This window comes from Rhipicephalus sanguineus, chromosome 4, assembly GCF_013339695.2.
Source record: "Rhipicephalus sanguineus isolate Rsan-2018 chromosome 4, BIME_Rsan_1.4, whole genome shotgun sequence".
NCBI lineage: Eukaryota > Metazoa > Arthropoda > Arachnida > Ixodida > Ixodidae > Rhipicephalus > Rhipicephalus sanguineus.
The window spans coordinates 13,091,157-13,212,924 of NC_051179.1; the positions used below are offsets into that span (position 1 = coordinate 13,091,157).

At 43.9% G+C, this 121,768-nt stretch overlaps 5 protein-coding genes across 7 annotated transcripts in view; 4 read left to right on the forward strand and 1 right to left on the reverse strand.

Moving 5' to 3' along the window:
- Positions 1-2,164, forward strand: part of LOC119389419 (scoloptoxin SSD14) — an 84,845-nt gene extending 82,681 nt beyond the window's left edge. For both annotated transcript variants that reach the window (XM_037656660.2, XM_037656659.2), the window contains 2 exons: positions 1,032-1,145; positions 1,744-2,164. In XM_037656660.2, coding sequence (XP_037512588.1) covers positions 1,032-1,145; positions 1,744-1,890 — 261 coding nt within the window. In that variant the 3' untranslated portion in view covers positions 1,891-2,164. The remainder of the gene's footprint in view (positions 1-1,031; positions 1,146-1,743) is intronic.
- A 14,790-nt stretch (positions 2,165-16,954) lies between these two features.
- Positions 16,955-46,452, forward strand: LOC119389424 (scoloptoxin SSD14). 2 transcript variants are annotated; one of them, XM_049414424.1, is made up of 11 exons: positions 16,955-17,317; positions 22,704-22,925; positions 25,383-25,505; positions 31,743-31,840; positions 33,047-33,260; positions 33,519-33,664; positions 34,772-35,043; positions 37,691-37,845; positions 40,420-40,648; positions 41,130-41,243; positions 41,986-46,452. In XM_049414424.1, exons 1-11 carry the CDS (start codon positions 17,145-17,147, stop codon positions 42,112-42,114), a joined length of 1,875 nt encoding a protein of 624 aa, XP_049270381.1. In that variant the 5' UTR covers positions 16,955-17,144; the 3' UTR covers positions 42,115-46,452. The 2 variants fall into 2 exon arrangements, with proteins under 2 accessions (XP_049270381.1, XP_037512590.1); XM_037656662.2 differs by having other exon boundaries at positions 16,956-17,317; positions 33,047-33,239; positions 33,495-33,664.
- Positions 46,453-53,082: 6,630 nt separating this feature from the next.
- Positions 53,083-59,699, forward strand: LOC119389427 (45 kDa calcium-binding protein). Its single transcript, XM_037656666.2, has 6 exons — positions 53,083-53,593; positions 54,039-54,175; positions 54,507-54,614; positions 55,002-55,157; positions 57,322-57,485; positions 59,520-59,699. The coding sequence occupies exons 1-6, from the start codon at positions 53,253-53,255 to the stop codon at positions 59,694-59,696; spliced, it is 1,083 nt and encodes a 360-aa protein (XP_037512594.1). The 5' UTR covers positions 53,083-53,252; the 3' UTR covers positions 59,697-59,699.
- Positions 59,700-66,767: 7,068 nt separating this feature from the next.
- On the reverse strand, positions 66,768-94,605 carry LOC119389426 (dnaJ homolog subfamily C member 16). The gene is made up of 13 exons (XM_037656664.2): positions 94,373-94,605; positions 93,848-93,914; positions 92,589-92,797; positions 91,294-91,427; positions 86,695-86,923; positions 83,614-83,889; positions 82,744-82,929; positions 80,703-80,871; positions 79,178-79,437; positions 77,260-77,334; positions 76,263-76,424; positions 71,623-71,827; positions 66,768-69,575 (listed from the first exon to the last, which is right to left on the reverse strand). Exons 1-13 carry the CDS (start codon positions 94,516-94,518, stop codon positions 69,339-69,341), a joined length of 2,355 nt encoding a protein of 784 aa, XP_037512592.1. The 5' UTR covers positions 94,519-94,605; the 3' UTR covers positions 66,768-69,338.
- Positions 94,606-94,703: 98 nt separating this feature from the next.
- LOC119389425 (TELO2-interacting protein 1 homolog) lies at positions 94,704-117,340 on the forward strand. The gene is made up of 23 exons (XM_037656663.2): positions 94,704-95,004; positions 95,548-95,687; positions 95,773-95,848; positions 95,921-96,072; positions 97,414-97,529; positions 97,595-97,700; positions 100,630-100,795; positions 101,606-101,814; positions 102,884-102,940; positions 103,063-103,188; positions 104,139-104,255; positions 104,703-104,865; positions 106,373-106,556; positions 108,072-108,205; positions 108,886-109,051; positions 112,020-112,130; positions 112,705-112,920; positions 113,522-113,627; positions 114,324-114,406; positions 114,481-114,596; positions 114,813-114,900; positions 115,767-115,853; positions 117,035-117,340. The coding sequence occupies exons 1-23, from the start codon at positions 94,805-94,807 to the stop codon at positions 117,242-117,244; spliced, it is 3,129 nt and encodes a 1,042-aa protein (XP_037512591.1). The 5' UTR covers positions 94,704-94,804; the 3' UTR covers positions 117,245-117,340.
- Positions 117,341-121,768: the final 4,428 nt, after the last annotated feature.

Sequence of the window (121,768 nt, forward strand, 5' to 3'; positions counted from 1 at the left end):
ATAATGATGAATGCACATTGTGTCACTTCTTGTTTATGCTTGGAAATGGAGCATTGGTAGAAATAGTGTTTCATTTCCTCTTGTTAAATTGAGGCATAATCTCAAAATCAAATACTGTGTACTTTGTCACAAAAATGTAAATGCTACATCAGCTATGGATAAAGCAAGCTTATTTCTAGGCAGCAGTGTTGTGCTCACTGGTACTGAGCTGGCAGCACTGCTTTGAAGAGCAAGGAGGCATGTTGCCCTCAAATTGGACTATAATTAATAGCAGAGACGTTATGCACTGCTTGGACAGCATTTTTGTATATATCATGGTTAAGCAGTCTGTCGGTGTTTGCATTGCAACCAATAAGCAAGTGGTGTGCAGTGCTAGCATATAGCATTGCATATGCTACAATTTGCACACTCCTACTGTTTATCTTTGAGTGGATAGGTCATTTCATGGATCTTTACTGGCTTGAAGACCAGTGTTGTGAATCACCTGTTATCCAGCTTTCTTGAGAAGCCTAAAAAAATTCCTGCATTTGAACACAAATGTTCCTCTCTGATAGATTGACTGAATTAACTTTAGCAGGGGCATAACAATGCTTTGGTATCGTAGTATTCACGTGCACTTATAACATCTTATTATTGCTTTCATGCAGCCCATACTCTTGGTGAGCTGGTATGCATCTCACATTTATTTCACTTGATAAGCATTAATTTTATACTATGGATCCATAATTCCTATAATGCTGCAGATTTTTTTACAGATATTTGTTCAAGTGTTGTTTGTCATTATGGATGTGCATTTTTCCCGCTCAAGTTAATACCTTTCTTCAGGGGGGAAGTGTTGATCTAAGAAAAATTTTTCTGTATTCGTCATTTTATAATGTTTCTATATTGTTTCTATAACCTTTCTGTGTTCATGTTCTCAGTGTGTAGCCATTAGCATCCATTACATACATACTGACAAATTGAAAGCATAGCCTTGTTGCTTGTTGCGTGCGTCTCTTGGTTACTGTAAAATGCTTGATTTTATTCTACAGGTTTTGTTCAGGACACTCTACCTGGATGAAACAATCAAGCAGGCCATTGATGACCTTCGTATTCACCACCAGCTTTATCCAAACCACATTTTCTACGAGAAGTCTTTCCCACCAGTATGTATATGTGCTCTTCATACTCCGAGAGTTTCTTGGTACCCAGTTCATTATTGACAGCTACTGCAGCAGCATACACTATTACATACCAGTGTGGCACTTTTGTTTGAGCAATTCTAGCAATGACTGAATGCCAATACTGCCGTTAACCATTAAGTACAAGTATGATTAAGGAACACTTACTTCTAATGCGTAGGCAATTTCGATTTAATGAAGGTCTGTCATTTCTGCTCCATCATAAAAACAACACAAGAAACAGACACAGGAAGGTCGAGATACAGGAAGCAGGTACACAGGTAGGTAAGGACAACAGCAAATGCTGTTCTTGTCCTTGCCTGCCTGTTTGTCTGCGTCTCGATTCTTTTGGCTGTGTTTACGGTGAATTCGTATCGACTCGCCCGGGCTGCTACACTCCTGCTCACTGACTAGACAATGGCCATTGTTCTAGAATGTTTGATCAGCTGAATAAAAACGACAATATTTGACTGGGACATAGAAAGTATGTGTCCTAAACACACGTCAATTTACCATAAACAGCTTCACACATTCTTCATGGTTTCGCGCTATATTAGCCTAATCATTTGTTATTATTTTGCAGATTATCCTGGACAAACTGCAAGAGTTTGGTCACAAGGTCAGGCCAGAAGTGGAGGAGTCAGCATTCCAGGGCATCAAACGATCAGAAGATGGTGGTCTCCTTGCCAATGTGGACTTTAGGAAAGGCGGCAGTATAGCTGGTTATTGATCAAGTTTGCGTGAAGCCCACCATCTGGCCTGTGGCACTATAGGGAGATCAAAGAGTCCGTCCTGCTCCTACACATCTATAGGTTGTACTGTTGTCTTCAACGAACCATTCCTGAATTTCATATTCAGTGCTGCACTCACTACCATCTTTTTTTAAACACCGTTTGAAGGCGCGTGGCAGCTGAGCCTCATGGTTTTTATGTGTATTTAAGATTCTTTTGCCTTTTGAATGTATACTATGAAAGAGGAAAGTAAATTATTTTTTCAGCCACTGATTCATTAGCTTCGTTTGTTGAAGTGTTTTGAAACTGGCTCCCCAGCAAAGTGTTGTTGATGATTATAAGCAGGCACAATACTAACTGATGATTAAGTGAAATCTCGCGCCTGACTAGAATGCTCCCTTTTCCAAGTTTATTTAACAATATTTTGCATTAAGAAAGCATGAATCGGCACAGGTGTTACCTGAAAGTTTGTTACGCAGATCAGCAGGTAAGTTTTTGGTGAAGTGGCCTTTTACAACTAATACATTACTGGTGTTTTCTATGCATGGGCGTAGCCTTTTTTTTTGGGGGGGGGGGGGGGGTTGTTGACCATTCTTTACGTTCGTGTGCTCATTTGCATATATGCAGATATGCAAAATTGAAAAATTTAAGGGGTTTTTGAGCCCCTATCCCCACCCCCCCCTCCCAGGCTACGCTAGTTATTCTATGCTTACTTTTTAAAGATTTGATTAATACCGCTGCGTGCAGTGTAATTGCATACGAAAACAAGGCTCTTTTAGCACTTCCTGTTGGTGCAACATATTGTTATAATATTGTATTGCCGTCCCACAGCTGCATGATCAAACAAATCCCCATGTATGGTGCTAATATGAAAATATATATGCAGCGAGTAATTTTCCAGAATGTTGATTGCTTTGTACTCCTTTATTGCACAGATACTTTTTTTCAGGGCCTAGTTATTTAAAAAGACGGGGGTGGAAGTTGAGTGCTAATAAAATTCACTTTTGCCCCAAAGGCTATAGCAACTTATGGTACCACATTGTACAGCTATACAAAGTGAGGTTGGTAAGCTTATCGGCTCCCCAATTTCATGAACATTCGCGTATACTTAATGGGCGTGGTGGAAAGGTGCTAGAGGTCGCCTTCTCGAGGCATGAGTACCGGCGGCGCTTAATTGAAATGCAAGCGGACTTTCAAGCCGGCTGACTAGGGCAGTAGACAACTTACGTGGAAATCCACGCGTGTGTGCCGACGTATCGGAAAAGCACTGGAACGCAGTAAAAGCCATCGGTGGACGCGCCTTTTCCCGAAGCGCGTGCCGTATTAAGGGCGAGACAGACGGTACGATTTTTCATGCTATTCGACGTCCGACACGACGGAGGGGAAACCGGAATGGTGACCTTTCGTAGCATCGTACAGCCACCATTCCCTCTCTCCCACCGCCGCGTCGGCCGTCGGATCGCATGGAAAATCGGACCGTCTGTCCCCCGCTTTTAGTCTCTCATCGGGGAAAAAGCTGCATATAATGACTGCATACCCGCACCCCCGCTGACTAACCACTTTTTTTTTTTTGTGCGGGTTATACGCGAGAAGATGCGGTATCTGCCGTGAAGCACACGAATTTCGATACCTTGTTTTTCACAGAATACGAGCCTAGCAACGGAATACGAGCCCGAAATTCTGATGGAGGGTGGTTTTTTACCAAAAATAATGAAAATGGGTGTTTTTCTAAATGGCCTGGTACGGCGTTGCCATTTAGAAGTGCACAGCCAGTGCTGGCTGCTTGGCTGGCCCGCGTACTTTGCGCGTTGCCCACAGCAGCGCGTCCCGTAAAACATGTTTAACTTCCTTTGTGTAACACCTGCCTGTTCAAACCGCTCGCAAAGCGACGCGTGCCCACAGCAGCGCGTCCCGTATAAACATGTTTAACTTCCTTTGTGTAACACCTGCCTGTTCAAACCGCTCGCAAAGCGACGACCTCATTCTCCACAGTGCACATTCGTCGCACATCGTTGCAGGCTGTGAAGGCCGTGTCCGCCATGTCGTTTAATAACACCGAGTAGAGTTGCGCGAACTCGGCCGAGGAGCCACAGTAAATAACTTGGGGGGCCGCTTAAGCTTCACCGTTAAGAGTTGAACTGCGATAGGAATATCCTGCCCCTAGTGCGCACTTCGAACACTACGAGTGTTAACAGAATGCCGCGCAATACGGTGTGTTGCCTTATGTAATGGGTAGCATGCTTTAACCCAGGGCAATGTATGCGCGAGCAAAACTTTTCGACTTTGCGATTGCCCCCCACTACGTGCTCTAAAGGAATCGCGCAGTTAATGTGCCTTCTGTAATGGGGTGGGCTGTCTTTAAACCACAAAGGCGTGTATCGATGACATGGTTGTGGACGCCCGATGGCAATGTACGCTTGTACCACGCAATCTTACTGCGATATTGCATCTCGTACTGTTACAACCTGTATACAGGACGCGTATTTTTGGGTAAGTCCTGAAAGTTACTTTCAATGCTGCTCCAAGCAGAGGCTTGGCTTGTGTGGTAGAACACCTGCTTGCCACGCAGACGGCCTGGGTTCGATTCTCACTCGGACCCCATATTTTTATTATTAATTTATTTGCAGCTTTTTCGATTTTTTCGGTCACGGACAAGATGATGCTTTTTCGCTCACAACCAACGGTGCCGACGCCGACAGCGGAATTTCTGGCGATACGAGGCTCTTTAACGCTATCGCGTTAATACTAGAGTAGCGCGGACGCCGTAGACAGAAAAACGTAATTTAAGAACAACAGAGAGAGAGAGTGGTTCGTGAAAGAAATGGAAAGGGGCGTGTTTAAATGCGATGATTGCAATAAGTATTTGGCTCATCACACTTTCCGAACTTAAATTGAGAAGTGCACGTAAGATTTCTCTCTCCACACAATTACGTCGAAGGTGTCATAAAAAGCAGATATCTCTGATATACGTCTTGCTGCAGGGCGATCGTATCAGATGATACGCGATGTTCGGAGCATAGGCGTGCGCAGGGTTCTCCATTAGGGGGAAAGGGGGACAAAGACTCACCGCAATCCCCCCTCCGTTGGTCGAGTCCGAAAGAAAACAAAAATGAAAATGAAGCTTCTAGTTCTCGCAAAGGCCTGCCGTTGGTCCCCGGCTTTCTGGTGGTAAAGGTGGCAATCCGCCTTTTTTCACGACGCCCCTGCGCATGCGCTCTCCCCTAGCGGAAAAGTCGCGAAACGTCTTTCATCTCGGAGGCTTTGCTTCTGGCAATACCGGTTGTCCCGGCCCCTACCAAACCCCTACCAAAACGCCAGAGGGCAGCACAGGAAAATGAAAGAGGCGGATTGAGTAAACAGATCCTTGAATACAACATCAGGGATCCTTGGTCGCCATTATTGTAAAAAAAGATGGCTGATCCCCATATATATATATATATATATATATATATATATATATATCTGGGGTTTAACGTCCCAAAACCACGATATAAGTATGAGAGACGCCGTAGGGCTCCGGAAATTTCGACCACCTGGGGTTCTTTAACGCGCACCTAAATCTAAGTACACGGGCCTCAAACATTCTCGCCGCCATCGAAAATGCGGCCTGGCTGATCTCTCCGTCATAGGAATCGGCCGTATAACACGAAAGTGAAACGTGTCGTCACAGAAGTAGTTCATTGTTCATAGTGCATTGGTATATGAGAGCTTTTACAATTTCTACTGTGTTTGGCAGATATAGCACCGCTTGTTGTGGACGCACGTTGACTCCTATAGTGGCACATCTCCGCACCGACGACTAACGTCCATGATCATGATTTAACATATACGTGGACACCGCGTATGTGAATCTCGCGCAAATATGGCAACAAGCACGTAATAAACACTGATACTCGATATGAACTCCTTCAAAACGTCGTGAAACGCGAAGAGAAACGCTGCGCGCGTCGTGCCTTCCCTCTTGCCTGGCCGTTAATTCTCAAAGGGCGAGCGGCCCGGGAACGCGGTGCGACAGCCAGCCAGGCGAGAGTCGGAGAGCTATTTTAGATGCGAAGTATCTTAAGGCGGAGCTCAATCCGGTGGTGTGCGGCGTGACCGCCCTTACTGCGCATACCCTCTCCACACACATTCTCTCCACTCCCCCTCTCCTCTCCCCCTTTCCACTCTTCCTCTGAAACGCGGGCTAGACATGCCGAAATTCTCTCCTGTGCAACGCCGCGATGAGCTCGAGCGCATGCGCGTCCCCTCCCCTTCTCTCTCCTCTCCTACGCTGCCCCCCTCTCGCCCGCCTGTCGACCGCGTTCCCCGCTCTCGCCCGCCTGTCGACCGCGTTCCCCGCTCGCCCTGTGAGAATTAACGGCCAGGCTAGATGGAAGATACGACGCGCGTAGCGTCCCTCTTCGCGTTCCACGACGCGAGGTCGGTAGCATGCCCAATGAACGCCAACGGAACGCTATCGTGCAAGTGCTCCGGCTTCGCATCGCCTCATGGTCCCCTTTAGTGGAAGATGGTGTAATTTTTTCGATATGGATGGATGCTGTGAGCGAGGCTTGGGCCAAAGCCACCACCTCGCGGTGTGTTAGAGAGACGAGAGAACAAAACCTTAGTCGGCCAGGAGCTCCTGCTCCTTGGCAGCTGCCTCTGCCCGCCCCGTGATCCAGACCTGCACGGCAGGGTCGGAGCTGAGCAGTGTGGCCTCCCACTGCTGCGTAGTGGTAATTTGCAAGCCCTGTGGGTCACAATGCACAGGTTTACTGGGACAGCCCCAAAGCATGTGAAAAATGTTAGCCCGGGGGGCCCGGCACAGCTTGTACTCAGGTGTAAATATAGTAGGAGAAATATATGAGTAGAGAATTGGCGTCGGAAACGAGCCCGTGTGGAGTTGCCTCCATAGAAGCTACTGTCGTTTGGTTAGTGATTCGTTCCCTAGGGGATACTGAAGTCTGGCCAATCGATAAGACTGCGTAATTTTCGTGATACGTCACCATACGGTCGCGTGTCGACCACCAAATTTCCTCTATCTCAGAGCGTTGACGGAATTACCCTTTTATTGCAAACGTGCCGAATGGGACGGTCGTAGCAACGGCGCGTTTTTAACGCGATAGCGTTAAAGAGCTCGTATCGCAGAAATTCCGCCGTCGGCGTCGGGGCCGTTGGTTGTGAGCGAAAAATCATCATCTTGTCCGTGAGCGAAAAATCGAAAACGCTGCAAATAAAATAAATAATAAAATGCTGGGTCCGAGTGAGAATCGAACCCAGGCCGTCCGCGTGGCAAGCAGGTGTTCTACCACACAGCCACGCCTCTGCTTGGAGCTGCACTGAAAGTAACTTTCATGCTTCCCAAAAATGCGCGTTCTGTATACAGGTGTCACAGTACGAGATGTAATATCGCAGTAATATTGCGTGGTACAAGCGTACATTGCCATCGGGCGTCACACCATGTCAATATCATAACGACTTGGTGGTTTAAAGACAGCCACCCATTACAAAAGGCACACACATTACCGCGCGTATTCCCTTAAGACCACGTAGTGGGTGCATCGCAACTTCGAAAAAATTTCTCGCGCATAATTGCTCCTGGTTTAAAGCATGCTACCCATTACATAAGGCACACACTTTAGTGCGCGCATTCTGTTAAACACTCGTAGTGTTTGAACTGCGCACATATGAACAGAATATCGCTATCGCGTTCAACTCTTAAAGGCGAAGCTTAAGCGTCCCCCAATTTTTTTTGTTGTTTCTTTTTTAGAGCATGGTGGCACACATGTCACCGCCCCGTTATAAAGGGTACGCTCATAGCATCCATCCATCCATCCATCCATCCATCCATCCATCCATCCATCCATCCATCCATCCATCCATCCATCCATCCATCCATCCATCCATCCAAGAGCACTGTGAGAAGAAAGTGTGAAAGATAAAAGGCGCGTTCATGTAGCCTCCGTTATGTGTTTGGCGGTAGCTCAGTGGGCTAAACGCCCGCCAGCTATCGTCGCGGGCCGAGAGGTGATTGTAGGTTCGACTCCCGTCAACGGAACTTTTTCTTGCAGTCATTTTTTTTCTTTGCCCATTTGATGGCGTTCATTTCGCTGATGTATTTCCGTGACGGAAATACGTCATGAAAGTCTTGGTGGACCCCGGCATAAAACACTTTCGTGTAAAAAAAAAAACATGCGTAGCCATAGGCGTATCTACCGGAGGTGCAAGGTGGGCGCTAGCCCCCCCACTGAGAAAAGGAAGAGTGTCTTAGCACCCCCTTCCCTCTTTCGATAAGAGTCATTGTCGGCTACACGCTGGGAAATCAACAACTGAAGCCATGTTTTCCTTCAACAGAGCAATCACGTAATTATATAATGAAATTTTATAGCGTATTTGTTGCGCTTCTGCTGTGAAATAAACTGTCGTTGGGATAGTTGCTAGTTCATTTTCGCATAAAATTAGTCGACGTGTTTTGGTTGTGTAAATGTGTGGGTGTGTGCGTGTGTGAACGTATCATTATTGCGCTCGCTTAATATTATACGAAAATTCCGCGGTGACGATTGTTTTCCGTGGCTCACGCACTGTAGTCTCTGTGGTGTGGGCCGCCTGTGCGATGCTTTTTCACCCTACTCTCCAGCATTGCAGAGGAGAATATATATATATATATATATTGAAGGGACGCACGACAGGTCCGGGTATTTTCTATATTGAATGAATTTGCAGATAGCACATTTTGAACAGGAAAAATGCCTTTACTAACGTTTCGGCCGTGGCACGGCCTTCGTCAGAGTAAGTAGGTCTGTTACAGTGCAGCCGCTTTTATGGGCTCACGTGTTTAACTATCGGTACAGCAGCTAGAACAATTCTGAAAAAAATATATATTTTAAAAAATCGGTAATCTGTCAAAAAAACACGTGGAACACAGTGTGGGCGGCAGGACATGTAAAAAGAGCTCTGAAGTAAAGAAACCATGAATGACTAATGTACATTAAAACATTTTACTAATCTAAGAAGTCGTGTTGTTTTAGTGCGAGACAGGTGAGCTTTCCTATGTTTGCATTGATAACTGAACGAATGGCGTTAAATTTGTGGATCAAGAATTATTCCCTCACTTCCCTATCGTGATTTGTCTTAAAACCGGACTGAATAATGGTGGCCCTAATTTTGTCGAAACCGTGGCCAGGCGTACTGACGTGCTTCGACAGTGGTAGATTGGGGAGGCTTACGGCGTGTGCGCGATGATTATTAAAACTAATTCTGAAACTTGTCTCTCTTTGACCTATGTATTGAACCACGATGAGGAAAGCCTTCACCGGTTTATATGGGATTTCAACGAGCTCCACCCATCGATTAAGTTCACGCATAGCATTTCCAAAACTAGCATTGACTTCTTGGACGTCACTGTTTCGGTCAAAAATGAACGCCTTTCAACAAACCTTTACAGAAAGCCTACAGACCGGCAAATGTACCTACATTTCAACAGTGGCCATCCAAGACATTGCAAGACGGGTATTCCATATTGTCAGGCCTACCGGTATCGAAGAATATGCACCGATATACAGGAATTTGACAAACACGCAGAACGCCTAAAGAATTCCCTATCATAACAAAATTATCCCGAAGACATTATTGACGATGCCATACTACGTGCTCGCCACGTGAACCGGAATGACATAATTAAGGAGCCAAAAACAACATCCAAAACAACTTCCCAAACAAACCTTGTACTAACTTACTCCTCATCAGTGCCACGTGTTAACAACATACTTTCCCGCCATTTCAACATAATCAGGCAAAGCAAACGACTGACTTCCATCTTCGCGGAGCCACCTAGCGTGGTGTACCGCAGGCATAAAAAACATGAAGGACATTTCTTGTCAGAGCAAAAACAGACCCCGCCAAAATTGAACCAGGGTGCCGCCCTTGCGGGAAAGCTCGTTGCAAGGTATGCCCACGTGTACATGGTCACAACGCGTGAATCAACGGCAAGCTCCTCAGATTTCAAATTCAGCATCACCCAAAACCTAAATTGTGACTCCAGCAATGTGATATACATGTTACACTGCAACGTCTGCGGGCAATAATACATCGGCCGCACGGACACGCCATTTCGGCTGCGGTTCAATAATCACCGGTACCACGCCACTTCACTGCCGAAGCTACCCTTATCCAGACATCTACGCTTGCCAAATCACAGCTTTGAAAATATCAGCGTAACTCTTTTACAGCCCGGTTTCCAAAACACGCGCGCGCGCGAACAACGTGAGGCATATTTTATTTTAGGGGCGAAGCTCCTGAAGCCGTGGGTCTGTCCTTCCTCTGTGACCGGTTTGTAACCAGTCGTCAATGTCATCTTTTTCTATTGCATACCAGAACGCGCGCTTCTCATGAGCTAGTATGCAGTTCTGGTATGCAGTAGCAGAAGAAGACGACGTTGACGAGTGACTCTCGTGCGTGTTCGCCTGTGTGGCATTCTTTCTTCTTTACTGCGCGCGTTCTGGTATGCAGTAGAAGAAGAAGACGACGTTGACGAGTGACACTCGCGTTCGCAGCGAGTCACCGGATGGAGCAGGTGGCTGTAGACAGTAGACGAACAAAATAAAAGAACAAAATAAAAGTTGATTTGTATATACGCACACAGTCTCACGTCTTTCTGTGTAATGGGCGAACTTTCACGGGAGGGTTACGGTTTCACCGATGATCTCCCCCTCTCGAGCTTCGCCCACTTATCATCATTCATTCCGTGGATATGGCGTGATTTTTTTTTTAATTTAGAACATTAACAGCCGGCATCAATGAGGACCCTGGAAGACTCTCCTGCCTCCGAGAGATAAGCCAAAATGAATTTGGCAACACGGAATCATAATTGGGACCGTGCCTGTTTCTTGATTGGCTCGTACGTGTGCAGTGTCGTTTACTTTCTTTCTTTTCTTATCTTCTTTTTTTGTTGACTATCTTCTTTTCACTACTTGTACAATGTAAAGTGCTTACGCTCCCCTACCACTTTGAGGTTATTCACAGGGAGCGGGCGGAGATGAAAGGTGGAAAGCCGACCCATTAAGGGGACGCTCTTCCCTCACGTGCCTCATCCTGCCCTCCGCGACGACAATTTTGGGTGGCCCGGCGCACGACGCGAACCGGTAAACACTCTAGGCCATACACAGTTTTAGGGGCGAAGCTCCTTATGGTCTAGGGCAATCCCTCGTCCCTCCGGCGTACCCAGTGGCGTCTCCCTCATCATGCAATAGATGGCGCTGTCCCATAGAGATGCGTGCAAACTGCAGTTGGGTGACGATATACTAGATGGCGCTGTACGCATTCTGTGTCATCGCCATTTCTCGTCTAGTTTCCTAGATGGCGCTGTCCCATAGAGATGTGTGCAGTATGGCGATTGGGTGATTGGACACTAGATGGCGTTGGAGGTGCCGCTGCTCTCCGACTGGCTGCTGCGCGGGGCTGCGCCGGCGCGCCCGTTATCTCTCATTCTCCTGGATCGTCGCCGTACGTGTCGGATCGCGCTTGGTGGATCATGGACGATGAGGAGCGCCGGGTGCAGAAGGCCGCTGCGGCTCGTGCTCGTCGGCAGGATCCCGCGGTGCGAGGTCGAGGGGCTGCCGCCAAGCGAACGCGGCGCCGAGCGGATCCCGAGACGGTGCGCGCCAAGGACGCCGCTGCGAAGCGTGCGCAACGAGAAGCGGATCCCGATACGTTGCGCGCCAAGGAAGCCGCTGCGAAACGGGCTTAACGAGAAGCGGACCCCGGAACGCGAGAGCGGGAAGCGGCGGCGTCCCTCCGGCAACGTTCCCCTGAGCTTAACGTCATATATGAGTGGGTAAAATTTACGAGGATTGACGGTTTACCAGATTACCTCCGGAGCTTCGCCCACTCATCACCATTCATTTCGTGGATATGGCGTGATTTTTTTTTCCCTCGCCTCGTGGTTTCTGACTTCGTCGATGTTCTTCTCTCTTTTCTTTTTTTTTCTAATCAATCTCCCCCACTCTCTGAAATGTCCTTGAAAGCGAGAGGGACGCAGCAAGAACCAAGTTCGAACTTCGACGTCAGTTTTAACTCATCCCCTCAGGAAGGGAGGTTCCCTCCTGAAACTGTTGGGAAATAAATATTTATATCACTGTTGACTACGCCTTCGTTGTGCTGTACCGATATATATATATATATTAGGGGTGTGCGAATATCAAATTTTTCGAATACGAATCGAATACGAATATCCACCTTCGAATATCGAATCGAATATCGAATATCCAAGGAAAAATGCCTCCACAGTAACGATATTTTATTTAACATGTAGCTATTTGAGGAGGAGGAATAAACTTTATTATGAACCAGCAATTTAGGTTCGTTGGCCTAGGCCTCCCACGTGGGGACGTCGAGGTCTTGCCTCTTCGCCGCCTCGCGGGCTTGCTGGATGGCCCATAGCTGTAGCTATTTGAAAAAAAAAAAACATTAACAGCCTGACTGGCAACACAACATACACTGCTATCTCCAGAACACAATGTCCAGGCTAGCACAATGCACATCACAACACGAGCAAATATCACGGCACAATGAAAGTAATGACTACATGTTATCATGAAGAAATATGAGTTGCTCCACATGATCCGGCAGCAGGCGCTCCCTTCTAATAGAGACGCCCCCCCCCCCTGCCACTGAAAAGGCACGCTCGCTTGGAACAGAAGTGGCTGGTATAGGGAGTTACATGGGGCAAAGGTTTGCCAGACTGGGGTACCTGAAGGTGCCTACAGTCCGCCACCAGTCACGTGGGTCACTGTCTTTCTTCAGAAGTGGTCCCGCATAGTGAACGAGTGGTAGTGCGGCACGTTACGGCCGCATAATATTGAAAATGTACGGTTACATGATCGCCAACAGCGCTGCACGTCGGAGATGCACCAGCAATAAATCATACGTATTGGGGCGCTCGTCGCAGGCAGATATCGTGCCTCCGTCTACTTACGATGTTTATCGCTCCTCTCGGCAACGTTTTTAGCGATACGAACGCAGCAGAAATGTGGAAGACGAGTTATTTTATGCATGATAATCGAATCGCATATTCGAATTTTTCGAATATTCGAAGTTATCAAATATTCGAAACTTCTCGAATACACGATTTTCGAATCGAATACGAATATTTCGAATGTAATAATCGACGAATATTCGAAACTTTCGAATATTAGCACACCTCTTATATTTGCTAGGTATTTGCTCATAAGCCCTGACGAAGACCGGTCCTCCGGTCGAAACCGTTGGCAAATAAAATTAAGACAACCGCTTAGTTGTGTCTCTTCTCTTCCCATATATATATATATATATATATATATATATATATATATATATATATATATATATATATATATATATATATATATATATATATATATATATATATATATATATATATATATATATATATATAACCTTGCGCATTCAAAAAGAATGACGTGATAGCTCCGACTGAGTAGAGGTGGATGGCATAATTGGCGCTTTACATGATAGCGGAGGGCGGTCGCCTCCCCTGCTCATCCCCGTGCACTGAACTATTGTTCGGCGTTACACAGAGTGGTTACATATGATCTTGCGACGTGATAAACCTTTTGGCAAGTCTCGTTTGTGCCTCGCACAGTTTTCTGGAGAGCTGAAAACTTAAGGTGTATAGTTCATCACGGTCACCTAATTTTGGCCATTAAAGAATTTATTGTCGCAGCTGTCGCAGTTTTTGATCCAAGCTTCACGCCGCTCATATACCCATAGGCGTGCGCAGGGTTCCCCTTCGGGGGGGCGAAGGTTCGTCGCAGCGCCCCCCCCCCCCCAATTATGTCAACGTATGGCGCTGACATTGCGCCGCCCCCCGAGTCGCAGCGCCCCCCCCCCTTCCCTGTTATGTCAGTGTGGGGCTGACTTTGCCCCCCCCCTCTTAGGTGAATAGGGGGGGGGGGGCCGCCCCCCCCCCCTGCGCACACGCCTATGCCCACACCAACATGTAGTACGCTGCGCGCTGTCTATAGTCAAGGGCAACTTTAGACGGCAGCGGCAGTTCCATCTCAACGGCGAATGCTCACAAGCCTGTACCAATGAGCGCGCGCTCTAGACTGGCGTCACAACCGCATAGTTTGTGACCCTGCCATCGGACATCATCAAGCACATGAGCAGGACTATTTCTTTAGTCGCGGAGGCGATCGGCTGCCGCACTACGGCCATCTGGGCGGGGCCTGATTAAGTTTATGAATAATCCCTACATGGCTTTAAAAGCACCGTTCGGCCAGCACTCCAGGCCACCCATTATTTCCCGCATATGAACACTGATAGAAAACGTGTCTCGTTACTTGGACAGTTTAATCAAATTTATTCTAGCCGCATACGCTTCCTTTGTTAATTGTCTTAACGGCACAGCACACCTGACAGTTCCTGAAGGCTCGCTTCTGGTGCCGATGGATGTCACTATAGCATCTATAATAACATCCTTGACGAAGATTGCATTGAGACTTTTCTGGATTCTTATGAACAGTTCCAAGCTGACAAGCTGATTAACAGCTCAACCCTCGAAGCCCTGCTGAAATTAATGCTTGATTTCAACAACTTCGAATTTAACAGTTCTCATTACGTCATTACGTACAAATCAGCGGAACGTCGTTGGGAATGAAAATAGGCCCTACTTACGCCAACGTGTTTATCGGAGTGCTGGAAGGCGCATTTCTCAAGAGTGCGTCACTGAAACCTGTGTATTTCAAACGCTATGGCGACGATATTATTCATTTGGACACACAGCAAAACAAAACCCTTAAACTTCATCGCGGAATTCAACCAACCCCACGCCGGGCCCGCTATTAAATTCTCGCACCGTTACTCACCTTTGTCTATAGACTTCCTCGACGTCATGATTACCATTTCCCATGGACGCCTGGTCTCTTTCAAAGGCCAACTGATAATCATCAATTTTTTTGAAAGCAGCCACGTGCGTCATTACAAGACTGGGATCACATATAGCCAGGCACAGAGGCGCATATGTTCCGTAGAAGACGAGTTCAGTTCTTGTTAGGAAGCGGAATTTAGCGCAAAGGAACACGAGAAGCGAGAACACAACATGTGCGCTCCCTTCTGGTCCTCGTGTTACTTTGCGCTAAATATCGCTTCATGTCTTGCCGACAAGGCCGAATTTCGCCCATTGTGCTTGTTAGGAACTCACATTAAACAAAGATACACAGAAAAAAATGGTCAGCGACGCGATACACCGAGCTGCAGGACACGACCGGATGAAGTTTAAACAGCAGCAAGAAGTTCTGCTTGTCCCAATCTGCTACTTTGATGTAAACACATTCCACTTTCATCTCCAGAGTTGGAGGCATACTTGGTAAACATAACATTGTCACCCAAAGCGACAGTCTAAACGCCGTGAGATGTTGATCTAGTGATACCGCGAGGACTCGGTCAAAGTTTTATGTTTGTCGAGGAAGAAATGAGGCAGTGTAAGTGTCTGTGGATAAACGTATACATAGGACGCGAGGCATAGTGTTACTGAGGGTTAGCATTATTCTTCCGTTTCATTCCTGCGTCTTTATTATTATTATTATTATTATTATTATTATTATTATTATTATTATTATTATTATTATTATTATTATTATTATTATTATTATTATTATTATTATTATTATTTGATTTGGATACACAGAAAACACGAAGACACAAAGGAAATAGGGAGGGAACAGGCTGGCAACTGCTACCTAAAGGGGCACAACGCCTGTCTGCTCCTTCGGGGAAACAGAGGAAGTGAGGATAGGGGGAAAGAAAGAGGAAAGAAAAGAGGGGAAAAACAACACAGACGTAAGAACAAATAAATAGTCACATGGAAAAATGTCTATAAACGCGAGACCAAATCGGTATTGTTTAAGAAAGTTATAGGGCTCGATCACGTCGAGTAGCACATCCTCCCGGGAACAGGCAATCATCAAGGTTCATGATGGTGAAGCGCTAAAAGAAACGGAGACTTACGAAGAACACAGGACGTAGCGCTGCGTCCTGTGTTCTTCGTAAGTCTTCCTTTCTTTTAGCGCTTCACCATCATGAATGTATACCAACACGCCCAACTAGCCGTTATTCAAAACATCAAAATTCGTACACTTAAGTTCAGTAAGTCCATATTACTTGATGAGCAGTGCTCGCTGCATAACGAATACGGGACACTCTAAAATTATGTATTCTAGTAGTGTCTCACGGGAGCCACACGACGTACATAACGGACAGTCCACACGTCTTGATGGTATAGTCGCTCCTGCACTAATACAGAGCCAACTCTTAGCTTATATAAGAGGGCTCTGTCACGACGAGGCAATCCACGATCACGAATACGGGGAGGGAACAATCCGCTTGCTGTGTAGTGGAAACAGACACACGCGCACGTGCTTTTGCGCGCAGGTGCTTTCGTGTGCACGTGTTCTGTTGGGCGAGAGAGCAGCAACAGCCACCGATGTCAAAGTCTGGAACGGTTTGCATAGAAAGCTTAACTTCCAAGAGGTTCTGAGTGCTTGCTCCCCTTTCAAGCGGCATGGCGTGTACCCTCTGTGCGCGAGAATTTCCTGAGCATTCCTGCCCAGTCATCTTCCCCACTCATTTCACATACCTTGCCGTAGCACTATTTTGCAGATATCACCATTTCAGTTAGAACGTTGTCGGATATAGTTTTGATATTCAACCCTTAGCGTTCTGTCTGTTTTGCTTTCGGCCCTGCACGGACCTCTGCTTGTGTATTTCGTGGTACATTCGCTGTACTCGCTCAGACACTGCAGCGGAGGTCGTATGCGCGCCATGATCGGCTCAGCAGTGTGATGTCCCCAGTCGGCGCGTGATATGGACGAGCAGCGCGTGTACACGGTCCGGGCCAAGAACAGCTGGCAGGATGTGACGTCCAACGTCACAGACAGGCGTCATCCGCTGCGCTCTTTGGGTCTAGCGCACAGCTGCGTCGCCGCCTCCGCCGCTTGGCTTTTGACGTGCTCTCACAGCGCCCTTTTAAAACGAGAAAGGAAATAAATCTCTTTCCACTTTTTCATTGCATAAAAAAAACAGAAAAAACGCGAGCCATTTCGCTGGGGCCGCAGTCGCCGTCGTTGTCTTTGTGCAGCTTCCTTGCCCATCTGAGTGTCGATTCCTCTGTCCATCGGGGTTCGTGTAAACCTCCACTTCTGAGCTACGGCACAGTTCTTGTGTCTTCTGCTCACGCTGGTGTGTGTCAGTGGATCGACAGAGGCTCCGAACACGTATCATGACGGACAACATGGAGCTCAAGGACGCGGCCACTACGGGCGTATCGTACGGCACGGTCGAGTCGACACTTGTGAATCGGCGCAAGGGAGCCTTCAAAAGCGTCTGGGACGATGACAGCGACTCGGACTCTGGGGACGAGGACAACGACAAGGATAAGAAGCCACGCATACGGTCAGCTCTGTCGTTTTAATGCTTCTTTGTTCTGCTCTTCCGGTGTCTGAACCGCAAGAGACAACATTCCACGCGTTCTGACGTATCTCATAAGCGTAGTCATGCACACAGGGGGGCGGCCATTCCCCTTAATAATTGTATGAGGGCCGGGGCCGCCAAGTCTGCCCCATACCATTACTCAGTCGGTCCCGTCATTGTTTAAAGTGCAGCCTTATGGCCGTGTTTTTGCCGATAATGGCGGCCCAAGAGCCCTGTTGTTGTATTCCAAGAAGAACTGTTTACTTTCCGCCCTTATAACCCCGGAAAGTCGAGGACCAAGGACAGGCCGTTGCGAGAAGCACGTCGTCACCCCATTTCCATTTTTGCATTCATTGCGAATTTATTCACGTGACGGTTTCGGCTAGTTGGTACTCCACTGCACGAGACATTAACTAACGCGAAAAAAATATGCGAATGACTAAGCGAGGGGACACAGACAAGCACTAACTTCTAACTAAAATTTATTTCTGAAAAAGAAGTAAAGAAAAAGCACTTGTAAGTAAAGGCACACAGGCAGATCTGCGCAGCTTCATATTTCTTTCGGAGTCGACCAAGGGGTGGGGGCGCTGCGGTCAAACTTGCCCCCCCCCCCCCCCCAACTTTAATGGAGTACCCTGCGCACGCCTATGCTCGTAAGGACATATTTTTGTTGTGGAAACGACTAGGCATGACAGCCTGCTCCACCATTTCAGTTTTCTCGTAAGAGAAGGGCCTCCATGAAATGTACACGTTTAGTGTAATTATTGTCATATTTCAGCACGCCTTGGTCAAGGGCGTTTACAGGATTTTTCCGGGGTTGGGGGGGGGGGGGTCTCCGCTTATAAGATGACCTGATAGGTTCTCTTCTTGGGGACAGAAGAGTTCAAAAATGAAGGGAGGGGGGAGACTGTTACGACGTCCGGACCCCGTTCCCTCTGGATCCGCCGGTGGCCACGGCTCTCTTCCATGCTTCGACTAAAATGTCTGCACGGCAGTTTGCAAAGTAGCGATGGCACATGATGTGCCTTCATAACTGCATAGTCGCAATGTTCAACAGAGAGGTGTGCAGAGCTCTCCATTGAACAAGCGCACTATTTCTAGGGGTATAGGTCGCGAGAAATTTTCATCGTCGCGACCGATATATTTAAGATGTTCATTAGAAGCTCTGTATTGTGTGAACACATTAATTAGCCTCATTTTATTGCAGCAAATGACGATGTTTACCACGTATGTTTTGTGATTGGTGTCGCTTACGTAAAATGTTCGCTTACATTTCTGTTCGAGAAAATGGATTCTAGCTTTCCCTCGAGAAAAAAGGCTACCGCTGCTAGGTTTGGTGTCACACTTTGTTGCGAGGAGCTGTGTGCCCAACTTGGTGAAAATGTGAACAGCGTCCTGAGGTTCGGTCGGCACTTTGTGGCAACGATCGCTTTTTTTTCCCTTATTACATCTGCTCTTCTGCGTGCTCTCTCCCCTTCAGAAACATGCATTGGCGTGCGTGGCGAGGCGGGGGGGGGGGGGGGGTGTCTCCAGTCGCCTATGAGGGGGGCGCAAAGTCTGCCCCGAACTTTTACTCAATCGGACCTGTCCTGTCATTGTTTAAAGAGAAAGGTTATGGCCACGCTGGTTTTTGACAATAATGGCAGCCGAAGGCCCCTGATGTTGCATTCCAACTGTTTACTTCCCATCTGTACCTCCGGAATGTCAGGTACCAAAGTCAGCTAGGTAATCGTGAGAAGCATGTCATCGCTTAATTTTCATTTTTTTTTTCATCCATTGTGAAGCATGTCTTTCGGACACGACTAATGGGGGGAAAGGGTGCAATGAACCTCCGAACCCCCCCTTCACCCCCTCACCTAATGCGGAACCCTGCACACGCCTATGTAAACAGGCACAGTGCCCGGGTGGATTGGAACCTTTCTACCACCAAGAATAGCAACAGCGTCAGCATTCTCGTCTTCTGGTCCTTCTTCCAGCAGTTACAGCTAACAATTTTTTAGAGGCGCAGTAGATCTGGTTTCAGCCGTATACAACTTAAAAAGAAATCAACTCAGACCCGCTCAGATAATTTAAGCGCGACAATCGATCGCTTCCGCAACTAAAGAAAAAGTCCCACTCATGCACTCGACAATGCTCTCCGAAGGCGGGGCCGTCCGGCTCATGACGTCAGTCTGGAGTGCGCGCCCATTGTTGCAGATGCATCCGGCTTTGAGGAAGATTTGAGGAGGAAGTGCCGCGGACTTCTAAAGTTGCACTCGTTTATAGTCGGTCTTTTGCGTGCGGCGAAGCTCTTTCATTTCCGGGAGGAGTGGAGGCGGTAGAATGGATGTTTTTCTGTGTGGAAAGCAAGCGGGTATGTATAATTTGGGAAGGGGAAACTGGTCCCGCTGCCCAAGCGTAGGCGAAAATTATGGTTCCTGCCTTTATCTCCCTTTGTCCGCTCTTTCCGGTGGCATTCTTAGAGCTACACTATAATGTCAAGCATCGGCCTGGACAAAGTCTCATGAGAATACAGAAATCACGGCAAATCAACAAACACTACATCGCAGCCGAAATTGCACAAACCAGAGCTACCTTTTCGTGAAGGGCAGCGCGCCTGCCACCTGACTGCGATCGGACTATCAAGCGATCAGCAAAGCTGATCGCCTGATACGAATACAAAACCACACACGCACGCACGCACGCACGCACGCACGCACGCACACACACACACACACACACACACACACACACACACACACACACACACACACACACACACACACACACACACACACACACACACACACACACACACACACACACACACACACACACACACACACACACACACACACACACACACACACACACACACACACAGCGCTCTTATGTGTCTTGTCTCAGTCGCGCTGCATTAAATCGAAATGCCCCGCTTTAAATCCTGCGATGCTAAGAGGTGCAGCTTAAGTGCGTTATCTGCGCATTTGAGCCGTCGCCGTGAGATTCCGTATAAGGCAATAACATCGCCCAACGCGTCATATATTCCATGTCGCGGCGTTAGTCAGTGTGCAGTAGTCTCACAAACAATGATGAGCCTCACGAAGCACACTCAAGCGAGGAGTGAAAAAACATAAACGGATCGATGTGGAATTTCGGGGCCCCAGGAGGTGGCCCTCTTGTCATGACGTAAGCACCAGCGCCTGTTGCGCCGCGATATCGCCAGAACGAGAGGCCGCAGCAGCGTGCAAGAGATCTCCTTGTGATAATGAAAAATGCGGCACTTTGATATCTATCTCATCGTCGAGATAACTGAAGAACTAGCCCACACTGACGTGTTCTCGTGGTCTACGTATGCAAATTTAAGACTGATAAACATTATATAAGGAAAGTTTGCGCGTGTAGGCACGTATACGACGTGAAAAATGCACTTTTTCATTTGTTGCTCGCCAACACCAGCTTACTCGGTGACACTGAAACTCAGTTGACGGTGCAGCTTATGTTGGCAGGTGTCTTTCGCAGATGTTCAAGAAACGGTTTCTTCCATGCAAGAGGCTCATAAGCGACCGGATGCGTTTGACGCTTTCGTGTCTTAGGAGTCAAGCTTGGGGCAAGTAACCAAATTACGGCTAAAGAAATGTTGCAATATTCTAATGGAATTCCGCTGCTCGTATGGAAAACAGACAATGTCTTGCAGGAAGAGACGCATTATTTATTAGTGATTTGGCGTGCAAATATTTAAAAAAAAACTTAAATAAAGTTTTTATGTTTGGAAGGGAAGCGATGTCGAGAATTAATTTCCTCATAGCGTATTATCTACGAGCGTCACCTTAGTCGTCGTCCTTCTCACTCATCGACTAAAACGGGCTTAGCTCTTGAGATGGCTAACCCGTATAGATTAGGATAATGGTAAGAGAAAACAACAGGGCATATATCTTTGTTAAAAAGCATGGAAGTATATCTGTTGCTCTCATACCATAAGTAAACAATGTACAGTCTATTGGATAGTAAGGAAAACGACATTAATTAAAAGCAGCCTTGTTGTATCGACACCACAGATATCTGTCAGTTCATTTTATGTGCGGTCATCGAATCAGAAATCTTGTACGGCACGATACTCGCATATCTGACTACAGAGTCTTGATTTTTTTATGTAAAGTAGTCTAGCAATTTTAGAGTGTTGCTCATTCGGACCGCACTGGGAGAAATGAGAACAGACTTTGTGCGTTTTTGAGATGAACCCAAGTCATTTCCGGCGTAGACAATGTCTACAGTGGATTTAATGCCAATCTCCTTTCGAGGCTTGTTTGCCCAAGCACGCTTCTTGAACGAGGCGAAAAGAGCACTGTCCTCGCTCTGACGTATTCGGCTGGCTTCGCACTAAACAAACGATTTCTGTGTTGTTGTTTTTTTTTCCTAGTCTGGCCAGCCTCTGTCCTGCGTGTTATTAACATTATCATATTTGGAAGCAAAGGCTGTCTCTAATAAAGAAGAACAGAGCGATCCGTCACGCGCCATTATAGTAAAAACACAACATGAGCGTTCTTCTAAGAAGCAGAGACTTGGGGAATGGAGATGGGAGAAAAGTGTAAAGCGACGAAGTAAGAAAAATAATACATCGAAGTGACACATAGTCACACAGCTTTCAGCAAACAATGCGCTTACATACACTATAACAATTAACCAGCATACAATAGTTCTTAGAGTAAGGTAGGAGGTCGTGTTATAGTGGTAATAGATGCATACCTGAAAGCAATGTAGAACTGTGTCGTTGTTTTCAACGCTGATGTCGGGAGTTCAAGTATGCTACGAGAATCCTACGTGCTTACGTGAGCGTGTGTGGCGGGCTTCGAGGTATTCGTTTTAGATTGTGCGAAATGTTTTAGCCTGTAGGTACAGATTTCCTTTGGAAACAGCCTGTAACAGATCTCTCCCGTATTTTCAATATAATTCCTGGAAAAGACGCAATTACATGCATGAAAGAATCTAATGTCTTGGCATCCAAGCCAAGATATTCTTTAACTGACCTTTTAACTATTCCTTTTAGCGCACGCGTTGCAATTTGCGAACTGAAGCCGAGTATTAATGAATTCATATTGGTTTAATATAAATCCTGAATCTATAGCACCGCTTTCGACTCATCGATCTGCAAGATAGGTTAATATTTCACTGGCGTTACTCTTAAAACATATTTTTTTTTCTAATCCAGTGGCTAGTGCAGCGTCATTTTTTTTTATTTGTTGCGCAGGTAAGTAGTCAACTTTTCACTATTTTTCAATGAAGTGAGAACATGTGGAAATAAAAAGCGCTATTCACTCCTACTCATCCTCGTTTGATTTTACGCTAGCTGAACCGAGCACCAGTGTTTAGGAAAGTCTGTGCGATGCAGGTTCGTGTTCCGTTGGAGCGACCTCATCATCATCCTGGTGTACCTGGCGGTGTCGGCGATCGGGCTGTACTTCGCCCTGAGCCGCATGCTGCCGCAGGCGGAGAAGCTGCGGCTCGCCTTCTACAACACCAGCATCCCAGAGGGACCCACGCCTCTGGTGCGCGTCACAGCGCCGCCCATGCTGCTCGCTTGGGACGACCCACCCTGCAGGCAGCTCGCCCGGTGCGTCAGCATCCTTCGCAGCCTCCCCGAGTAGTTTATGCAGTGCGGATGAGCCACAAGAGCCGTCTGACGCGTGCACAGCGTCCACGAGTACCACGCCGGCGTAGACTCGGAGCCGAGCTCCTCCTTGTCGCGGTTGTTCCCCACGGTACTCGGGCCACGTTATCACGAGGATCGGCCGGCCGTGATCTGTGGGCGACATGAACGTATACACTCCACGTCGTTTGGGCATTAGCGGTTACGCTGACGTGGTCACCAATTATATGCACTGCAAAGGCACAGTATTAACTGAAGGACTCTGGTATTAATTCGGCGGACGCAATAGTGACCGAAACACGTAGTCGACTCAACTTCTTTAGTAAGCAATATATAGTCCATTTCTACAGAAAGCAGAACGTTCCCTTGCAAGACAGCTGCATAAAGCAGCTGGTGGCGTTAATAGACTTACTTTAATGCGTAAGCATTCCTAGGTTACAATGCATAGGTATGCAATGTTAATAAGTATTTAGTAAGTACAGATACAAATGTCATTTAACTAGTCATTATAGTAGAGATTGATGCGACTGCTAATAATGTTTACTCACTATCTTACAATTGCACAGCACCGAACATGAGCCAATTTTACAGCGAGAGCTGTTATGAGATCACAACAGCCGATATTGGTGGCGCCGCCACCGGTGTCCGTAACCGCTATCGCGCGAAATGCGGAAAAACTAAGTGAGAAGAAAATATCCGGGATCGGATTTAAACCCGGGCCATCTGCGTGGCAGTCGAGTATTCTACCACAAAGCCCCGCCACGGTGGTCTAGTGGTTATGGCGCTCGACTGCTGACCCGAAGGTCGCGGGATCGAATACCGGCCGCGGCGGCTGCATTTTCTATGGAGGCGAAAATGTTTGAGGCCCGTGTACTTAGATTTAGGTGCACGTTAAAAAACTCCAAGTGGTCGAAATTCCGGAGCCCTCCACTACGGCGTCTCTCATAATCATGTCGTGGTTTTGGGACGTTAAACTCCAGATATCATCATCATCATCAGTATTCTACCACAAAGCCACGCCGCTGCTTGAAACATCTTTGCAAAAAGGTCATGTCGGGCAAGTAATCGCGTTAACATAGGTAATATAGCATGGTACAAGAGTAAAATAACAGCCAAGGCGTCACACAGTGTAAATCACGTAACGAGTGGGTTGTTTAATGCTTACAACCCATTACAAGGGGCTCAGCCATTATTCTTCATCGTCATAAGCCACATCACATGTCTTACAGATGTGTAGCGGCGGGTACCTCGCTTCTCCGCAGAATGACGAATAATGGCGTAGTGGGTGCTTCCCTACGTCACAAAAAATGATGATGATTTATGGCGTAGTGGGTACCTTGCAAGTGTACTTGCACGTATTAGTTGCCCCAAGAGAGTTTACAACGAGCTCTAGAAAGGCCGCTCTTCCAGTTTTCGCTTTGATTGTGCTGCGTGTTCCGAGCAGGCGTGGCGTTTTTGTAGCGTTAGCTACACTTGCATAGCCGGAGCTGATTTCGCGTGGATCCTCATGAGTATTGCTGCGCATGCGCGAGGATCAGTGATGTCACACAGCTGGCTCACCGGAGCCGGCATCTCACGCGCTCTCCGCCACCGCCGCGCGCGGCTCGCCGCTGCTGGTCTGCGCGTTCGGGAGGAGTGGCGTCGTAGCCGCGGCAGACACACTGGCGCCGGCGCGCGCGCAGACTCCGCCACCGCCGCTGCTGGTCTGCGCTATCGAGAGGAGTGACGTCGTAGCCATGGCAGACACACTGGCTCCGGCGCGCGCGCAGCTATTCGCCTTCGCTGTGCAGTCGCCGTCTGACACTGCGCTGGAGCCGCTTGATAGCGCCGTTGACTGGCGTTTGCAGATGGGTAACGCCATGGAGAAGGAGAGCGCAAATGCTGCTCAACGGCGCAGAAGAGCCGAGAAGCTTATCTCATCGGAGTAGTTGCCTGGCAATTAGCGGTTCAGCGTACGAAGAATGAACAGAAGAAGGCTAATAATCCTAGACAATTCTAAGAATAATCAGCTGAACCTTTGCTAACGCTACGTATATCCTGGCATAGCCGAGCTAAGCCACTGCAAGTTTTTAACATGTTTATTAGAGTAGAACTGAAAATTGGTGACTATTCATACTGACGTCGCAGAAAGGACAAAGAACACAGTGAAGTGGCCAGTTAGCACTGGCGCAGCCAGACAATTTTTCCAGGGGGGGGGGGGGAGGTGGTTCGTTTAGCCTACCGTACTTTATGTATGTTCGTGCGTGCGTTTGTATGTGTGCGTGTATGAATACACATGCAAAAGTGAAAAATCCCCCCCCCCCCCCAAACTACGATAATGCACACACAAGCTGGGTGACACGCCTTGTATGTAGTTTCGGCGTCCACGCATTTCCCTGCATTCTGGAGAGCACTTGGCATCGATGCTTTTGTCGTTCACAGGGACCTGTTGGACACCGGGGGCAACGCCGTGGATGCCGCCATTGCTCTGACTGTGTGTAACGTGGCGTTGAGGCCGCAGGCGTGGAGCTTGGGCGGTGGACTCGTCGTGCTCGTCTACAACAGGTAATAACACTTTTATCACAACCCAACCAGTGCATTCAGTCCTGCTATGCGCTCACTGATTCTGCAGAAGGCGTCATTGTTGGTAATGTACGTGTTCTATACAATGCGACTAAATCTGGAAACAATGGAAACCCTTAACAGCGCGATAAGTGGTCGTGATTCAATTACCATCCTATCCACGAATATCTTCACTGCTACATACTGTGGCTGATCCAGTTTTGGAAAGAAAAATTAAATGTTGGCACCGCCGGTAATTCCCGTTGTGGCGCTGGCAGGCAGTGCGTCAGGGCTTAAGTTCGGTTTGGAAATTTTATTTCATTTCATTTATTTGGGCATCTCACAAAATGCCCACGAAGGGGGCAGAAGGTGAGTTTCTGTCTCTTGACTTGGCCCACTCTTCGGGAGGCAGGTACAGCAAGACAAAACAGATATATATGCAACAAATATATACAAACAAACAAACAATGAACACTACAACAATATGATCATATAAACAAAGGCGCAAGCAAACGTTTCGTCGTCAAAAAAAGTACAATGTGATCACCACAGCTGAATACGTATTCAAATACATACAAAAGGAAATGTAATATGGAAAAGAACTTAGTACACTGAACACATACGACACGACACAGAGTTTCGTTTAATTTATTATTTAATTTATTACGTTCGCAATTCTTTTCCTAAGTTTTCTAATGTGTGTAGTCTTCCTAGCGCATTTACTATTTCAGGGATCTTGTTGCACAATGAAACGATTTGATTATCAATTAACTGAGTTATCATTCAGTTAACAATCATATCAATTAACTGGTTATCAGTTAAAATGAGTTTATTTATCTACCTATTTATTTGATTACCGAAACCAAAACAGGTGTTACAGTGGGGAAGGTATACGAAATAAGACAAGACGATACAGTGTGAGCCACACAACTAATTAATCACAGTCACTAATTAATAAATCACTTTCAGTCACACGAGTACACATATCACAGGAAAAACTTAACCGTGGTCGTTCAAACCCAGAAAAGATCATTAGACATAATAGAGGCAGTGTTAGAAGGGAATTGGTTCCATTCGCGGATTGTTGTAGGAAAAATAGACAGTCGGTGTACACCAGTCTTGCATGTGATCTCCCGTACCTTGAAGGTCAGAAATATAGTTAAAACTGGAAGTAAAACCAAAGAACAGCTAGTCGATCATCATTAAACAATCATGGACAAGGTACGACCACTGGTCATTTTCTGCGCCTCCCTCAGTTCGGCTGCCAGCTCAATCCTTCCTTCCGCGGCAAGACAGGTCGGAACACTTTTTAGAGAACAAGATTTTGATTACAGACGATGAGCAACAACGTCAGCACGTATCAAAGACCAACTGCAACAAAATTTTAGGCGACATAAAAAGTCTTGTTTCAGATAGTATAAATAAAGAGGAGCCTTCTCGCGAAATTTTACGCTTGAAATACGAGTGTAAGCGTATCAAGAAAGCTCGGGAAAACAGCAATGCTTGATATCGAAACTAAAAAGAAAGAAAGAAAGAAAGAAAGAAGGAAAGAAAGAAAGAAAGAAAGAAAGAAAGAAAGAAAGAAAGAAAGAAAGAAAGAAAGAAAGAAAGAAAGAAAGAAAGAAAGAAAGAAAGAAAGAAAGAAAGAAAGAAAGAAAGAAAGAAAGAAAGAAAGAAAGAAAGAAACGCGTCCATTACCGCTGGCCGGAAGTGACGCATAGCAAGGGCATTAGCTAAAACGCGCGGCTTCTCGGCATGACCTCAGAGATGAGTGCCGTGCCTGGACCTACGTCATAGCGACAGCCACTACGGCCACGTGTCGTCTGCTCAGGCGTTGATTGAAGAAAACCGCTAACAAGAAGACTGTGCCATTAGTATCCCTGTGGCCTTGTTAAGACTGATTCGACTGCATATACCGCTGACGCTTAATGAATTTAGTAACGGGGAAATATCGTTGCAGTTGACCTTTAATGCGTGCTCGTTGAAAAAAAACCGGTACTACAATTAACGACGTGTGACTCACTACGCGCACAGTCATCGCTGTTCCAGTACGGCATGAGAACAGCATTGAGCGCTCCGATTATGTCTTACTCTCTACCGATCGGCGTGCGTTTGGTCACGCTTGTTGAAAAAAAAAAAGAATGAATCATGCAAGCTCAATGCGTGAAGAACAGCAATAAGCCCTAAACTTTCTACGAGATCAACTGCAACGGCCGAAGCCGCGGCCATAGCTTTGGCCATAAGCGCAGCGGAGGCCAGGGGCGAATCGGCATTTATTCTGACGAACTCACTTGCAGAACGGCTGCCGTCTTTTCCTTGGCGGGGTCTTACCGGACTGCGTATTACGCATACTGAGGACGGCTCTCGCTTCTGTTGAACAACCGTTCCCTGAATTGGTCGTGGGAGGCGCGGCTCGCGGAACTGGAAATGGGAAGCCAACTGGCGACCCTTGACCAGGTCCGGCGAGCCGCTGTAGCCAGTGGGGCCCTGGAAGAGGGGCGCCTCCCACCCGAACCATTCCAAGCCCTGATAGGAAGAAATTTTCTTCTTCTTCTTCTTCTTCTTCTTCTTCTTCTTCTTCTTCTTCTTCTTCTTCTTCTTCTTCTTCTTCTTCTTCTTCTTCTTCGTCTTCCTCTTCTTCGTCTTCTTCCTCTTCTTCTTCTTCTTTCTCTTCTTCTTCCTCTTCTTCTTCCTCTTCTCCTTCTTCTTCTTCTTCTTCTTCGTCTTCCTCTTCTTCTTCTTTCTCTTCTTCTTTCTCTTCTTCTTCTTTCTCTTCTTCTTTCTCTTCTTCTTCCTCTTCTTCTTCCTCTTCTCCTTCTTCTTCTTCTTCTTCTTCGTCTTCCTCTTCTTCTTCTTTCTCTTCTTCTTTCTCTTCTTCTTCTTCTTCTTCTTCTTTCTCTTCTTCTTCCTCTTCTTCTTCCTCTTCTCCTTCTTCTTCTTCTTCTTCTTCGTCTTCCTCTTCTTCTTCTTTCTCTTCTTCTTTCTCTTCTTCTTCTTTCTCTTCTTCTTTCTCTTCTTCTTCCTCTTCTTCTTCCTCTTCTCCTTCTTCTTCTTCTTCTTCTTCGTCTTCCTCTTCTTCTTCTTTCTCTTCTTCTTTCTCTTCTTCTTCTTTCTCTTCTTCTTCGTCTTCCTCTTCTTCGTCTTCTTTCTCTTCTTCCTCTTCTTTGTCTTCTTCTTCTTTCTCCTCTTCTTCTTCTTCCTTTTCTTCTACTTCTTCTTCTTCGTCCTCTTCTTTTTCTTCTTCGTCTTCTTCCTCTTCTTCTGCCTCTTCTTCTTCTTCCTCTTTTTCTTCTTCGTCTTCTTCCTCCTCTTCTTCTTTTTCGCTGTAAACTTGTCAAATATTCTTTTTCCCCAAAGTCTGCCGATATGCGCGTTGGCGGTATTTTATTTATTCAACCACCGATCACCCTTCGGTCGAGTTATTAACTACGCAGCATTGTTCTGTCGAGCGTGCACTATACACTCTTTATACTGCACAGCCTAGTGTTTCACTAAGTTACGTTGGGCTAATTTACTCACCTGAAAAGTAAAATAAAAAAAATGGCTTTCCTAACTGAAAATTTGAATTAATTACGATAGCGAGCTAATTTTTGTGACGAACTTAACATTCCTAAAAGAAAGAGAGAAATCAAAGCGACTACAACTTGCAGCAGGTGGTATAGCCTGCCGAGTGCACCGGCCAATAGGTAGGAATATGATTTGGCGTATACTGGAAATTCGAAACTTCCGGGTTAGGTCTAAATTATGGCGAAAAAAATTTAAATTTTCAAGTAAATGCAACTCTTTATAAAGTGTCAATAAATGTTAGTTTTGATACATCTTCGAAAATATTTAAAACATAAACAAAACAATATGTAATTGATTATGACTCTTGTGCTTTGCATAACACCATTTATACTTGCTATCGTCTTTGCGACACCTACAAGTGCACCTGATATTGTACATGTATTGTTATGTTTTCCGTTATGCTTTTTGATGTCAGGCTGTGAGCCGAGGCCTTCGTCAGGCATTTCAGCCTTTGCCCCCGGCTTTCTCCTGTGTAGAAAAAGAAATGAAAGAAAACCTTCACTTCGTTCAAGTGATCGTAAATTCAAATAAACAAGATATTTCCCCTTCGCTTTTCATGGCAGTCACTGCCTGTTGACTTCATAATTTTTAATAATGCGGACAATGAGAGCGCTTAATTTAAGCACAATAGGGTTTACCGAATCTTAATTGTTAACCCTTTCAGCCCTGAATTTTTTATTTTGGTCGGGGACTTTTTTTGTGATAGTTTTCCGAATAGTTATGACCTCAGAAGACCACAAACGAAAAATTGAGCCTGTGGTGCAAGTATTAATGGATTTACAGACATGACATCAAAGTAGGTCATCAGAGCTCAGCGGTTGTGAAATGAGAAATATGGCATCTTTTTCCCTGCTATTCACTAGAGTACACAAAAATGTGAGCCACGTCTCATTTTTCAGTGAGATACTCATTGAAACAGCTTCGGTACCTCAACCCGAAAATTGCGCTTAGCCGCCTCAGCTCACCCGCCTCGGCGTCACCCATGACTTCGGTCAAGCGTATTCTTCATTGCGGCTCCCAGCTCCGCAAGCATGTCACCAATTTGGTGCCAATCGCAGTGGGGATCATTGAAGAAGTATTCCGCCAAGAATGGGCAGTTTTGGTTTCATTTCCGAGGTGCTAGGGGCAATGTTGTGTGATGGTGTCAAATGACACCGCCAGGGCCGAAAGGGTTAACCTCCACGCTATTTACAAGATAGGGAAAAAAAATGTAAGGCAGCATCGCACTAGTGGTGCCGAGTCTGAAGGGTTTGCGGAGCTGGGCGGCCTTTCTTGCTTCTTTCTATTTTTCTCTTTCTTTCTTGTTCTGTCCTTTCTCTGTTTTTATATGTCTTTTTTGTGTCTGTTTATCTCTTTCTCGATCTTTCTATTTTTATTTCTCTTTCTTGCCTTTCTTTCTCTCTCTCTCTCTCTCTATTTCTCGCTTCCTCTTTCTCTCTCTCTCTCTCTTTATTTCTTTCTCTCTCTCTTTCTATTCGTGTCTTTCCTTCCCTTTATTTCTCTCTTTCTCTTTCTATGCTATGCTTGACTCTCTCCCCTCCTCCTCACTTTCACTTCCCTTTCCCACCCCCATGCTATACTACACTATACAAGGCTATGCTCTGCTTGCGTGCCTGGATAGCCGAGTGGTTACAAGGCTCCGGGTACGCGGGTTCTAATCCCGCCTCGCCAAGAATTTCTCTCTCTCTCTCTTTCTCTCTATTTGTACTCGTTCTCTCGCCCGTTAGAGTTATTGCACCCCACGCCGGACAAATCGGCGCACGTGTTCTGGAAGCTAAGCAGAAGATGAAGAAGAGAAGGAAGAGAGCGCGTGCCGGTTCATGATGATGATAGTTTTCTGTTCGTTCTGCACGGCTTAAATAGCTCCACTGTTAAAAAAGGCGATGGAGGGCCCGAAATATGAAAGGCGGAGACAAGATCATACATAAATAACATAAAAATTAAAATTAAAGCTTTATATTTCAGGGGTTTCGGGCACCAAAAACACGACCTGTTTATGACGTAAGCCATACTGGCATTTCGGCTTAGTTTTTATCACCTCAAGTAGTTTAGCGTGCACTTAAATTTAGCTGTAGTACTAATTGTATTGAGTCAATGTGATTGGCCCTTGCAGTTGCTGCTGCAGCTGTGATTGGTGATTTTGGGTCGCTGGGTTCGGTTGCCCTCACGAATTTGTGCTGCGCTCAGCAATGAATTAACTCCAGAAATCAATCAAACAATCGATTATTAAGGTAAAAGCCTTAATGGTGAAAGCAATGATGATGAAAGTCACGGTGACGTCATCACATGACATCGTCGTTTGGTCAAAGGTTGGTCGATCTCGGGGGCAATGCAAAACGAGACGAGGTTCGGAAGGCTTGCAATACCTCCGATCCTTGAGGCAATGCAAAACCATGTTAGGCGCAGAAAGCTTTCGAAAGGGGCGCCGGGTAGGTTGAGTATATCGACTGAGAAGAAGATAGATTTCGCCTCTGAGTCGTTTTAGGCGCATGCATAAGGGACCCTGAGAGCTTTTTTTTTTTTAATTTGGTGTTTAGTTTAGTTTATCCATCCAGTGATTTCTGTTGCATGCATATAAACATGCCTTAGACGTCACTATTATATTTCTTTGTTTATGGGAAGGCCTGCAGCCACATGCCTATAAGAGGTATGCGAACTTTTCTCACCCCGTAGGACGACCAGGCAGGCTCACGTGATCGACGCTCTGCCGTCCGCTCCCAAAAACCTGTCCGTGGAAGAGTTCCACAAGAAGCAGGGCAGCGTCTGGAAAGGTGGTGGCTTTCTCTACTTTTTTTTTCGCATCAACTGCTGCTATCGCATGTGGAGTGCGACGAAAATATTCTATATACAAAAGGCGCAGCTGCCGTGCGCTGAGCTCGCCACTATGCTCTGCCTTGACGCACGCAATTAACATGGCCTGGAGCCAACAATCAACACTCGAAGTGAATAAGATTAGCGTGCGGGACACGAAATATGAAGACGTTGCTGTGACAAAGTACGGAGTAAACATTAATTAATGTGTGAAGAAACATAAGCAACGCAGGAAGGAACTTGATATTTTTATGTGTGCACTCACTAAACATATATCTTGCTTAAATTGAAAAGAAAACGAAGCAAAAAAGAAATCGCCCGTTTATCCGAAGTCAGAACACTCATTTAATAACATCTCGTGAAAGGCACATTTTAGATTAAACCCGATCTAAGCATAGCGATACGCGCAAGAACTTGAAAGAAACTTGGAACGCTCAGCGTGCTTGGAGCCTTGCCAACAATGGCGTAGCCAGGGCAGGGACGTGGTTCGATGTGTTCAACGCCCCCCCTCCTCCCCTAAAGAAAAAAAAAGGAATAGTAATGTAGCGCTCACAATGCTCCTTTCCCCTCCTTTTTTTTTCGTTGTTTTGCGCCAAGTGACCATGGTTTTATGGTCAGTACACAGTATGAACCGACCGGCCCAACAGCTTCTAAGTGTTTCCATATAGTGCAATGTGCAAAAGTGCTAGGTTAACGTAACCCCATGGAGCCCCTCTTCGCAACACTGCTTTCACTCAAGAGTGGCATGTAGTAGATTAAGGGGGTAACAGCGCGAACACACACCCACAAGAGAGACGACACGGACACAAAAGCGCTTTTGTGTCCGTGTCGTCTCTCTTGTGGGTGTGTCTTCGCGCTGTTACCCCCTTAATCTACAATATGAACCAACTCGCCCAAGAAGAAGTATTAAGGAAGTGGCATGTAAAGTCACGGTTAGATTGACATCCCCAGCTGATCACTCAAAACAATTGAAATTATGATATGGGATGGCTGTACTACATTTCGCAATATCAGGAGAGGATAGGGGACCCATATGTGTATGCACTATCGATCGTGATTTTTATTTTCGTAAATTTTGTTGTGCATTTTGTCTACGGAAATATCCAATCTAACTTGTGAAGCAGAGGTGAAAGAGAAATGACCGGAACCGTCTTTGTCGCGAACAGAGGCAGAGACGCTGGGCGTGCCCGGAGTACTGGCAGGCCTGGAGCTGGCCAACAAGCGGTTCGGCCGGCTTGCATGGCACTACAAGCTGGACCCTGTGGCTGACCTCTGCGAGCGCGGCTTCAACGTGACCGAGTCCCTGGGACGCGTCCTGTCTGGAAAGAGCGGGGACCTCTGGAACCACCCAGACCTCAGGTGGACGCTTGACCACAGAACGTGGGCTATACTCTCGACCGACGTAACTAGAGAGGCTGAGCTCTTATATAATGCGTGAAAGATTTCCGTTCATTCAGCGATTAGTATTGCCCGTTGTGTATATACAATGCACCTTTATCTATGGTCCTGCAACCTCTCATTGTTTCTGGCTTTAGTTAATCCCCATTGATTTCGACGTATTTACTGAGAAACCACGAAGCTGCAATGTCACCTATGCAATTTGTGGGCGCCCAGGGTGGAGTTTGTGCGCGAAGGAAGCAGCGGCGACGAGCTGCTACGAGCGGGTGAGACCCTGAGGCGGCCGTCGCTGTCGGAGACGCTGCGCCGCGTGGCCAAACTGGGAGCCAAGGAGTTCTACACTGGCGTCATCGCCAAGCTTTTGCTGCGGGACATCGCGGCTGCAGGTATACGCCTCCTTTCCATCTGAATCACGCTCACGAACGCACACTTAAAAGAGATCTGTCGGCTGTGTCTACCTAACATTACCAGATATATGTCTATCTGCAGTCAGCTAAAGCAAAGTACGGGCTACTTTATGTCATTGCAAGTCTATTAAACTGCTGCCAGCCTAGCCCACAGGCCACAGCACCTAAGATTGTATGAGCCTGAACAAAAGTCAAGAGCCAAGAAGTTGAACTAGTTCATTCAATGTGATTATTTAGAATTTGGAGCGAACGAACAGGGCCGCAGTATTCTGCAATGCTATGCCTAGAGAGCACAAGTATACTGCACTGTGCGCCATATTGCTGTTGCGTGACGCCACTGCTTGAGAACTGTCAGTACGCGACCATCCCTAAGATCAAGATAGCGTTCCTATAAATACCGTATAAAAGAGATCTGTCGGCTGTGTCTACCTAACATTACCAGATATATGTCTATCTGCAGTCAGCTAAAGCAAAGTACGGGCTACTTTATGTCATTGCAAGTTTATTAAACTGCTGCCAGCCTAGCCCACAGGCCACAGCACCTAAGATTGTATGAGCTTGAACAAAAATCAAGAGCCAAGAAGTTGAACTAGTTCATTCAATGTGGTTATTTAGAGTTTGGAGCGAACGAACAGGGCCGCAGTATTCTGCAATGCTATGCCTAGAGAGCACAAGTATACTGCACTGTGCGCCATATTGCTGTTGCGTGACGCCACTGCTTGAGAACTGTCAGTACGCGACCATCCCTAAGATCAAGATAGCGTTCCTACGACTTCAAACATAGTAATTATAGGTTTTCCTGCATTTGGGCTATTTCGTCGAAGAAAAGTCATAGTAATTTCATATCTCGAGTCTTTGTTCATCTAGAATTCAGTCTAAAAGCGCTTTTATCTGTAAACGATTAAATGCACATGAATTGACCAGGTCACTGGGAGTTGGTGCAATAAGCTTATGGCGTTGTTGCTATAGTAACGTTCGGCGACCGTATTACACTTGCAGAGGAGGCCCCATTCATTCGTACGTGAATGCTCGATACTCTTCTAAAATCGCTGTGCAGCACCGTGTAATAATAGTTGTGCGTTGCAGGTGGCTTGCTGACGGCTGACGATTTGGCGTCGTACGAGGCGCACGAGTACAGTGCCGCGAATGTGTCGTGCGGCGCCAGCTCGTGGCTGCTCACATCGGCTGCGCCCAGTGGAGGGCCCGCCTTGGCGATGGCCGGCTCCCTGCTGCGCACCCTTGGTCCTCTGATGCGCACCCAAGACCTTCCCGCACAGTTCCGCGCGATCGTCGAGGTGTTCAAGCAAAGCCTGGGCCGCCGGCTGCACGCCACGGTATCCTACTACGACGACACCCAGGTATAACCACCATTTACATCCGAGTTGGCTCACTCGCTATATATATATATATATATATATATATATATATATATATATATATATATATATATATATATATATATATATATATATATATATATATATATATATATATATATATATATATATATATATATATATATAGAGAGAGAGAGAGAGAGAGAGAGAGAGAGAGAGAGAGTTACATTTGCTCTCAATTTGACGAGGTCTTTTATATACAGAGAGATAGTTTTTCAAAACTGTTGTCTGAAATCACGGAAGGAGCTGCACAAACAGATTGTGCAGGCTTGGCCGCCCTGTGCCGCGACAACACAGCAGTGTTTAATAAAATTATGGAAATATTACCGTCATTTTTAGAAAGTACAGCCACATTTAACCTATTCTTCATCTGACCATTCCATCTGCAAACTTCACAGCCTCAGTTTCTCGTTGTAAATACGATGAATATGAAGAACCTGCTTTGACTGTAGTACCTTAAGTTCTCACTTATTAATTAAACAAAACGTGTGGCTCACAAAGCAAGGTGCTTCGCACAAGTCTTAAGAATAACCCGAGTGCCAATTTTTTTTTTTACTGTCTGTAAGAGCCCTTCAATTTAACATCTTTCTGAAGAAGAAGACCGAGTTTAGTCGATTAATTTTTCTGGAAGCCACATTGAGCTGGTTGTGTACACTGTAAGATTATAAATGACTACGAATTTATATACTAGGTGTCGTTCGTTGCCCTCCTACTTTTCCCAGCTTGGTCTGGGTGCGGAGGGAAAAGCGGTGAATGTGGCCCTTTACTCCTCCCCTCCGGCTCCCTCAAGTAAATACGCCTGCGTAAACTGTGTAAGCTCAAATGTTCTTCGAAAAAAATGTGGGCGATTATAACGTTAAACTACCCCGCATTGTTTCCTTCCGTACAGGTCGTTAGCTCTTAATCATTGGTCAAAATTTTCTGGGTCATGCTCACAGCACATGCTCGCAACACGACGCAACAAATGACGCGTAAGTGATGACCACTTACGCACGACTACGTGAAAAAGCAAAAAAGAAAAGCAGAATAAACTATTTGTAATACGGCATATTGTTGGTCATTGGTTTTTCTCTATGCGTCAAAATTTTCGGTGTGCCATAAAATTGCCTCCTTGATACGCGACATCCCAAGTCGGTGAAAACTCGCGGCGCTAAAATGAAGTGTGCACAATAAACAGCGTATTACTATGCAGAACAATAACAAAACTTTTTTTTGGAATAGCCAGACAGTGTCTCACTCTGAACGCTATTAAAGAAGGCTGCCCGCCTATCACATTGGCAGCGGCTACTTATAGGAGCTGGCGAGATGGATTCATATGCGTATAATGGATACTTTCAGTTGTAGTATAACGATTTTGAGCTGTTTTTGCGCGTATACAGCTCTCTGTAAACTCCCTGTTGAGAGAGAGGTAGGGAGAGAAATAAACGTTATTAGGAACAGACACAATCGTTTGCAGGTTGGCAGTCTACTTAGTCCGGAAAACTGTGGACCCTGACAATCTCCCTGGTCAGGTATATCAAGTTAAGAGGCAAACTTGAAAGCTGGGCTTCTCAACGTGCTCGAGTCCACTGCCTTATTTATCAGCCGCTGCGATCACTGCAGACTACCGTATCATAAGCAAGGTGAAGTAGGTCAATCCGAGACTAAGTCAGGAACCTTTTTTTAGCAGTCCTGGCTCGGCACAACTAAAATACTCGACACTTCTGCGCACTCATCAACTCACAGCAGCTTGAATATGGAGCAGCGGCGATACTATTCGTTTTCAAAGAAAGAGACTAAATTTTCTGTAAGAGAAAGAGCGTTAGATTGGGCTATAAAACGTTTACTTGTTCCCACCCGTATTTGCGTCACCGATTAAGCAAATTTCAGGCCAGGCAGAACAAAATAAAATCATGACAGATTGCTCTAATGTTACGAAGCCCCTGCTGAGCGTTGGCCTTCTCTGCAATGCTCGAGAACAAGGCGCGAAAGCATCGCATAGGCAGCCCGCTCCGCAGAGAGCCTACAGTGCGTGGTCGTGAGACACGGAGGACAGTCGTCACAGCAGAATCGCAGGGCATATTTTATTGCATAGTTACGTGATTGCTGCGTTCAATTAAAACTTTGCCTCACTTGTTAGTTTCCCAGTCTGCAGCCGACAATGACCGCTGTCATTGGGGGGGGGGGGGGGGGGGGCGCTGGCTCCTCCCTTGACCCCTCCCCCCCTGCAGATACGTCTATGCTTGGGTCCGTGTTTCTTCGCCTTACCTTGCTTTGTGTTAAGCAGATCTCAATGGCGTTCATGTTAAATTAAATTGAGTTTATTTACAACAACATGCGCAATTTGCAGGATACAACAAATAAAAACTGATTAAACAGCTTGGGAGTGACCTAGCCACGCTATAATGATTCGTGGTAAGGTTACTTGCGCTCCTCTTTAAGAACGTGGGCCAGGGGTAAAACAGACACCGTACCACGAATTCCTACCAACCATAGCCCAGACCAGTACCCTTCTAAGCTATAATGATTGTTTCATCAAGAGCCGCCATCGACTCTACAGGGCACGTAACAGCAACGACGTAGTTGCATGAAATGCATTCACATTTCATCCTGGTGGGAATCTCTGCAGGCTGGAATGGCGAGCAGGATAATGGACGGCGAACTGCTACAGCCGCTGCCCGTTGACGTCAATCATGCGCTCAGCGACCCTGGTGTGCCAGAGGCGGTGGCTGTGGTCGACAGCGCGGGTGACGTCGCCATCGTCTACAGTGAACTTCACGGGGTGTAAGTGCCGGAATTGCTGCTTACACCAAATCTTTCGCTTGTACATCACTTGTGTGCAACTGCTATCACTATAGGCGTGCGCACGAGGCCGCCCCCCTTGATCACCAAGGAGGGGGCGCAAAGTCTGCCCAATACGCTTACTCAGTTATGGCCACGCAAGTTTTGAACTATAATGGCGGCCGAAGGCCCCTAATGTAGCATTCCACGAACTGTTTACTTCTCGTCTTTACTGCCGGTTAACTAGGGACCAAAGGCGGGCCATTTTGAGAAGCACGTCTCCGCTCCATGCTTATTTTTTTTTTCATCCGCTGTGAAGCATGTTGTCCTTGGGGCTCGTCCAACCCGAGGGAGGGCGGGGGGATATTACTATGAAACTTTGCACCCCCTAATGGGGAACCCTGCGCACACCTACGGTAGTCGTTTCAGTACGTCATCACTGTCACGGTACACATTGTGGGTATTGGGCTAGCTGCATCCCGTCCGTAGTTAAACCAAGGAAGACGTAGGCTTCAGAGAACAACGGACAGCAATTTACTTGACGCTCACACGTCAGCACGACGACCGAAGATGCGCAAGGCAGGGCAGGCAGGAAGCGAGAAGCAAGCGAGCAACAAATCCAGGCAGCGTGTGGTTTCGTTGGAAGCCAGACGATGATCCTCTCCCTGGGCTGCGCGAAGGCGGCCGCATTTCAAGGGCACAGGATGGGACACGCGCATCACTAATGCGCACAATGCGGTGCTATCAAGCCAGCCAGTGAGGGCGTGGCTCCTGCAACAAGTATATCGCGCATTTTGTGATGAAATGTTCAACAGAAAGAGAGCGCTCGTCCTGTGTTCATGTGTCCCATCTAGTCATTTGCTCGCGCTGCAGAATTTCTTTGTTAAGACCCGACTAGACAACTCCAAGATTCTTCTACCTTCAAATTGATGTCTTCAAAATCCGACGAAACTTTCAAAAAACCAAAAACTCAAGACTACCAAAGACATTTCACTTACGCCTTCGGTCAAAAATTCACACAAAATCTATTCCTCCAGAATCCGACGCAACTTTCAAAAATGCAGAAATTCAAGATTTCCAGAGGCTATAGCCTTACCTTGCTGGTCACAAATGACACCAGATTTTGTTTGTGAAGCTGTGAATTTACGTAGAAATTAACACACAAGCACGACGTTTAATTTTCACGTATGCGCTACAATAATGTGCAGAGCAAGTTATAAACACTATTTCCTGTGCCGCGGTTGTAGCCGAGGTGGTAAAGCGTTCGGCTCACAACCCCAAAGGGTGCTGGTTCGAATCCTGCTGGCGGCCTCGCTGAGAAAAACGAAAACCATACACATGGTGTTAAAAAAAGTCACGCAAGAGGCGTTAAGGGCAATCTTTGCAACAGCGCGAGAAACTTCGTCATCTTGCACGAAATGACCGCTAGAGTCAACAATTTATGCTTGAATCTCAGCCATTCTGATATCGAAAGGTTCATAAATTACGTTTTTGCCAAAAGTATTCTGCGTTTATTCATTTGAATGAAAACACCGCCTTCTGATCACCAAGGAGGTGGCGCAGTCTGCCCGATACGTTTACTCAGTTATGGCCACGCAGGTTTTTAACGATAATGGCCGCCGAAGGCCCCTATTATTTCATTCCAAGAACTGTTTACTTCGTGTTATTTTTTAAAATTTATATATGAAAAAAAAAGGAAGGCAGGCTACGTTAGAGCCGACTATCCCATCATCATGATAGTAGTATTGAAGAAATACACAAACACAAGAAAATTAGCAAGAATAAAAGAATAAAAGGATAACAATAATGAGAAGCACTATGTACATATACAATATGTGGCGTATAAAACATTAGCAGACTCTAAGGGTCCTGTACATATAGCGTATAGAGCCCGTGCATATATTTTTTTTTGTGCACTAACATGTATCGTGACAATGAGATATGTTCATTAATAATTCAACACTATTAAAGGCAGCAATAATGACGATTATGAACAGTTCATTAAACTTGCGTCCATTAAACAATCACGAAGAGCGCTCAGTGCGCGTCTTTGATTATCAGGATGTGGCCGCGGTCCAAGCACTTTGCTGATTGTAAGCGGTCGTCTGTCGAGGCTGTTCAGTCGTTCAGTTAGTTGAGCGTGTTGTTCGTCGTATTTCGGGCATTCTACGATGATATGCTCCACTGATGCTTCATCTTTACTGCCGGTTAACGGGACCAAAGGCGGGCCATTGTGAGAAGCACGTACTTCACCGCTCCATGTTTTTTTTTTTTTTTTCATCCGCTGTGAAGCATGTTGTCACTTGGGTTCGTCCAACGCGGGGGCGGCTAATATGAAACTTTGCCCCCCCCCCCCCTGCGCACGCCTATGGCTATCACACATAGCTAGATGACGCTAGCCTATGTACACTATAATGTCGCTCGTTATCGAGACAGATTTGTTTGTTTGTTATGACAAAAGCGACGCGAATGGCACCTGATAATATCTGGTCTTATATAACGGTAACAGCTAATTTCGCAGAGTACCGAGGATCCCTTGGCGCATGAGTTCCCCTTGATGTATCGTCGTCGCAACAGGTTCGGCTCGCACTTCCTGTCCAACTCGACGGGTGTGATATTCAACGGCGCCCTGAGGGAGTTTCCCGCGGCCAGTGGTGGCGAGGAGGAGGGTGCCTCGCTGTTCCGGCCAGGGGTGAGAGTGCCCAGCCCGGCGGCGCCCGCACTGGTTGTCGACGACACCGGTGACGTACAGCTGCTCTTCACCGCAGACGGGCCAGGCAACCAGACTCTCACGGCGGCCATACAGGTCGGTGAAATATTATTATTATTATTATTATTATTATTATTATTATTATTATTATTATTATTATTATTATTATTATTATTATTATTATTATTATTATTATTATTATTGACGTTTCGCGCGAAACTGTAACTCTATTGTTATGGTTATTTTCCATGTAAACTGCGCCTTGATTTTTGAGCACCTGCAGCCTTGCGCCTGCGCGGTTTACTTGGATTGTATTATTAAATACTTCGCACTATATCGCTTTTCTGAATGCGTGTTACGTTGTCAGTGTTATTTATTACGCATTGTAGAAAAACACCAACATAGTGCGCCAAAACATAGGCCCAGCAGGTTCTTTTGGACGATTGATTGATTGATTGATTGATTGATTGATTGATTGATTGATTGATTGATTGATTGATTGATTGATTGATTGATTGATTGATTGATTGATTGATTGATTGATTGATTGATTGATTGATATATTATCTGCGCGCAGTTCCTGTGGCGGGCGCTGCACACCAACGTGACCCTGAAGCAGGCAATCGATGCCCCAAGGCTGCACCATCCCCTCGTGCCGGACGTGCTGTACGCCGAGTACAAGTTCCCAGGGGTCAGTGTCAGCCTCACACTATAGAAACCTGTACACGCGCGCGACTATGCTACTCAGAAACGGCAATTTCTGATAAAGAGGCCAGCCGTGTCTTGAATGCAGCTCAGGCGTATTCTGTGCGGACAGCCAGGAGTGTTCAGTAAATTCTATTCAGGTCATCGAACTGAAGCTGCAGCGTAAGTGGAGAAAGAATTGCTTCATTTCCTAGGGAATCCAGCGGAACTTCACATTTTCCTCGGGCTCTTGCAGAAGATAAAACCAGGCGCTTTTTTTTTTTTTCAATTGCGGTCATTTTATGCGAATAAACGTGAATCGTTTCAGCGCGGTTTCAAACCGATACTTATTTTAAATATATCAGCCTATTATCGCCGAGCTGGAAAAAAGGAAAGAAAAAACGGAATGCAAAAAGTTTTAGTCCGACGCTCTGGACCTATGCTTCTGCAAACCGTGAAATTAATCGCGTCTAGCCAAAGTTTAATACGCAGAAACGAAACACGGTTGACCGAAGGCGGAAATTGTCGCACAAGCTCACAGTGCCGCCACGGATTTAGACATAGTGTGCACAGGTCTGGCTATCATATATGAGTAAAAAAAAAAAAAGAAACAATCAACGCTCTTTCTTTAACTGACACCTGCTTCTGATACTCTTTCTGTAACTGACGCCTATGCGCTAGCAAGTGTTTCGGTTTCCTCTGGCGTCCGAGACCTTCGTTTTGTGACATGTGCGTGTAATCGATTCCAGGTGATCCTTCAGAAGCTTCACACTATGGGCTACCAGCTGGAGACGCTGCGCACCAACTCATCGCTCAGGGGCGTGCAGCGAGACAATGGCACCTATCTGCTCAATCAGGACTACAGGATAGTCTTCTGAATGCGTGGTTTCACAAGGGCTAGCTAGAGAGAGGCCTAGCACTGCAGTTGGCAACGATGCGAAGTGCACATTTACGGGCTTAATGATGGGCCCTCACTGATTTGCGCAATGTGCGGGGATCCTACGCCCAGTGCGTTGAGCATGCTTTCAGTCCTAGTTGTCTCGCAGCTGCTTTCTTGGTATTGCACTGCGGTTGCGCACACGTGTCATGACTGCAGCTACCCTTTCGTACCAGGCTGCGCTGCTATTACTACAAAACGAAAAGAAAGAAAAAGTGTGTTTATTAAGTGCTGATTAACTTCCGTAAAAGCCGGAGCTGCGCAACGAAAGAGATGAGAAGATAAACGCTGAACTACAGCAACCTTTCGGACTTAACGCACACTGAATGCACCGTTGATAGTTTATCCCGCTGTTTTTCCTTCCATTTATTGTTCATTGTGTGATATATCTGTAGTCACCACTATTGGGTATTGAAATCAATTAGCTAATAGGCAATTTTTTCTGACTTAATTCTCGAGTAAACAAAAAGTTGTATGAGCCAAGAAGAAACGGTCTGGATACTGGGTGTCGTTTTGGAGGTCAATTTTGGTGATCTGCACGTAAGGCCAAAAAAAAAAAAAAAGAAAAGAAAAGATGATAGAGAAAACGTATCACCAAAGGCAAACCTTCTTTTTTTTTTTTTCGCAGAAGAAAGGTGAAGCGGGGTAATTGAAGGGGGTGGCAGGGGGAGGGGCTAGTCAAAAATGAACATTCGCACATTCAAAGTAAAATATATATCATTATAGTATATGTGTTGGGCAGACTTGTAAGGCAAGTTAAATGTAACATTTCTTTCCGCAGTCCCCACGCAAATTTACTGTCTGCCCTGAAGAACACTGGCAACTTCAATTTAATATTGTTCCCTATACCGCTAAACTTTTATAAACACGAGGTTTCCGACAGAACTGTGCACGGAGCGTTTGCTATATATACTCTTCGTGTACTCGTGCTTGAACTGTGGCAGATAAGTCTTAAGCACAAAACGTCCGCTTTAACCCATCGCTAAGAACAAGCCTCTCGCTGAGAGGTTCGTTATCTTCATATATGCGCAAACTTCACGACGTGAGAGGCGGATGGCAGCGCGTGTGGCGCTGCTGTTCATAGACAGGCCGATGGTACCAGACAGCTCACGGAGTAGCTCTTGCGTCGTTGGCTTGGGATTGTGTTCATCGCTAATGGTGCAATTATATTTATCTTTAGGGGACTCCTCTATCCATGGATGAACAGCCAGGTTTAAAGACAGCTCGTGTTCGCTTTTTTTAGAGCGGTAAATGTAATTGTCGATCGAGCTTTGCCAAGGAGGGGCACTAACACGCACTCTCATTAATATGGGGCGGGGCGCCTCGCGCTGCGATTCGAACCTCGAGAAATCCTTATGGTCATAGTCGAATTGACCATCTGTTTCTCCCGGATTGGTTCATCCGATGGTTACGCCCCTTTTTCTGTGCTGAACAAGACAGAAGTTGGCCCATCGTCCGGAATAACCTTAGCTGATAGTATATGCGAATTGAGCCGCTCCTCAATACTATCCTTCTCTCTTTTCTTTTTCTTATTGGATGGTGAGAGGAAGAGAGACGAGTCTAAATTTGTAAATGGTAAAAACAGCTCAAAAGGAGACGGTCAGCGCTCGTCCTGTCTGTGCTTCAACTCATTTTGCGCTGTTCTTCCCGTTTACAAGTCTGTGACCCAACTAACCACACTTCTACGAGCCTAAAGCGAGGACCGTTTATGACATGCTGCACAGATGCGTGTGGTATGCTATAGGGCCATCGATGCAGTGATGGAAAGTTTATCTATCTATCTCTATTGCCACGCTTTAGTGTATGACGCAAATCGCAGCTGACGTCGCCAGAATTAGGAATGTTTATGGGTTGAACTTAGACTCATCTTTGTCGCATAAATAGCAATTGCTATGAAATACTGTCCCTCCTAGGATGTCACATATCCGTATGAATTCAACATGTAATAAAGCGAAGGAAAGCATAGAGGAAATTATTTGTCGTTTTAATTGAAGTGCAGAAAAGATAAGACTAAAGGACATAAGAGGCTGGCCGAAGAAAGAAAGTTTACCGCCTGTGACCATATCATCCCTATCCCCTGCATTACTACGGCATTTTTTTTTTTTTCGCAGAGCGCATTGCAACTATGTACTTACGAGTTGACATATATGCTTATATCGTATACAGGGTGCCCCAGCTATCTTTAGCCAGAGTTTTAAAATATGCCGGCACACTCAATAACGACGCCACCAAATGCATGTTGCTGTGCCTGGAGTACGTCAGACTACTTTTTGTGTGTGTTCTGATTAACTGCTTAACTAGGCCACCTTAATTAACTTTTGAAGTAAGGAAGCTGTGCAAAAAATTCGAATGAGAAAGTTGTACATCGGTTTGCAAAACGTCCGATTTGACAGTTTCTAGCTTTCTATCCATTAAGTATTAGTGTTTTTCTGCTTACTACAGATGCTCGTGAAATACAAAAAATACCACGTGACCCACTTGCGCGTCTATGCGCGCCGTGATTCTACAAACGATATGCTTCCCTCGCGCCGGTTCATGCTAGCGATAAGCAGACGCAGCGGTTATCGCTTGTGTTGCCGCTATCAAAACGTGTTCGTCGCACAGCCACCACCATCGTCGCTGCCCTGTCGTGGCAGCACACCCGGACAAATGCTGTGGCCGTTTGCATGCGGAACGTTAGCGAGCACTAGAATCATCGCGCGCACTGGCGCGCTAGCGGGAATGTCACATGCTTTTTCTTTTTTCGCGGGCATCTGTAGTAAGCAGAAAAGCACTAATACTTAACAGATGGAAAGTTAGAAACTTTCTAATCAGACGTTTTGCAAACCGATCGACAACTTTCTCGCTGGAATTTCTCGCCCAGCTTCGTTGCTTCAGAAGTTAGTTAATTAAAGTTCTAGTTAAGCAATTAATCAGAACAGAAAAAATAGTCTGACTTAGCGACATGCATTTGGTCGCGTCGTGCTGGCATATTTTTGAACTCTGTCTGAATATACCTTGTTTAATCATCCCTTGTTGTCCAGCATATGCTACAGCCGTGTTGTAGGCATAAAGTGGTTAGGCTTATACAATTCATTTTGTTCATATCGTGCAGTTTTCTTATTTTGCCTCTCAGTGAAGGAAAACAGCTCAAGAAGGCTGCGGTTGGCTGGGTGCTCGCGTTGTCTTGTTGTAAGAGTATACATACGGTATCTCGGCTACTCTATCTCCTACTGGACTTCGTGCGGCTAGCTGACGTTCCATGGCCTGGCGCACAACATTGGGTTCGGTTAAGCGCCAATATTTTGGTTTCTCGGAAACCTGTTACGAATGTCACCAGCTAATCAGCGAGTGAAAGTTCATAGTAATCGTAAAATGTGCTCGCAAATAATTCTTGTTTAATGGATGGTTCGTTAGGGGGACATTTACGTTATATTTGCAAAACTCGGGAACTATGGCAACTGATTTGCAGCACTGCTGTATTCCACAATGGGCGAAGCACTCTGTCAATTTCATCCCCGACGTCGCTGATTGTTTGCCTCTTCTTCCGATACGAAATTGCTGCCACAAAAACGAAGTCTGCAAGCGCACTTACCTGCACGTGTCGACGCCAGCTCTGAACTCGTATCTGGTTCAGTATTACTACCTGGTAGAACGGCCGATTGCCGCAATGTACGAAAAGTTGCAGCGATGCGCGTTGCTCGGATATTCCAGGAACCGCAACGTCGCATGCGCATATGACCCCTGGAGTCGGCGCGTCAATATGTCCAAGTCGCGCACTGCACGCGCAAGATAAACCGGGTTAGTGCCATTAAGCGCACTAAGCGACATTTCGGAGAAAGTACGCCTGGGAGCAGTAATGATATTCTACTTAAGCAAAACACGGGGACGTTGCCGGAGCATATCGCGGCATATCGGGGACGTGCCCGCTAGAGCATGTCGCGAACTTTGTCGACTGACCAATTCGCGCAAGCCAACGAACAAAACAAAAGCATATAAAAAAGGAAGTGAAATGATGGCGCCACGTTTATGCAAGCGTGTAGGTAATGCATGATAACATTTGTACTTAAAGCGCACTTAATACTTTTAGATCTGGTATAATGAGCTATCTTGATGAAAGTAAAATAGCAAAATATGTCTAATATGTACTGCGAGTATTGGTTTGTAACATTTGTTCATTATTGTTACCTATTTAGCATTTGAGAACACATATGTAACCAGACTTCCGATTTATTGTGTAAGTATTGTACGTTATTGTGTATATCGCGCGAAATTATTAATAAATGATTGTGTGACAATTGTTGCTTTTCTGTTTGGTTAATCCACTGAAGTGAAGAGACGTTAATTAGGCTCCAGCTGCGCTATTGCGAAAGGAGGAACACGTACCATCAAATCACGGTACATCGACACCACCATTTTTTTATTTTTACTTTATGATATAGACAAAATTATTCTTCTGTCTTTAAGAAAAAAAAAAAACATACTGACGCTTTAGCGAGAGAAGAGTAACGGTTTCCTAACCGTAGGGTACGAAGAAAATGCTAGTCGTTCTAAGTGAAGTCGGTCGCACACCGGCGGCCGATGGTGTTTTTATTTATTTTTTTTATTATTACTATATGGTTTTTCGGAGTTGTTGGCGCATTTGTATAGCGCCGGCTACTCCTTTTCACAGATGATAGAATACGTTAAAATCACAGCAATGAAAAAAAAAATACATAAAAGAGCAGCTAGGTAGACAGATCTTTCGGAAGCCACGGGAGTGGCTATTTCGCGCAAAGAAAACACAAGGGGAGGGTTAAGGGCATGTGTTTTCTTTAAGGGGATGTGGTTAAGGGGTTGTGTTTTCTTTGCGCGAAATAGCCACTTCCGTGGCTTCCGAAAGAACATGAACCGACTAGCCCAACAACATGTGCTTCTAGGTAGGCAGAGTTCATATAAGTCCATTCACATAACAACACAAAAAAACAAACCCAAAATACACTACCATTACATAACACTATCGTTCACATAAAATGCAGCTGCACGAACACAGTATATGCTGTAAATAACACTACACGACGTCCAGCACTGAAATTTGGAAAGTCCAGTCGTAGGGACGCAGAATGAGTTCGCACATGAAGCGACGGAAAGCGCTACACGGTCAGGTCATATGATTTGCATAAAATCAGTCTAAAAAGGTTTTCTCAATAAACTCATTTAAGATTGAGATGGCCGACAACGCCGAGTGCAACGACTGTGCCGTCGATGAAACTATTGAGCACCTTTTGTGTTGCTGCCCGACATACGCAAGCGAGAGACTTCACGTCCGCACTGCTCTAAATCAACTGGACGGAAGCGCTTTCATCGTCTAGAAGACATTGGGACCATGGGGCTGCCCATCACAGTTGCGAAAGGCAACGAAAGCGCTGTTGCGTTTTATCAAGGATACCAGACTAATTCGTAGTTTGTGATGTCAAGCGCGGAACTGTTACGTCGGCTGAAAGAGCGACTTTTCTCTCCTCCTGTGTAACTCTCCTTCCCCCTCCCCTCTTCCCCAGTGCAGGGTAGCCTACCGCGCTCAGCCCTGGTTAACTCTTGGAAACATTACAAGTTAACCTCCGTGAAGTACTTATACTAAACATATCTGTACAAACAATTAGAATAGAATTTGACGATATGTTTTCGGAGAGTTGCAACATTTGTCTAACAGATACTCGAACGGTATTTTGGAAAATTATTAAAGTTAGAAACAAACATCGTGATAGCGATTGATGTTTAAGTTTCTGAAGAAAAGGCAGGAGTGGGAATTGCATCGTTATCAGTGCATTGGTCTTTTTCATAGGTGTGCGCAGGGGGGCGGGGGGCGCCCCCCCCCCCTCTGGTCACCTAAGAGGGGGGGGGGGGGTGCGCAAAGTCTGCCCCATACATTGACTTAATAGGGAGGGGGGCGCTGCGATCAACTCTCCCCCCCCCCCCCCTCAAGGGGAACCCTGCGCACGCCTATGGTCTTTTTCAGTTCGTTTGCCTGACTTTACGCCGATTTTTCACGCGGAATTACTTGCAATTGCCCTACCTTTACGCAGAGTACCTCTATCTACGTCAGCAGCAGTCATTCTGACAGACGATCTGTCTGTTCTTCATTAACTGCACATAATTAGTCAAATACCTTAGAAGTATTTTATTCTCTTATCCCACGACATTTACATCTTATTCGCTTGGTGTGGGCACCAGGTCGCAATGGTTTAACCCTCAATGAATATATGCGGATGCACTCGCAGTAGCACCACACGATGGTCCCATAAATTACAGTGAAATCTCGGTGATACGAATCTCACGGGACCACAAGAATATTCGTATCATCTGAAATTCGTATCACCAGAAAGCATGAAAAATTAGCACGCGACAAAAGAAATTTGCTGGCGTACATTTTCATTTATTGTTTTTCAGGGTCGCAGCAACGTCAGGAAAAACCCTGAATGATTGTCAGTAAAGTTTTTAGATGTCAGCGATCATACCAGCACTCGTAAATAAACGGCCCGTACGCGCGTATTTAATTAATGAACCAGGTGCGTTGTGATCTGCGACAGCAGTAGCCCCTTCCAAATTTTAGTATGCTTTCTTGCATAACACCGGAGTACTGCAGCGAAAGTAACAAAAGAAGCGCTCTGACGCGATGGATCAAGGTCACAAAATCAGAGAACCACGGTCCTGTGTTATGATTTTGTTATCGCGGAGATGTTGGGGATGTTTTTTGGGAGATTTACGGCCGTGGCCGCACAAGTGCGACTTCAACGGTCGCGCATGTTGACGTTGTGAGGCCTGACTCCCTCTGCCAAGACCGTCCTCGCTTTCTTTCGGTCCTCGTCCACCTTTCATATGATGTCTGATGCACGAGGCAGGCACGTGTAAACGTAGTACAGCGACAGCAGCCCGCGTCGACGCGTTAGAAAAAAACAACACGGCTGATCCCTCCGTCATAGGAATCGGTAAAACACGAAAGTGAAACGTGTCTACACAGAAGTAGTGCTTATTCTGTAGTGTTATATCAGAGCTTGTACAATGTCTATCAGAGCTTGTACAAGGCCACACCGGGTCCGTGCCCCCCCCCCCCCCGATATTTTTTTTCTGCCATGGTATACAGAGCACACTCGACCACACTTACCTGCCCGGACCCCTCGTCGGATCAAGGCCGTGCATCCCCCCCCCCCCCCCAATAGAAATTTCTGCCTACGCCACTGCACACGGACACAAGATAGAAGTCAAGGCCCACTACAAACGCCGACTAACAAGTGACAAAGGCGCACAGCGGCGGAAAAGAAGATAGACACAAAAACTTATTTGGCATGCCCATCCAGAGGCGATACCACAGAACACATATGCAACCATCATCTCTCTGCTATTCCAAGTTCAGTCTTGCGTTTTCCACAAGACTAAACTGTTTTTTTTTTTTTACGTGAAAAACTATGATGGCGAGGCAAGTAGTACTGGAGGGCTCCAGACTAATTCTGACCTCTGCGGTTTTACGTACGTAGCAAAACCATGTGTTAGAAACGCTGTATGGTGGGGTACATCCGGGCTGATTTTGACCACCTGGGGTTCTTAAATGCTCGCTCTTGAATGATAGCACGCGGGTGTCTTTGCATTTCGCCTCGATCGAAATGCAGCAGCCGTGACCGAGAGTCAAATCCGAGTCCTTGAGCTTGGCAGGGCAACCTATAGTATTAGAGAGTTTTAGTGGTTTTAGTGCCGGGCCCCCAAGCGGCTTGCGTGCCCCTTGCGTTCTCCCCTTGTGAGAGGCTGGCGAACAGAATAAAGCGGGGACAGCCCAAAAGAATGCAAGAAAGTGCGTACCAACAGCTAGCTACTACGGGGTCTTTAAAATATACTAATTGCATTATCCCGCCGTACGCACTTTTATTTCTATCCTTCACCATAAGCGCGAGCGTGGTAGCTAGCTGTTTCATATCCTGTCGGACCAATGTGTATAGACACTCTATTTATATAGCGCTGACTGGGACCACCTCCTCAGCACCGCGTTGCCATCCAAGCACATTACTCATTTCAAGACCGCTGCAGTCAGCTTAGCCAGAATTTTTTTTCGGCGGGGGGTGTTCAACCTTACTTTACGTATGTGTGCGCGTATATATACACACGCAAAACTGAAAAATTTCGGGGAGGGTGGGGGACTCAAACCCCCCTGGCTACGCCAGTGTCTGTAGTGTGCACTTTCTTTAGTTTTAATGCGTAATTTGGCGAGTGCCCCGGCAAAAATCGGAGCAAAATCGTGTCCGCAACGTAAAGCTTAATTGTAATTGGAAAAATAACTTGTTCAAAACGGTAATACTTGTGACATTGGAACGTTAGAATAACATAGTAAATGTCGATCAGTGCGAAATTTTTACTTTATGTATGTGTGTATATATACGCGCACGCATACGATTCAACCCCCCTCCTTCCCAACCCAGCGGAAGATTCCAAAGGAAAACGAACAATGGATGCATAAATTAAAATGAAGCATGCAATGACGTGCCGCTCACCAGCGCCGCCATTGGTCCCCGGCTTTCCGTCATGGGGGTGGGGTTAAATGTGGGAAGTACCGTTGGTACCGTTGGTGTGCAAGATCATGCAGAGGCCATCTGCCATTATAGCGCATATATGTATATATATGTATATAGGTATATATGTATATATGTATATATACCGGGTGTCCCAGCTAACTTGTGCCAAGGGTTAAAAAATGCAATATTAGAGGCAGGCGAGTGAAATCAGTTGCATATTGCTGACAGCCACCATGCGCACTACAGACAGTTTTTTTGTCTCCTAATTAAATAATTTGTTAATTAGGATTATTTAACTAAATTGCTAAATATTGACTTAGGCAAGAAATGCGATTTGCAAAGCTCGAGAGCGTCTTCAGAAACCCCCATTGCATTACCTGCGATAATAAAGTAAGTCTCACGTGTCATTTTTTCCAAGCTGCAAAGAGAGCCCGCGAAATACAAAATACAACACGTGACTAGCGCATTCGCGCGTCGTGATCGTGCTGCTCTCAACCGTAGTTTGAGCGAACGAAATCAGCTGCGGCTGCGACTCGCCGGTACCGTTGCAGCGGTAGGCCAAGTTGGCGGTGGTTTCTTGGTCCGCGCGCGCTACAGCTTGCACTGTCACGCGCGTCAACTGGTTGACGCGGGCTGACGCTCTCGAACTTTGCAAATCCCATTTATTGCCTAAAGTCAATAGTTAGCAATTTAGTTAAATAATCCTAAATAACAAATTAATTACAAAACCAAAATTGTCTGTAGTGTGCAAGGTGGCTGTATATATATATATATATATATATATATATATATATATATATATTATATATATATATGTACAAGGGCGTAGCCAGAATTTTTTTTCGGGGGGGGGGGGGGTTCAACCATACTTTATGTATGTTCGTGCGTGCGTTTGTATGTGCGCGTGTATATATACGCAAGCAAAACTGAAAAATTTCGGGAGGGTTTGAACCCCCCAACCCCCCCCCTGGCTACGTCCCTGTATATATATATATATATATATATATGTATACATATATATATATATATATATATATATATATATATATATATATATATTATATATATATATATATATATATATATATATAGTGAAAAACTTCGTATTTATTATTTTATCCTAACAGTTTCGGCTGGCGGTTGGCGGTCCATCCTTCTTCGGAGGATGTAATTGAAATTACATCCTCCGAAGAAGGCTGGACCACCAGCCGAAACTGTTGGGATAAAATAAATATTTGATGTGTGTCCTATATTGTAGTACGAAGTTTTTCACAATTTTTATTACGGTAGCCTGGAGAAGTTCTATATATATATATATATATATATATATATATATAATATAATATATAATATATATAGATATATATATATATATATATATATATATATATATATATATATCTATATTAGAGGTGTGCGAATATTCGGCAACTTCGAATATGCGATTCGATTATCATGCATAAAATAACTCGTCTTCCACATTTCTGCTGCGTGTATCGCTAAAAACGTTTGTCGAGAGGATCGATAAACATCGTAAGTACACTGAGGGCACGATATCTGCCTGCGACGAGCGCCCCGTATGATTTATTGCTGGTGCATCTCCGACGTGCAGCGCTGTTGGCGATCATGTAACCGTACATTTTCAATATTATGTGGCCGTAACGTGCCGCACTACCACTCGTTCACTATGCGGGACCACTTCTGAAGAAAGACAGTGACCCACGTGACTGGCGGCGTACTGTAGGCACCTTCAGATCCCCAGTCTGGCAAAGCTTTGCCCCATATACCTCCCTATACCAGCCACGTCTGTTCCAAGCGAGCGTGCCTTTTCAGTGGTGGGGAGGGGGGGGGGGGGCTCTCTGTTAGAAGGGAGCGCCTGCTGCCGGATCATGTGAAGCAACTCATATTTCTTCACGACAACATGTAGTCATTACTTTCATTGTGCCGTGATATTTGCTCGTGTTGTGATGTGCATTGTGCTTTTCTCTTCAAATAGCTACATGTTAAATAAAATATCGTTACTGTGGAGGCATTTTTCCTTGGATATTCGGTATTCGATTCGTATTCGAAAAATTTAATATTCGCACACCCCTAATATATATATATATATATATATATATATATATATATATATATATATATATATATATATATATATATATATATATATATATATATATATATATATATATAATATATATATATATATATATATATATATATATTTATTTATTTATTTATATATATATATTATGGTCAGCTTTTATTTTCTTATCCCTTTCCTGGCGCACCCTGCAGCTTTTAATAACCACCTAGCCTAAAAATATGTGCCCGCAGTATGCATAGCTTCCGAGATTCATTTCAGCGACGCTCATGTTTCGGTTTTCAGACTCGAGTGTCATGGCAACGTGTGGCAGCAACATGTCAACGTAACCTCGGTTACCTGTCGCGAAGCATCGCGAACTCAATGTGTGTCGCGCTGTCATCCGCTTCCCAGGCGATTTCTTTGCCTTATGAATTGTTATAGTAGTTTCTTGACAAGTGCGCGGACTTTTCAACGGATATGAAGGCGTGCATAATGATACGTTGCGTTGTAAATATCGCTGTGCTAGTTTGTCTCGTTACTTTCGTTCGGCCCATTCCTGTGCCGTCAAACGGCTCCCTACCTGGATTAACCGAAGAAAGCGTTCACGAGAAGGTTACCGATTACAACAAGAGTAGGTTTGCAAATATTAAACTTGCTCACCTCAATGCAAGTCTAATCAAGCCCCCGGACCACCTCGAAGGATTGCCAATGGAAAGAAACGGTCACCTAAATCCACAGTACCGAAAAGAAGTCTTATTAGGCACCGAGAGTTCAAAGCAACAAGGCGATGAAGCTCTCTTACGGACCGTTTTTGCCAAGTTCGTACTCTTTGCCCATGACCTACCTTTTTCAGACTTTTTTTCTGGATGACTTAAACACTCCTAGCGCAGGTTGTGCACTCGAATAACCTGCTAAGTTTACTTAGCAGTTACAGAGCAAAACGAAAGAACACGGACCACTGCACTGACTAACAACCAGCGCAGTGGTCTGCGCTGTTGCGTTGTTTCGTTTCGTCCCGTCTTAAAGCGCTGCTTCTTAGAGCTATCAACCAACCCAAATGCATACCCTTCAGCTGGACACTAGTTTTCGAAGCATATTAAAGCGGTAACTAGCGCAGATTGATTTTTTATTCGTAGCTGATGTAAGTTTCACATGAGCTGTGTTCTTACCTCGCGCTAGAAACCACAGCAAATCATTCTAAGTTTTCTGAAAGATCTGCTGACATACAACAATAGCTGTATGTGTCTTCTTTTCTATTTCCAGGGTCGACATCAATAATGACGGGCATCTGACCATTTCAGAACTGGAAAACTGGATTGCAGCGAAGGTTAAAGAGCATTACACTCAAGCTGTCAGGGACAATTTTTGGATATTCTCAGCACTTGACAAAAATCACGACGGTATGTTTTCCGCGCACCTAAACACTTGTACCTTGGTCTGCGTTTTATCTGCGTAATTTTTCGCTCTTCTGTTTTTTACTCAAGTTGAGAGATATACAAAATATGTATCAGAAAGTTGGACTAGATATGAATTCAAAAAGCAGATGACGCAATGTACAACAGAAAGAATATGCAGATAATCCATTTCAGTGCACCATCCTTGTGGTCCAGTCATCTGCACCGTCTAAAAAAAAAAAGAAAGCATAAATCACTGCACGGTCCAGCAGTATGTCACCAGCACAATTATGCACATAATTTACCTCGTACCGCTTCACTTCTGCTGCTGTTTCAGGGCGGGTCTCTTGGGAAGAATATCATGTAAACTTTATGATAGAAAAGGGCTTTGATGACAAATATGCCAAGAACCACCCAGAAGATCACAAGACTCTTGACAGGGACTGTAAGTTTCTATGTTCATCGTTTTCATATTTATATTGCTTCACTGTTTATGCACACAATACTTGGCACAATTTAGAATCATTTATAGTTGATTCACTGCAATTCCAAGTGCAATCCTTTACTGTGCTGAAATGCTGATGAAATGCATGGCTTCTTCTGATAGCCACACTCATAGCATGTGCTGTAGCTATACTGAAGAAAGCTCAGAACGGTACCGAGACCAGTGTATGCTGTTCACATCCCATTTTCATTGAATGTGCAGTGTATTTGCATTTTATAGTAAACTCTCAAACAATATTGACAGGCATGATGTAAAAGATGCATGCGCTGCACCCATTGCGTGTCCAAACATCACATGACGATCTGTTTTTCTTTACTGTGACTTCAGTGAAAGAGAAGATTCTGCTTGACAAAGCCATGTGGTTTGAAGCGGCCAACTCTGACCCAGATGCATTGAATATTGACGAATTCCTTACCTTCCGGCACCCCGAGCACAGTCATGTCTCACTCATCAAAATGGTGAATGACATCATCAGCAACCTTGGTAAGCATTATTTTCTGGGGAGTGCATAATGTTGCTGCGTAATTTGCTTTTCCTTTATTGCGATAGCAATTACTGGGACGCTCCAAGTGAAAAGCTGCCATTGCCATGACATTCCAGGAAAGGCCACTGCAATAAGATTCTGTAATAAGGCAGGAGATGTAGAAGGGAGGATGCACCCAAAGTATGCCTCATACCCTTTAATCAGACCAGCTGGGAGCGGCAGGGCAAAAAAGAATTATAAAAGGCAGCGTGCATCACATCTTACAAGTAAACAGCAGAGGTTCCAAAGCTTGAGCAAGCTGACATGGTTTGTTGTTCCACGTGCAGTCTCTGCGCCCCAAATGTTGCAGCTTACGTTATCTTGAAGAAGTGGCAGGTGGCGTCGTGATGAGTTTGCTCGCTTCTGTTTGCTCTGTTTATTATGCCAGGGTTTTGAAAGTTGGCATTAGCATCATCGAATGAGATATGTTTGCGTTTGCCCAAAGGGGCATGACGCCATGCTCGTTAATTTAACCAGTGCGCAAATGCTTACTGCGATACATGGGCCCAATAAATGTAGGAACCTTACTTTGTATATTACCTCAAGCACATTGCCATCAGTCAGTTGTTTCCCGCTTCTGGAGAAACTGTGGCTTTTTTTAGTTGTTTTGCTCATAGAACAGCTGTGTAACTTTTCTGCGCTGTTGTCATATCATTCATGATGCAAACGCACATAATTATGACATGACCACCTTTTGTGCCATCTTTTCATAAAAAGGGCCTTTCTAGGCTTGATAAGGGTGCTGCCTTGCTTGCTCAAGCTATGTTTCGATTCATGCTTAGCTTTTTATTTTTCTTATGCAGTTGTGCTCAGGGTCTCTATTAAGCATTTAGTGACAAGAATGTAGCTCTCTCATTATGCTATGAACTTCTTTCAAACTGAGATTGGCAGGGACCATAGGCAGATGTCTGAACTGGAAGCCTTGTGGGAGGTCGCTAACGTAAATCAACAGCTAATAAAACGCCCTACTTACCTTGATGTTTTCCAGGTAGTGAAAGAGTCCTAAAGCCTGGCAGGAAATTGTAACGTGTGTGCATTTATTGACCTTACAATTTTCTGAATTTACTTAACCCTTTCAATTTGCTAGTTCTTGTATAATAGTAGATGTATTCTGCATGTGTGTGCATGTGCGTGGTGGTTATATGTTACGTTGGTGGCAAAGAAGCATGTGGGAAAGTGGTGAATGTGCCAAACATTTTGTAAAAGTGCCTTCAAAATGTTCCATAAGTAATAAATTTAAGTGCATGCGCTGTAATATGTTCTCTCAATATCATTGAGATTACTTAAAGGAGTACTGGCACAAAATTTTGATGGCGAGATAACTTGTGAGATAGATTTCACACATATCTACAAAATGTCAACAGTAATACGGTAGCCTAGAACATATTTAAAATCAATTTTAAAGTCTGTGCCATGCAACTGCATGCAAAATGGAGCACCTTGTGACGTCATCATCATCATCAGCTTGTTTTCAATGTAAACGACCACCAGCCACGTACATCACGAGTTTGTGTTGGCTGCCATGCTCCTTGCATGCACCTTCTCCTAGCGTGGTGCTCAGAAGCACACGATGTCACGTGTAGTGAGTGCATCGTGTGTTAACATGGCCAGCTCTGTTTACAAGAAAATCCCATTAGGTCCCACACCTCTCGGCACTCTGTGAAACCGAAACAGTGACTGGGCACTATAATATTATCCCAAAATATTTAAATGTCGCATGCTCAAGCAAATGAGGTTTCCAGCAGTGATAAGTAGGCTGTTAGCTACACACTGCAACAAAAAAAAAGGGTGTAGAATTTTTGTGTCAGTACTCCTTTAAAACCTGCATAAGCATCAGTGGAAAGCCTCTCTCTAATGACAACCTTTCTTCCTAGATTGTAGGCGAGGTGACCATTACATGACTAAATAGGCAAACCATATGTGATGCCTTTTTCAAATAATGATGTGGGAAATTTTTTGAATTAGTAAAAAAAATTGACAAATGTCATCTCTTTCCACAACGAAAAAGATAGAGGGTATGTGTGCCCCTCAAGGCTTTGTGTTTCCAATTGCTATGCATTTGGGGCAGCTTTGAAAAGTGGTCAACAGCCCTTCCTTGACGGGCCATGTTTTCTGGCCTTCCAGATGAAAATGGAGATGAACAGCTTTCTGAGGACGAGTTTTCTCAACTTGGACCTGATGAGATGAAGCGCACAGCAAAAGAAGAGTGGAAGAAAGAACGAATCCAGGAGTTCCGCCAGAACATCGACCTCAATGGAGATGGACAGGCCAGTCGACAGGAATTGCTGGTGTGTTTGTGCATATTACTTACAGTAGATGTTTTTTTAAGTGACCCATGCAACACTGAAGCACGGATGTTTGGTTTATGTGAAGTTTTACCATGGGGCAGCTTCCTTCACTGTGGCACTGCTGGTAAAGGACTGCATTGGAAAATGCTGGTGCTTACCAGCCAAACTAAATCATGAGGTTGAACGGGCAAGTAAACAGGCACCTGATCTCTTTTTTTTTTTTACACCTCTGAAACAAGTTCTTTATTCGTTATTCATGTCATTTGTACAGAAGCATTGTGGGTACTTTGCATAATGGAGAATTATGGCTTAGTGGGCGCTCTAGGAGATGTTAAAATGGCCAATGTTAAGCATACAGACATTCCTTCCTTGTGGCACGTTTGACATGTCCACTGAGAAGCAAAGCATGGCATGTGAATGGGGCTTGATTATGCTACCGTGTTCCACTCTTGAAAACGAAGCTTAAGCATCGTCATCACCATCGTAAGTCTACTACGCCCACTGCAGGGCATGCTTCTCAGTATTTCTTCAATTAACCTGGTCCTGTGCTTGCTACGGCCATAGTACCCCCACAAAACACAAAATTCTTAACCTCATCTTCCCACATAACTTTCTACGTCCCCCTGCCCTCTTGCCTTCTCTTGGAATCTGGTTGATTACTCTTTAAGGGACACTGAAGAGGAAAATGACTGTTCTCATATTGCTAAATTACTCTTTCACAATCCCCGAATCACCATGCTTGCCGCGAGAAGACGCTTGGTATGCAAGAAAACACACAAAAAGAAAATGCGGGTGGCGATACTACCACCTTGAAATTCCCACACCAAACGCCGTGACATCATAGATTTTGACGGTGTCTACTAGGCCCTACATAGTTCCTAATCAGTAAAAATGTGGTACATTGTCCTCTGAGGGGGCCATAGACTTAACAAGTTTCATGAATTTTCTTTGAGCCAATGTCGCCACAATACGAAAAGTATGCTTTGAAATCCGCGACATTACATGCAGAGATCTCAGCGGAAAATTTAAAAATGAAAGTTTGACCTTTAAAGGGGTACTGGACACCTTTTTTCAAAGGCGAGTTTTCTCTGCCATACAAATCTCCTGTATGCAGAGATGGCTCTGAGCAAGTGTGAAGCTCAGCAAATGCTGATAAGATATTTTATTTTCATATTAAAGTAAATTTTTCCATGGCGCATCTACTGACATCGACTCTAGCTTGACGTCAGACTACAGTACTAATTCTGGTGACTTCATGCAGCAGTCTGGATAGTTCTGATGACGTCAGGTACCAAAACTTCCAAGATGGCCGCTTGTGCACCACCAAAACATTCAAAATGGCTGCTTGTGCATCACCAACGGAGCCACGGTGCGAAGCGGCCATGTAAACGTCACTATATGTTGTGCGAGCACTTGACGAGAAGGTCATACTGTGTTGCGACGTCAGGGTACAGTAAGAATCGAAACTAGCTTTTAAAAACATACTGTAATTACTTTTTCAGGGTGCACTCACGCTTAGCACTACCTTTTCTAGGCTCTTGAGGGCTTGGCCTTTCAATTGACACAAAAAAATGACAACTGAAAATTTTCGTGTCAATATCCCTTTAATAAACCTATGGTGGCGAAACAGTTCTCAGAGTAAAATTTATCAACCTAAACCGACTTATTGTTTCACTTTAGCATCCCTTTAACGGTTATCTTGCTTCTCATTACATGCCCTGCCTATGCCCTTTTCTTTTTGAATTCAATTAAGATACCTTTAACGTGCATTTTTTTCCGGACCCACTTTGCTCTCGTGTTGCCCCTTAACATCAGGCCTATCATTTTCCTTTCCATCGCTCACTTCGTAGTCCTCAGTTTAAGTTACTCAATTTAATTTATACTCGAAGCTGCATAGATATCAAAATGACACTTGACAACATGCATCAGGTGCATTTTTCGTGTGTGTCGTTTCAGATTAATGTGTCACTTTGTGCATTCAAACGTGTTGGTGTTGGCCATCAGCTAAGTTCCCCGGTCTCCTTCCCTCTGCAGATGTACAATGATCCGGAGAATCCCATTCATGCAAGAAGCGAAGCACGGGAACTGGTGCAACAAGCCGACAATGACGGGGATAATCAGTTAAGCCTGGAGGAGGTTCTTTCCCAAAAGGATGTATTCCTTGGAAGCAAGATGGTGAATACAGCCAAGAATATTCACGATGAATTTTGATGACGGCTGCTCCAATGCTTCAGGCTTCCAATACCACAAGCTAAGCTTTCAAAAACTGGAGAGGTGTGTTCACCGCACACATGCCCCGGGGAAGTAGTGCCTTTTCTTTGGTACTTAGAACGTTTATGATGCGCAGTCAGGTGGCGATTTTTCATACCTTCAATGCATGAACCTTTTTGGCACTGTGGGATCCAGGGCTGTCGATAAAGTGAAGCCATTCAGCATTAGTATACCAACTTTATGGAAATCTCGAGTATGTTCATTAGTACTGGGTGCGCAAGGTAATTGAGTACACATATCCAAATCACTTAGACGTTAACATTCTCATTCAGTCTGTCTAGGCGCTTGACTTTGTCTTCCACAACCACTCTGTCACCTATCTAGCACTTTCATTTCAAGGTATCAGCTTCCAGGAGGGCACACTTAATAATTCCGTGTGCTGCCCTAGTCACCATACACACCAACCACATTTAAATGTAAACATTTCGACAGAAGTCTGTCTGGCTGGGTGGAAGAATTAAGAAGTTGAAATACCTCCAGCCACAAATTCTTGGAGGAAACCCGACGTTTCGAGACCGGCTTGGTCTCTTCTTCAGGGGTGACTGTGCTGATCAGGGGGGCTTCGTCGCAGCTTGTTTTTGGCTCCGCCTTTCTCTTTCCCTCACATTCCTGAGGCCGTGCACGTAGATCGGAGGCATTGTTCCGAGGGACCTGCGAATGTGAACCGGTCCCTCGGAACAATGCCTTCGATCTACGTGCACGGCCTCCGGAATGTGAGGGAAAGAGAAAGGCGGAGCCAAAAACAAGCTGCGACGAAGCCCCCCTGATCAGCACAGTCACCCCTGAAGAAGAGACCAAGCCGGTCTCGAAACGTCGGGTTTCCTCCAAGAATTTGTGGCTGGAGGTATTTCAACTTCTTAACCAACCACATTGCAACTTCCGAGATTGCCACCTTTGTGAATGTTGCCAAATCCTTTCTTATTGGGTTAAGACAACATTTTGTGGCCAATTATCATCTAAAACAAATAGAACGAACAAAGAAATAAGTGCTCCCACTGGTCGGACACTATTTAGATGGTCACATTTCTCCTGCATGTGGAGACCACAATTAGAACCCTCAAAAGCCAATTACGGCAACTGTGGAGCAGCTTCAAATGAAGGAGTAAGCTGAGCTTTGAGCTTTCTGTGCGCAGTGTTTTCGGTGCTCATCCGAATAATTTCATTGCGTCCACTGGACTTGTTCCACCCAGGAGCATGGCCATGTGACCCTCAGTGTGGCACCCAATTTTGATTATAAACCTGCTATGCCACTAAATATGCGGGACATCCCTGGGAGGGGTATAACTATTATAACTATTAAGCCATTGAATCCTCAAGGCCCGTAAAGGCTCTTATTGTAGAGCCACTGCCCGGTATTAACATGCACTTTGTTTGAACGTGCCAGTTACCAGAACAGCATTTTAAAAATTTGCAAGGAATGTATATCAATTGTTGTCCAAAATATTACTATTCGTGAAGTCGTCATTTTGTCATCAAATACCTCACACACTCAGCACATGCAATTTGTAGGTCAAAATAAAATAAAATGACTAGCTAAGTGTGAGTAGTCATGCTTACTGGAAACAATATTCAACTTGTTCCCTAATGACCACTGGCTTTTAGCTAGTGGCTACTGCCATAAGCCAGTAACTGCTGGTCACTGGATTATGTGTCCTGATGGCCAGCAGGGAGTGTATGACACCATAATAAGGCACAGCTATGCATTAGTGAGAGCCATAACATAAGTGGCAATAATGCACTAAAATTGCTCCATAGTAGTGCTTAGTGCAGAAATTCAATTGATCAAGAGGAGGGAAATCTACTAGCACGTTGACGGAGTGCTGCTGTTGTGATGTTAATTTGCTGTTTGCATTTGCAAACTCACCAGCTCAGCACTTACTAAAATGGCTCCTTCGGGTGTGGATCCAGATTTCTTTCTAAGGGGAAGTCCAACTTTAAGTTGATGATTCATGATGACAGCATATAATTGTTAACCAGATCTGTTGAGTGTTCTGACATATTTTTCTTTTGAAACAAGAAGCTTTAGCAATCGACTGTGCCACTTCTGCATTGGTCTAGTTGCAACTAATTTCCTGAGGCGTCTGGGGACACAAATACTATAAGGGGGGTGCCGGGTATATGGCTCCTTCACTGTTGTAATGTGTTGGTTTTTGGCGCCATCGTAATGCCCTCCTGTGCAACTGTCACCTTAGCCCTTTTTAAATGTGCACCATGATTGAAACCAAGCAAATTTCATCACTGGAAATCTTATAATTACTGATTAGCATATACAGGTTGTTCTTTTTTAGACAATATTGATTTTTTATAAAAATCCTATGACAGTAAGTCTCTTGCCATTTTCACACATGAACTCTAAAAAAACTTTGCCGCAGTTAAAATGACACTGTTGCCACTAATTAACAAAACTTGTTAATTAACGTTTTAATTATTAAGTTGAGGGCAGCTGTTTATATTAGAAAGTTGTAGTGCGTGCCAATTTATGGCACACCCATTTTTTAGAAATCACGAAAGTTGCACGTAGTTCGAGATATTCATCATTGAATTTCAAGGGCGAAATCAAAACTGATCGCGCCCAGCGCACACAAAGTGCGGCGGAACACTGGGACGACACGTGGCAGGGAAGTGACGAAGTTCGAATGAAGATGTGCTGGAGCAGAATCTGGCCAGAAAAATCTGCAAGCATTCTGAAATACACAAGTAGACAGCTTAATGTTTGTGTGCGATGGGTAGTGCTTATGTGTTTCTTAAACTATAAAGAGGCGCGAAGAACTATTTCGCGTGTCTGCAAGAAGCGCCAAAATGGCAGCCCCTGAGTTTTATACTTACCAGACAAAGAAAAGGGTGATATTGCGGTTTTCTTGTGCACAGTTCGGAAGAAATGGATAAGCACCAAACACTACACGTGAAAATAAGGCGATGCGCGCTGGCACAAGTGAGATGACTTGCAGCTTTTCACGAAAATATACGGCCGCGGCACGCCTTCATTCAAATTTTGTCGCTCCCTTGTGACTCATAGTTCCGGTCTTACGTAGCAGAATGGTCGCGCTTCTTGCGCGTTTTGCGCGATCAGTTTCGATTTCACCCTTGACACTCGATGAAGAATATCTCGAACTACATGCAACTTTTGTGATTTGTAAAAATTAGGTATGCCATAAATTGGTACGCACAACTTTCTATAAACACCTGCCCTCAAGTAAATAATTAAAAAGTTAATTAACAAGCTTTTGTTTATTAGTAGTAACAGTGTCATTTTAACTGCGACAACGCTTTTCCGCCTCGACGTGGAGTGCATGTGTGAAAATGACAAGAGCCTTACTGTCATTGGATTTTTATAAAAACTCTGTACTGTCTAAAAACAACACCTTGTATTTTGCACTAGTTTGTAAACAAGACATTGCCCAGTGTATAAGCAGTTTCACGCATTGCCTGTCCTTGGAGCACAAAGGTCATTTCTTTTACACATAGACCCTGTTCTACAAATGCTAGAGAGGTCTTTTTGAGCAGTGGCAAAAATAATATCGGCTAGGAAATGACAGTTAGGCTTTCACCCACATCACACTGCTATAATAATAAATACGTACATGCTTGAGAGTGCGGTCTTATTTATGTATTATTTTTAAGGATTGTTTTACTCTCTTGAGAAAATTTCATTCCTTGCTTCTAGCATGTCTGATTGAACTGTTGGCAGTAATTCTTGTTGCGGTATTTTTACAACTGTAGTGCTTTCTTCTGTTTACTATAACAATTTACTTGTGATGTTTCACCTTCCTTTGTACCGAAAAAAATGTGTACGTAAATGTTATTAAGTTGAACGAATGTACATAAGTCACAAGTGCTAGCACAATTACCGTTGGTTTGGTCACAAGGTCAACCCTATCTGCTGCAGACGTCAGCGCAGGTTTTTAAGAAAAAAAAAAAGGAAGACTGGAAAAGCCATAGCCAGACCAAAAATCCTTCAACTGTGCTGCAGTGCTTGGCTAATTATACAAGGCGCTCGCTCATTCATACGATCATGTGTTACTTCCAAAGGCAAGTTCTAGAAAAACAATGAATATTACCTTTTGCAAGCACTGTGTTTAAAGAGATTGTAGCATTAGAGCCTGCACTCCCTACTTGAACGTCCTATGGATTAAGTGAAGGCGATATGTAATGCCATAATATGTTTTTTTACTGTGATACCTGTACAGGACAGCATATGTATCTGTGATAGCAGCAACAAAGCAGGCACCCTGAACGGCACTATACATGGTATTCAGGTACAATGCTTTTTGAACCAAAGTGTGTAGTCTTAGGAAAAGTTTCTTTTTCTACGCTAGCACACAGAAATTATACATAGTGTGATTGCACTATTACTTTCTTTTCAAGATATGTTATGTTGGTTGTCAGTCATAATTATTGCTTGCATATTTTGCAATTTTTATGCACCAGCTCTTCCAGTACTTATGTTGTGTGAGCCACATATTAGTAATGCCCAAGTTTTATGCTATTCGGTGAATTCTGTACATACCACCAAGTTTATATTGCATTTGTACTAATCAGGCATTGTTTACAACAACAGCGATCGGTGTATGCAGAACATTCGAGCACAAGGACAAACTACAGTCAATTTCTGTTGACACTATAACATTGGACATATCTTGTCACTTTATACGTTGAAATGAGTTCAAAAGTTCAAGACCTTGAGGGAGTGCTCACATCTTAATATGCTGCACTGCCAGCAAAGGATGCAGCAGATGGCCAAAAAAGGTTTTTCAGATGAACCAGGGATGTACTGCAGTAAAGCTTGGTTATAGAAAGGTTACTGTGCCACTGGAACTGCGTGAATAACATAACATAAAATGTTGAACGCAGAGCTCGTGTGCTGCCACCAATTTTGGCTAGTACATCTGCTCCTAGAGCAATTAGCATTGTACGCAATCGTTTTGTAGAGCCAATTGATCTGTCATCCTTTGCATTGCCCTCGTTAAAGGGCCTCTTAAGCCACCTACAGTAACTTTTTAACATTTCAAATAAACATGCACATCGAATTCAGAATGCCATCATGACCAACAATGCCAAATGCGGCAGCACTACGAGTTGCGGGCGTTCCAGAAAAGAGAAAAACACTCCCGTGCTCCTCTCCAGGCCTTTCAGTTTCCCCAGCACCAACAAGAACCTGTTTGTCTGCAGCAGGTATACGCACGCTCTCTGCTCTTCCTCCTCGCACGGAGAGATGAACCGATGAATGCAGTGAAGGAACGAGCGAAACGAGCGAGGACCATGTTTCGGTCAACAAATGTGTGCAACTCTGCTATTAGGGCACACTTTTAAAAAATTCGCACTGCAACGCCGCTACTAAATTTCGACCTATGTGTGGTTTAGGGGTCCTTTAAGGCACAGTGTATGCAATTATATCACTGGCCAATGTGCGAGTCTTTGCTACATCATGTAAGCGTTTGCAGATAACTTGGTCAGGGCATGGGAAGCAGTGTGCCTGCTATCAGGTGGTTGCAGCTTCTGTTCATAGAAACAGATGTCTCCCCCTATTTTCAGGCACTTTTTCAATCTTAATGCTCCTTTGCACCAAATAGGCAAACCTGCATTAATGTAAGCTAAAAAAAAAGTAATTTGTGAGAATAATTTCATTTAGAGTAAGTGGCAAACCTGCATTGATATAAGCTAAGAAAACGTGATTTGCGAGATTATTTCAATTAGAGGGTGTGTCGTGTGTAAAAAAAGTTTACTCCATTATATTATTGCATGAGGCATTAATTTTGCCAGAAGCTTATGTTCTCAATGTCACACTGCCTATGTCTGTCAACTGGACATCTGCATGAACAAAAAAACACTTGCATTAAAACATATTTCTAGCCTGCAAGGAACAAAAGTACTCAGTGGTTAACTGCAAGTGAGTGAGTTTTGTTGCTAGAGAAGTCATGAATTCCACTGCTTGAAGTACTAAAGGTATTCAGCGGGGGCTGCAATATAGTAGAAGTCCACCTTGCTTGCTGTTACAGTGGTTACAGTGCTCGGCTGCTGACCCAAAAGTTTAGGGTTGATCCCGGCACTTTGATGGAAGCGAAATGCTTAGAGGCCCATGTACTCTGCGATGTCAGCGCACGTTAAAGAATACCAGATGGTTGAAATTTCCAGAGCCCTCTACCACGGCGTGCCTCATAATCATGTTGTGATTTTGGCAAGTAAAACCCCAGATATTGTTATTTATTACAATTTAGCGGAATGAGGCCTGCATTCCTTGCGTTTGCAATGCCATTGTGTTCTGCTCCTGATGCTTTAATTGATTGCACTTATGATTTCTCTATAGGAAATTATGCGTATAAGAAACAGCACTGTCTGTCAATATTCTTCTAATGGTTACAGACAATGGGTGACTGGTTAAATCAATGCAGTAAATTGGAATACTAAAATAGAAGCACGTAACAGCAATGTTGAAGTTAAAAATATTGTGTGGTTAGTGTAGTGTGGCGAGGTATTTAAAGAGGTCTGATTAGGTTGGCCGCAGGGCATGCCTAATTCTATGGTGCAATAACCAGTAAATGGCTCTTCCATTCAGCACACACAAAAAATTGTTGTTTTCTTGTACTGATTATGTGCTAGCCACAGATACTGCCTTATATGTGTACCTATATCATACGCACACAAATCTGTGATCTGTTTGCCAAACATGATGTTATGTTCGCGTGCCCAGCCGCAGTTGTATTCAGCAGAAGCATGTAGTAATTATTATATTAGTAACACTGTAACTAATAAAAACCTACTGCTTCATTGTGGCAGCAGAGAAAACAACAAAAACGAACAGCAACTGCGGCTGCAGGCAGCACCTTTTGTTGAGTCGCACTATTTGCACCTGTGTTTTCAATGTATTCTCAATAAACGCTACACAATATATGAAATAGAATTTCTCACTTCTACATAGTACCATACTCTGTGCTTTTACATTCTGAGAGTTGCCATGTGCTGCTGCCACTTGACTAGAAATGCCTGTAGTTTAAATAAAACTTGCTATTCAAATACAGTGTCAACTGTTTTATTTCTACCAGAAACATTTCAATTTTACATTTAAGTTCAACATAAAACATTCCTTTCTAAATAAAAATGCTGCTTGGTTTTCTCCATGGATAGCTGACACAGGACTTTCATATGTTAACAAGCAGTGATGAAACATGTGGAAGGCAGTGGTACACTGGAAGTTCCACAGAGACTTGGGTGAGCCTGCATAACTGTGGGACATCTTGCTGTTCACTTACAGTGCCAAAATGCAGTATACTTACATATGCACAAAGCAAACACAAGCATTCAGCTGCCTTCGTAATTCTGAATATTAGGCGTTTCCACGTAAGGCATATCAGTTGCACAGTTAACCTACCACAGCAGTGAGTTTAGCCCTTTGCACAAACACAAGAACAAGTAGTATTCCTGGCTTTCTTGCAAGTCTTGCAGCTAAAATGCGGCACACCAGAGCATGCTCAGTCTCTTTAAGTCAACAACAGCATGCCCAAAATTTCACACATCTTTGGTGTGCATCAATCAACAATATAAATAATGCCACTGAAACAACATGATAAGTTTATAACCTGAGGAAAAATGAATGTCACAGCTGTGAACGTTCAGGTAGAACACTCTTCCTCCAAGCAAAAAAAAATGGAAAAGGAAAAGAAATACACCACCACACTATGGGCAGAGTCTGCAAGATATCTGCAGTGCAAAGGTATCAGACACACATTCACACACACGCACATTAATAATTGTGATCCTTAGGCAGCAGATACGTAACAGTCACACTGGCCGAGGAGTAGGTGCTTGGAGCAGCCTCATGACTAGCAATCACAGACGCAGCAAAACACTGTGCGATGACTTCATGGCTGGGTGCAGAAGTGGTGACTTGGCCAGCGTAGGGTGGGTCACGATGAACGGTGAATCTCTCAGTGAAGTGAGGTATGAATGCGCTCAGATCGGCAGACACCGTCATGCAGTGCAGTTTAGAAAAACACTCACGATGTCTGATTATCACAACTTGAAAATTAAGTAAAAGATACTGCACTTCCGGGCACATGCATCAACAACTACCAGCTAACTGACCAGCAACAAAAATCTGTGCAGACAGCACTTGCAACAACTTGAGTATTTTCTTCACGGGCACTCCTATTCGCAGCCCATGGGTGCTTCCCACACAAGCAAACTAAATAGCACAACGCTTAGCAAAGGCACAAATTCCTAGACAAGAAACAACCAAACCTGCGCAGTAAGCAGTGACTAACTTATCATGGTAAGTCCGATCGATGAATGTATGATAACAATCACGGTAGCTGGTACTACTGCACATCACAAGATGTGTAAACTTCACAATATCATGTAATGACCTCAACATAACAAAACCCTTGCTTTGTACTTAAGTTTCTACACTTGTCCCGAAACATTAGTTCCAGTACAGTAAGCATCCTATTCGAAGACAGCTAGAAAATTGTCCACACAAAACAAGTCAACACAAAGCAAACCGGGACAGTCAGACAAATGACACAAAATGCTACCGGCAACAGACTGCTAAATGTTGCTCCAAGTACTGCCTGCACAAACCACCAGATTAGTCTGAATAATGTAACCTGACACACGCAGGCATGCCTCATTGGCAAACAATGATTAGTTAGGCACAAAAAACAGTGAATAGATGCAGTGTCCAAACAGAGGGCACAACAAGCTACAAACCATGTACCAAAAGACGAGCAATGCTTTTCCTGCCTCCCTATGAACAGCCAATGGGCTATGCAATCCGAGCACATGGAATACCACAAACATCACCTTTAGGGAGTCCATTTTCCAATCATTAGGTAAAAACTCATTATAATTTATGTGCAAGATTAATTGCCTGGCCACAAGTTTTAGGCTATGTACAGGCAGCACAGACAACTGCACATAGTACTTTTTTCAATTCTCTTTTACAGTATGCAACCATTTTTAAGATTTAAATGCCTCAGTGAACAGCTACAGAATGCTGTCTCAAAACCAGCTTGGGAATTGTGCAACCATACACATGTTTAGCTAACTTAGCAAAAGAGTGCACACCCAAACTTTCTGCAGTGTGTTATGCCTGGTAGGGAACATTTCATATTTCACCTGGCGCACGCAGTTCCTTCCATGTAACATGCTTGAGCAGCACTTACTCGCATGTACAACAACACACTGAATGAGCACTATACTCTGGTCTTTACATCATGCTTGCACATGAAAGCAGCCAGAAATGCTCACCAAAAGAGCAAGGCTGCTCTTTAGTCAAACAGGGAGGGAGAAAAAGAGCACACCAGGAACACTAAATTGTGCTGCTCTTTATGCAGCTGATGCAGTCGCACTTTTCGATGTGGCGGAAATAAATTTTGCTGTTCAGCTTTAAGGGTGTCGGGTAAAGAAACTTACAAGCCACATATGGTACTGTGGTTTGCAGCTTAAAATGCGCATCGCTATCTACAGGTTAGCCGTATTTGCATGTGGGAAAGAGAGAAAAGGGCTATGCAAGCATGGCACAAATGGACAACCTTACAAGAATAAAAGTGCAGGTACTGCTGCTTGTGGGTTGAGGGAGAAGGCTGGCTACTTCATGCACTCCGGCCAGTACTGGATGTAGTAACGCTTTGTGGTGCCTTCAAACAACCTGTCGAGCCAGTTAGGCAGTCCATCCAGCAGGTGCTCCTCGAAAAGAATGCTGCCATACATGTCCGAGTCGGTCTCTTCAGACCGTGCGAGTAGCCGTCCCGATTCCACGTCACTCGTTTCGGAGCCGCTGCTCGAGTCTTCCAATCCGACAAAGTCTCCAGCACTCTCTTTCTTCTGTGTAACACAGGCGCAAAAGCAAAGCGAGTTTAAGGCACGTCGTTTGTAACCATGACACCTGGGTTTCAGGTGACTTGTACTAAAGGCCTCTGGTTTTTAAGAGAAGTCAAAGCTATAACATCATTGCTATGTCTGGGCTACCCTACAAGAACTTCTACATGTAAGCTACTTCAACAGTTACAGTCAATCATTTACACCACATGACCTCCAGCAAAGCTCATGCAGTCAACTTCCGTTATTTGACAAGCTAAACCTCTCTAATGCCAGCTTGCTCCAAAGCAAGAAAACCAACATAGAATAGAGAGTGAAAGTGTGAGGAGGTACAATTAAAAATGAAAAAATTCGGCAGATCCCAGGCCTTGTGAGAATCGGTTTCATGTGAAGCAGTCAGCGAGTAGTTCTATACTGCATTTTTTGCCTTTGAGCCAAGCGTTACAAGGTGGATCGATGTGTTTTTGTAAGTGCAGTAGTTGTGTGCACATTGTGGCACACACCAGGCACATCGACAACACTGGCGTTTAAAGGGACACTAAAGGCAAATAACAATTTATGTCAGAGTGAAAGCCCAATGTATGACAACTTCTAAAACGGCAATATTATCAACAGCAGTGCCATACTTACCGAGAAATTAAGCTAAATGTATCACATGATGAGCGCCACGAGTGGGACATTTTCGAAGTGATCCCGATGACGTATGGAAGTCGGCCTACAATAAATCACTAGTAATCAAACTAGCAGCAGTAAAAAAAGAACATTCCGAGCATCAAAAGACGTAATAAAATGCTGTTTGTTCGTTTCCGCTTGATTCATGGAAAACAAAACCTCCGTGGCGTTGCCATGGGGAACGGAGCGCGTGGTTCAAAGGTTCCGTTTTCGCCGAACTGCGCCTCGCTCGTCTCAGTGGTAGTTTCGGGATCGCGTACTGCCGTGCGTGTTTTGCGCGCTCGTGAAAGTCGCTCTGACAGAAAGTTCGACAAAATGCCGCATGCGTGTGATATTGCAGGATGCCCGAATGGTGCACAACGCCAGTGCTGCAGCAAGGAAAGCGGTGTGTCTTTTCACTGGTTGCCGCGGAATGAACCCTTACGCTCGAAGTGGCTTAGTGTCATGCCATTGCGCCAGTGTGCTAAACAGTCAAAACCTCTGCGTGTGTGCTCGCTGCACTTTCGTACTGAGGATTACGAGACCAATCGCAACTTGGTGAAGGTTTTGAATGTGCCCATCCGAGCAAGCCTTTGCCGCAGCGCCGTTGTTGCTACTCTGGGTCCCGCTACTTCCGCTCGGCTGCTACTAGTGTCGGCGGCCGCGCAGTAAAAGCGGGCAACGTTGGGCATGGCAGCAGTGACGTATGAAAGTCGTATTTTCAGGCGGGAGATTTGAAGCGCGCTAACGCGATGCGGACCACTAAAAACGTGATTTTATTTCAAAATAAGCACTTCCTTGGCACAAAAGCAGCACTACGAGGTTTCTGGACCGCTATTTCAACAATCAACGTCGACTTAAGATTTGCCTTTAGTGTCCCTTTAAAGGGTAACTTATGGTCAGCACTCACGTTAGAATACATACGTCAAGAAGATTATCGAAATGAAATGCACTTTACAGTGTAATGATGTGAATATCATACATAATTTCCGATAACGTATTCCCCCGGGGTCGAGCAACACTTGAACATAGCTTGCTGAATCATAGGAATACAAATGTAATGTTTATTACACTGCTATAAAAGCGGAGCCAACACTGGAACCACAGACGCCTGTATCATAGCAGTACATATGTAATGTTTATTGCTTTGTTATAAAATTAGATAGCCTGCACTGCAGCCACAATTGACGCTGCAATGACATTCTTTTTCCAGAGCAGTTTCAAGACGTGGTGTGGCTCTGTGGCAAAAATTTACCCGCCTAAGTTTCTTTTACCTTCAAACACGGTAATCTGGTTAAGCTATAATTAACAGTTGACTATCCCTGGCCATTTCCACATCTTTGTTTTTAGTAACGCCCGACTAGATGGGCCAACAAGTGATGACAAGGTAAATGCAACGCACCTTCTTGATCACTGCTGGCTCTAGGTGCTTGGCGTGGTAGACGCAGAAGTACTTGCGGTGCCCATTGAGGGATAACACAGTACCAATGCAGTTCTTAGGGTTGATGTTGAGTGGCCGTCGAACGGCCAGTGTCTGAGCGAGGATTTTGCGATACCACTCCAAATTCTTCTCCAGCAGGAGCATGGCGAACATGAGAGTCTTGTTTCTGGTGGCACACAGCAAAAGAACAGCTCAGCATCATCGCAAAAAAACAAAATATCTACAATGATAAAAAACACAGTCCCACATTATTACAGTACTTAAGACTAGTTATTAGCACCAGAAGAGGACAGTGATGGTATTGAGCCAAAAAGAGAAAAAGCTGATGCATTTCCTTGATGTAAATTAAGTACTACTGTGAAAGTCCTGAATTTGTGATGAAACTGCAGAAAATGTTTCTTAGCTTTTCTCAGTGACATATGAGGAGTTACTAACAAATATTTTCATAATGTAAGAGGCCTTGAAGAGCCTTAAAATGAGTTAATGTCTTAAATTTTTAGCACAACAGAGCAAGTTGCACTCGCTAGCAAAACAGCACAGTCTCAAACCCTTGCTGTGTAATAGGAAATGTCAAAACGCAAATTGTTTGTGGCTCCAATGTTCACAACACTTCTGTAATATTTGCACATAAAAACTTCACTGCACTGAACTGAAATACATTGAATTCCCCGATTCTAAGCCGACCCAAGAAATTCGCAGGGCCAGAAAAAAAAAAATAGCTCCAATTTAAGCCGACCCCCCAGCCCCCCACTTTCGCACATTGTTTTTTCGAAAAAAACCATCGGCTTAGATTCGAGTAAATATGGTAATTCACAGCAGATATGTGCTCAGGCTTTACCATGAAGCTGTCTTTGTGACTAGATGCTGTGGCAAATAACCTGCTGTAATTTTGTGTGCCACATGGTAGTGGTGACAAGGCTGCAAAAGGGCCTTGAAAAGTTCCACACTACCTAGAAATGCCTTATCGCCGAGAAGGTGCTTAAAAGCTCTAATGAAGAATAGATTTGATGTTACACTGAATGCATGCTTCAGACGCTGCTTCCTGCTTGGAAAGTGAAACTTTCCAGCCAGATTATATATACTATTACAATAAAAGCTCGTTTATCCGGACCTCGTTAACTCGGAAATTCGGTTAACTCGGACTCGCGGCGCGGTCCCGGCAAAACTGCGTATATTTCAATGAGGTCAAATGCTCATTAATTCGGAGGGATTTAGCCGCGCACCGGTTATCTCGGACAACTCCGGAGAGGGCTATCGGGACTCCAGAGTCGCGCGATCTCGGCGACTTGGAGGCTCAAGCACCGCTTGCCGTAACCGACGGCGGAACCGGAGTTTTGGAGAAACCGAAACCGAGCGAACTGCAGCAGAATATGATCATGATGATAGTGAATGAGGGGGGAAGTGGCTAGGTGGCGCTAGTCACCACCCGGCGGAAGCGCTTGGGCCACCGGCGCCATAGAGTTTCCTACAATACTTACTAGAGGGAACTCTGGCGCTAGTGTCTATGGGAGCTGCAACGCATGACGCTTCAGCCAGCATGGGAATGATGGGTAGTACACAAATTTGTCTAAACTTCGTTCTTTCGGCTCCGTTTGGCTCCGCGTCGGCTGCATCCGCTTTGTCGCAAAACAAAGTTCAGCAAAAGTCAGCAGTTCTACTTCACCACTCTAACTTTTTTAGGCTCACCAAATCAAACCTGGTCACGAAGTTCACAACGATCTATTCTTTTATCCAAAACGAACGCCAAAACACAGCAATAAACAAAGCCACAAGTACGTTTGAAGCTGCAAGCACGAAGACTAGGCAAATTTGTGTACTACCCATCATTCCCATGGTAGCTGAACGATCGCAGCGCCAGAGTCCCCTCTAGTTAATTTTAGGAAACTCTATGACCGGCGCATCCAGTGTCTACTAACAGCAGCTGCTCGCTACGCCTACTGGTGTACTTCGGGTCTTGGTTCTTTGTGTTGTGACTTCGCGTGTTGCGGCTGTGTTTGTGCGCGTTGCCGCCGCCGTCGCGCTTCATGCTGATGGCGACCGTCACAGGAGTTAAGCGGCCACAGCAGCCAGCAAATGATCTTGAAAGAAAGGTTATGATATTGAAAGACGTGGACGCAGGTGTTTCTCGACAGGAGATAATGAAAAAGTATGATGTTAAGAGAAGCACGTTAAGTGACTACGTGAAGAACAAAGAAAAAATTTTCGTGGCGTTTGACAGCGGCAAATTCACCGGGAAAAGAAAAAGACTAAGGATGGCAGCACACCCGAACTGGAAGACGCACTGCTGCGGTGGATAACAGACATGCGGAACAGCCAGCTTCCCTTGAGTCGACCGTTGATCTGTCAGCAAGCTGAAAGGTACGCACTGAGAATGAACATCGAATTTTTCAGTGCGTCTGAAGGCTGGTTTGCCCGCTTTAGAGAAAGGCACGGGTTGGTCTTTCGAAACGTGTGCGGAGAAAAAGCAGCAGTGGATGAACGGCGTATTGCTGACTGGAAGACAACAGAGCTTCCCCAGTACCTGGCTCGTTATGAACCTGCCAACGTCTTCAATGCCGATGAAACGGCTCTCTTTTTTAAAGCCTTGCCGAACAAAACGATTACGTTCAAGGGCGACCCGTGCGTTGGAGGGAAGAGGAGCAAAGAAAGGATCACTGTGCTTCTCGCTTCAAATATGTCGGGCACCGAGCGCCTGCCACTGCTAGTCATCGGGAAGGCACATAACCCAAGGTGTTTTAAGAACATTCACCACTTCCCTGTGCAATATCGCGCCAATAGAAAGGCCTGGATGACCTCGGATATTTTCCAAGCTTGGCTGCGCCAACTCGACCGCCGCTTCTCCGCTAACAAGCGCAAGGTTTTACTTCTAGTTGACAACTGCAGCGCTCATACCAGAGTGACAGGGCTGGAGTGCATCGAACTTGTATTTCTACCTGCAAACACGACGGCTGCTGTGCAACCGCTGGATCAAGGGATAATTCAGCACGTAAATAGCAGGTACAGAAAGCATGTGCTGGAACGGATCCTGCTGTGCAAGGAAGCAGGGCGAGAATATGACCTGAGTCTCCTGACCGCAATTCACATTTTAGCGCATGTCTGGAGCGACACGCCGCCTGCGGTCATTGCAAATTCTTTCCGGCACAGCGGCTTTGTCCGCCCTGACGACTCAGATATTCCTCCAGAGGCCACTCCAGAGGACACCCGCGAGCCCACTGGAAATAGGGACGACGAGGTGAATGACACGCGTTTTGACTCTCTCCTTCCTAGTGGCGTCCAGATTTTAGACTACGTCGCTATAGACTCTGATGTTGCCGTTGCTGGTCCGCTGACTGACGATGATATATTATCGGAAGTGCTTGAAGAGGACCAAAATCACTGTTCCGATGATGACGGCCAGGATGAGCCGACGCGACGTCGCCGCACCGTGCAGGAGGCCGCCGAAGCCCTCGCTGTCCTCGAGGAGTTCTGCGTTTGTTCTCGCGACAGTGAACGTGCGCACCACCACCTGATGGGACTAAATAAGATCGTTCTGTCAGAAATTCCGACGGCGAGGCAGACAAAAATAACCCACTTTTTTAAGAAATAAAGGTTTGTCTGTGCCGTGTACGTTTTCCTTTTGTTTTCATGGTCCATTCGATAATTCGGAATTCGGTTAACTAGGACATTTTCTCCGGTCCCGTGAGATCCGAGTTAACGAGCTTTTACTGTATCGCCAAAAGTGTTCATATGCTATCTGAAGGACATGATGAAGCCATAATATTGCTACGTAGCTAACACATCAAGAGCCAGACATTCTGCGTACAGAAGACGACAAAGAGGACTGGCCTGTCTGTCTGCTGTTGTGTGCTGTCCTCTATCTTGATCGATGCTGTTCGACCCCTCCAGTTCCCGGCGGCGAGTACATCGTTACACCTATAACTAACGCATGACTGACGCGCAACATTATTGTGCTGCATACCAATATGTCTTACAAGGGTCATTCTCAGGATCTCTAGCATCTAGCAGGAACACCACTGAGCCAAATCATGTACACAGCACCAACAAGAGATCAGAACAGGACTTTTCCTGACCACTGCGTAGACATCAGCACCATCAACAGCAAAACCAATAAATGCACGAGAACTTTACTTAGCTTCTTTCAATGGTCTTAGAGTGGTAGCTGTGTCACTTGCCGCAGCAAGACAGTGAATCATCAGGCTCTCTATGTACATCTAAAGTTTCAGTATTAAAGTATACATTTCCTTGGAAGTGTAAAGGAAACACACGACTATTTTTTGGACCATGACACGAGCGCTTATGATCGGCCTCATGACCTTGTACAGGAGACTTACAAGAGGAAATAGAATGAGCCGCTTACTAATGAGAGTATTGTGCACAAATCATGTCACAAGTTGCTGGTAAAGAATGCACCACATGCAGCCAGCTGATGGTGCTTAAGGCTGCATCAGTAAATACTGGCTGCAGCAAGGTTCTTCATGTCATTTAATGTGTTCTTTTTTTTCTTCTTCTTGAAACTTTTAAGAAACATCCGCAATTGACATAGACCGGTTCTATTATTAAATCATGGCTCTGTACACACAAGCTTTACAGTCCGTACTCACTTGCGGTATGGAAACACAGCACGAAAGAACTGTGGCAGCAGCTTGGGCTTGGATTCTTGGTCAACCAGTAAGACAACAGTCCGGCAGCCCGGCTTCAAAAGTCTTACAAGCCCATTGTAGGTTTCTCCTCTGAGCTCATGAATTGTCAGCTTGCACTCGGGCCTGCAAGCAAATAGCAAGAGAAAAACGTTCAGATTCCTTGCAACTTCTGGAAAATTATAACTGCACTTGCAAGTCAGAAAATATTTGATTCAGATGTTCTTATATATTGACCCTATGGGGCTTGTGGCAGTGCCACTAAAGCATCCGAATTTTAAAGAATGTGCAAAAATCGGCAGTTGACCGTACTGACATCCATACATGCACCAGTGAAAGCTGGACAAATAATCCATCCGTTCCGCTGCTGTGTCAGTCGCTTGTAAAAGTACCTATGTTCCCTGTCATAGTTACAAAATAATCCTTGGCATCATCAGTGCGTGATGATGCCAAGGGCAAAGGTGAGGCTTTCAGGCTCATCCAGATAGATTGAGGGATAAAGAAAGCACAGAAAACACTTCCCCAAACGGGTTAGCTCCTAGTCCTTCATTACAAGCCGACCTAACAACACGAAGCACATAAGTGCAAGTAACATGCGGTAAATATTAGCATTGATGTCTGTCATAAATGTTTAAGCATGCTACACAATACTCCTTAGTAAGGAGGAAACAGGTGCTGATTTACAGCAGCCTGTGATCACAAGATACTCAACTCAATGAACTGTTAAGGTGCTTCCACTCTATATGCATTAAAATTTATATTAAACTTTAGTTGTACACCTTACATCCTTTTCACATCACAATGCTGAGTCATGTAATAACACCTTGTTTCTGTCGAGCTTGATAATTTTGATGCAAATTGAGATCTAGAGAGATCAAAACTGCCCATATGAGATATCTTTCCCTCTGCGCTACACCCCCCCAGACCTAATAGCTTCAATATAGTAGCTCTGCTGACTCACTTGGGTTTCGCTGCTGAGGGAGGCACCCTTCCTTCTCGTCTGTAGCGCTCCTGGATACTTTTTTCTTCCATTTGCCTGAAAAGAAAGGCCACAGAAACCAATCTGCACATGATGTCCAAAAAATGCTGCTGCTCACATCATTATGGCCTTTTGCGTCAACTTCTTGAACTACACGTAGTCTCGCAAATTCATTATTCAAAACCAACAGTTTAACCCCTTAATCGTTTTCTTTTCTGCGAGTCTTTCTGTCTAAAATGTTTATTTTTTTCAACTTGATATTGAATATTTTGCTTCTGAAAAGCATGTTTTGACTAATGAAAAAAAAACTGAAGCGTATATTAAGTCAAATTAGCATAACGAAGTTTATTGTCCCATGGCCTATTAGTGTCTTTCTCGATTCACAATATAATGTCACTGTCGAGAAACTGGCAAATATAACATGTCAAGTCAACAAAGTAAACTTTGGTATCAGAATAATTAACACCTGAAAAGCTAAGCTACAACGGCAAAAGGCTTCTTTTCTGCAACGATGCACGAGCAATGCACACATCGCCTTTACTAGACAACATTTCTTAACACAAGTCACGGAAAAATGTCAAATGGTGGCCAAAATAAGAGAAATTGCCAAGCAAGTGCTGCCATCTGTGAAGTGACACACGAACTATCTTGGAGACGAGCGAGTCTCATTCATTATCCCAAGTGGACGAGCCACTCTCGTCCAGAACGGTTTGGGTACAGTTTGGCAAGGACGAGCTGTGCTCGTCCGAAACGGTTAAGGGGTTATTCAAGTCCTAGATTGTTAACTTTCCAAACTTTACCTCAGAATACCTCCTTAATTCCAAACTGGGTTTTGTAGAGCTTAGAATTAATCCTTTCCTGCTAATTTAATGCTCTTCAATGTTGTAAATATTTTGCAGTTTTCTCTTGTACTATATACATTACTGCCACTCTCCTCTTAGCTCTATCTATGACACCTTATTTAAAGATTCCACGCTCTACAAATGTTTCACAGATGAGGGCACATTGATTTGTACAGCACTTCTTGAAATGCCCATCAGCACTCTTTACCAGAAGCCTGGCATTTTCTAGCTGAGTTCACTCTCCCTGTTTCCCATCACTTCCTACTTTTTACTGCGTTTCCACATATTTTCACTTCCATTGTGCTCCTTTGAGTTGCTACACAAAGGGCCGACTAAATAGCAGAACAATATTGCGTCAATGAAACTGGAAAAGTAAACTGACGATGCTGCCTGAGGTGGGCCGACTTATCTATATCGTGGAAGGACAGGGCATTTGATAGGTTCGACTAAAGGACTGAAAGCACGTTCCTCCTACACTCGCACGAAGAGCTGGTTGAAGTTTTTTTTTTCTTTAACGTGGGGTGCAAGAAATTTTTTGCTGGACTTCGGTGACAGCGATGGAAAATTGTTAACAAGGAATGTCATTGGAGCCAACATTTCCACAGGACTTATCAAAACGTTGGCTCCAGCGACATTCACGATTCAATGATTTTACATCACTTCAAGCTGTCAGCACTTTCGAGTGTTCCCTTTCTCCGTCTGGGTTGTTCACGTGCACTGTTTGATTCATAATGCCTCACCAACGAGCCTAAACTTGCAATATTCCCCTAAACTTCTGTCTCGCATGGTGAGAGCACAAGATGTGGCATTAGTCTGGTAAACAAGAAAGCACATGGTTGGCACCAGGCCTGTAGCCAGGGGGGGGGGGGGAGTCTAGGAACCTGCCCCCTTCCCCCCGTTGAAATTTCGAAGTAGGCGTCTTTGGCAAAAAAAGAAAAAAATAATGAAAATGGTATTTTTCTCAAATAGTCAAGGTTTTCAGCCAGTGCCCCCCCCCCAGCATATGGTTGGCACCATATGCTGCCCATGCGATACAGCAATAAGACTGTGTTCCTCACACTAAGTAGGACATGAAGTAGCCGACGAGCACAATGAAGCCAAAGGAGAGCGCCACGGAGAGGGCGGGCAGGACTTCGTAGCGTGTCAGGTGGTCCCGCAGTGCATCCCCCATGAGCACAAGGCGGCGCAGAATACGACCCAGCAGGCCCCGGGCGTGCTCGTCCACGAGCACGCCCAGACGGGCATCGTGCGGGAGGGCCTCGGACGAATGCAGCAGCCTTGACAGCGCATTCTCCAGCTCCTGTTTGCTCTCGTTCAGCTGCACACAAACAAGTTTTTTGTAGCAGCTAGCCACACGAAAAGAAGTTTGGATGCGAAAATTTAGGGAAAATAATAGTCTAGTGCCATAACTGTGCACATGAATGTGAAATGCACCTGCCTGTGATGGCCCTTGACGCGACACATTTATCAAGCACAGATCATCAGCACCTTCGCAGACTGATCACTCAATATTGATTACAATGGCGAGTATGCCATGTGCACACTGAGGCAGCGCTGGTGTGCATTACAACAGTAACTTTCGAGAAGGCTCATCTCGGACAGCTTACAGCGAAAAAAGGAACACAAAAGAAAGAACGAAACACGAGCACTGTGTCGTGTTGTTCTTTTTTTCCATCCTCGCTCATCAGTTTAGCGCTGTAAGCTGTCAAAGATGAATTATCACCAACTTGCCCAAAGTTCCCTTCTGGTGCTGTCTTGAGGAGGCTGCTGCCACGAATGACAGGAGTGTGGGCATCGGCTGCATGAGTCATGTAAGCATAGAATGCAAAGCTGTGCGCCCAAAGTCACGCACGAAACTAAGTCCACTTTTTGGCTTAGATGAGTGAAACAATCCACAGCCAGAAGGAGGAGGGGAGGGGTACAGGCCGTGCCACCGCCATCATAGTAAAAGAATCACTGCCCTGCCCCCACCCATTTTCTTCCATGCTATCCAGTAATAATTATTGTTTATATAACGAAATTTTCATTAATTTGAATGTTGTTATAAGTGGGTTCGATTGCACTTCCAAATTTCTCAAATCCTGACAGTTACTAGAATGCTCAACAGAGCATAGTGATCAGCTTCTTGCAAACACTTAAAGTGGTGCTGTAGTGGTATTTTTTATGCGGGAACAGCAAGAATTGAGAACAGCTTGACAATGGCATCTTTTTTCAGAGAGCCAGCACACCTTGAAGGCACGTCTGGCAGATGGCCATTATGGTAAAAGAGCACTCCGCTAGCAGTGAGAAAGAGAGGAACAATGCTTGTGGATAGTAATTAAAGCAATGAGAGGTAATTGGCCTGCTCAGAACACTAGTTCAAAACACTTGTTGGCATCCTCATTGTTGTGCAGCACTTCTAGAAAAATTCTAGTGATAGAACATACTTGGAGAGTGCCTATATATGCTAGTCGTATTAACATTTCACACAGGACGGGGAAAGTGCCATCTAATAATTGCGCCAGCAACCCGGAAAGATTAAGAATATTTTTTTTTTTTTTTAAATGACTCAAGAAGCATCAAACACCACAACTAAGGTCTCACCTTCTGGGGCTCATCAAGCCATGGTGCCTCAATCCATTGATACTGGACTAAGTTGTGGTCTTTCCTCCACAATATTACCATGTGAAGGATAGGGTCTTCAGGCGAATCCTCACCTGAGCTCAGGGTGTTCACAAACTCCTTCTGTTTTTCCTTGTACACAAACATAAACCTGTGGGCCAGAAACGAAATAGAAATATGAAGCAGTGTCGCCTTCTTACTACTTCTATCAGTCATAGGATGACTATAGTCACTTTTGCCTAACATGTATGTAGAGTTGTTTGTTTTCAGGTTTTATATTTTTCGAGGGTTCGGAGGGTAAAAATTGAACGCTATTTTTCATTACGATAATCGGGGAGAAATCGGGTCTTTTGTTGAACCATTCAGAAAGTAATTTTTTTCAGGTCAAATGTACAAATGTTTTGAGTAATACATTTATGCAAATTAAGAAGTAATATTGGTGGTAAAGAGTTAAGTGCGCTCATTAGCTGTTGGTTGAGAGTCGTATAGCGTCTACAATGCCACATGCAGATTGTGAAATGAACTATAGGTCACTGCAACTCACTCAACCCAGAAGAATCTAACTTCGTTGTCCTGAAGCAGGGTAGCTAGTGCGTGTACACCGCAAACTACTTTCAACGAAAGAAAAAAAAGATGGTTATGTGCTTTTGGAAATCGGGGAGAAATTGGGTTTAACCCGATCCTCCTGAAACATGTTCGGAGTGTAATAATCGGGTAAAATCAGGTTTTATCTGAAAACGAACAACCCTATATATATATATATATATATATATATATATATATATATATATATATATATATATATATATATATACACACAATGAAACTTCACTTGAACGAACTTCAAGGGGCCCCAGGAAAAAGTTTGTTAAAGTGAAAGTTCACTGAACTGAAATAGCTATGTTGCAACTTGTATCAGGAGCTAAAGATAACATCAGTTGTTGAAAGGAAATTTGAACCCCTTTATTTGCAATGTTGCTTAATTTAATGTAAATTTCTGCTTATTTAGCATGTTTTGAAAAATGTAGTAATCTTTTGCTGCACTTGTACACTTAGGACTGCAGTGGTCATGAACTGAGTCACTGTGTACAAGCTCTCATGAACCTTCTCCGGCACAGCACTCTACTGGGCCGCGAAGGACCTCACTTTTTCCAAGTACATCAGTGCTTCTTTAGCTGAAATTCTTGGTGCTTCCTCTACAAGGGTTACTTCTTCCTCCTCCTTTTCTTCTTCTTCCCGAGGTAGGATGCTCGCTACAATCTCTTCTGTAGACAGAGTGACGCATTTCTCAACGCGACAGTCACAGGTGACATAGTCCTTAAAATGCAAAGCGCTGTCTGTACCTAGTCTTTCAGACAATTTCTGGTTAATATGATGTGAGAGGCATTGTATGGTGCCACAAGAGATGTTCGTAGAACTGAAATGCTCTCAGCATTAAGTTCGTTAAACTGAAATGCGTTAGCATTGGGTCTAATGGTGGTTCGGCGGGGGATTTAAAAAAAGTTCGTACAACTGAATAGTTTGTTTAACTGACGTTCGTTCAAGTGGTATTTTACTCTATATGGCAGCATCTATATATATATATGTGGCAGCATCAAGACAGCATCTACGATGTATACACCTTCTCAACAGAGGCGCCCAGGGTGCCAGCATAATCCCCTATGGGCTGTGGTAAATATGCATGACCCCCCAAAAATGCACAGCCGAAGCGAAGTCAGAGCGCATCAGCCTTTATACTCTCGTACCACAGTCCTGAAAGGAGGTGCTCCCTACCCTCCATTGAAAAGGTCTATACATTATCATGCTGCCAACTTAGGCTGGCCAGGCACAAACAAAAAACATTTACTTGGGGCCATGCACATCATCACTTCATAAAACATCACTCTACACACCCTCCCGCAGCCCAAAATACAACTGCTTAAGTAAGTCATCACTGCAGAAAAGTTCTTGCGTTTAAGAATGGCGTTGCTTGCTTTTGCAACTTTGTAAGCAGTAGCTAGATTTTTTAAAGAAGAAATCTTACCTGACACGCTCCACAGGAAAACCCTTCTGTTGAATGTAGTCTCTCAATTGCGCTCGGTTCGGATCATGCAAAGCTGTGTTGCCCGTAATGAGCACTACACAGAGGCGACGACGTGTGCGAATGGCTTCAGGTGGGCAGAGCTCATCAAAAAGAACCTGTGACGAGACTCGTGGCAAGATCAGAAACCTGCAAAATTGAGAGAAAAGCAGTCAAGCCAGATACAATGTAAGGTGGCATCCCACGAAAAAGAAAAAAATTTAGCCCAGTTCTAATTCTTTTACTGTATCAGAGAAGTAAACACTTCTGTGTGGAGCCCTGCCTTTCACGTGGCAACGCTTGTATGGATACAAAAATGTAGAAGTATGTCAAATGCAATGAGACTACATGTTCGGTACACCAACATGGGGTACAGGCTTGGAACACCAGACTATCCCTATAAATATAAACTGTGATGACTATTTGAACTGAACAGTGGTCACTGCTGAAATCTTGTTTTGCAGTCAAAACACTATCAAGGACATTCATTCTGGCACTGTGTCAATCTCAACTTATGAGAGTGAATAACAAATAGCAATTTATATTCTGCATCTAAATGAACAAGAGAGAGTGTTGGGACAGTTTAATAAAACAAAAAATTTAATTTTTCTTTGTAAAGTCCAAATTTTTTTAGTAAAGTCTACAACCTAGCTACATTATTTCCAGTTATTAACCACAGAGACATCTAACCATAATATGGCTTGCTTGGAAGCTTTCCATTAATGTAAACACCTCACCACGGTGAAGCCTGTGATGAATGCCACACATTCAAGCTATAGCGTTTCATTTGTGGACAATTGCATGTGCACGGCATGCCATGCAGAACCTATGTACCTGTTTGCCTTGAGCACATCTCTTAGAGACTGTGGATCCAGCTCTGCCATGCTAAGGAGCGCCACAGGGGCACTGGTGTGCTCATTGAAGATCAGCAGGGACTCTTGGCGCAGTCCTACACCAGCGTGACGTCTGCGCAGAGGCTCCGTCTCAGGTTGCCCCAGTCGAACATAACCAAAGCGAACCCGCTCTCGAAACTGGAATGCTGCCAGTAGGTAGCGCAGCCGCACAGATGCCGATGGGCTGAATACGACTGCACGCACTCGGTTATCAGACCTGGGTAAAGGCAATGTAGGTGGTTAAAGAATTAGTGCATAAATTAGCCACAGGTACAGGAGCAAAACTCAAGAATTCTCAAACTCGTGTCTCAGTCACATGTTGCTGCATTCTGACTGTGTTCCTTCACACAGCAGGGAGCTCAATGTGATGTCATGATATAGACTGAGCGACACCAATGCAAGGAAAATGCAACCATTGACGTTGTTTTAGAAAGATGCTTTTTTATTATTTGCTGCACAGTCATAGAGGTGTCATTCCACAAGTTCCACAACACAGTTATTTTAGATCTGCAATGTTTTCTACGGAATAACCATTTGACATATTACAACTACACCTTGCGGAAGTACAGTTACATCAAATCAAGTATTATTTGTGCACCTTTTGAGCTTCCAGTACGCCACACAGTGTGGTTTGTTTGTGAGCATAATATCAGTAAAGTGATTACTGGGGCTAGCTGGTTAATGTCTAAGTTTTGATCATGCACTTATTGAAAGAATATACTATGTTCCATTAACCTCCATCCAGCTGAGTGTCTTCTTCGTAGTGATTCTTTCAATCAGCACATAATCAAAACTTGTGAGCACAGGCAGAGAACTATGGCTGCTGCTTGCAGAAATGCTTCACTCTACTTGCTGTGGCAAATAAGTTCGGACATGTGACACCTTTCATATAAGAACTACATCGTATTTTGCAATGTGAAAGTATGAGACTTGATATTACATCAAATTACACAATGTTTGTGTATATTTTTCATTTATATTTGATGCACATACGATTATATCATGGTCTGGAAATGTGCACTGGCAATGTGAGGAAAAAAACGAGGTATGGCGCCTTGTGCCAATTCCCATTTTTCATGTGAAATCACTACCTCTTTCCTTCTCAAATCATCTTCCTTCTCAAAGTACACATCGCACACACTACGTTTCTCAGTCAGTCTTCTTGCCAGTGTGTTTACACCTTTTTGAACTCAGTTGGGCCTTTCAGCAATGAAAACAAAGGTGTCTACCTGATGACTTGTAGCCACTTTTGCAATCGGGAGCAAAACACGTCAGCATATTGCATGCTCAACACAAGTCTGGCTTCACACCTGCTTAGACCAGTTCGAGGTTCGAATACTCAAATCTGCGAACTAACTTTTGCACTCCTCAACAAAAGTGGAGCAACGAACAACCAGACGAGATGCAGCCAAGTGAAAAGGCATGCGACCGTAAGTGCTAGTGGTAGCGCGACTCAATAGCAGCACTGTTCTTGCGGCAGCCACACGGCCCACGTTCTTAGCAGTGCTGGAAATACTGAGATGGTTCTAGTAACGTATGTACAGAGCAGCAACATCAGACCTGTGTTCTGCACCTTCGGCTGTGTTGATTATCGCCAGCTTTGCTTCTGGGAAAACAGCAGGTTCTTCCATTTCACAGAAGCCATCGCGTTAACAATGGAGCAAAGAATCACGGAGAAGCGAAGAGCAGCCACGCATGACAGGCATGATGACAAGGAGTTGCGACAGAAAGCACATGATGGCAAGCTGTAGTTTCTACTCACTCCCCGCGACACTCTTCTAATCACACCGCTTATGCAGGAAAGCCCTCTTCCACGAGAAAAACCCAACTTCTTGGGGCAATTGTTATAGCGCGAACTCGGGACAAGCACAAAAGGTACACGAAGACGAGCGCCAACTAGCCCAAGCCGTCACCCTTCTTGGGGCGTGTCGAGCTGCCTGACGTGCGATGTATGAGGTGTTCCAGCTATTTTTGTTCAATGTGGCCGTAGATTTTCCTGTGCAATGAGGTTAAAGCATTGTTGCATTCAAAAACGGTTGGATATAAAGGGTAATTCAATTTACCCGAGTTCCATATAATTGGGTTTGACTATAAAATGAAAGAAAGTAAAATAAATAGGGGTGTGCGAATATTCAAAAGTTTCGAATATTCGTCGTGTATTACATTCGAAATATTCGTATTCGATTCGAAAATCGTGTATTCGACAAGTTTCGAATATTCGATAACTTCGAATAATCGAAAAATTCGAATATGCGATTCGATTATCATGCATAAAATAACTCATCTTCCACATTTCTGCTGCGTTCGTATCGCTAAAAATGTTGCCGAGAGGAGCGATAAACATCGTAAGTACACGGAGGCACGATATCTGCCTGCGACGAGCGCCCCAATACGTATGATTTATTGCTGGTGCATCTCCGACGTGCAGCGCTGTTGGCGATCATGTAACCGTACATTTTCAATATTATGCGGCCGTAACGTGCCGCACTACCACTCGTTCACTATGCGGGACCACTTCTGAAGAAAGACAGTGACCCACGTGACTGGTGGCGGACTGTAGGCACCTTCAGATACCCCAGTCTGGCAAAGCTTTGCCCCATGTAACTCCCTATACCAGCCACTTCTGTCCCAAGCGAGCGTGCCTTTTCAGTGGCAGGCGGGGGGGGGGGTGTCTCTGTTACAAGGGAGCGCCTGCTGCCTGATCATGTGAAGCAACTCATATTTCTTCATGATAACATGTAGTCATTACTTTCATTGTGCCGTGATATTTGCTTGTGTTGTGATGTGCATTGTGCCAGCCTGGACATTGTGTTCTGGAGATAGCAGTGTATGTTGTGTTGCCAGTCAGGCTGGTAATGTTTTTTTTCTTCAAATAGCTACATGTTAAATAAAATACCGTTACTGTGGAGGCATTTTTCCTTTGATATTCGATATTCGATTCGATATTCGAAGGTGGATATTCGTATTCAAAAAATTTGATATTCGCACACCCCTAAAAATAAATAGTAAAAGCAGTACACACCAGCCTGAAAGGAAGTCATCGAAGGATGACATGTCCTCCAGCACAGTCACAGTATCTCGAGGAAAGAGACGGCGGCAGAAATCGATTGCATTCACGAGGCTCAGTTGGTCCTGGCGATAGTGAATGGCTCGCCCTTCCACCAAGCCCATCAGGTACGGCAGGCTGCCAACACCCAGTTTATGTGCTAAACCAGATTCGTGTTGAGCGTGAATAGTAGCAAAACCTACACCTGTAACAATTGGACAAAAGGGAAACACAGTTGTTTCACCTCAAAAAGAATACACACATTTTAACTTCACCATTGCAACACACTCCAACAATAAAGAATTCAGCAATGACAGGACAAGATAAGCCAGCTGTTCAATTGAACAATCATCATGGTACTCTTAAAATTACATTACAACTCAACCTCACAATTATACTGGAATTTGCCTCATAGAAAAACATTAAAATCTGCAAACAGCAAATTTGGGACAACATTCAATGAGTCCACGCACTGGCTCTGCAGAAGGTAAAGAGTAAAAGTGACACCTAAAAAGAGAAAGGCAGGAGAAAACTTAAAACTGATTATTTTTCACAAAAACTTATCAACCTTTATTACAGCCAAGAATGACTGAAAAAAGGAATTCACATTAAAGAATAGCTCGGATAGATACAATTCTCTTGAATCCTATTAACAACTAAACAGTGGGTAGAAATTCCCTTAACATAATGGTAAAAGGATGGTTTTAAGCATGGGATTTCACATCACAAATTCATATTTACCTATTTGACAAAGGTTTCATGGCTTTGAAGTACATGGTTTTTATTTGTGGTTCGATACAAGTAAGAATGCAACAGGCTTGCGTGTATGTCTGTACATTAAGCCAGGGATCTCAGAGAACATGGGTGACCTCTTGTAAATCCACAGCACCAAAAATGTTGCAGAGAGACAGAAACAGTCTGTCCTGATCCTCGACTGTGATTTGCAGTAACTCCACTGTTTAGAAATGTGTAGCAAAGCAGGAAAAGATGAAGCTTATGCCTGAGCACTTCATAACTCACAGCAGCAGCAGAGTTGCCAGGTCAAGAAGATAAAAAATAGCCAAAAAATTGGAAAAACTAGCCAAAATGTAACCAACTTCAGCCAAGCGCAGCCAATGTAGCCAAAAAGTAGCCACGCGTGTGTGAAAACGATGGTGGTGTTTTCATTCAAATGAATAAATGCAGAAGCCTCTTGGCAAAAATGTAATTTATTAATGCATGAACCTTTCAATATCAGAATGGCTAAGATTCAAGCATAAATTGTTGACTGTAGCGGTCATTTTGCACAAAATGACAAAGTTTCTCGCGCTCTTGCAAAGATTACCCTTAACGTGTCTTGCGTGACTTTTTTTAAATGGACTAGAAGTAACAGCAATGTGGCAACAATAAGAATGTGTAGGGCATAAGTGGGCTCAAAGTCACAGTTTGCGGGGTTTGAAGCATAAATTGAAGTAATTTTGGCAATAATTTTTTGTGTGATGCTGAAGTGCGACCATTTTATATTTCTGAGCCACAATCCGTACCTAACATTAAAAAATGTCACAAGCAGCTCTTGGAATATGTGATTTCTAATGTAAATGAGTGCAGAGCACCCTGGATTCAGAGCGCTTTTGACTGTCCTATTTACGTCCAATCACAGTTAAAACTTGTTATCCGCAATATAGGTTGTGTGTAAATTCAGGTCCCATGCAACATTTTTCCCCCCGAGTCCCCACCACGTATCCAAAAGTCTTGGCTTGTGTAATGCAAATTCCAAATTATCTTTTGGAAGCGGGAAAGACGCCTTATCCACCATGTTTTGACACCGCATACTCAAATGGCAGCGGCTGCGACATCACCAGACATTGACATTTTGGTTAAAATCTAGGCCACCCGCATAGGTGGGGAAACTTCTATGTAATTTTGCTATATTTTTGTTGCGTTAAGTCGGAGTAAATATTTTAGAATCATGAACTCACCCGGCTTTTGGAACATTTTTGCAACGAGAAAGTAGCCAAGAAGTAGCCAAGTAGCCAAGGCATTTTTTTCTGCCGCCACCGGCCTAAAAATGTTGCCAAATTGGCGCAAAGTAGCCAAACCTGGCAACCCTGAGCACCAGTACAAATCTTGTCATTAACTTTTCAGTTTGCTGGTACACATTTTGCTGTTTGATGACATGTTTTCTGAGCTTCAAATAAACAGCTAAGAGCCAACAGCAATGAGACTTGGGGACACCATGAAGTCCATTTTCAGACTGCATGATGGGAGCATTGTCTGTGCAAAATTTAGCTTGAAATATGAATGAATTTGTAAAGAAAAGTTTGTAGAAATCAATGTTTTTGACACTGAAACCCCCCAAAAAAAGCTGTTATTACTGCTTGCCACAAATGATGCAGAACCCAGAATTGGGGAACCAGGGCAGCTCCCCCAGCATAAACTCCCGAGATCAAGCAGTGCATCACATCACTTTTCTCATCTGTGTCATCTCCTTATGTGCTATTTAAAAGGTTGCTAATAGAAAAAATTTAGCTATCACAAGTTCTGCAGCTTTGCCGAGAGAGAGAGAGAAGGAATGTAGGAAAGGTAGGGAGGTTAGCTAGAATACGTTCATCCAGTTGATAAAAAGTATCATATCAGGAATAATTTTTTTCCCGACGTGATTGTATGTCTCAGTACGCTCGCAATGTGCACGCACTGCTGTTGGAGATGTGCCCTTTAAGAGGCGCCAAGTGACAGTCGCCTGCGAGTGTTCGTTCAGGCTAGATCGTGTTTCTAGTGGACCCCTGTCTAGTGACTCGGTGCAAGCGCATAGTGCAGCGAACGATTGAACAGCAGTATGACTGAACATCAACTTTTGTGTTGACCTGACAATACCTGACGATAAACATCACGACAATTCCCCAATCTCTTAAAGCCCTGACTTGGCACCAGCCAACTATTTCCTATTCTCAAAAGTGAAATCCGCCCTCAAAGGACACCACCATGGGACTCGAAGTGCCGTCAAAGAAGCCTGTACATGCCATTAAAATACTTTCCGAAATCCACCTACCGGGGGGGCCTTCAAGTCTTGGAAAAGCCGTTGGCAAAAGTGTGTCAATGCTCAAGGGATGTAGTTTGAAGGCTTTTGAGACATTATAGCAATATCTCTAATAAATGTATTTTGCCACAAGTTTTCCCAATACTTTTTACACAAACCCTGTATAAGTCATTTATAACCACAAAAGCCAAACTGAAATTTCGTTGCTGTTGGCCCTACAATGGCTAGCATGGCTTCCTTAATTCAGCTGCACGTTGCCGTGTCACCATATGTGTTATCTTCTGTTGTACAACTTGCAGCCCACTAGAGGAACATATGCAGGATGTGACTACATTACTTTCATAGAAAAATAAGCAAGTTCCTTTGCACCAGTAGGCATGGCTGTCAGCTACATATAGGAGCCCTTACAAGAACATCAGCCTTGTACATACTAATATTAATAGCCTCAATATACACTGCACTGATCCTGCCATAAAGTAGCACAGAGATACCATGTGTGCTATGATGGTGCTGTTGAAAGGAAAATGCACATAAAAAGATGTATTGCTATCGGCTTCAGCACGTTAACTGCACAATACTTTCATTGTGTCTTTTACAGAAAAAGAAATCATCTGAATTATGTGATGTTGACAATTTATTCAATTGAAAAGGTAAACCACACGTTCACTGTGCCCAAGTATACTCTCTCCATGGTTTACTAGGAATGTTGACTGCCATGCTAAGGTGTGGTGCAGTATACTTTATCGATATGAAGCCAACATTACGGAAACCCGAAGCAACCTCTCTTTTCTAGTAGCTCCATATCTCTGTCGGATATCTACATTTGTAAGACAACTTCTCATGCTTCATAAAAAGAAATGCTTCTTGAAGACATTTTATGTTTTGGTGCACCAATATAAGAATAAGCTTTTAAGTCTAAGAGGCACCACCAAAAGAAACCCACTGGTGTTATAGATAGCTTGATTTTTTCCATTTTCTATTTGCAGTATCCAGAATATCACACCAGGAGAGTATGTTACATACCGAAATTATTACAAGAAGTAGAAAGTGATTCAAATTAAGTTGAAAATTGTTTTGTTGCAAAGAAAAAATAAATATGAACTCAAGCTTACATGCTAAAAAAACAGGGGAAATTTGTTCAAAAGGACACACTGAAGGAGAGACTTGTGCCCACTAGAAAACAATGGTCGGGACAAACGGTGCTCAGACAGGTTAAGCAGCAGCAAAATCTACACACCCAAGCCTATTTCATGCATCTATGTCATGTAGCATACACTAACATATAATATAAATTACACTTCCAAGTCAAAGACATCAACGCAGAATTTGCTGAAGCAGTGGGCATCAGTATTTTCGTACTACGGAGAAACCAATCCACCAGAGCCAATCGTGGGTTGGGCCATTCTGCCATAGGGGTTAAATGTGCTGGGCATACGGCCACATGAAACAAAGTGAACTGAGTCTCCATAGAACAATGATGCACATCCTACAGTGGCAGAACGATGAGCTGACCAGGATGTTAGAAGACACACAGAGAAAAGAATTGTCTGGGCACATACCTAAAGGCTCCATTTCCTGGACTATTCTCTGCCATATTGGCTCTACATGAAGACATGGAAAGCAAAGGTCTCCATAAAAGAGAATCAAGTATGGCTTGTAGTTACTGTCGGGGACCACCCTATTTTCATAAGCCCTGAAGAAGAACAAACAGAACATCAGTTTATGCTGAGTACAGATGCTTGGTACTCTTTATCAAGTGCAACATTCCAATAAATGATCTTAAGAGAATATATGGACCTAAGTAACTTCATGCAAAGCACACCAACAACAAAAAATGAAAAGCCAGTCAGGCATTGATAACAACAGATAGCCCAGCCTTTACTTTTACTTTTTTTTATCATATTTTATATTATATTAAGAACATTTAAAATGTTCGCAGCTCAAATTGCCAAGTCACATTCATTTCATAGACACACACGTCAGCACAAAAGTGAGGTTTCACAGCGCAATGTTCCCCTAGGATGCATCGGCAACTAATTATTTGATCAAAACATACCCTTAACCTCCTCAATCCTGTGTTACTGAATGGGGAACCTTGCTTTTAGTCTTCATGAAAATTAACATGAACACATAGGCGTGCGCAGGGTTCCCCATCAGGGGGGAGCGAAAGTTCATTGCAGCGCCCCCCCACCCTACTAAGTCAGTATATGAGGCAGATTTTGCACTCCCCCCCCCCCTCTTAGGTGACTAGAAGGGTCAATGTACAGGACACATTTTGCAACCCCCCCCCCTATTAGGTGATTAGGGGGGGTGCCCCCAACCCCTGCCCCCCCCTGTGCACACGCCAATGCATGAACACTATTACATAAAATAAGTATATAAAGTCCAATGCATGCAAAGCTGAACAAAAGACATCTGAGCACATTGTTGCAGTCAACTTTTGTGAAAATTGACATCAATTTGGCCTACAACACTGTATCGTCACAGACAACGAAACATGCTAGTGAGCATTACGAATAGAAGTTGAAAAAAAAATACAGGAAGCAGCTTTAAGACATCCAGCCTATCACGCCGTTTACATCTTCACCTTTTTGTTTCGCCCAACAAAAACAGTATTTGCGAGAAGGAATCCAAGAGCATGGCCATGCTCTCTAATGATGTGGAGATGCTCTGTTCAACAACGGAGTCATTTCATTTAAAAATTGGTTTTTCCCATTTGTTATGTGCCGCTGGTTAAACTGACTTTAAGAGCTGTCATGTCCCAAATGGTCTTTAGATCTGAGGAGCTCAAGAGTATGCTTTATTTTGTTTTTTTAGGCCCCTACTTAAAAGAAAAGCAAAGTTCTCGACTTACTTGAGTGTGATGGTAGCTTTGTGGAAAACAGAACCTTGGTTAAAACTAAATTTAAACTTCATGTTTCCCTTAGAAAACACTGTAGATTCAAAAGGATCAAAGTCAAATCTGTTGAATTGACTGTAGTCGGGTTGCCTTCGGAAGTTTGGCGTGTCTTCCGTTTGGCCATACTTGTCAAAATTTTCTTTCCTTTCAGGATCAGTCAGCAGCTGCAAATAGGACAAAACAGCCCTTGGTTTCCTGTGTGGCAATCCAACATGAATAAAAGAAACTTTCAAATACCAAAAGGAGCTTCAATGAGAAAAGAGCTGTTGTGGGAGGTCTGTATGGATTAGAATGAATTGACTGATGTCAGATTAAAGAACCACGACCTACTGTACTCCTGACCTGCCCAGATGTCCCCTCTCCAGCGCCCACGTTCTAGTTGATACCTCCTGCTGCTAGGGACGTAACCTATGAGCGTTGTGGCGCTAGTCAGCACCTGTTCGCTGACGTCTGCTTTAACGATCATGATGATGTTTTGCCAGCACAGAGCGCTCATATCGTGTAATTATTGTGCATAAATGCAAAATACTTCGGAAATAAAAATATGGAAAGTGATTTAGAATTTTTCTGCATTTAAAAGGACACAGGCATCCTACACTATGCAAGCCTGCGGCTTCTCACTTTAGTCAACCAGTGTGCAGTAAATACTTAACCACACTGAATAGCTTACGTGGCCCTCCATCTAAGTTTGCAGAAACAGTCACATAATGCTGGCAGTTCATCACATAATACAGGCGTTTTTACTCCAGTGCCGTCCAAACGGTCGCAGAGTAGCAAACGAACAGGTTATAGGAAGCAGCACCAACGGCGAGCGGTTGAACGAGAGCGGGGACAAGCACTCCCATAGGACACCTGCTATCTGGGCAGGTCAGGAGTACAGTAGGTCGTGTATAGAACTTCATCTGCAGTTGCAAACACTGTGCAGATTGTGTAGTGTTTCTTGAGACTTGGGTCCTAGTAACACTAAGTTGAGATCACTCATGGAAAGTTTGTGTGTACTTCACAACACATTTCTGTGTTAACCGAAACTAAACCAACTTGAAACATGAATGCAGAACTGGTTTTGCCTAGCAATTGCCCCACAGGAGGCAGACCTCAACAGCAATCTTGTTTGTCTTGTTCAACTATTAAAAAGAAAATCCCATCGATTATCCATCTACAACTACATGATCAAGGTATTTGTGATCGTGGCTAGTAATAATACACCGCCTCACCTCGTAAGCTTTGGTGATCTCTATGAACTTCTCAGATGCCACTGGGTCTTTGTTTTTGTCAGGATGCCTGCAAAAATGTAGGGTACATCAAGTGCGACGCCGACGGCGCCTACATCGCATAACCACTCCTCCTTATCAGAAGACGACAGACAGCACTGTTGTTCGTTTGTTTTACTCGTTAGAGGGTACATACACTTTAGCGAACAGTAAAAACGGTTTTTGCAGCGTCTATCGATAGATTGTGAAGAATGCAATCTAGACGTATACTTCTTCGATTGCGCTGGTAATTCGATGTTGAATGATGAGGCAGGTCGGGAACCATTTCCTTCAAGATTCAGTTCGGGTACTACGGATATCATTGATTTCAGAATCTATCTACGACGCGGTGTACAAATTCTAAAGATTCTGTACCACTGCAGACAGTTGAACAGCCACTACCAGGACAATGAGGAACGCCAGGCATTTCTACAAGGAAAACAAGCTTAATTATACGACCGGTTTATCGCTACCTACAAATCGACTCACCATTCTCTTGCCAGCCGCTTGTATGCACGTTTGATATCTGCAGCGCTGGCTGTACGGGACACACCAAGCGTTTCGTATGGGTTCACGAGTGCACAAGAAACACAACTACACGTAATTAAGCAGAGTAGCGCGTAAAAAAGCAGCATTACTGTGAGACAGCGGAGAGCCACTCAAGGGGTGCTGCTGCCCTCGAGAATTCCCGACGCGCCATCTAGCCACAACACATGAGCCGATGTGCGGGACGGAGCATTGGACGGATAGATGACGGCAAGTTCACGTGGGTGGCATGCTGCGCTAACGCTCGTAGCGGCAATAGTTGTCGGGCTGTCGTAAGTCAATCACAGCCACGGTGTATTTTACGGCGTGTTTGTCAACCCGTCCCCCGTGTGTGCGTGGTATTCAAGTGATGTCTCCGCCACCGCGGTTTGCGAAATGACAGAGATGCTTCGTAAACTCGACACATCTCATGCTCTTCGCGAAGTGAAACCTCTGTGTATGCGATTCTTGAAAGACCAGTCCAAAGAAAACGCTGTGATTCTGCGTCGCACTCTTGAGCAGTTGACTGACGATGCTTGTCAAGAGCTTCATGAATACCTCCTCCTGCCTCTCGTGTTGGTGCTGAAGAAAGAAAAGTAAGCTCCGTGCCTTTAACGTGATGCATTTTTTTAACGCTTGAAGGTGTGAACGTGTCACCGAAAGGCTCGTTTAGAAAAGCAGCACACTGCGTATGATCACGTTAGGACACCATGAACTTCAGTGGTTCAGTTCCTCAGTGGTTGAAGAACTCGCTTGTAGTGATTCATACACATAGAATTTATAGCCGAAAGTTGTGACCGAAGGACTTGTCTAGAAAACCCGCACACTCCGTATGATCACATAAGGACATCATGAACTGATCTAGCTTGTACTCAGAGTTCTCCAGTTGGTGAAGAACTCGATTGTACTGATTCATGCACATAAGAACTGATAGTTGGGCGAGTTTTGTTGGATCCATCTTGATTTATTCGTACACACCTGCTGTAAAAAACTGGCCGGTACGAAATAAGTGGTAAAAATTTAGACGACACCAGCGCTGTTGCTTCTGTTTTGTGTTCCATGAAGTTATGTGACACGATCGTATTGTTTGATCTGCGGACAAGTGACATCTGTAGTTACTCATTTTATTTATTTTCCAGGAGAGAAGCGTTACTTGCTGAAACAGTTGCATCCATCCGTGTTGTGCTCGAGAAAACCAAAGTGAACGATGAATTACTGTTTTCGGATATTTTCCTCCAATTGTTGTTTGTTGTCAGCATCGTTAAAGAGAACCTCCAAGGTAATTTTGCACGAATGTTTTGCTTGCTTCTATTCTTTCCCTCAAAGTCGTGTTGTACCTCAGACACACTTTCCTGTTATGGTAGTTTCATCTACGAGTGAAGAAGTGAAGCTTGAAGTCTGCAATGCGTTAAAAAGCCTTATCAACAGTGCACTACCACGGTGAGTGCTAATCGTTTTGTTCTTGAGACCATGAATCGGAAACTTCATCCTAATCCAGTTGTCTTTGCCCAGGGTGCTGCTGCACATGCTCAGTTTGGACTTCCGCTTGTGCCTGAGCCATGCAGTCACCATTCTTCTTTTGCTTGCGGAAAAGGAAAGAAACAGAAAATTGCAGATTGCTGCCATGGAATGCTTGGGTACTCTTGCCTGCAACACTGTAAATGGTATGCCTTGTTTGTACCACGTACATATAGATACTATTGCCAATCCAGCCTTCTGCCAGCAGGTCATTGCACCACTTCTGTTTTGCACGGTGCCCCTGAGAGGCAGCTTCGACCACGTATGCATCTCTTACATACCTAGCAATCATGTGGGCTCAAAGTTACAAATGTTGAGAGCCTAATCACGTAACTGTGAGAGACATTAGTGTAGGTTTTTATATTTATGATGACTTCCCAGATGTTGAGTTTAGAAAGCCTTTTCAGATGTTTGAATACTTTTTAGCATCACATAAGGATTTCGTTCAACCTGTGTTTTGCATACCGTGCAACAGCCACCAAAACATAGGTATCTTCCATGTGCCAGTATAAAATATGAAAGTAATTTTTCTTACCTGGTGCCTATGACTCAAATCATCCTTCCTGAGCCCTGACACATTTCTTAATAATGGATCATTACTCATTCAAGTCTACCATTGCATGTGACCTGATCAAGTAACCTGTCATTGCCTAGTTATGTCTGCACCTAGTAATGCAATGCTTTCGCATTGAGGCATTTAACAATCAAGCCAAATTGGAAAAAATTTCTTGTTCATGACTGGTTCTGTCTGCAGCTTGCACAAATTACCCTGTTATGACTAAGATTGGGATCGATCACGATCAGAAGAGCAGCGTATGCAATTTCTATGATACGATAAATGGGTAAAATTAATTATGTATTTCATTGATTTCTGTATCTTTGTACCTGTTCAAAGAAAGGCATTGTATTCCAACACAATTTATTGTATATCAGTGAATAATTCATTTTCCCAGCGTACCCCAAAAAACTTTTAACAGCTGATGGATATTGTTGTTTGTCAAAGTTTCTTTGCATGCATGACTATGCCTTAACTAATCTTTGGCAAAACATTTATTACATCAACAATAGTCATTAAACACAATGTTGTGATGAAACTGACTACCACATGTTAAATTATTCATTTTGGCCAGAACTGTGAGTCTCAACAATTGTCTTTAGCAGCTAGATCTAGCGCCCATCACTTATCAAGCGTACATAAAAGCATGCTTTTGTGTATTGCGAATGAGTTCTGCGGGATCCCACAAGGTGGCAGAAGGATGTTGGTCGCGGGTCCCAGGTTTGATCCCCGGACCAGGATGAATTTTTCTTCAACTAGAAGCTTTCCTTTCTGAGAGATCTGTATGGATTTCCTTGTGGCTTCATGCAACAAACGGGTGGTTGTCATTTATACCTTTCATGCTTTTCTGTACTTGCGTTTATGTATTGAGGTGCTGTTTCTACCATGCAATTTCATTGAACTTACAGTGATGCATTGTCTTGTATTTCAGACATCTTCAAGAGTGCTACGCTGTTTGAGAAAGCTGGAAACGCATTTGCAGGCTTCTTCCCAGGAATATCTATTGCACTTACGCGTGTCATTCTTGATGCCGAGAACAGGAGTCAGGTGTGCTTTTGTTCAGGCCATAACAGAGTAATCGGCATGACCTAATTCATTTGTTTCATTTCCAGAAAGTATCGGCCGCTGCTTTTCAAATTTGGGGCCATGTTATCCACATTTGTCTCGGTGACACGTACCTGGAGTCTCTAGGCCCAAATGATGAAGAAGAAAAACAGAGTGAGTGGTCATTTTAATTTTACTGCACACATCAATCAACAGCTTTCATTTCATAGTTTATGATTGATAGCTTGGGCTTTTACTGATGCATATTTTCAAAGCTGGAGAGTCTTTGCCACACTACACATGTAAAGGGATAACACTTACAAAGTATGAACTTTTGCACACATGGGGTATGTTAATTTTATATTAAAGTTTGTGTTTAAGTAAAGGACTGTAGGTTATTAACATGAAGCGAAATTTACTTATGTCATGTAGCAGTAAGGTCATCGACATTATAATGACGATGTTCCCCATGCAGTTCTATCTTGAGTCCTTCACACGTCTTTTTGCTGAAGTTGTGCGTGGAAGCTGCAGTGATTGCAGGAATGGAGCATGCCAATGTATCATGATGTCATGATGCATCCTGTGTGCTGAAAATAAAACTAGGCTCATAGAAACAAATAATAATTTGGTACATTGCATTACATTATGCAGAGTGCCCTGGCATTTGCCAGTATTTATCGTTTGTAGTTATTAAAGGGGTTATGACCTTTATTTCACACGAACCTTGTGTCATTTCTACATCGACAAAAAGGGTACACAGATAGGTAATCTCAAATCAGGATTTTTCAAAATCCTGACATTTCGTGGTGCACAGTAAAACAATATGCACTGTGCTATTATAGTTGGATAGAACAGCCTTCCATTATGTTGCTGCTGTTAATGCTTAAGGTGACAAGCTTGTTTATTCGCTATTGTGAATAGAAATGCATTGCCTTACAATCACATAATTGCGGAGCATAGGTGATAGCTGGCAAACTTGGTTGTCTTATCATTATTAGTAGTTAATCTTATCATAGCATGGTTTTGTTTATGTTGCTAAAAGCACAGAACGAAACTCGTATGGCTGCACCGCTTTCATAGCTTCTTCAGATTTTCATGCTAAGTTTGAAATGAAGTGTAATGAGTAGGGGTGTGCGAATATTCGAAATTTCGAATATTTTTCGAATAGTGTTTGCTATTCGATTCGATTCGCACTGAAATTTTACTATTCGAACTATTCGAACTTCCCAAAGACAAATGCAGTCAACGTTCGATTGAAAGTGACCCCTTCAGATTTTCAATATGCTTCACCTCATTACACTCTCGTATTGCGGCAAAGCTGCCTTTCAAGCTCCGTTACGGTCGAACTTAGGCAAGAGACAACGTCCGATTGGAAGTGGTCCCTAGATTTTCAATATGCTTCACCTCCTCACACCCCCGTATTGCGGCAAAGCTGCCTTTCAATGTCCGTTACGGTCGAACTTAGCTAAGAGACAGTCAACGTCCGTTTGGAAGTGGTCCCTAGATTTTCAATATGCTTCACCTCATCACACCCCCGTATTGCGGCAAAGCTGCCTTTCAATGTCCTTTACGGTCGAACTTAGCCAAGAGACGGTCAACGTCCGTTTGGGGAAGTGGTCCCTAGATTTTCAATATGCTTCACCTCATCACACCCCCGTATTGCGGCAAAGCTGCCTTTCAAGCTCCGCTACGGTCGCAAATGTATTAACTCAAAAAAACGCTGGTTCCAATATGGAGATGAAAGATGTGGCAGAGTTGGGGGCTCAATTAATGCTGTTTTCGACCTGAAATTTGGGCAGGAAGTCTGAAAAATCGGACGCCGAAGCTTTTTAGCATCCAAAATTTCAGATGTTCTTATATATCAACGTCTACGAGGCAGATTTGGAACTCCGGACCCTTGTCTGCCACATCAGTTGGCCTTCCACAGAAGTTGAAAGAGAAAGAGAGGCTGAGGAAATGGCATCTCTGCCTATCACGTGTAAAATGTTGTCGGCAACACTTTGGTTGCACCAAATCATGTACATAAATACAATTCGGCCTCTACATTGCCTCATTCTTGATAAGAAAGACAACTATGAAATATGACCCCACCAGCGCTTCATCAACCTCGCGAAAAGAAACACTTTCATGTTGCTATCTCACAAGAACATACTTAGGGATTCACTGCAACTTTTTCTGTAATTTCACTTCGAATTATTCGAAAAATGTTTGAGAAATATTCGAAAATTATTCGAAATTATTCGATTCGATTCGCACTCAATCTTTATTATTCGAATTCGCTTCGCACCCAAAATTTTGCTATTCGCACAGCTCTAGTAATGAGTTTTGAGCTCCGCATCATCAAAATTTCACTGATGGGTCAAAAGAATATCTAGTGACTGTGTGGTCTTTTAAAAACAATGTCTTCATAGCTTTCTGTATTGGGGTATGATGACCAATAATTTCCGACTAAAATAAACAGCAGAAAAGCATAAGTGAACAAACAAAAAATAAATAAGACAAAATATGTGACAAATAATTAAAGCAGTGAAAAGAAAAAAAGAAAGGAAAATATGTCACGGCAGCCATATACTTCAACAAGACTAAAGAAAAATAAAATGCATCATTATCTTCATTCAGTTGCAGTCCAATTGTTTAGTTGTCTGCCAAATCTTTTTTGACTCACTTACTGTGAAAAGCAGCCTTCAGTGATTATGCAATCACTGTAATCACCTGCTCTTAAATGAGCACCCCTCCAGCTCTAACGAATCATACTAAAGGTGAGCTAAAAACAATGAACTACGAGCTTAGAATCACAAAGTATTCTTTCAAAACATCATTTCTTTTTATTATTTTGCAGTAAGAGGTTAGCACAATAACAAAATGAAGGCCAAACTCCCAAGTTTTTAAATTTCATGCCATAATTCTAGCACCACGATCAGTGTGACATAAAGGACTTCAAAGTAACACTTTGTAATGCTGTGGCTCAGTGAAATTTTTGGAAACTTGTTACGTTCAGGTTTTGACTCTCTTAGAATAGTATAGTTTCATTGCTTTGTGTCTATAACTTTTCTTGAATATTCCCCCCCTGCCCCCCCTTATTTTGTTCTTTTGTCTTCTGCAGAAACAAAAATGCCTGTTGTATGCAGAAATGAAGAGTGGGCCAAGTCAACTGCTGAGAAATTACTCATTCTTGTAGACAAGGTGTTGCCTAGCCTTGCAAAGTGTGAGGACCATGTGAAACTGGCAGCTTTGGAGTGGGCGCACACACTGCTCTTGCGGTGCAGCAGGTGAGGGGTAAAAGTGGAAGAGAATGCAATCCTCCTATGCCACAGATGGGAGCTTGTGTATAACCTCTCATTGTGCACATGTAGCAAGTGCTCATAGACCAGAGATCTCACCTAGAGGTGCTGCACATATTCCCAAAGAGAGCGTCTTTGGATAATAGCTTGACATTTTACATGTGAAAGCACCCAGTGTTGTGAGGGGAGGAAGCCACATCTTTTACTTCAAGTGCCAGGCTGTGTACCTTTAAGTAGTATCCAGTGGTGTGTCTATGTGCCCAGACCTAAAGCTGGTCAGGCTTAGAGGTCTCAAAACAACTTTGGATGATCCAGACACAGTCTGCACTAGTGGCACATGTTTTAGTTTTCCAGCTAGTAATGTTCTGTTTGGTGATGTGTTCTGCCATCATTGAACTGCATTGCAGGTCAGTGCCTTTGCCTTTGCGGAGGAGTGGGTAGTGTGTGTTGTGCTGACTGGAGGGGGGGGGGGGGTCTGGATGTAATGCATTATCATATAGGCATGGCTCTCCTACAAGTGTGGGGAAAGGACAAACTGTGACAAGTTCTCACTATTCTCAAGCTTCGACACATCTTGACATTGCAAGCACTGTATTAACAGAATTATGTGGATTGCATACTAGTACTCCCTAATCTTTACTAAGACACCAAGAAAGCTGCTGATGCCATTGAAATAAAGTTGCTCTTGTAACAGTGTGTTCTTTTTCTCATTTGGGCTGCCTGAGTGCGAACATTTGAACCCTTTTATCATGTGTTGTGAAATTACTGCATGTTTTTACTTTTCTTTTTTTTCTGTAGATCACTGGAAGTATTAGCACCCGCAGTCCTCCAGATGGTACTGGCATTGAGTGCTGATGACAGTGAAAGGGTGTCCATTCAGAGTCGCTCAGTTCTTGATGAGGTTGCAAATCAGATGCTAGCTCTCGACTCATTATCCTTGACTGAGATTCTTGAAGAAGACTTCCACAGAACATTGGGAAAATTTCCACGGATATTTCGTACAGGAAGTAAGTTCAGCCAACTTCGTTTCCTTCTGCCCATTTGCTAGTGTAATTTCATTATGCTAGCATAATTTGCATGCACTAACTCGTCTAGTTTGTTCTGAAATTGTACTTAAATTTTGGTTAATCTGTTTCAAAGCATTAGTAGGTGCACATTGAGTACTGGGCCAGCTAGAATTTAGCCGAATGCTAACAAAAATTTGCAAATGTACAAATGTAGTGTTTAGTTGATGCCACAGTCTTTACAGAGATTAGTCAAGCTTACAGTAACACTTGCACGCATCTTGGCATTAAAATTTTTATTTTTTAGTTTAATGCCATTCGAGACGAGTGGTTATTGTCCTGTTAAAGTTATAGTCGCAGCATCCTGTGGATAGCTAGCATTAGACGTCTGTGGGCTATATTAACTGTAATTGGTTAGTACATACCATTGAAGCAGTCTTGATAAAGCTTCAGGGCTAGTAATTGTCCAATTCATTAAAATAGCATTAGAAAAAGCATCTTGGCAAGAAATGAGAGTTGCACGATCAGTGGACTTTATGCAAATGCTACATTGTGGCTTCTAAGATTTTCAGTGCAACACGGATCACCTTGAGTGCCTGTGAATCTCGGAGTTTAAACTTTGAGTTTTGTGTCATTTTCAGTGAGCAACAGTGATAGTGTTGAGAGTTCTCGTTTTTATTTTTTTTTAGCTTTTTGTAATGCATAGGCCTACATTTCATATATGAAGTATTGCATAAAGGTTGCTTTGTATCTGCACTGTCTGAAGCTGGGCTTTTTATGCAGTCCAAAATTTTGTTGCAGCTGGCAGGGAACCTGAAATAAAACTAAATTTCTTTTGCGTGCTCTCTTAATTTTACATAGTCAAGCTCTAAGTTGATAGTATTACTTTGTAAAGAATAACTCACTTTCAATAAAATAAACACCAATTAACACATCTGCTCCCAATAGTGCTGTGCTGTATTCAGAGTTCCTGTGGTGGGGTTCGACTGCACAGCATTTAGCTTCACATGATATTGCTTCTTGTGCAAGCTGACAGGGAGCATAAGGCATCGAATTTGTTCTTTTATTTCAGGTGAAGACGAAAAACTGAATTTGGTCAAGTTGCTTTGTGGCTACCTGAGAATATTTCGTGAGCACAGTTTTGTGTGTCTGGTTTGCATTTAGAATGAGTAGTGTTGTTCACAAGCGGGACATATTGCAGCATTCTCTCTTTGGTTTGCATTATGCTAACATGTCTTTGTACTAATGCAGGAACGAAAATAGCCAAGATACTTATGTCACCAACTGTCTGCCAGAGGTTGCTTGGTGTTCTTTTCCTAGTGACCGAGTTTGACACTGGGAAATTGAACCTTCTGGCTGAACAGGCAACCTCCCTAGGTAAGCATTAAAGAATTTAGCAGGACTGAGCAAAATATGTATTCTTGTGAGATGGGGACTTGCAAAAACCAAATGGAATTTGTTTGCTGTTTAATGAATCTCAGAAGTGTCTTCTAATGATGTGCCCAATGTGTGCACTTCAGCTGCTATGTGCAGCTGATAAACTGACTGTACCCAATCCTTTTTTCGGCCACCTCATAAACAAAACACAGATGCCACCAGCTTCGCAATTTTGCTGGTGTCATGCTAATGCCAATCCCTCAAAAACCAGAACTGAAGCTACTTATTATCAAAAACTTCGTAGTAATATAGTAAAACCACATCTTCCTTAAGAATACTACATGCCATTCAATTAAGCAGGTTGTTAGTTTAGTTTTTATAAAGTCGTTAACGCTATAATTTCAATATTGTTGCTCTACTTGTAGCATTGTGACATTACCTTCACTATTTTGTTTCCAGCATACACAAAGAACCCAAAACATATGTTTAACATGTAGTAATTCGTTGCCACACTACCAGCCATGGCTGAGTTACCCAGAAACAACTTTTTGATGAACAAAAGCCTCAACGTAACGTCATACGAAAAAGTGAGCAGCTGACAGAGCATCCCAAAGGACAGAGTATGTGACAATGGAACACGCTTTGCGGTACTTTTTATGAATTAATTGTCTGTGGCAATATCCCCAAAGATCAGAGTGCAGGATTGCAGAGTATGCTTTGTGGTATATCTCGCATAAGTTTATTGTTCGTGGCAATGCTCAAGTTAATGAGTGTTGGGAACTGCCACTGAAATATTTGGCATTGTTTTATAGCTAAGCATGTGGCACTTTTTGGTTAACTTTATTGAGTATTACTTTTCTTAGTTTATTGTACATGCATGTATTTGTGACTGTACCTTATCATTTCATAGCAATCATCGTAAGATATAACGTGATGCTTTCTCCTTTCAGATTTTCAGAATGCTATTGATCCAGCAATTAATTGTTGTCGTAATCAGTTCATGCATTTCACAAATATGAACATATATAGAGAATTCACCGTTGTTTGCAAGCTGCTAGGAACCTATGGTAGGTGCTTTGCCCGAGGCCTCTTTTCATCAGATTGCCAGTCTAACCTGTTAAAAGTTATGTCTACTTCATGTGAAATCTGGTGTGCTGTAAAAACTGCATTTGTTATTGTGTTCATAATATTAGGGCCCACGTTTTTCTTGAAGGTGTTGTGAAAAGTTTGCTGTCAGTCATTTCTTTTGCATTTTGTTTATAGTGTTGGTAAAAACTCCTGTTCATTTGAAGGCACTTCAGTACTACAAAGTCACACCTTACTTAGTCATTGTTGTCATTTCTTATTCACGTCAAATGCATTTGCAACAAGACCGGCCTTCTGAAGCATTGTGACTTTAATGGAGGAATGCTCTTCTTTTTGTTGCACTTGTATGTTTAGAATTTGCATTGTGGTCTTAAAAAAAGAACACCAAGTCATGTTTTCACCACTTATTCTGTATTCATTTTCGACAGGTGATGTAATGATGTTGATGGACGCTCTACGCAACAAAATAGAAGAGTCAGCCAGGCACAGGAAGCAAGCTATCTTGGTACTCACCAATGTATTGCGATCACTTACAGAAGACACTGAAGGTGGCCATGCCTCTGCTAAGCTTGAAGATTCCGGCTTCATTGGGTGGGCATTATTATAAGCCTAAATTTGTTTAGTAGTGATATATTGCTGCAGATATACAAGGCCCTGCATTTAGTGCAGAAAGCTTGACTAGTTGATGCTGCAATAGGAATATCATGAGGGTCCCCAGTGAACAGGAGAGAGGACGACATGTATTAATTAAAAAAAAAAAAAAGAGTGCTTCATCACAGGCGTGGCTCCTCTTTCAAGGCCCAACTGGCTGGAGCGGCTTGTCAGGCCTGGCCTAGCAAACCTGGGCCAGTGGAAAGGAAAGACATTGGGCTGTTGTTACTCCAGCATCTTTCTTGTACACCTTCCTTCAGTCAAGTGTTTTTCCACTGGGAACTGTCATAATATTCTTAATACGAAACCCCTTAAGACCGGCTTGGACAGTATGGCCAGCATGCCCTTGCCATGTAACAGGCACATAAACAAATATGAGATGCAGATGGTATTAGCTGCATCTTGTATTGCATTTCATTTCGAGCTATGCAGAGGCCACAATCTCAGATAAGATACATTGATTTTATTTTTAACAGCAAAGCTGTTCTTAGTCGAGGCTTTCATGTGCGGGGTTGTGGTAGCGGTGATCACGTGAGAGTGAGGCTTGGTAGGAAGGGGAGGGCGTGCTGCAAGAGGCAAGGATGAGGGCGGAGAATGTCGGGGGGTGAACCTTCAAGAAACACGCCAAGGGGGTTGACTGTGAGGTGCAGTGGAGTGTAAAATAGCGTGTAAGTGTCAGTGTTCAGTAGTTTGCGCTTTCAAGATAGCAAACATTTCTCATTCTCCTGATGAAGCAGCCGGCCAACGTGAGCGTTAGCTCTTGCTGACGCGAGTACGGGCATGTCGTCGCCGAGCCAAGCGCGTTGTTCGCGCAAGAGACACCGAAGCTAGGCGCCTACGAATGGAAGATTTGAAATACATAGATATACAATATAGCCTGATGAAGGACAGGCATAAGCTTCGCTGTTTTGACAGTGTTCACGAAGTGTAGCTGGCTGGATTTCTTTTTCTTTTAACTGAAGTAGAAATAGGCACTGAAGTGAATCTGCTAACCTGCCTTGGTAATTTTGCCAGGCTACATGCATAAAGCATGTTTGGATGCAGCATATTCGTCAGCCCAACAGTATTCCTGTGTTTCTTGCTACGTTCATTGCATATGCAGTATGTACAAACAAAAATAAGTCTATTGCACATACCATCCTGGTTGCTTCCTATGAATATTGGACACACGCAAATTTTTTCGTGAGAGTTAGGTTATATAAGAGCGGTCCCCATTGCATAGAATTGGCACTAAACATTTGATTTTCTGAAATAAATGTCAGCAACCACAGTATGTTCAAGGTGCTCTTGGAGTCTAAATGCAACAGACTAACAAAGTAACATCTTTTCACCAACTGCCTTCTTTTTAACTTAGTCACTGCTGTTGACTTTAGCAAATGAAGTGTAAAAGAAAAAGCAGTGCAGAGTCAGTTGTGACATTTCAGCTGACTGGAAGTCTCCTTTTCAGATCACTGCTGGAGTACTTTGTTTCTAGGAGCCTCTGGGATTTGCCTCTGACTGGAGCGGGTGGAGCTGAAAGCACAGCAGATACCATACAGCAGCGTTCACTTTGCATCATTCCACTGGACAAGATGAACTCAAATATTTTACAGAGCTGCTTGTTGCTAGATGCCGTAGCAGTGCTTTCTCAGGTGGGAGGCCACAACAGACATATGTCTTATGCACTCTTGCTCTACATTCAGTTTGAAGTTCTTGCCAGAAAAAAAAAATGCAGCCTGTCCGAGCTTGCTCATATGAGGAATGTGCATGTGACACTTCATGCCACCTTTGGCATTAAACAAAGCTGGTTGCTGCACATTTATGTAAAGCAGTGAAAGTTATGGAAAAAAGAAAAAAAAACAGGTGTGTACTGTACTCACTGGGTTATCACCCGAGTCTTTTAGGGCCACTCACCAGACCCCGTTATCAATTATGATTATTCATTGGAAGGAAGGAAGGAAACAGGAGAGCGGTAGAAGGCAGGGATCACCTGCATGCTCTCCTGCACTCGGGAAGGGCACGGGGCAGATTGAAAGTTTAGGGTGTAAAGAGAGGGAGATGGAGCACACACAAAACGTCAAAGTCGGTCACTTTTGTGCGGTATGCAACATCGCTCGTCAATCCCGATAACCTCAGTTAGTACTCTACAGCCTCTTGTGCGAGTCTGTCATCAAAAATGTCAACAATGCTTTCTCTGCAAGTTGTAAGGTACTGTGTAGGGAGCGTTCCACCGAAATAAATTACCTCGTTATTAGAGAAGGTGGAAGAAACCGAACTTTCCTGTTAGCTTGCCACCAGGAGGAGAGAATCAATGTCAATAGAGGTACCCTCCCTCTTTCTTTTCGATCAGTGTCTTCAGGTGGCATTACTTCCCGGCCTCTTGCCATATCAGAGCTGAGGAACTGTATCACGTTGACGTGATCACCCCCTCCTCAATCCTCCTTTCTTTTTCTTTCTCTTTGTTGTGTAGTGCATTTCCAGTAGCGTTGGCTTGTGCGAATATTCAAACAAACAGTTACAGTATTCAAATTCGCTTTGATTCAAATTTAAATTCTTGGAAATTTCGTCGAAATGAACGAATAGGTGCATATTAGTCTGCATGTAACCCCCCCCCCTCCCCTGTAAAGGTGGTTTCACTGCAGTAGAGGGCTGTTGTACCGTGAATACACCTATCCAGGGAAAATCCGCACTGCCGCAAAGCCCCACTTCAAGGTTAAATGAACATATTACCCTCACATCTCTCCATCATTATTAAAGTTTAAAAGCTTGTATACTGGCCTATAGGCTCTGAGTACAGTAAACTTTAAAACGTAACATATTTTACAGGTTATCACTTGCATTGTACCAAAAGTCAAATCCTGCTACTATTCAAAGTTGCTTCCACTTCCTTTGAACCAAAAAGAATGACATTTGTGCATACCTTGTTTCAGTTTATAAAAATATTGTGCAGGTTAGTTGGATCATGACAAACATGCTCATTTTTCTTTATAATATGTAATATATACTATTCAAATTCGATTCAAAATTATTCGACCAAATCATTGTTCTCTTCAAATTCGCTTCGAACCTTAAATTTAGTATTCGAGCAAGCCTACAGTAGCAGCATTGTGCAATCTACATTGGATGATTCTGGATTCTACATTGGATTCTGGTGATATTTTTTGCAGCTTTCCAGCAATTTCCAGCCCCTGCTGAGGATTTGTCTCTGCCCAATGTTGGAGAAAGCCGACAGCCAGAACTATCTGGTATCTCACGTCGCATGCAAAACTTTGTGGCAAGTTGCAAAAGCTTGTGGTTACAGGTATGTAGCTGGCTTTTGTTTACAACTGCATTTCTCCCACTAGACTATCGTCCATGCTTACATCTTACTTATGAATTCATGTCTGCTGATATCTCGCGCATATTATCTGTCATGTTCATACTAACGAACACTGCAACACTGTTTATAACTAAGTAGCACCAAACTGTAAATGCAGTCGTATTTATTATTATGCATCCTTTCTCTTATTTTAAATGCAGGTATCACTACATTAAAGTAAGCTTTAGCCTCATGTGGCTTCAAACTTAAGTGCTAAAGAAACTGAGCTGCATCAGTGGCTGACCAATATGATAAACTAGTATTGTTCGTGCATCAGTCTAAAGTTACAGGTTTAACAAATCCATACTTGGCAATAACCTTTTGAAGGTCAGATTATTTTCAAAGACCTATTTATCAAAGGTCACATTTTTCAGTTGCAGATTTAAATTCTTCAGGGTGGCAATAAGAAACAAAGTTTCTTGCTGGCCTTAGCTCTGGCTCTAGTAAACGGCACATTCTGTATTGCAAAAAGAGCTTGCGTAAAGGTTTTGGCATTTGCTTAAGTACAGTCACGCGTTGTTTTCAACAAGTGCCAGATCATTTTTGTGCTGTATGTTTCTTGTGCGTTTATTTTATATTGCAATGGAGCAACTTTAACTCTTGTGTTTAATCTTCATTCTCAGTTCTATTTCAGAACTTATCCATCACAACACGGACTACATTGCCAACACAGTGTTGTTCAAGCTTAGGCATCCAAGTTCTCATGGTGACGTTACACAAATTGTGCAGGCTCTGGCTAAGCATAGTGACAAAGGTAGCGCTGGCCTCTTGGAGGACGTTGGTCACGAGGCAAGTTTTATTACTTGCGGCATTTTTTTGGAAACATACCATATATTCTTGTGCAAGTGCTGCATTCATAAAATCAGGCCTGGATATTTTAAAAAAAAATTATTAGTGTATGGGTTGCTCTTTTTTCCTTACATTCACATTGTCAGCCATAGCCATGCAGCAGTACCTCTGTGCAGTATGCAGTACACAGTGCATAAATGTGTTTCGGTCTCTTTGTGTTGTGTTCATGCTTGACAGCCTGTTGGTGAGAAAAAGTTAGGTGCTGCATTGTCATAAAATTACTTTCACAGTGCCCTACAATTTCTACCGTCGCTTTGTCCAGCTGTGCCATCTTTTGTGTATCAACTGGACATGTCAGACTTCGCACACTTTGTGCGTACATTGTCGTCCAACACTGCCAGAAAAGTACATATGTAGATGTTCCAACTACAACTTCTTGTTCACATTTCATGTGAAAACCTTAGGAGTTTTAAATGTGAAGCATTTCTTAGCGAACCCCAGGCACTTTGAGTGTTTCTATCTACGTATCTATCTATATAGCCACCTACATCTGGGTGCTCTTGTGATCGCCTCCTTAACTTGGTGTAGACCAAAATTGGCATGGGAAAGTAAGAGGGTTTGACGAATATGACTGTCTGGTCATGACATGAATAACATAAAAATCCTGTCGCGTGCGTCGTCAAACCCTTTCCTCCAGACACATGTGGCACATACCTGTAACTGCGGGCCACGGTAAGTGGGTATGCGCCATAGGTGATTGATAGTTTATATCTTCCAAGGAACGGTGAGAACATACATTGGTAATTTAAATGGGAGAGCGCAAAGAAAAACCGACATCGGCAGCCATGACTCGACAAATCTAAAGAGTAAAAATCGGGATCCCAGCAGGAATCGAACCCAAGCATTCTGCGTGGCAGTCAGGTATTCTACCACAGAGCCACGCCAGGTCTGGAAACTGCTTTGGAAAAACACCCTATGCAGGCTGTGGGGATCGCTGATAACCCTCGCCCTCGTCCACACCAACGGTGATACCAAGCGACAACGGAGGCCACTGCGCACGACGCTCAATGCCCAAAAGCTTTTGCCGGCGAACTGTCATGAAGTGTGCATGTGTGCGCGGCGTGCGGTCCGCCGGGGCCAGGGTTAGTGGTACCGGCGCAGAAGTCGTATGAGGAAACTGTTAGGAAGTTTTGTACTGATGTTTTACCCTTGCACCGTAATGTTTTAAAGTTATATTTCTACTAATAAATTGCTTTCGAGTGGTCCCGACGTCGACGAGCGGTCCATTTCTTCAGAGTAGACAGCGAACCCTATAAGGCGTAATGTCGGTGCAACGTCAGTTGGGTTTGTGGTGCTGGCTATCTAATTTGATAACAAAGCAATAAACACTACATATGTACTCCCATGATAAACGCGTCATGTTAGGTTAACGTCCGTGGTTCCAGTGTTGGCTCGGCTTTTATAGCTGTCTAATAAACATTACATTTGTACTTCTATGATTCAGCAAGCTATATTCAAACGTTGCTGGACCCCAGAAGAATACGCTAACGAAGGTTACGTGTGATATTCACATCATCGCACCGTAAAGTGCACTTCGTTTTGTTAATACTGACATCTGTGCTCTAAAGTGAGTGTTGACATTACGTCAGACCATAAGTTACCCTTTAAATGCCAATGTAGTCGATGTGCCTGGTAAAGCCACGATGTGCACACAACTACTACACTTACAAAAACATGTCAATTTGACTCGTAACGCATGGCTCAAAGCCAAAAAATGGAGCATAGACAGCTACTCGCTCATTGCTTCATAGGAATCCAATTCCCACAAGGCATGGAATCTGCCGAATTTTTTCAGCAGGTAACCTCACGTGTAGTGTGAAGTTTGAGGGAAGCTGCAGCATTTGCAGCATGTCCTGTTGCAATGTTCAGACATGTTTGTGCACCGCATATGTGCCTTTGGGCATTACCCATAGGCTTCGTGCATACTGTAAACACTTATGCATCGAGCTTTCATCAGTTCCACACTACCTAAAATGTACACAAGCACTATTATTTGTCAGAATTTGCATGAGAGACAGCATCCATGCTTATGTATGAGGATGGTTTCACCGTATAACAGTGTTTGCAGTGACTTCGGTTCCAGAAGCTCCAACTCCACAGTTACTTGCCAGCACTGAAATGTCGGTAGAAAACAAAGCTAATATACACACTTTCAAGGTCATTGCACATTGTAGCAGGCATATTGCTTTTTCAAAGTAAATACAAATTCATTTACTGTTTACTTATGTACGAACCACAGCTAAGAAATTCTGGCCCAAATTTTTGAAAAAAAAGTGCTGCCGTTGCACAAGAAAATATAAAGTAACTATTGGTGCACAGGCTTGAGCACAGCAACTTAATTGTGAAGAAAAACTAATTGAAAACTTTGAATTGAATTGAATGTTAGTGAAAGACACATGGGGCAGGTTCATTTTTCACCAACATTATCTTCACATTTTGTCACATCGATTGCATTGGCTGGCAGAGCAGGCCACGGAAATATGACTAATGTTAACGAGCACCCGTTTATTCATCGTGAGCATTGCTCTGGGGGTGGCACATCAGGTGAACGTGTTGGGAAAAGCCATGGCCACCGAATACAGCGTGCGAAACTTCTTAGGCACAGCCATTCTCTCGGCAAGATTCACCATAAGGCTTGCAGAGCATGTTATGATCTCAGTCAATACCTATCAATATGCTATCTTGCCTCAGTATCCTATTCTTCTAAGCTAGCCTGGCACTGATTGGTAAACACAGTTGGATTCAGAAGTTCATGCACTATAAAGTCATAAATTTATTTTGCTAAGAGCAAGCTTCCAAAAACTTCTGGATTACTGAACCATTAGTAAACTCTAAGCGTGCATCTTTTACACCTAATTGTTATGAAACAGTTAAGCTGTTTCCTGGAAAGAAAACGTTCATGTTGCAGGTGCTGAATGCGCTTGACTTCTGTCAAAAGGATAGTGCGCTGCCTTTCCTGAAGGTCCTAGCAAGCATTGTGGTCTACCTGAACACTTGGTTTCCTGCAGCACCTAAGAAGGTGTGTAGCCATTTTGGAAATGTGTCTCCTCTCTCGCTTCCTTCTTCTCAGTGCCTTTCTGGATATGCAGAAAGATGCTCCCTCTCTCTAGAAAAGTCTGAACTTATAGTACCTTTTCATTTTCTGCATCAACTGTTTGCTTACCTGTAGCTTTCATTGCCACTCTTTCTTTTTTTTTTTTTAACGTGATGCAAGAGAATTCAGAAGAACAATTTTTTTTTCACTTCAACATTGGCAAAGCATAATACTGTCAAGCTTTTTTTTTTCCATTTGTATTCATTTTTGCAAGTAGCATTGCCCTTTTCAAGGCATACACGAAGCGACTAGAAAGCTTGTTGTGGTGATCAAAATAGAAATTAAATATAGTGTGTAATGCTGAAAACAAAATCAAAACATGTTCAATAGTGTTTAGCTTTCATAATAATATTCATCTTCCACTTAGTAATGTATATTTGAAGTGGATAAGACATAGTATTATTTCTTTCTTTTTCTCGGGACTTTAAAGCTGGTGTATGGCCAAGCAGTGCTTTTCTGCACATACTTACATTTGTATGGCTTGTTGCTAATCATTCAGGGTGGGCTGAAGGACAGTGTGACAACGCAAATGCCTCCAGCGAAGACATTCAGGCAGTTTGTAGAAGAGTTCCATCGATGCAAGACACTGTCTGCTGATATGGAATTCACTGACGAGGAACTTGAAAACAGTGAAGCAATGCCTGAGCAAGACATGTGTGATGAGGAAATGGATGAAAAGCCACCTGTGCCTGGACACATCAAGCTTCTTGTGCAAGTATGTACACACATGCAAGCAGTTGTGACCAAATGATACCAACACCGAATGCATGGCAAACCAACTTCATCATGCATGTTTTCCTAGTACAAGGTTGGCCCATGCAAGGCATCAACACCTCATAATGTCAGTTAAAAAGATACTAAAGAGAGAAATACACAACTTCAATTGTGTTAGTGATTTCCTCTTTGAGACTACCAATAACAAAACACCCTATCATGGTGGCAAGATAGTATTTTACAAGTGATGTCATGGATTTTAAGGGTGTCTGTTCAGGCATAGTTAATATTTTATCAGTAAACATACTCTACCTATTCAAAAGAACCCAAAGACTGAACTGGGAAGCTTTATGAACTGTTATTGTGCCACAGTGACCTAAATACAAAAAAGAAAAATTATTGGTGTCACACTAACACACTAGCACTGCGGTTGCACCACAATATCAAATTACTATGCGAGTTCAGTCTTTGCTATGTTTCCTAGTAATCAATCTCTTTCTTAAAATTGATTACTGCAGTTAAAAATACATTTCAGGCTCTGCGTAGCCAAAGCCAAATTTTAAATAAGGTTTTACCTTCTCTTTTACTGCTTCCTTTCCCAGGTCTTGAAGAGATGCGTTCACTTGCAGTCAAGCTCAAACATCTACATTCAAACAGCTGTGCTTAGTATTATCAAGCATGCTGTCATTCCAATGTCATGCTATCAAGGTAAGAAGGCGTGAACAATCTCTTAGGTTTATTGTGAAAATAGGCAACGTCTATTGTGCATCAGGTACCTTCTAGCTCCTTTGTACAGTTTGAACCTACAGCTTACCAAAAGGACTGAAAATAGAAGACGTAGGAACCACTCTTAGCTACACCATAATGAGTTCCCACTGGTAAAACAAGCCACAAAATAGCATAGTAGCATCCTGCTTTACTGAGTGCTGGCCAGCTTTGTAAGAGTGCAGCAAAACAACATGTGCAACAATTTCACATTTTTCCAAGATCACTGTGCACTATTGTTGCTTCATTATGGAGCTTAGGAGGCCATTGTTTTTGTTTGCAGCATGGCTTGATATGTGATGTGTAAAGCAAAAATTTCTTGCAAAAAGTGAAGCTCATTTCTTCGTGGACTCTTTGCCATCAAATTTTGGCTATTTTTCAGTGTACAGCAGGAGAGTGCAGATAAATTAGGCACCATTTTTCAGGCTGCACAGGATACCAATAGCTTTCCTGTGACTTTCACATGCTGTAAGCTCATTGCCCCAGCAATCAAAGTTATCATTTGTGCTGCTAGTGCTAGTGTTCGTAAACATTCTGCATTGGTTTCGAGATCTTGCTATGACACGACACAAGAACTCTAATACTCACATGTCCACTGTATGTTTAGTTCATTATATTATTGTCTTCTTGCTCTTTCAGATGAACTCTTGCCAGTCGTGCACTTGCTATGGAAGCCCTTAGTTGCTCGTTTTCAAAAGGACGATTGGCATCTCTGTGCAAAGGTGGGTTTGTACACACACAGTGCCATCTTCATTTCAGTTGTGATTTTTTAATGCTGCATTTTGCAAATGTGCAGGCATTTGATGTTATTAGTTCCCTGGCAGAGACGTCACGTGACTTCATTCGAGAACGTACTCTGCGGGAGGTGTGGCCAAGGCTTGCAAAGTTCCTTCACAGTCAACATGCTGTCAGGTAAGTGCACAGCTCTTGGAAGAAAACCGATGAAAGTATAGAGAAGCATAGGACAAACAAAAATGTCACAAACTTTCTTATTTCATCGGTGACGTGAAGCATGATGATGATGATGATGATGCAAACTTTATTGGGGTCCAGAGAAGACGCAGGGGAGACCCCGCGCCTGTGTGTGCACAGAGCAAATAGTCAATAGCTGTTGTGCTTCCTTTGCAGCAAAAACAAAGGAAAAGCATACGAAATAACTTCTGCCTTTAAATACCAGCTTGTTCTTCTTAGACAACTTGGGCCAATATCTTGCCAGGTAAGCGACATATTTTTACATTGAACCTGAACTCTCCTTTTAAACTGACTATAAATATTGTGACCTATTTCTGTTGCTAATTTTCATTATGCCTCTCTGTTCAGTGATTGTCAAACTACTGTTAGAATTGGCATGGAATGACATAAGTACCTGATAAAAGACCTCAACAATTGGTATTTGGCACGTTTGCTAGTTGCAGAAATTCCAAACAACAGTCTTGCCAGTAGCATTCAGTCTATGCATTTAGTCTTTGTCTGCTTGGAACAAGATTGTGCTAGATTGTAACATCTCATGGACTTTTCAGACAACATGTTAATCATTGTTTTAAGACAAGGTGATTTCAGATCGATTTGGGTATTTGGGCGCCTCTTTCTGACCAGTTTCATAAAAATAAGGTGATATGAGGTCTTCAAGGGCACCTAGGACATCAGAAAAGGTGCCATAATGAAGCTTGGAACAAAAGGAAAGCACCAAGTTAGTGCAGACATATGTATGGTGCAGTGACAATTCGTAGTTATTACAAAAAGGCCAAAATTAGGCCTAGATGCACTGATTGAAACTGCACACACCTAAAACCAGAACCAGAAGTCTGCCTTTACTGAGTAAAAGACGGGAACTGATCCCAAAAGTGGTGCAGCACAAGAAAAAGAAAAGTTAACTAAAGGGCTCGATGGTATATATAAGCAGCTTAAGGTAGTAAGGAACACTGTGAGTAAATTACTAAGTTCGTTGTGTGCTTTATTAAGGCGTGTGCAGTTCATTGTGGTGCCTATCAAACATTTGCTCACATGCTTTGTTCAGGAAGTGTAGGCACCAGTGCACACTTATTTGGAGCAAAAGAAGTGTGACTAAATGAAATATTTCAGCTCGAAGTTGAGGAACAAGGCATTGACCTCTTGGCATCAGCGGTAGTGCCTTACCTGGAGCTCTCACAGCCTCCCAAGTTACAAGAGGTTAGTCTCACCAAGGCTCCAATTTTTTGTGCTTTTTGATTTGTTGTGATGACTTTTGTGCAATTGCTCTCTTTATTGCTCAGTACGTAATCATCCAGAGTAATGTAACGCTGTAACTAGAGCTTCATGGTGATGTTATTTTTTTTACTATGAAGGTATTACTGCGTCATGTCACGCAGTAGGACCCAGAGAAATTAGTCTTTTGAATAAACAAAGCAGTGCATGCAGCTCTGAATTTTTTTTTTAATTGCAGTGATGAATTTCAGATAAAGTTCAGAACAGTTCTCTTTTACATTTTGAATTAACAATACTGCTACCAAAATGTGCAAAACTCCTGTTTTGGTTTTAAACTGTATGCATAAATAAAAGAAATATATAAACTTATTTTGCACATTATGAGGACCATCGCAGTGAACTTTTATGGTGCTCACATGGTATGAATCTTGGGAGTTGAGAACTCTTTTGCTAGGTACATTAAGGCAGACTCACTGCACCAACGGTGATCTGATTCCAAGGTAGCAGAATGTAGTACTCACTGTAGTAGTAGCAGCAGGGAATAAAATACTGAGCAGTACTTTGGCAGTCCTGGCTCCTGCAAACGAGAATGCTAGCCATCCCATGTAACAGGAGATCACGATATGACAAACTTCTGTGCGGCCGTGCCTAATGATAGCAGAGATTGCTGCCCTCTGTCACTGCAACACCCAGCAACTGTAAACAACTGATTTTCCTAGTGTAAACAGTAGCCACTTGAGGCAAAGACAGGTTGCGTGGCTGTTAGCATAACTTGGCATGTTATTTGAGTCATTTTCTGCTTTTTAATTGCAATATGTACAGAGTAGAGGTTACTGAATTAAAAAGCATTGTAACATTACAGTAGGGGTGGTCATGATGTATTTGGTTATACACCGATAGGTGAAACCCCATAAAGAAGATGTGACCCATTAAAGGTGGAGTATATTTTCGCTGAAAACAAGGAATAGAAGTCCCAAAATGATGCTAAGTCACGTGATACGTAGGCAAAAATATTAAAGGCATGTAAAGATACACATCCCTTATTTCCTTCATCTATGTACAATTATTCTTTTAAAAGCTGCTCATGCTGTATTATGTTAATATATTCATAATTCAGTGACAATTCTGGTAAACTAACTCTTTCAATCTGCAATGGTTACATGCAGGCTGCCGTTGAATGCATCGAGAACTTCGCAAGGTGCAGCGCAGACACTGTGTGGTACTGCGTGGTCATGGCACACTGCACCAGCGATACCCTTTGGTCACCAGGTCCATCACTACAACCACTTCCCCTGAGACGAGCACCCTGTTCCGAGAACAGTAATGTGTTACGTGTAATGGCCTTACTGACCAGCATGGATGGGCAACGAGAGTGAACTGCATATTTGTTTTCTCACATTCACGTGCTGGCATCTGTTTATGGCAAGAAGATGTAGGTTGTTGTTTACTTTATTAAAAGTCAGCCCAACATTTCTTTTCTTGTTTGCTTGGGGAAGCAGCTCCTGCTGCTTCATGGTGGTTTTGCACAAACCGCTTTCGTGAAGTCAAGCTGATCACCTAGGGCAGGCAGCCGTTTAAGAATAAAAACTAAAACAATATTGTCCAGCTTGTCATTTATAAAATGCATTTGTTTTAGCTGCTTCTTGACGTTGGCTTCTATGTATAGGGGGGTGGGGCAATGTTCACCGCTGACCCCACTCCCACCCCCCTTTTTGTCGTGCCTGAAAGAAAACAACCTTCGCAATGGATGCAAATGAAGCGATGACGTGCTTTTCACAACGGCCTGCTTTTGGTCTTCAGTAGGGGTGTGCGAATATTCGAAATTTCGAATATTTTTCGAATAGTGTTTGCTATTCGATTCGATTCGCACTGGAATTTTACTATTCGAACTATTCGAACTTCCCAAAAACAAATACAGTCAACATCCAATTGAAAGTGACCCCTTCAGATGTTCAATATGCTTCACCTAATTACACTCTCGTATTGCGGCAAAGCTGCCTTTCAAGCTCCATTATGGTCGAACTTTGCCAAGAGACAGTCAACGTCCGACTGGAAGTGGTCCCTAGATTTTTAATATGCTTCACCTCATCACACCCCGGTATTGCGGCAAAGCTGCCTTTCAAGCTCCGTTACGGTCGAACTTTGTCAAGACACAGTCAACGTCCGATTGAAAGTGGTCCCTAGATATTCGATATGCTTCACCTCATCACAACCCGGTATTGAGGCAAAGCTGCCTTTCATGCTCTGCTACGGTCGCAAATGTACTAACTCAAGAAACGCTGGTTCCAACATGGAGATGAAAGATGTGGCAGAGGTGGGGCCTCAATTAATGCTGTTTTGGACCTGAAATTTGGGCAGGAAGTCCAACAAATCGGAAGCCAAATCTTTTTAGCATCCAAAATTTCAGATGTTCTTATATATCGACGTCTACGAGGCAGATTTGGAACTCTGGACTCGAAGGAAGCACACACTTGTCCGCCACATCAGTTGGGCTTCCACAGAAGTTGAAAAAGGAGGAGAGGCTGAGGAAATGGCCTCTTTGCCTATCACGTGTATAGTGTTGTCGGCAACACTTTGGTTGCACCAAATCATGTACATAAATAGAATTCGACCTCTACATTGCCTCATTCTTGATAAGACAACTATGAAACATCACCCCACCAGTGCTACATCAACCTAGCGAAAGGAAACACTTTCGTATTGCTATTTCATAAAAATATGCTTAGGAATCCTCTCCAACTTTTTTTTCTGCAATTTCGCTTCGGAGTATTCGAAAAATATTCTAGAAATATTCAAGAAATATTCGAAAAATATTCGATTCGCACTCACACTTCAATATTCGAATTCACTTCGCACCCAAAATTTTGCTATTCGCACAGCTCTAGTCTTCAGCTTTCCAGGGGCAATGGTGAGAAGTAATTGGTTCTCGAAATGCAACATCGAACATCCAGACCAAGAGGTCCTTGGGCGCCATCCTGCACATCAAACAGTGAGCAAACGTACGGGGCAGTCTTGCGCCCCCTTACATGATTAGAGGGAGGCGACCCCCCCCTCCTCCATTGTGCGCCCGCCTATGGGAAGGAAGGAAACTTAAACACATGGAGGTGGGGTTTCTTGGAAGATGGTGAAAATTTTGACGTTGTAGAACTTTCTTGAGGTGTGGCTTCCTTTTAAAGAAATTTCGGTGCAAGTTATACGCGCTAAAACGATGTACGTGTGTACACACTGCATAGTGGACGGGAGCTTCAGATTGTGCTGTGATCATGTAACCGTTCGATTGGCATATAACTTTCCGAACTACAACCCTGGCTGGGCCACTGCTGCACGTAAACGAATGATCTCGCACTGTTTATGGTCGATAAGGTCTTTACGAACACATGGACGACGCGAGCTTCCATCGACGGCTTGTCACCATCCGGTGCGCTGCCGGCCACATTGTTCGCTTTGGCCAGCAGGCCGAACCAGCGCCGTCTTGTAGGCAGCCAAAGTTGCGGCTTTGTGCATTTCAACATGGCGGCAACTTCCCATCGATCATGCGCGCACGTGGTTCGCGCCCGAAATGTCATGCGGCCTCCTACACCATTTCAGTCTCGTGCCAGCAAGCATGGTGATGTGCGTGATTGCATTTGGCAACCGAGAACTGCTTATACTATTGTACCAAGCTAGATGTCTCATTTTATGCCCCCGTGCATAGAAAAAGAGGTGCGTGCAGAGACAAGGCCAAAGAGCCATCGAGTCCATTTTCCCTCTCTCTTCCTACGGCCCGATTTGGCACAGTCGTTGTAGTATATAGCCATATTTTTCGCAAAGCACCATCCAACCAGCTAAGTTCCAGCGTCTCTGGAACGTACTGTAATGATACCATCCAGTTCAAACGTGGCAAAACCCGCAAGATCCCACAATGGTTTTATGCCATTGAAGCAGGCCCGTAGCCAAAGGGGGGGGGGGTCTAGCCTCCCCCCCCCCCCCCGAAAAATTTTGGTGAGGTATGTGTTTTTACCAAAAATAAATAAGAAAAATAGGTGTTTTTCGCAAAAAGTCAAGGTTTTCAGGCCCCCCGCCCCCGAAAAAAATTCCTGGCTACGGGCCTGCATTGAAGGATCATCATCGATTAGCTGCCATGATCAAAAAGGCCTGTATGAACCTGTACCTGTTATTGGTCATCGTAGTAATTATAATTAAATATCGTTGTTTAGTGTCCGAATCTCCGAGTACAGAACTTGGACAAATCCTAGACCACTGCATTCTGGCTATGCAGGCTACTCCACGCGCAAGGTTTTTTTATCCTTTGTTACTGCTGCGCGTTTGTGTTGACCACGCGGAAAAATAAATAAAAGGTACGACATAGACTGCATGGCACGTAGTACGTGGTACAGAGCCAGTGTGTCACACCATACATGTATAAGTAGAACCCCGCTATTACGTTCCTCACTTTCCCGGCTGTTACGGTTTTCCCGGTTTTCCCGGCTGTTACGTCGTTTTCCGCCGGTCCCGGCATAGCTCCCATAGGATACAATGTATTGGGAACCCCGCTGTTACGTCGTAACTGTCGGACCGTTCCCGTATGATATGTCGCGAAGTGCGCTCGGAGCCGACCGAGTGACTACCGAAGAGAGCGGCCATGGTGCATTTTCACGCAGCTTGGCCTGGCTTTACCGTAATATTAGCCGCATGAGAGGCGCAAGCAACAGGATCTTTCAATTGATGCAATAAAAAGCATGGCATTCGAGATTCACGTTGCAAAGATGGCGTCTATGACGTAATTGCTCGCGAAAGCAAGGCCTTCGAGTTCGGCATTTACTATTGACAAAAGCACAGCCTTTGAGATTTGTATTGCACAAACATGGTGTCTATCACGTAATTGCTTACGAAAGCAAGGCCTTCGAGATTGGCATTCACTTCTGCCATCACGTTGGCGTAGACTCATCATCATCGTTATTTGTCGGAGGACGGGAGGAGTTCGAGCCATAGAGTTCGAGCGGTTCGAGCTGGTTGGAGCTCGCATGGTCGTGCGCGCGGTTCGCGGTCGGACTCGCCGCGCTGGTCGTGATTGCGTGTGCTTAGTTCTTTCATGCTTACAGCTGTTGGTGTTAAAAAGATCACATACGTTGATTACATTTCTGTGGATGAGGCCGTCCCCAGCTCCGCGTTTCTATCCATCGACTAGATCGCGGCTGAGCGCGCCAATGATCGTGCTGCTCGTAAGCATTGAAATAAAATTCTGTACCACTAAATATTTTGTCGTTTTTCCTGTTTTTCGGCTCTTGCGTTTCCCGTCTCGTACGTTTATTTCTTACGGTCCCTTCAAAAACGTATCAGCTGGATTTGATGTTCAATTGGTTGTGAACTGTAATCAGTTGCCATGCAGATACGAGTACATAGATGCAAAAGACGCACGGATAACAGAAAGCTCTAGATTCGTCGACCGAGACTCTCACATATATCGTACGGAAGTGCGGTGTGGCGGTCCGCCCAGAAGAATGGAAAAAAAATGCTATGTATTTTTCATTATTTAGGGCCTTTAGCCAGACACACTGAACGTCAGAAAATGTACCCCTCCTCCCCCCCCCCCCCAACACACACACACACGCACACCTAATAACCAAAACTGAGGCGTCTGCCCCGCACCTTTACTCAGCCGGACCTATCCCGTCATTTGACACAGGTTTTTGACGATAATAGCGACCGAGGACCTCTGAAATTGCATTTCAAGAACTTCTTCTTTACCCCGGGAAAGCGAGGGACCGAAGGCTAGGCCATTGTGAAAAGCACGTCATTTTATTGCTTCATTTTCCTTGTTGCGTTCATTGTCAAGTTACTTTCTTTCTGACTCAACCAACCGGGGGGGGGGGGGGGGGGTCCGACGGATGTCCAAGTGTGCACCGAGAAGACATGCATGA

Bases quoted from the DNA above. Each gene is read 5' to 3' on its own strand.
- LOC119389426 (XM_037656664.2), bottom strand. From the start codon at position 94,518: ATGCTGCTTTTTTACGCGCTACTCTGCTTAATTACGTGTAGTTGTGTT. The intron at 76,425-77,259 runs GTGAGTCAGCAG...ATTTGCTTGCAG, and splicing joins CCCTCAGCAGCGAAACCCAA to GCCCGAGTGCAAGCTGACAA. The intron at 69,576-71,622 runs GTGCGTTGCATT...TGTGTTACACAG, and splicing joins AGCCAGCAGTGATCAAGAAG to AAGAAAGAGAGTGCTGGAGA.
- LOC119389424 (XM_037656662.2), top strand. From the start codon at position 17,145: ATGACGGACAACATGGAGCTCAAGGACGCGGCCACTACGGGCGTATCG. The intron at 37,846-40,419 runs GTAAGTGCCGGA...TCGTCGCAACAG, and splicing joins TACAGTGAACTTCACGGGGT to GTTCGGCTCGCACTTCCTGT. The intron at 41,244-41,985 runs GTCAGTGTCAGC...AATCGATTCCAG, and splicing joins CCGAGTACAAGTTCCCAGGG to GTGATCCTTCAGAAGCTTCA.
- LOC119389427 (XM_037656666.2), top strand. From the start codon at position 53,253: ATGAAGGCGTGCATAATGATACGTTGCGTTGTAAATATCGCTGTGCTA. The intron at 53,594-54,038 runs GTTCGTACTCTT...TTCTATTTCCAG, and splicing joins TTACGGACCGTTTTTGCCAA to GGTCGACATCAATAATGACG. The intron at 54,615-55,001 runs GTAAGTTTCTAT...CTGTGACTTCAG, and splicing joins CAAGACTCTTGACAGGGACT to TGAAAGAGAAGATTCTGCTT.
- LOC119389425 (XM_037656663.2), top strand. From the start codon at position 94,805: ATGACAGAGATGCTTCGTAAACTCGACACATCTCATGCTCTTCGCGAA. The intron at 103,189-104,138 runs GTAAGCATTAAA...TTCTCCTTTCAG, and splicing joins TGAACAGGCAACCTCCCTAG to ATTTTCAGAATGCTATTGAT. The intron at 113,628-114,323 runs GTAAGAAGGCGT...TTGCTCTTTCAG, and splicing joins TCCAATGTCATGCTATCAAG to ATGAACTCTTGCCAGTCGTG.